General features: G+C 40.2%; 3 protein-coding genes and 2 pseudogenes across 4 annotated transcripts; 2 read left to right on the forward strand and 3 right to left on the reverse strand.

The window, feature by feature from the left end:
- The window catches only part of LOC131254868 (GPI transamidase component GPI16-like), a 7,538-nt pseudogene extending 7,209 nt beyond the window's left edge, over positions 1-329 (reverse strand).
- Positions 330-1,127: 798 nt separating this feature from the next.
- On the forward strand, positions 1,128-1,820 carry LOC131254870 (shikimate O-hydroxycinnamoyltransferase-like). Its single transcript, XM_058255571.1, has one exon. It carries the CDS (start codon positions 1,128-1,130, stop codon positions 1,818-1,820), a length of 693 nt encoding a protein of 230 aa, XP_058111554.1.
- A 1,560-nt stretch (positions 1,821-3,380) lies between these two features.
- LOC131254871 (pentatricopeptide repeat-containing protein At1g04840-like) lies at positions 3,381-6,206 on the reverse strand (annotated as a pseudogene).
- Positions 6,207-29,482: 23,276 nt separating this feature from the next.
- LOC131256903 (nudix hydrolase 3) lies at positions 29,483-86,387 on the forward strand. Its single transcript, XM_058258002.1, has 21 exons — positions 29,483-29,652; positions 34,035-34,209; positions 37,212-37,289; positions 38,190-38,286; positions 39,133-39,266; positions 43,989-44,070; positions 44,837-44,923; positions 45,161-45,267; positions 63,859-64,030; positions 64,751-65,013; positions 65,140-65,221; positions 68,470-68,535; positions 72,339-72,416; positions 72,513-72,608; positions 75,151-75,257; positions 75,405-75,573; positions 80,356-80,439; positions 82,521-82,615; positions 82,714-82,804; positions 83,257-83,403; positions 86,133-86,387. Exons 1-21 carry the CDS (start codon positions 29,550-29,552, stop codon positions 86,193-86,195), a joined length of 2,376 nt encoding a protein of 791 aa, XP_058113985.1. The 5' UTR covers positions 29,483-29,549; the 3' UTR covers positions 86,196-86,387.
- Positions 86,388-89,149: 2,762 nt separating this feature from the next.
- LOC131256904 (uncharacterized) lies at positions 89,150-96,039 on the reverse strand. 2 transcript variants are annotated; one of them, XM_058258005.1, is made up of 5 exons: positions 95,600-96,039; positions 92,894-93,094; positions 91,539-91,667; positions 89,612-89,743; positions 89,150-89,524 (listed from the first exon to the last, which is right to left on the reverse strand). In XM_058258005.1, exons 1-5 carry the CDS (start codon positions 95,636-95,638, stop codon positions 89,411-89,413), a joined length of 615 nt encoding a protein of 204 aa, XP_058113988.1. In that variant the 5' UTR covers positions 95,639-96,039; the 3' UTR covers positions 89,150-89,410. The 2 variants fall into 2 exon arrangements, with proteins under 2 accessions (XP_058113988.1, XP_058113987.1); XM_058258004.1 differs by having other exon boundaries at positions 92,894-93,111; positions 95,600-96,037.
- Between the last annotated feature and the right edge of the window lie 22,059 nt (positions 96,040-118,098).

Genomic DNA, 118,098 nt, shown 5'->3' on the forward strand with positions numbered 1-118,098 from the left:
ATTAGGTCGAAATCAATCACAATCGTTGCAAATGATAGTATCCTCTGTAGATAGATGACCTGTCCATTATCGCAACAAGCCTAGCTTTGTCTCTACAACGAAGCAGCTTCAACCATGGAGTGAGATTCTCAGGGCAATGCACCATATCTCGAATTGCCCAAATGTGATTGGAAACCTCAATCTGGAGCAGAATAAGCAGTAGAAGACTCTAGGAAATTGATAGAAGTGCAGAAAAGACTTGAAAGAGCATGAGTCAGATTCTTCCAAGTTGCATCTACCTGATCAAGTGGGACATCAAAGATGGCCCAAAGCTCGACGCCAGGGGGCATGGATCAAACACATACATAATAGTGGGGCCGACATATTTTAACAAAAAAAAAAAAAAAAAGAAGAAGAAGCTTCCTTTAATCGTTTCAAATGCAAAAGCTTTTCAAACAAGCTTCACGTCAACATCAAAGGGTGGCCACTGAACATAAATACAGAGGTAAGTAATAATTACTGATTTACAACTTATTTACCCTGTAAATGAGAAAACAAACGGGCCCTAAAGGTTTCTTTAGGGGCACACCAGGGATTCGGTAAGGGGGTACAGTTCACTCTTCTGTTTATTGTGATAGTGGAAGCTCTTAGCAGGATGATAGGAAAAGCCTAAGAGGAAGGTTAGATCAGTGGATTTTTGGTTAGTAGTCCTAGCCCCCGAGCGTCACATGTTCAGTATCTAAATGACAACCCTTTGTTCTGGCCAAGTGGCCAATCTCCGTAAGATGATTAGGTTATTGAAAAAGCTTCAGGGCAAAAAATTAATATGAGGAAAAGAGAAATCGGTATTCAAATTCTAGACGGAATCTATTCAGATGTAAGACTAGTATCGTTCCTTCTTATCTTGGCCTCCCGCTGTGAGCGGGTAAGCTTCCCAATCCACTATGGGATTCATTGATCGAAAGAGTGGAAACGAAACTCTCAGCATTGAGAAGTAAATAACTATCTCTAGGGGCTGCATTACACTTGTTAAAGCATCTCTCACATATGCCGATGTATTCATACATGGCGAAGGTCTCATCGTCACTCCAAACCTTGATCGAACGGTCTTCAGTGCACGGACTCCACCAAAAATCATCCACAACCACATGGAGTATTCCAATCTCATTCATTGGGATTCCATATTTTCTGCTCCTGGCATCTGTAGTCATGCCATCAAGCAGCCCCGGTCCGACACAACCTGCGTAATCTACATGTTGCCGGGGAGAATTGACCACTTGAAGACCGAAGCCCTCAAAGACAACCCACTAATGAATTGCACCACACTCAGTGTCCTCGCAGCAAACATCTGGAAGGCAAGAACCATTGCCACAGGTTTGCCTGATGACCGGATATCTACCATGTTATTCCCCGTGGTTATACGCAAAAGGGTGGTCCCACACGTGCTAGATGGGTTTGCAGGCAATGCAGTCATGCCAGGGTTTGTACGTGCGAGCACGCATGAGCTGAAGACGAGTAGGGCTTCTGTTCTTGTGGGGAAAATTCAAGAAGGGCTAGAAAGGTTGGATGATGGGTATGTGAAATCAGGTATTGATTGGCTTGAAGTGCATAAAGGGGTGCCTTGTATGGTTGATAGCTTCTCAGTGGTGGCTTGGTGGAAGCTTGGATTGGAGATGGCCCATTTTGGGTGGGGCCCTATTAGATGTATTACCCTAGCTGAAATGAAGCCAGGCCTGGTCTTTCTATTGCCAGGGGAGAAAGATGAGGGAGGGATTAATGTGTGCTTGGAACTACCTTCTGATCATATGAAGGAATTTTACAAGCTAATGATGGAAGATTGATATAAGGTTATGGTTTTCAATGTATGGTACAACATCATTGTCTATGGTCGGTAAAATCTATTAAAGCATATGTGATGATCAGAGCAATAATATGGTGGGCCAACTTAATTGAAGTGTCTATCTTGTTCTAGATGGTTGGCTCATGCAAAATTGTTAAGGTTGAGGTTGGATGGACAAGTGAATTGAATTGTGAAGGTCCTGTTTCAAGTCTGTTTAGGTGGAGGCAGAACACCAAGGTATTCCTGCCCCACTATTAATTGCAAGAAGATTATATTTAAGTAGAGGAACTTTAGAGTTTGGAACTGGGGTTCATCTTTTCAATGATACAAACTGTTTACATGTTGGGTCTCACATTGTGTAACACCTAGAATTTTGTAGCTTGAGTATGCACTCTATCTCTGAAATTTTAGGTGTTAGTGAAAGCACATGTGGATACTTTCGAATATTCAACATCATCACATTTACATTCGCATGAGTATTTATCATACAAAAGTAAAATGAACTGAACTTTGCATATAGAGTTCCAATCATCGTAAAATCAACTAAACTTGACTACTTAGCCGGAGACTTTTACAAAATAAACTCTTAAAGTACCAATGGTTCTACTAAAACATAAGAATAAATCTGTATATCAATTTAGCTCCAATATCTCCGCTGCTCTTATGTAAGGCATCTCGTCCACTGGATCCTCAAACTGTTCTTTAAACATATCTGTAACTTAGGCGGGGGAAATGCAGGAGGTTTTCAATAGGGCTAAATTGCATGTGATGAATTGGACGGCTGCTTCAAAGGAAATTGCTCATTTCCCAGATAGTTGGCTAGAGTTGTAGCATTCTTTTTTGTATCCTTTTGTTTTCTTGTATTCTTTGGCTATGGGATCAAAATCCAATCTGATAGTTTTTTGGTATATCCTCTATCCAAGGTGTGGCCCATTATAAAAATGGTATGAATCGTTGAAAAGGTCCCCGATTCTACTGCTAAAGTCCTGATTTATTCAATTGAAATGCATTGGGATGTATTCTAGCAAAATCTCCTACCCTACATATCACAATATGTTGGTCTTAGGGGAGGAGTTTTCCTGGAATACCACAATAAATGCTATGTTGGGAGAAAGGATAATGGAATGTTGTGGTATTCTCCCATCCAAAACAGCCCTCAAGAAGAAATAAAATATTTCAATGACTCTTTGTGTGTGGACTGAAGTAGCAGCTCCAAATTGCAGGTATTTGTTTGGAAGGGAAATATGTAATTGCAATTTGGAGCCAATTTGTAGGAATGTAAGGGAGGTAACTACAATGGGAAATAATATGATGCGTGGCCCGCATTTTTCTGCAGCATACATAGGTTTTCAATTTCACAAGCGGACCCATGGTTATCCAGACCGTTAGTTTGTTGTGTCCGCAATGGATGGACAATGCCTCAAGAATTTCCTTGGTAGGACAATCTTGTACTTTTGATTTGTGGCCTACAGATAGATGGCTAAAAATAGAAATACAACAACGGTCCACATTCAAATGGAAAAGGTCCTAATATTGGCTGCTAGGTACCTTCCAATCCGGGAGATTTTTGGGGGCATTCTTCTTAAGCATGCAAGTCATTGGCCGAGTATTTCGAAATTTTAATCGAATTTGGCTACGAATAACTCTTTAGGTGGACCTTGGTCTAGACAGATGCTCGCCGAATCTTAAGAGATGCAAAAATGGGGTGCCGAAATGTACCACGTTGCAATTGTAGAATAGTGCATGCATTGAGACGGCATTGATCCTGAAATCCAATGGTCGTTTGAACCAAATCAATGGTGCTTTTTTGGCATTGCAATCTGATGACTGAATTCTCTTCCTCTGGTATAAATATAGGTTTAAAAAAAATTCCAGAGATAAGCATCATGATCACCAATAATCCCCGCATGTGCAAGCCCCGTCCTTGAAATGATGGAACTGCTTTATGTCTCTCAACACAATATCCCTCTCACTGATCTTGCTTACATGTTTCATCAATGAATGGCAATCTCCACACACTCTTAGATTCTTCACAATCCTAATAACCGCCAGACTCGAAGTGCTAACCAGCCCAAATGCGAGCGCCAGCTTCTCGCTATGACTTCCCAGTGCATCTTCCTTCTCCTCTTCCTCAATATTATGAAGCACCCAATCGGTATTGGGCGTGTAACCTTGGGCCCTCGCGCATGTTGTTATCTCCTCTAACTTCCAGTATATTTCTTCAGCACATGCGTGGGCCCAATCACCTGCTGTAAAACGATGCACATGGCCTCCAACCTCAATGAAACTCCACCCAGGAGGCTTATCTATACCCCTAATTTTCATTGCATTTCTCACCCTCGTGACGTCTTCCCATCTCTTGGCCCCAGCGTAGATGTTGGAGAGAAAAACATAGCTGCCTGGATGCTTAGGTTCAAGCTGTAAGAGCCTCTTTGATGCTAATTCTGCCATTTCAATATTCTTATGAGCTTGGCATGCGCAGAAGAGTGTGCCCCATATCACGAAATCAGGTTCGATTGGTATGCTTTCAATGAATTTGAGGGATTCTTCTAGGTGGCCCGCCCGAACAAATAGATCCACAATGCACGTGTAATGTTTCACCGTTGGTGTGATTAAGTAATCAAAACACATGCTATTGAAGACTTGCAGCCCTCAATCAACCAGGCCACAGTGCGAGCATGCCATCAAGACTGCCAGAAACACAACCTCATCTGGATGTATACCTGCAAAAATAGGCAGATTTCATCTCCTTAAGAATGTATGGGGCGCAAGAAAAGCACTGGTGGCTCACGAACGTAGGGTTTGGACCCTACCCTCTAACATATGTCAATTTGGTGCACAAAATCCAGGCTGTTCAAAGGTGGGCCCTGCCAAGTATTCACCCTGACTCAAGAATCATGCTGATACAGTCATCAGGTGGGCCATATGTGCATGAAGACATGAGGATTAAAAGATTGACCAATGGTCCACATTTGACATATACATGGTCCACCGCACATGGCTTGCCTGATGAGTGGAATGGCCTATTCTCAAGCCAGAGAATATACATGGTGGCACCAACCAAGTGCACATCCCAGATCTTGCTAAGACTCTCCACATTAGCACATGATGCAGAGTGGGATTAGACTCACACGAGTAGCGTAGAAGAGATCAATTAAATTTTCATTATGAAGACCATTGCTTCAATGTAGAGCTCATACCTGCAGATTTCATTTCTTTGAAACATCGGAGGGCCTCCCCGCAACATCCATGAGTGGCCCACCCTGATATCATGACACTCCAAGTAAGAAGATCCTTCTCTTTTATCTGACAGAAAACCCGACTGGCACACTCAATCTCTCCACACTTTGAATACATATCAACCAAAGCATTTCCAAGATCTTTGTTTATCCGAAATCCATTACCCAAAACATATTCATGAATCCGAATCCCAGCATCTAAAGCTCCGATCCTCGCGCATGCCGATAGTGTGGAAATCACTGTATAATCATTAGGTTTCACACCCTCGTCCAACATCCTACAGAAAGTACTTAAAAGCCCGTTGATGGTCTCCATCTTGTGAAAACCCAGCAACCATCGTTGTCCAAGAAATCACATTCTTCTCTGGCATGCGATCAAAAAGCAACATTGCCCTCTCCACATCACCTTTCTGCAAAAATCCATTAATCAAACTATTCCAAGAAGCGATGCTCCTCCTATCTGGCATTGTCTCGAAAAGCTTGCTCGCCCTTTCCAAATCCCCAACCTTACAACACCCATTAATTAAAACGTTCCACAACAGCACACTCTCAGCCTTATTTCTATCAGGAGTTTCCTCGAACAACTGCAGTGCGTGATCCAAGAACCCGAATTTCACATACATATTCGCCAATGAAGTCCGGACGAAGGAGTCGAGCTCAAGTCCAAGCCTAACGATACTGGCATGGAGGGCCCCACCGAGGCCATATTCAGGCAACGACGTAGCAGATTTGAGTACGAAGGGGAAGGTGAGGCGGTCAGGACGGATGCTTAGCCGTAGCATGAGGGCAAGATGGGAAATCGAGCCTGCAAAACGGCCATTATCAGAAAGTGCCCGGATCAACGAATTGAAGATGAAGAGATTGGGGTCACGGGAATGGCGGAAGATTGAGAGGGCATAGTCAATCGACTTGAAGAGAGAGCAGGTCGAGATGAGCTGGGTGATGACATGGCTGTTCTGGGAGAGGCCATGTAGGATGATCTGGGCATGGGTCTGTTTGAGATGGCAAGTGATTTCGGAGACATGGATGAGGGAAATAAAGCGCCTTTCTGGAGTAAGAGAACAGGCATCGAAGTGGTTTTGTACGGTGGTTTGGGTGGAAAAAGGTGGTTTTCTGGGAAGGGTGGGTTTGAAGGATGGCGTTCGCATATTCGACGTTAGTCCGGTCTCCGGTTGGGAATTCAAAAAGACCGTTAGTTTTGGAGGGTAAAGGGATGTTGATTAGTAGCGGATTTCGCAAGTTCGGGCCGTACTAGCTTGCTGCACGATGACTCTGAAAGGGGGGCCCACCTTCATTTATTTGTTGTATATGCATTCCGTCCATCCGTTATTACATCTCATTTTAGCGAATGAACCCAAAAATTAAGCAGATCCAAATATTAAGTGGACCACACCACGGGAAACAATGTTGATTAAATGGCCACCAATAAAAACTTCTTATAACCCACCGTAATCTTTATTTCCATCAACCACACATGGACCTCGATGAAGGGAAAATATATATAATTCAGGCTCCTATCCTAAAATGAGCTAGAATAAAGAATAAACCACGTGGATATTAAACACATATTTCAAGTTGGGCCCTATTTTCAGGGGCCGTATCTATCAAGCAGTTACCTTTACCTCACCGGACGCGGTTTGGTTAGTGACCCCACCACCAGCAAGCTAGCTAGAGTCAAAGCTCTCTGGCCTCAACACGATGTATGTGTTCAATCCACGCCGTCCATCCATTTTTGCATCTAATTTTAGGACATGAGCCCAAAAAATGAGGAAAATCCGAATCTTAAGTGGACCACACAACTAGAAATAGTGGAGATTAAATGCTTACCATTGAAAACTTCCCAAGCCACAAAAGTTTTTTTTTTTTTTTTGTATCGAGCTGATATTTGTTTTTTCCCTTCATCCAGGCCTGTGTGACATTATCAATAGGTTGGATGGGAAATAAATATTCCAGTGGTCCCTAAGAATATTTTAAGGGTGGACATTCAATCTCTATTATTTATATGGTGTGGTCCACCTAAGATTTGGATCTTCCACTATTTTGGGCTCATGCCTTAAAATGATCTCAAAAAAATGGATGGACCGGATGGATAAAACACGCGCATCATGGTGAGGGACACAGAGCTATGACATCAGCTAGCAAGCTGGTGCTGGGTCACTAGCCAAAGCGCGTCCGACTTCACCCAACTCGCGCCTCTATTAATGGATTTTATTACAAAAAAGCCACGGGTTTGAAAGCAAGTGCGCCTTACGCCCTATGTGCATGGCCCGCCTGCTGTTAATCCACGCCATTCATATAGTTGTGGGTATGGTGGATAGCGTATTACTACAAATATTCCATCCGGCGATCCAAATCACTCAATTTGGCTAGGATGGCTAGGATTGTAAGAGAGGGGGAGGTTTAATCCATGGCAGTATCCATAGCTCAACTGCATTAAGCTTTTGAAAAGGGCGGAGCTGTAAATGGACGGGTTTGGGGTGGGTTTAACCAAAACTAGATTCATCCGTTAGCAAATGAGTCTGGGTCCAAATTTTAGATCCAAACTCATTTTACTAAATAGATGGGTTTGAGTATCCCAATCGTACTCATTTATAAATAAGTCTGGGTCTTAGAGATCCACCCAAGTTCATTTATAAATGGATCAGGTCTGGTTAAGAGATATCCAAGCCTGAACCAGACTTATAAACAAGTCTAATGGGTTTAGACGGGTATAGCAGATTTGGGTTATCTTGATTTTATATCAAAATTAATTAATATCAATTAATAATAATAATTAAATTTAGCAACTTCTCATAATAACAAAAATACAAATAAAGATTAGATCAGTTACTCCACTTTGGCCATGGTGCATAGTCTCTATGGACGATCAAGGTATATAAACATTTTTATTAGGTTTAAAACTGAGTTTAGACGTGTCCCTTGCAATATAAACTAGACACACCCATTTACTAAATAGGTTCAGGCCTAATATAAAGAAAATCAAATATAGACTTATTTAGCAATTGAGTTTGATGTTGGACTCAAACCCGTACCATTTAACATACGGTTCAGGTTTAAATGAGTTGATTTTGGGTACCCCATCAGTCCATTGACCCACTTACTGCCCTAAAAAGGGAATGCGAATTTCCAACAAAGGCCTTGTTCCTGCAATTGGAACCTAGGTGGGGCTCACCATAATATTTGTGAGAAATTCTTCTGTTCATCCATTTTGTGAGCTCATTTTAGAAAATGCAACAAAAAATGAGCCAGATCCAACACTCAAGTGGGCCACATGGGAGGAAACAAACAGTGGGGATTGAACAACCACTGTTGAATCATTCATAAGCCCCACAAAAGTTTCAATGTTGTTTTGTGTTTTCAGTTAATCCAGTTGGAATAACCTTATAAATGGTATACATGTCATATAAACATCCAGGTGGAGCCCAGGAAGGTTTCAACGGTACGCATTTCTTTCCCCACTTTTCCCTCTCGTGTGGCCCACTTGAGTATTGGATCCAGCTCATTTTTTGTCACATTTCCTAAAATGAGCTTGCAAAACTGATGAACATGGTGGATTTCTTATAAACATCACAGTGGCCCTACCTAGGTTTCCAGCGCAAATCCCATCGACTGAGAGGTGATCTGATCTACACCAAAAAATGGGACCCACCAGTACCTCTAATTCGGTAAGGGGATTACATACCAATCGTGATTGTGATGGCTACTAGCATGGGTAGCCCTCCATTCTGATGGTTACCATCCCGCATGCCAATATGGCATATCTGAATGAGATCTGGATAAGGGGGTTAAACATTTTGTTAAAAGAATCCTAGCATAAAGTTATTTCTAAAAAGAAATAAAATCTAAAATTCTAAAAATAGTAAAAATTAAAATGTTCAGAATTACTAAAAATAGTAATATTTTCCTAAAAATTTATTTTTGAACTGAAAGCGCACGTTTTTTGATGAAATGGACATATGCGACCCACTTTGTGGGTCGGTTCACCTTGGATGGTCCGTTTCAGTAAAAATTGATAAGTTGTACACCATGTAACGATACCCGGATTAAAAGTTACAATCAGTTTATGATCCACCTTCCCGATCCTCCGTTTACAGCCGACATTATGCAAGCGTAGTTGTTGGATAAGTTCCGTATGTTGCAAATCACTCCGTTCTCCGAAACCACCGACCCATCCGAGCATCTAGAATCGTTCGAGGTCTGGATAGAACTCCATAACGCGACCACCGTGGTCATGTGCCACGCATTTCCATTGACCCTAACAGGAGCAGCTCGGAAGTAGTTCAGGCAGTTGAAACCGCGATCAATCAACTCCTTCTCCCAACTCGACCAAGTTTTTGTCACTAACTTCATCGAAGGAAAGGAAAGACTCAAACCGACTTCTCACCTTCTCCACATTGTTCAGAAGGAATGAGAACTACTAAAGGACTATATCAAGCGCTTCAATCTTGAAGCGATGCAAGTGCGGAAGCACTCCGAGGAGATTGCTCTGACTACAATAATGGGGGGTTTAAAGATCTCAATTTCCTCTTCTCGCTAGATAAAAATCCCCCAACGACGATGGCTGACCTTCTGAACAGGTCGCATAAATATTTTAATGCCGAAGAGGTCTCTACCTTATGAAAGACCGTCCAGAGCAAAGGAACAACGGCCAAAGAATGACAACCCAAGGCAGAGCTCGGCTCAGCCAGTGGAAGCAATAAGAGGAAGGACGGCCAAACACAAAGTAATTAGTGTCTGAACAAGCGGTTTGACAGTAAGTTCAAGTCACACACTCCCCTTAACAAGACACCTGTACAAGTCTTAATAGAGATCCAAGACAAACGCTTCCTTAAATGGCAAAGCAAGATGAAGTCTGGTCCTGATAGACGGAATAAGCAGAAATATTGTCATTTCCATCGAGACCATGGCCATTCGACGAGCGAGGAAGGGCTGAGAAGTATTGTAAAGTGAAAGAACATGGGGACTTTCTTGGGTACAATGACGGCGAAGCAAGTGTTGGGTTTCGTTTTGCGCAGCGTGCAACATTTCTTTGATCCAACTCGTGTTGCGCAGACTCACGCAACAATCATCACTTCCATGCTCTGCTAATCCAATAAAGCCCAACCCAAGCCTACCTAAGCCTTGACTCGGCAAGACTCGCTGCCCCAACTCGGTGAATGCGTATATGATTCGACTGTCCTGCACAACATACAACCCCTCTATCTTTCTATCTTCTTTTTCTTCTTCTTCACTGCTTCTCTCGTTCTATCTGACCAGACAAGGTCTAAACCTGGTCCTTATTCAGATGGAATCCTCTACAGTGAGTCAACGTAAGTAGGGACTTGGCACCCAACACACGACTTGCCCAAGCCCACTCGAACCGACACCTCACACTCAGATTTTCTCTACCTTTCCTACGCTCTTTCCTTATTTTCTCTCTCTGCTCAACATTCTCTCTGGATTGTAGAGGACCTTGACTTGCTAGGTGTAACACCCTAGATTTTCACCAACTTTGGAATTGGATGTCCTTAGGCGTTACATTTGATTTCTCAATCGCTTTCATGTCTGTGCATGTCCACCAAAACTACCCAAAAGAGTGGAATGTTGAATTTTATAGAGCATGGACTAGCCTCGACGGTGCTACCACAACAAAACAAAAAAAAAAAGATTTTTTGATAGACCCCAATGGAGCTACTACCAAAATTAGACACCAATCGGCGGTGCCACTACCACCACCTGTTCAACACTAAACGACAATATTTAACAATTGCCAGTTTCGATGCACTGACTTGAAAAATTCATATATTTTGTTTTACAACTCTGATTGAGGTAATTCAAAAGCTATATTGAAGTTTGATGAGTATATTTCATAAAAAAATAAATAATTAAAAAAATAAAACTCGAATGAGGTTAATTTTATGACATTTTAGAAACTATCCATAAAATTATTAGTTTTAGACATTTGGTACTTCTTGAATTTTGAGATTTTTTTTTTTAAACTCAAAATGAAATGAAGTTTGGTAGGGATAAAGTATGCTTGATGATGAATTGTTATAATTTTTTAAAAAATAATTCAATAAATAAATGTGTAAAAAAATATTACAAGCAATAAACCTATTGAATTTGAAAATTTTGCAACTATATGTTATTAATGGACCACACATATCTTTTTTATCTTAGATTTTTTGTATATGATGTCTTCTTAGGAATTTATTCTAATCATGCTAGGAATCACCATATATTATTAAATTTAAACTTTTTATACTCAGTATAATTTACTAATTTGGGTAGTTTCTAGTATAGTTGAACTAGAGTTATTGGTTAAGGTGATTAGGACTGAATCATCGTTTTCATTAATTACGAATAGGCTACACTGAATTTAGCTAATCCAAACCCTAATCACCTTATACGAGAAATTTTATTACTAAACCTATTCCAAAAATACACAGATTAACTATACCAACTTTAGACCATCCGTTAGTGGTCCGCTAAACTTGAAACTATAGAAAGATGTTTGTCTTGCTGGGCTTGATGTCCATCACAAACACTAAGCCGAGCCGACACGCGAAATCACTCAATTTGAAAACCGAAAGACAACACGTGTTGTGTGAGGTTCGGTTGGAATCAATATGAACTTAAGTTAATTGTCTACTTTTGATCTCTTTTTTTGTTTTATTTTTTTCCGAAGTTGTGACTTTCGAGCCGTTAGTTCGCATGACTAAACTTAGGACGCTAACATAGAGCAATGTTCTATACACATCCGTATAGTCGTGACTCTGATCAATGATCGGTAACTATCAAGTTGACTTTTGATCATAACCGTTAATCGATGTGCCCGATATGTGGGGTGATTGAAGCCTTACGTATATCATCACTTAAGAAAATTATCATATGTCGTAGATTGACTCATACATCTTATGGACTTCAACAGCTATAAACAACCTCTCACAAGGTTCTATGACAAAAACCCTAGCCCTTTGTGCCAAAAGCACCACTTGTAGCACTGTAAATACACCACATTTGGGCGCACCTCCCCCAAATCCAAATTTGCTAGGGTTTAAGAGAAAGAGAAAGAGAAAGAGAGAGAGATAAAGAAAAGGAGAATACATGAAAGAGTAAGGGTGAGAATATTGTGAGAGTTGAATTTAGGATTCTCTGTTCTTGTGAGTTATTGGTGGGACCTGTTACTGTAAACGACCACCATACCATGATAAACATCTAAGATTAGTCAATTAATGTGGCTCACAATCAAAAAAGTGTCATATGTTAATACTGTATGTTTGACATGTAACTATTCTATGTAATCAATGTGATTGTTGTTGGACATGTGATTGCATAACAACCTTGTTTTGATAGACCCACATTGCTCAGCCCTACCAGGCCACCATATTTGGTGTGGTGAGCGTAAATCCGATATGGTTGTTGGAATGAAATGGTTGTGGGTCCTACAACAACATTATCGTTGTGTCCTTGTTAGGATCATTGTAATGTGCTCTCAAATATGCTAGTGGGGCCCACTTTATTGTTGGTGTATTTTTATTATTGGGCTCACATCATCACCTAGCTATGTTGGTGGGCTACTCATTTGCTGAGACCCAAGTTTGATGTGGGCCTGCTTTTATGTTGTTGAGCCTGCTTGAGCTTGTGATTGCTGTGGAGCCTAACTCGCTTTTTTGTGGGCCTACTTGATATCATGGGCTTAGCTCTTGATTGGTCCATTTTTTTCAAATACTTTATTAGGCCATTACCATTGTGGCCCACTTATTTACCTTGTTGACTGGATCATCTCTTAAAGTGTGACATGGGCTCGCCTTCTTCGAAGATAGGCTCTCATTTGTTAAGCTGTGCGACGTGATTCTTCTTGTATACGTGGCAATTGGCCCGTACTCATATTTGGACTGGGTAGTTGATCTATACTTATTTTCGCTGAAAAGTTGGTTTTGTTGCTTATGTCACTCAAGTTACAAAAGTGCCTACTCGACATAAGTTTTTTGTTGTCTCGACACCTCCATTACTTGTTATGACAGCATGATATTTTATTTTCTCATTTTCATAATTATTTTATGTGTCTCTTCAAACTTAAGTTACTCTTTTTTGAAGTACCTAAAGTTTGAGGGATGCTAAAGAATAATTTATTTCTTTTTAAAATATGATTATGTTAGCTCTTATTTCAAGTTGAGCCATATTAGGTGCTCTAGCCTGGGAGAGAGTGTTGGAAGTATTAGTGGAATAAATAGTTCGTAATGATGAATAATGACAAAGTTGTAAAGATACAAATGGACATGCATTGGATAGTGTAAATAATAAAGTTGATATAAGGGTTTGCTAACAAGCAACCTACTCTCTCTCTCTCTCTACTCCATTTTCACCAACCCCTTCTTCGTTCCTCTTGTTGTTTGATTCTACTCAACTCGAGTAGCCATGTATATGGCCCACCGTTTCATCTGATCAATGGTTAGTGCCGATTTGCAATAAGGCCTATATGGGCCCAAGCCCATGTAATAAAGGCCCATAGGGCCTCCACAAGATTTCTATAGGTATTATAAATAGAGGAAGGGGGTAAGGGTTTCAACCCAACTCTTTATCTCATATTATTTACTACACCAAGGTACTCTTATCTTCACTCTTATTCGCATCTCAATTCTCCTCACCATTATCTTAAGAATGGCGTGATGTAGCCGCCAACATGGTATTAGAGCAGTGATACCACCAACCATCTTCATCATCTTCCATTGTTGCTACTATATACGAGTGCATAAGTTCTACAATTAAAACTTCTTCTTTGTTGTTGATATGTGTAGATTTGAAGTTGCCGTTGCTATGATCTCTAGACGACCTAATCACATCCATATGCTCAATGGATCAAGGTGAAATTTTTTAGGGCACCAACTCTAACACCCAGTGCATAGTGCAGGGTTTTTTTTTTTTTTTTCCACACATGCACCCACCACACACCCACGCAGGCCATAGTGGGATTTCACCACCTATGGGTTTCAAACCCAAGTCCTTGTGTTGAAACTCCTTACAGTCTACCACTCCGGCAAGGGCTGGAACCCAAGTGTAGGGGCCTCTAGTAGGGTGGAATGTTCAAGAAAGTAAGGCCCACATTGGTGAACATGTGTATGAAGTTCTTTGTCTTCTTACGTCGCAAAGAGGTAAGGGAATATTCAAAAAAGAAAATCCTCTTAAAGTAAGTGCAATGGTGTATTTATAGGTCGTGGAGCTTGATTTTCCTAACTTATGGAGGTAGCTGATTTGTTGGGACCTCTACATCTGCCTCAATAATTTATGGCATATGGATGCTTTTGGATAGCCTGCTCTTAGTTGCGGCAAGGTAACTTCATATTGTGGCGTAGGCTGGAGTGTAGTAAAATTGAGCGACGCAATGAGTTCATCGGATGTGTGGGGAGCTTGTTTTTGACAAGTACAAAAAATTAGATGTCAACACGTAAAATATGTGAAAGTTATTAAGTTTGTAGGAAAGGTCATAATAAGAGGTAGATATATAGAAAGATGTGATCATCTTGTTGAATTCCTCTTTTGATTTTGAGGGATATCTATTTATAAGGATGAAAAAGGGTAACTAAAGTGATGCATTCAATGGTAAGAGATATCCACTTCTTGTTAAAACCATGCGTGGAGAGAATTTTTAATGATTGTTCAACTTCATCTGTCAATTTATATAAGTTTAAGGTCTCATCTGGCATATATACTCTAATTCAATAAAAGCATTTTCAACGAGAGCTATTCTAATCAGCTCTTTTTGTTATAGTTCCTGCTTTAAATAAGCTTGTTTGTTAAAATCACTTTTTCAAATTTTAAAAAGCTATTATTTGAAACAAGAACGTAAAGCTCCATTATTAGAGCAATGTTGATGGTTGTTTTTGTGGATCTTTGTAATGCCCCGGATTTCGGGGGCCGAGTACATACTTGAGCCATTTATGTCTTGCGAATTGACAAAATGCAAGTATAATCTAATTGATACATGAGCAATTGAGAAATTAAACGGATTATGCGACATAAACTACGACTAAATTATTGAATTAAAGTGCGACTAATAAAATGTATGATCAACAAAATGAAATAGTATGCGTGATATACAGGACAACATCCCAACAAAATATATGGTCAAAAAGAATGTGCAAATGTCCCCTTGCCCTAAGGCCCCATCACTAGTCATAGGACGGCCTATGGTGATCAACCCAAAAGCTGAAAGTAGGAGAGCTCCTCCTCCTCATATATACTCACCCCATCCAGCGCGTCGAGCTCCCTAACACCTGCATCTAAGATAGGGTCTGGTTGGTGTTTTAAAACACCGTCCCAGAGTGGGAGTGAGTGATCAACTCAATAGGTTCCATTAGCAATAAGTTACACAAGTTATCAATTTCATAGGCACGATTAATGAAAAGCATCAAACACAAAGTTACTACCTACTCTTTTTAATGCATATGCATGTTATTATGATATGATACATGCCCTCGTCATCTAATACTATCTCGAGCGACACCATCTTACGTTCACATTGCCCAACACTCTCTTAATACAACCTTAACTGGCGAGTCGCTATCCTAATTAATGCGATGTGATGACGAATATGTTAGCTGAGTGTTTAGTTACATCTATTCATCCAGCAGTTTGGAGAAACTAGGACACCCTAACGGGTTCAATGCCTTATCCTAATCACGAGGCTCATGTGGCCGCGGCGGCCCTGCGCTTGTGATCCTTGACCCGATTGGGTTCGTCACTCCCAGATAGTACATACAAAGGTAATGTTATAAGATATGATTTGCTCGCGGTTACTAAAGGGAGGCTCGTCGCGCCAGCATAGGCCGACGACTTGAGTATAGTGTCTCATTCCACCATGCCCGGCTTCTGAAACTTGTGGATCGTATCATGATGGTTATTAGTGGGCGCTATATGGGAGTAGGGTACCCTAGGTTCAAACATGCGTGAGCATACATGATTAACAAATATTGTCGGTCAGCTAGTGGGCCAATTTGCCCCATTCAGGAAAATTGTAGAACACATGGCATTGGGTGCGAGCATCCCACGTAGTCCAACTACTGCCGACTATCCGTGTTCGACCTAAATGGGTCAGATTGGTCATTGGGTGGCCCTATCGATGGGGCAGCCCATACGAGCCCCATACGGGCTTCGAAGTTTTACTGGCCAACCCGGTAAGAGGGATTAAATTTCTTAATATTGTAAAGCGAATCACGATTTACTTCTAGTTGCAGAAAATTCAGGCATGCATACATATAAGGTTCAATTGCTTAATATCATAAGAGATCATGAATTACTCCTAATTACAAAAGGATCTAAGCAATCATGTAAACGAGTTTCAATTTTGCTTAATATCATAAGAGGATCACGTACTACTTCTAATTACAGAAAATTCAGGCATGCATGTAAATAATTATGCAAATAATTATCCCAATTTAAATACATAGGAGACACGCAACACATTTCCCCTAATTACCTCAAGTTTGGGGATGAATCATACTCAATTTCTCATGGTGGAAAGGAAATCAAAATAAAAGGTAACATTATAATGGCTTGGCCTTAGCATGAAATTAAACATTTCTTACTCTAAACAAGTTTAGTCAGGTTAAGAAGTAATATCTACTAATGAATTCCTTGTAAATCAACATGCAAAGTAAAATTTTCACACACAATAATTAATTCTAGCCTAGGTTTGATAAATGACCACCTAAGGATAATGGTCCGCACCAAGGAATGGTTTGATGGTTTGTGGAGCCGCTTTCAAGGTGTCGGTCCCATGGGTTGGTGTGTCGGAGCCCTGTGCTGATAGAATTTGTATGTCAGGGTACATGCAAGTAGCCTAATGTGCTAAAACTTGGGAAATGGCTAGATAGATACCTTCCGATTGCTGGTGTCGCTTTTATGGCGGTGGGGTTGTGAGCTCCGACGTGGGCTGTGGTAGGAGAGAAAATTTTCCCAAATTTCAGCCCCTTGGAGCTCTCTCTCTCTCTCTCTACTCTCTCATCTCTCTCCTCCTTGCAACAAAATTTCTATGAGAGTGAGGGAGTGTGATTTGGGGCTTATATAGTCTAAGATTTTTGTCCAAATGGCCCTAGGAATTCCTATTCTAACATGCATAACACATAATGGGTTGATTTTTGGTCCCTGGGGCTATTTCAGTAGCCCCCTGACTCATCTGTGTCATGGGGCAAGTGCCCCATTGTTGGATGAATGGTTGGTTCGAATTTGGCGACAAATGGATGACCCGATTGGCCGCAGGGGCTTGATTTGCGATCAACGGTCACTGATGATCGATCAGGCTCACAATTATACGGATATGAGCAGGGAAATATTCCTGACTCATGGCCTGCATTTGGTTGCGATCTAACAGTCAGAAAGCCACAACTTTGCAAAAGAGTGAAAAGTATATTTCACTTAAGTTTTCAGATTTCAGCCTAGGGGATTCGCTGTTTTAAGCACTTGGTTTCTGGCCTAAGTTAAGCAATTCTGAGCACTATCTTAGTTCGACACCCGCGATGGACGTCAAGCCCAATGAGACGGACATTTTCTATACCTTCAGAACTAGTGGGTCACTAATGACCGGTCTAGAGTTTGTTCAGATAATCGGGGTATTTTTTGAATTAATTGGGCAGGGAGATTTCTTGGGCGCAGTTGTTAGGGTATGGATTAACTAAGTTCACAGTGGGGCCTATTCGAAATTAGCGAAAATAGTGATTCGATCATGATCATTCTAAACCGTTGATTCTTAGGCTAAATGAGTAAATAGGTTGACTTGGTCCATTAGTTAAGATCCAGCTTATAGTTGGCTCGGCTTTAGGTAGATCTTTAATTTAGTTACGGTTGTCTTGATTAGTTAGTGATATGTCACTTTGACTTAGACCCTAAATGAACAATTCACGAGGTTAGACTTGAGGTTTAAGTGATCGGACGGCTTTGTTGGTTTCATACGGTTGGTTAATCGAATTTGTGCAGTTCTTTATCAGTACCACCCATGTATAGGCTCACTTCGAGCATCAAGGGTCAGTAAGTGACGACATAGGCTAGTTTATATATATATATATATATATATATATATATATATATAAAAGGATTTTTGACAATCCAAAATAGCACAAATTCAAGATGATACAATCTCACCACAGATGACCATGCCGTAAATGACAAAAGATTAGATGTCTACATACAATATTCATATTTTAAGACATTTGGGGCATCCATTATGTCGGATACTAGATGTGGATTGTACATCATATGGAGGCCACCTTTGATGTGGACCGTCCATTATGTGAGCCGAACCTTCAAAGTGGGTTGTTCATCATGCAAGGACCATCTTGGATGTGGACCATTCATCGTTAGGGGCCCATCTTAATATAGGTCATCCATCATGTGGGACCCATATTCAATACTAATTGTCCTTTGTGTGGGGCCCCTCAATGTCCACTACCCATCACATCGAGCCCACATTTGATGTGTCCATAGTATGGGCCCTACCTTTGAAGTTGATTGTCCATCATGTGAGGCCCACTTTTGATATCTACCATTCATCACGTGGGGTGTACCTTATATGTGAGTCATCCATCATGTGAGACCTTGGATGTGGACCATCCATTAGGTGGGGCCCACTTAATGTGGACCATCTATTACAAGGGGCTACACTTTAATGTAGGCTACCCATCATGTGGGGCCCACTCTATCCATTATGTGGGCCCACTTTGATGCTGACCATTCATGGTATGGGGCCCACCTTTAATATGGGTCATTCATCGTGCGGGCCTACCTTTGATGTCAACTAACCTTCATGTGGGCCCACCTTTAATGATCATCACCTATCATGTGGGTTCTACTTTTGATGTGGACTGCTCATCAAATGCGGCCCACTTGATGTGGATGTTCTATCATGTTGGGCCACACTTTGATGCGGGTCATCCATTGTGTGGGGCCCACCTTTGATGTTCACCATATGTTGTGGACCATCTATCATGTGGGGCCCACTTGATGCGGATAGTCTGGGACCCACATTTGATGTCCACCATCCATCATGTGAGGCCCAACCTTCAACATGGGTGATTCATCATGTGGGCCCACCTTTAATGTCAACCTTTCATCATGTGGTCCCATATTCAATGTCCACCATCCATCATGTGGGTCCCATCTTTAATGTGGACCATCCATCAAGTAAGGCTTGCTTGATGTGGATTGTCCATCATGTAGGGCCACACTTTGATGCGGACCATCCATCATGTGGGGCTCACTTTTAATGAGACCGTGCATTATGTGGGCCACCTTTGATGTTGACCATTCACCATGAGGGGCCACACTTTCAATATGGGCCATTCATCATGTGCCTACCTCGGAGAGATTGTAAAGAGGAGAAGTGGGCAAGATGTAAATTACATTAAAAGTTGAACGACAATTTCGTTAAAAAAGTAGTAAAAAATGTCTACCTGCTTAAATAAAATAAGCTCTTTTTTATAAAGTAACCCCTCCTTAGATTATAAAATTAGAGCTTATTTGCTACTTTCTAAACAAATAAGCCCATAGTAATGTTGTAATAGATGTCTTAAATCAAGTTCATTACTGGGCTTGTTGATGCAATCGACGGACTGTTCAATGTCACCTTCGATGACATCGAACAGTGCTCGATCCCATCAAGATTTTTCAGATTTTATCCAGTTGGTCGCTGACCTATCTGGGCATTTTTTCGATGCCATCGAATGGATGTTCGATTGCACCTTCGATGACATTGAACATGGATCGATGCAATCGATATTTTACGAAAAATCGGGTTTTGCCTCTAGACAGTATGAGTGTTAGTTTGATACCATTGACCCGACTTCGATGCCATCGAAGGATAAGTTTCAATGAAATCGAAGGGTGTTTGATGGCATCAAACGTTTTGCGCAAAATTTTGCAGATCTGCCGGATTTGCGGAATTTGTTTCCAATTTTGTTTGGGATTCTTCCATAGGCTATAAATATGGGTGCAAATGGGATTGGGAGGTATTCTAAGTATTTCTAAATCGTCTCAGTGTTTCAAAGGGGTGTAGCAAGGGTGAGATTCGAGGTTGTTCGAATCAGGTAAACATGCTCTCTTTGTAATATTTACTTTTATAGTGATATCTGTCACTTTGTGTTGTGATTTTTTCTCGAAAGGGTTTTTCCACGTTAAATCGTTGTGTTCTTCTCTCTTTTTGCTTAGTGCTTTTGGAATGCTATCCTAGATTCATCTTTGTGTTCTTCCGCTATTCCCCCAACAAGTGGTATCAAATCTAACGTTGGGGCGCATGCTTGAATATGAAGGATTAGTCTCAATGGGAAGCACTAAGTTTGATATTGAGAAGTACTCAGGGAAAAATAATTTTAAGTTACGGAAGATTAAGATGACTAGTCCATTAACTAAGCAAGATGGAGACAGGGCTCTTGAGGAGCGATGATTGTCTATGAGTAACGAAGACTGTAACACTCTTAATAGGAATGTCTTATCCTTCATCTAATTGTGCCTCACAGATGAGGTTTTGTACATGTTTTGAGGGAGAAAACCGCAGCGAGTTTGTAAGTAAAATTAGAGGACTTTTATGCTAAAAAGTCCACTAAGAATCGCCTACACTTGAAGCTGCAGTTGTTCAACTTCAAGATGGTAGAGGGTGGAGATATGAAGGCCCACATCAGTAACTTTAATAAGTTGAATTGCAAGTTGCTGGACATAGAGGAAGTGGTCAAAGATGAAGATCAAGCATGTGTGTTGTCGAATTCTCTTCCCGCGTCATATAAGTCTTTCAAGGACTCATTGTGCATTGGAAATAAATCCTTGAGTGTAGTTACCGTCATCTCATCCCTTCAAGGGAAGAGCATGAGGAAGATAAACAGTGACATAGAGACATCTTCTGATGCACTGCTTATGAGAGGCAGGAATACTGAGCGAGGTAAAGGATCTTCAATACCTAGATCCAAATCCAAGGGCAAGGGTAAATGAAAATTAAAGTGCTGAAACTGTGGGATGATTGAACACATGAAGAAAGATTGTACAAATCCTAAAGTGAATAAAGAAAACTTAACGGCTTTTTCCAAGGAGGCCAATATCATCACATCTAATGAAGAGACCAATACAAGTGATGCGTTGTCAGTATATATGATCGGACATTTGTACGATGATCGTAAGGACGAGTGGATCCTTGACACAAGGGTGTTATATCACATGACTCCTTATCAGAGTTGGTTTGCCAGTTACAAGAGTGTGATGGTGGACAAGTTTATGGGCAATGACAATGCCTGTAATGTTGTGGCTATTGGTACGGTATGCATTAAGATGTTTGATGGGATGGAGCATACCTTGACTGATGCCAGGCACGTTCCTGATATGAGGAATAGCTTGACTTCTCTCAGTGCACTCGAGGCCATAGGGTGCAAGTTCACTGGTGTTTAAGGTGTCCTTAAAATAACAAAAGGGGCACTTGTGGTTATGAGAGCGCAGAGGCACGAAAACTTTTACAGGTCGATTGGAAGCATTTCAGTAAATGGAGCAGCAGTGAACATTGCAGATTGCACATTTGCACGTATGTGGCATGCTCGTCTAGGCCACATGAGCGATTGGGGCATGGATGTACTTTTTGATCATTGTTTAATTACAACTTTTTAAGATTTCTAGTTTAGATATATGCGAGTATGGTATATATGGTAAACAATCTATATTATCATTTAAATCTGGAAAACATGTATATAAGGAAGTGCTTGATTATATGCACTTTGATGTATAAGGGTCATCGCTAGAGATTTTCATTGGAAGGTCATCATGGTTTGTTTCATTCATTGATGACTACTCTCAGAAAGTTTGGGTTTACTTCATGATACGTAAATCCAAAGTTTTCACTACATTTAGACAATGGAAGGCAATATTGAAAAATTAATCAGGGCGAAAAATAAAGGTTTTAAGGACTGACAATGGTTAGGAATTCACTTTCACTGAGTTTAATGAACATTGCGAAGATGAAGAGATCATTAGGCATAACACAGTACGCCACACACTTGAACAAAATGGGGTGGCTGAACGGATGGATCGGGCTCTCTTGGAGAGGGCCCAATGCATGTTAAATAATGCTGGGTTGGGTAAGGACTTATGGAACGAGGCTGTTAACACAACTTGCTATTTGGTAAACAGGTCCTCTTCTACGGTAATTGATTGTAAGATCCCAAAGGAAATGTGGAGTGATCATAAGATGGATTACTTAGATTTGTGCATACTTGGTTGTGAGACTTACTCTCATATACCGTCAGTTGAGAGAGATAAGCTAAACCATAGAGCTAAAAAGTACATATTCATTGGCTATGATGTCGGTATGAAAGGTTACAAGTTATTCGACAAGATCATCATTAGCCGTGATGTCAAATTCGATGAAAGCTCCTTATTTTGTAAGAATGATCAAGAGAGGCAAGAGGAACCTGAAAGGTTGATCATATATGTCCAGGTTGACACAAATGATACTCAAGTAGAGACAAATGCACAGATAGAGGTACATGAGCAGGTGGAGTAGCCACCTGTGAAAAAACTCATCGCGTGATCGCATGTTACTGGCAAGATACAAGGACAACTTTAATATTGCATATGTCCTCATTACATATGAGGGGGACCTGTCTACTATTCAGGAGGCTCTTGAGCCTAATGCAAAAAAGTGGAAGACGGCTATGGATGATGAGATGGACTCGTTGCATGTACAAAAACAACACATAGGAGCTGGTAGAGCTTCCAATGGGCCAAAAAGTGATCTGATGCAAGTAGTTAATCAAAAGGAAACACAATATATACAAAGCATAACTGGTAGCGAATGGGTATGCTCAGATAGAAGGAATCGACTTCATAGAGATATTCGCGCCTGTAGTTAATCAAGTATCTATCAGATTCTTGTTGGCGCTGGTTGCCCAATACGATCTCCAGCTGGAACAAATGGATGTCAAGACTGCTTTCCTTCATGGAGAGTTGGAAGAGCAGGTATACGTGAAGCAACCAGAGGACTACGAAATTAAAGGGGTAGAGAACAAAGTTTGCAGGTTAATGAGGTCATTGTATGACCTAAAACAATCACTTAGGCAGTGGTATAAAAAATTTGATTATTTCATATTGAGTCATAAATTTACCACGAGTGAATACGATCACTATATCTATTACAAGACACAAAGTGATGAAAAATTAATTATCATAGTATTATATGTTGATGATATGTTGATCACCAGTCATAATATGTCTGAAATCGATGTACTGAATACTTAGTTATCAGGGACATTCAAAATGAAACATCTGGGGGCTGCAAAGAGAGTTCTCAGCATAAATATTCATAAAAACGGGAATAAGAGTAGACTTTGGTTATCACAGACAGAATACCTTGAAAATGTATTGGTGAAGTATGGGATGTACCAAGCAAAGCTGGTGGGCGTTCCCCACGCGGCTCACTTCAAGTTTTCTTTAGAATAATGCCCTAAAACAGACGAGGAAAAATAATGTCTCATGTGCTTTATTTGAATATAGTTGGTAGTTTAATGTATGCCATGGTTTGTATAAGACCAGATATTTCACAGGCAGTCGGTGTTGTAAGCAAATACATGTCAAACCCCAACAAGCAATATTGAGAAGCGGTGAAATGACTACTTCTATACATTCGAGGTACAAAAGATTACGTCTTAACTCTTGAGAAAACATGAGCAAAATTGGTAGGGTATGTGGATTTAGACTATGCAGACAGTGTGGATTCCATAAAGTTGACTTCAAGATACTCGTTTGTACTAGAGGATGAAGCAATTAGTTGGATGTCGAAGCTTCAGTCTGTGGTGACTCTTTCCACGACCGAAGCAGAGTACATGGTAGTGACAGAAGCATTTAAGGAAGGTGTTTGATTGAGAGGCATGATAAATCAGTTGAGACTTCAGTAGAAGGCCGTGCCGTTTAACTGTGATAGCGAGAGCACTATTAATTTGGCTAAAAATTTTGTTTATCACTCACACGCTGAACACATTGATGTTCGTCACTATTTTATCTGACAGGTGCTTGAGGAAGATGTGTAACACTGGAAAAGATTCACATTAGTATGAATTCGATAGACATGCTCACTAAGGTCGTTCCTAAAAAGAAGTTCAAGTTTTGTGCGACTTCTCGAAGCTTGGCGATGGCGTAAAAGGGGGACGAAGTGTGCATGAGACGTGTTGATGAAGTCATGATGTGAGGCAGAGATAAGAGAAGAGGACAAGAAACTACTTGTTTGGTGATTGAAGACATGGTGAAGATTGTTGTAAAAAATGTCTTAAATCAAGTCTGTTATTGGGCCTGTCGATGCAGTCGATGGACTATTCGATGTCACCTTCGATGACATCGAATAATGCTTGATCCCATCGAGATTTTCTGAATTTTCTCCAGTTGTTCGCTGACCTATTTAGGCATTTTTTCGAAGCCATTGAAAGGATGTTCGATTGCACCTTTGATGACATCGAACGTGGATCGATGGAGTCGAGATTTAATGAAAAATCGGGTTTTGCCTCTGGATAATATAGGTGTTAGTTCGATACCATTGACCCGACTTCGATGCTATCGAAGGATAAGTTTCGATGACATCAAAGGGCGTTCAATGACATCGAACGCTTTGTGCAAAATTTTGCGGATTCGCCAAATTTGCAGAATTTGTTTCCGATTTTGTTTGAGATTCTTCCATAGGCTATAAATATGTGTGTAAATGGAATTGAGAGGTACTCAAGTATTTCTAAATTGTCCTAGGGTTTCAAAGATGAGTAGCAACGGTGAGATTCGAGGTTATTCAAATCGGGTAAGCATTCTCTCTTTATAATTTTTGCTTTCATAGTGACATCTGTTGCTTTGTGCCGTGGTTTTTTCCTAAAAGGGTTTTTCTACGTTAAATCGCTGTGTTCTTTTCCTTTTTTGCTTGGTGCTTTTGGATTGTTATCATAAATTCATCTTTGTGTGCTTCCGCCATTCCCCTAGCAAGTTAGACTCTTACTTAAAAGTCTAAAAGCTTATTATTATTATTATTTTAATAAATAAACCAATAAACTTTTATTTGTAAAGATGCCAAACACCATTTAAAACTTAAAAACGATAGTTTAAATTAATTAATTAGACCATCCAAGTAAACTGGTGCAACTAGGAGCTCTGTAACTTGCGGTGCTACGAGTGCATTGAAGCATTTATCATCAGTGAGCAAGCAAGAATATGCGATTTAGTTTCAAATCTCAAACAAGGCGATAAAACCTTAGAATTGAATGAGTAGTGGGAACCCGATGAGCTTTGCCATGCCAACACAAGTGTACAAGGCGGCTCTTGGTTTTTTTTTCTTCAAGGGTTAGCTTGTTAGTACACACCCACTGTCAGTATACACTACACTGTTAGCCGCCACCACTAGCTAGGATCGATACCAAGACCTCAAGTGTTGAAACGAGGTATCTCAACTCAGTTTAGCAGTTGAGCTACACTGTTAGTTCTTGTACATACCACCTTATTTACTCCAATCAAGAAGGTTCCACTATTCAAATTCCCTTCCACTATGGTCAGGTTGGTCCTGTCCACAATCCCAAATAGATGCCTTGGCTGAAGTTTTTAAAGCTGTCCACCTTTTGATATTGCTGTGGCCCACCCAATGAGTTGAATAGACAGAATTTGGACAGGAGCATCTTTAAGGTGGGACCCACTTGATGAACCGCTCTAATATTCCACATGTTGTGTGGATGCCATTCCTTGTAAAACTTGAGGCCTAAGCAAACATCTTTTTAGACAATGACGATGGTAAGATGGATTATAAAATAATGTGTGCCTTATGTGGTATGATTGGTGCCGCCACAAATGTGGTGGTACTGGACTGCTGTGGAGCCCATAACAACTATGCATCTGATCCACCCGGTCCATCATGTTCTACTCCTCTTACTTGACTACAATAATTAAAACCAGGCTCATCCAAAGCTTAGGTGGGCCACAATTCAGGGAACAATGTAAAACCATGCCTAAGACCTCTAAAATCATGTGGTGTGGCCCGCCTTGATTCCGGAATGTTATGATTTTTGGTGAATTCTTTATCAAAATGGGGTGGATTTGATGAATGGATAAGATGGAACCTACACAACATAGTGAGCCCCACAGATAGTAGGGAAGTTTTACTGGTTGGAGGTCCCCTCCGAATCCCTGTGGTGTGGCCCACCTGGGTTTCTGTTCGGGCTGATTTTTAGCTCCAATGTACAAACATCAAATCTGCATCTAATGGATGGGGTTGATCTTAAGCACAGTTGAAATGGGCTCCACAGAGCTCGGCACACACAAGTTATGGTAACGCAGTAGTACCATACGGGCGCCGAAAGTGATCCTGGAAATTAAGCTTATTCCACGTCTTGTGTTTGGTATCATTTGATGGGACGCGGATTGCGTCCTACCCCCACCCAGACGGTAATCCGTCCGGGCAGGGCTCCGTGAGGCCCATCGTGATGTAAGTGTTTTATCCACGCCGTTCATCATTTTTCTCAGATAATTTTAAGATATGACCCAAAAAACGAGGCAGGTGTAATCCTTAAGTGGACCACAAAATGGGATTGAACATCCACCATTAAAAACTTATTGTGAGCTGGAGAAGTTTCGGATCAAGATGATATTTGTGTCTTCACATCATCCACAACTACATGACCTTATGAATAGGTTGGATGGTATAAAAACATGGACCTACCTCATTTTCAGGATAATGCCTTAAAATGATATGAGAAAAGTGATGAACAGGGTGCATAAAATACTTACATCACAGTGGACCCCACAGAGCCGTTACCGTCCGGGCGGGGGTAGGACGCAATCTGCGTCTTTGATGTGTGGTGAAGGCATCTGATCTCAATAGTCGAACATGGCTGCACCCCCTGAATAGCATAAGACACAGATTGATCTAACGGTTGTTTTTTTGTTCTTAGGTAGGGACCACCTGGTGATTCGGATAGGGACATGGATCGGATGGTCCTGGCAACGGCTCCATGGGGCCATTTGTGTTTTATCCGTGCCATCAATCTATTTTGCCATATTGTTTTAGGGCATGAGTCTAAAAATGTTGCATACCTAAGCCTCTAAGTAAACCACACCACGACAAAAAATGGGGATGGCGTGCATACGGCTGAAAACCTCTTGAAGGCCACAAAAGTTTTGGATCAAGCTGATATTTATGTTTTTCCATGTCCCTGTCTATCTAACCTTATGCACAAGTTAAGTAACAAACAAACATCATGATAGGCCCTGGGAAAATTTTAGCAGCGGACATCGTTATCACCACTGCTTCGCGTGGTGTGGTCCACTTAAGCCTTAAATCTGCCTTTTTTTTGGGCTCATGCCCTGAGATGATTAGTCAAGAGGGATGGACGCTGTGGAGAGTCTTCAATGCGTTTGGTACATAATGCAAGGTGAGCAATCAAAGGCACATCCGTTAGTTTTTGGAGAGTCTTTGATACGTTGGGCAGCACTACTAGAAACTACTTTTGGCAGCATATCTCATGAAATAGGAGCTGCACTTAATATTTAAAAAATTTAAAATTACTTATATGCTTAACAGAATGATGTAGGTTTTATCTATATGTAATGTCTACGTCAATATATATATATAAAATATACGGAGGAACTCTGGCCTTCTACGTAGACAATATCTCGATAGTTAAAAAACCTTTTATATGATGGATCTCATACTAGCCATTTGGACTGAACTCACACCCAAGCTATACACAAGACATTAGGGCTTGAGCTTCTGCTTGGCTTGGATAGACCTTGGTCTGGCCCAAACCTAGTCCGTTGATGACCTGCTTTTAAGTTTAGATTTCCCCCCTAAAAGAGTGCCTTTAAAATTGAAATCATCTGGACCAACTAGAGTCTTGAATCAGTTTGATATTTGTGTCTTCATTTCATGGCCCTGTGCTCGTTATAACAAACATTTTCTTTTTTTGGGTTAGCATGTTAATACACACCCATGTCAGTACACACACTCTATGTTAGCCACCCCCACTAGGGATCGATACCAAGACCTCAAGTGTTGAAACGAGGTATCTCCACTCAGTCTGCTAGTTGAGCTATAGATCTGGGTGTAATATAAACATCAAGGTGTGCCCAAGACCTCAAGTGTTGAAACGAGGTATCTCCACTCAGTCTGCCAATTGAGCTATAGATTTGGGTGTAATGTAAACATCAAGGTGTGCCCAAGACCTCAAGTGTTGAAATGAGGTATCTCCACTTAGTCTGCCAGTTGAGCTATGGATCTGGGTGTAGTATAAACATCAAGGTGTGGCCTATCAAAGTTTCACGGAGGGTGCTCCTATCCTCACTATTTCCGTGGTGGGGCCAATAGAGCCTTCGATCATCTAGATTTTTGAGCTCACTTGTCTTACAACTAAAGTAGAGAATGTATGCGCATCATTGTAGGCCCCATCTAGAGGATGCTTGACATTGGATGGCACTCCGAGCTCACTATGATTTATGTGTTTTATCACCACTCTCCATCCATTTTCCGACCCTAAAATGAGATAAATCTAAATCTTAGGTGGGCCACACCACTAGAAATTATAGTGATGGAACGCCCACTATAAAAGTTTTGTATTAAGATGATTGTGTTTTCCTTTCATCCAAGTCTACATTACTTTTTTTTTTGTCAGCTTGCCAGTACACCCCATGTCAGTTCACACTTCACTGTTAGCGCCCCCCCGGCAAGGGAATTGATACATATATCTCAGTGTTGAAACGAACCATCTTTCACTTAGTTTACCACTTGACCTTTGAATCAGGGTGTAAGTCTACATGACTTAATCAACTCAAATGGCAAACAAACATTACAATGGATCCTACGAGGTTTTTAACAGTAGTCGCTTCAATCACCACTGTTTTCATGTGTAGTCCACTTCATTTTTTGACACATGCCCTAAAAAAACGATCCAAATGAGCGGATGGTGCGAAAAAAAACACAAGGATCATGATAGTCCACGGACCACCATTTAGTGGAAATGCATTAGCTGCATCGCCACCTCAGTAAGATGGTGCGGTTCTTACCATCGGCACACCTTGATATATGTATTATATATCCATTTGGTCCATCAGTTTCAAATATCATTTTAGGTCATAAGCCCAAAAATTAAAAAATCAAAAATTTTATTTGCCATGCAACCTGTTGATACATAAACTTGGGTGAAGGGTTAACACAATTATCAGCTTGATGTATAACTTTTGTGGCCATTAATGGTCAATCACAACAGTTTCATATTGTATGGTGCACCTGAGAACTTGATCTTCTTCATTTTTGGGCTCATACCCTAAAATGATTCCAAAAAACGGATGGACGGTGTGGATATAGTATACATACATCAAGGTGCGCCCGCGTCCCTGCATAGCTTTTCAGGTGTGAGCTGCGAGTCCACTCGCACGAGGGAACTGTTCAGACGCCTACATAAGAAGACCGGCGCAAGACCCACTCCTCACTCGATCGTCTTTGATAGCGTTATTCCGTTAAAAAATAGCTGGAGATGGCATTATATTCCAATCAGCAACGAGAAGAAGAAGAAGAAGAATATCTCGACCTTCTCACAAACGAAGGCCTGAAAACAGGAACTTCAAAGCCAAGGCCAGCTCTCTTTCTCGATTCTGTCGATTCTCGTAGATTTCTACTTCCTGTAAAATCTCTCATCTTTCAGTCTCGAGTTCGTTTCCATCTATCGCGACTCAGAATTCAGTTTATGTCACCATCCACTGGGGCCCACGTTCTGAGATAGTCCGATAATCTGAACCGTTCATGTTCTCGTTACTATCATAGATAAGCAATAATACCATAATCAATCATCACTGATGATCCTAAGCTTTGATTTGAGAGTTGAATGCGAGTCGTTGGTGGCCCGTATAGCTTAGAGTCCACAACATGGACGGTCCCGATCATCGGATTACTCTGTATCTGGCCCCAGTGGGGGTGAAGCACGCCGGATCTTGAGTCAGCAAAGGAGGCAAAACGAACTCCTGAAGATTTCGCCGAGTGTACATGGAGGAGGATTGTAGTCATGTACCTGTCATCCGTACACATGGAAGAGGTTTTTACTGATCCAGACCGTCCAAATTGTGGGATGCTGTTGGATGGGGTACATCACTGAAAATGATAATGATCAGGGGATTCTAATGGTGAATGGTTGTTTGATGGGAAACTGTCCACTCACTTGGAGTGTGATTTTTTGTGGATGCACCATCAACTTTGGAATCTGTGTTTTGGATGGTCTGGATAAGGGTACATGTCTGCAATGCGTACGATGCTTTGCTGACTATGGTAGATGCATCATGAGTATGGGCAGTTATTCTCTGCCACACTATTTGATGGTTCTACTTTGATGAATGTTGTTTTTCTGTAAGGAATATGATACTCACATGAGGAAATGCAGTGTCCTCGGATTTAAAGTTTGTAGAAGTGGGGCCTGTGTTTTAATGATTCAGAAGAATGATGGACGCGGATTGGGTGGTGAGGAGAAGTGGCGAGATGCGATTGGTGGGGTGGTATGCTGTCAGAGATGAGCCTGGCCTTTTAAAAGATTTTTCAGCCGAGTAATTACTTGGCCCATCTCTGACAGACATTGTGTGGCCCCACCAATCGCATCTCGCTATGTCTCCTCACCACCCAATCTGTGTCCAAGAATCATGGTCTGATGGGGCCCACCGTGGATGGGCCATGCCAAATAATGTCCTCAATATGACAATACTAGATCTTTAATTGGTGGACTGCAAATAGATGCTTCAGAAATGCAACAATGTCCACATTCAAATGAGAAGGGCCATAGATTGAATGGTTACGATCTTCAAGTCCGGGATATTTTTGGTGCCTGGTCCATCCACAGTGGATTGCATCGGATCACTGGTATGGATCACTGAACCATGGGCTCCATTTGCAAAAATGTAAAGCCAGATGATATTATGCATACTCCTCAGGTCAATGATAATGTAATTTGACGTAGGACAACTAACCACTTGTCCTAAAAGCTTGAACTGATAGAGCTTTGCGAAGTAATCCTTTTATCTCATAGCCCAAGTCAGGCCTTCACCCAAACCCCCCTCGTGGGCCTCACTTCACATAAGTCATGCTTCACACGAGCCACTCGCCTCACACAGGCCGCCCACCCTGATCTGATACCACTTTGGACGCGGGACAACTAACCAGTTGCTCTAAAAGCTCGAACTGATAGAGTGTGGCTAATTAATCCCTTTATCTCATAGCCCAGGTTAAGCCCTCGGCCAAACCCTCCTCGTGGGCCCTACTTCACATGGGTCCCGCCTCATACGGGCCGCCCACCTTCAGTGTGCCCCTGCTTCACATAGGCCACCCTACTTGAGCCCAGTGTAAAAATGCCCATACATTATAATTCCTATGTTCTATTGGATGTTTTCACCATGAATCAAAGAAATAACAAATTTCAGAAAGTCTCGAATATTTTAATATTGATAAAAAATTGGAAAAAGAGGTTGTACTGACAATCACAGTACAAGCTTGGACACATCATTCTTGATGGTTACGATCAAATTGTGAAATTAAAAAGAAGAAGAAGAAAGAAAATGGTTATGGTCAAACCGTAGAAGCTGTTGGATGCAAATTGGAAATTCTGAGTTCAATTGACTGAGAAGTCGTAATCATTGTTGAACTTTTGGATTACGTAGTCATAGAGACATCTCTCACCGCTAATGGAATGCAATATATGATTATTTAAGTTGGATGATATCTTCTTAAACGGGAAAAGGAATCCATGGCTCAGAACAAGCACATATTACTTGGTTCGAGAGTTTCTACAATGTGCCAAGGTGGGCATAAACAAGTTTAGTAGATTATCCCTTGTTTTGCAAACAAAAGATTTTATTTATGGTTGGATGGTTATTAAATCGTAGGAATTGGTGGGAAAAATCTAAGAAGTGCAATGTTCTTCTTGGGGAAATATAACTGATGAAACTAGATATCGTGATGCGGACATCAGTGATGCACCATTTAGAGTGTACGCAGAGGAGGAGGCGTCGCCGACAGAGTACCGAAGTGGAGGAGTTGATGTGGATGGATGTTGGGTCCATTGGACCCATTTTCTGACACGCTACAAGTGCAGAAGCGGAATGACCGCACCCTGACCACAGATCCATGGGTCGGATTTCACACCCTACCACATGGATGTTTTAGTTTTAGACATTTTTATTCTTTTCCTTATTTCAGGGGCTTTATTGTACTTTCTTTACTTTTCATCTTTTTTTTTTTTGTTATTTTTCTTGTTTTCAGGAGCTTTAGTGCACTTTTACTTTTTCCATAGCTTATATATACGTTGTGAGAAACCCTATTTTCATTATTATTGAATGAATAGAAATTCGTTTCTTTTCTTCCTTTCTATTCAAGAGATTAGGGTTTCAGGATTGACCCTTGGGTGTTGAGGATTCCACCCCGATTTCAGGTTTCCTTCTTTCTAAATCTTTGAGGTGCAGGAAATGGTAAGAATCATCCTCATTCTTTTCTTTTGACGACAAAAGGACCTGTACTTTCGTCGTCTTGAACCCTTCATTCTTCACCCCTTTCATTACTCTCTGGATATTCCCTTTCTAGTTTGAACGGAAAAGATGGATGGTTAGTCAGTAGAGTCAAATCCAAACTTGACTGTGGACTGACTTATGCTAGATCTGGGATATTCTTATATCCCTAGGTTCTCCCTTTTTACTGTTCACGCGATTTTATGTTAAGGAGTATGATCCTGACGGAATGACCTCATCTTTGTTTTGAAGTTTACCTAATCCCTTTGACTGGAAACAATTAGTTAATTGGTGTATTTATTTGAACATTCTTTAGCCTGATTATACATGCATCTAGGATTAGGTCATCACATGTCCCTGCATCATATCAGGAAGGTTTGAGGACTTATTTGATACTCAGACAAGCACTAAGATTCATCCGCATGCATGCAACCACTGCAGACATGGCCCAAATGTAAGTCAATCCAAACCGTTCAACTTGTGGGCCCCACTGTGGATGGAGCATAGCCCTGAAGTCGGATTTTTTGAAGATGGTAGAGGAATGATGCGATATTATCTTTAGTTATCCAACAAGAATATGTGAGTAATTTGTCCATAACTGATATTTGTTTCTTCAAGTGTACTAATTGACACATCCCAATTTTGTGTCAGTCTTGATTAACCAATGAATACGAAACTCATCCTTCATTTTTTCTATGAGTCTGCGTTGTCTCTGTTGCTGATTCAGATGCAGATTGAGTGTTGCAGGCCTATAAATGTATCTAGCATCTGTCTGTTCTTTTAGTTTGTTATTTTGTTGAGCTTCTTTTCAATAAGATTGCCACATGCAGAAAAGGAAATGCCTGTGTTATGGATTAGAATGATGGGTTGTTAGTTGCATGAATCGTGCACATGAGTGTGAGCAAAACCAGTGCAAGAGCATAGAAGCAGCTATTTTCTTAAGTTCAGAACATGGGAGCGTCTAGGAAGTGTTTTTCTAAAATGATAATAAAGGATTTTGTATGTATTTACATAAATAAATATAGAAATAACTTATTCAGTTGTAACATTATAGAAATTCTTAGTGTCAAGATACTAAAATGGCAAAAACTACAAATGTGACATATCCGATTTGGGCTAGGAAGGGGGTCTTGGTGAAATAACATGGTTGGTAGTAAGAGCAAGAGTTGTTTTGGTTGTGGGGGTTGGAGTGCCCCTCTATGTAGAAGATTTCTCTTACTGAGGCTTCATATCTGCTCACATGGGATGCGGTGTCTCTTGTTTTCCACTCGAGAACTTTAGGCATAAACAGCCATAGTCTAGCATATGATGCAGATTTCCTTTTCATGCCTTGTGCAGTAAAGTATTTCTTGGTCTTGGCAAATCTTATTTTGGAGGAATAGGAATGGTAATATGTTTTCTCTAACACTTACTGGATTTGCTTCTTTGGCTGTTTTGTGGCATTTTCTGACATACAACATCGTGCTACTGGCACAGGCGACTTGTTCATACAGATGGGGATTATCATCGAGCTGTTCACGTGTGGATTTTTGCAGAGAGTACCCAAGAGTTGCTTCTGCAGCGACGTGCTGACTGCAAGGATTCGTGGCCAGGGTTGTGGGATATTTCCAGTGCTGGTCACGTATCAGCTGGCGATACATCCCTTCAAACAGTGAGGTAGCTTTATCCACCACAAACGTTTAGGCTTGGATGATGTTTTAAGTTTATGTGTAGTTAGCACCTGAAAGAAGTTCTATAAGTTTCATTGTGCATACTGTATCACTACTGAGGGGAGCTCAATGGATGGTCCTATTTGTCCCAACCTTGAGGTTGCATGTTTGATCCCAACCCACCTACCAAGAGAAAAAATGATTTTTTTTTTTTAAAAGCATTTGCTTTTATAGTCCCGAAATTTACCATGTGTATCTGGCTGTTCTTTTAGGCGTTGTTATCCAATGCTTGGTGCGAGAATTTCTACAACTTGGGTATTTCAGTTGTACAAGTGGGGCTCCTTTCTAGTCATCCAAACCATTGATATGTTCAGACACAACCTAGATGGGGGATACCCAAAAGAGATATCCCAAAGAATTTTCAGATCTAATTATTTCAACCCCTTGATTATCAAAAGGATTAAAAGGACCATATATATTCAAAGGAAAAGATCAAAGATCAGAGGGTTGAAATATTCCAATTTAAGAGTTTTTATTTTTTTGCCATCACCTATCCAAGATGAGGTGCATCATATAAATGATTTGGATCATTAAAATATGACCTCCAGATCCAAGCTAAAGTCACCACATATCAATATGTCTAGCTGTATTCTAACAAACCTCTACCAATAAGCTGCTTGGGGCCTGGGGGAGATATGTAGAGCTAGAGGAATCAGGAAGATCATAGAGCCATTCTTCATACATGTGGCATGTTTATGTACTGATTGCGTCCATCCATATAGTGGGCCCTAGCATGGATGGCATATGTATAAAAATCTCGTATTAGACATTCCTATCCATTTGATAGGTGGCCTTTAAAGCAGTGGCACAAAATGGAAATAATAAATAGTCAAAAGAGAAGTGATGGATATGATTGGCCAATAGGTCAGATTTTTCTAACATAACCTATTAGTCCATCCTTATTGGGGCATGATAGATGGATGGACCCGATTGATAATTCAACCTGCCATGTGCACCACCACCGCGTGATTTCCTACTAGTCTTTATAAGTTATAACCCTTTGAAAAATTATGGAAAATTGATAAAATTGGATAGATTTGAAGGGGCTTTGTCGGAACAACTTTCAGTTTACTATATTGATAGATTATTAGCATGATGGGCGTGAGAAAAATGTATAGGATCAAGGTAAAAAAACCATGAAAGCTGCTACGGCTCCACGATTGCATGAGTTTATGTTTATCCAGGGCTTTTTCGAGCACTAGGTTGAGCCAATTGCAGTTTTGAGTTTTCATAGAAAAAATGAAAATGCATAAAAAAATAGTTCCACACAAAAATATTTCAATTACCAATTTACACTTTTGTATCAAGTAATCTGCTAATTAGTGATATCAGTACTCAATTAACCAGTTAAAATCTTAAAATAGGTCGATGATCTCATACTTTCTGAGACTCAGCAAATTAACTGTCGGTTACACTCTGCAGCTGGTTGAATCACATTTCACAATTCAGCTTCAGATATCAAAATAAGGAAAAAAAGAAAAGGAAAAAGAAAAAAAGAAGTCAAACACAAACTACCTATGTTGCTTTCATCTTTCAACTTCAAGCTTTCACTTTCCAATTACAAAATATAATCAGACAGAATACTATAAAATTGCGAAGGACAAATGACAGCATGAAGCAAATAAAGAAGTGTGAACTAAGAAAATATCATATAAATATAAAAGCAAGAGTTAAATATAAAGTGAATGCTTGAGTCCTGGTTACTGGTAGTTTCCCCTACAATTTTGGGTGTCGAGAGACTCCAGAGTTAAGACGACTAAATTTCTCTAAGCTAGTATCGCCCTTAGTTGTAGGATTCTTCTAACTAGGCACCACTCCTGCTTTGAAATAAGATTTCTGACTCTTGCTCCCTCTCCCGCTTCCTACCTATTTTGACTTTTTTACATTTTGAAACACTCTTCCTCTCTCCAGCACCCGAATTTGTTGCGCCTCGCTTCGCGCTTTGTGCAACTATAGTATATCCACCAGTCCTGTTTCTCTATCTTTGCCATGACCACAGTTCCCTTGCTGCTTCCAATGCCTGGTCATCCACCAATGTTTGATCTGAAATTTCATGTCCTGGCTTATTGAGCTTGGGTATTTTTATTGGGGAACTGCCCATTTTATAATTTTTCAATTTTTTGATATTGGAGTGCAAGGCATCCCCATGAGGCCCGCAGCTTTCTGAAAGAATTTGACAATCATCTTTGTACTCGTCTTCTCATCTTCTTCCTTTTTTTTTGTACAACCGTTTGAAGAAATGGAGGATGTTACATTTAGGTTTCAGAAAGATGCCTAAAACCAATCCTAAGGAAAAAAGAACAACTTGACAGGGCTAAAAGCAAACTGAAAACAATAAATACAGAAAAATAGAAAAACAAATAAAAGCATTTATTATCCACTGAGCTGGTTGCAACATTGGCTTTTTAAAGTTCTGGGCCAAATGCTTAGAGTTTATCATATGGTTTATGATCTGAGTATAATTATACCTAAATGCAATTCAAAAGGACAATTGAGTCATTTGGAATACTGTTTTACTCTGATCTTATGATTTACCATGCAATTGTCTGCATAGGTTGGCTCAGTTGAATGTCTGTTACTTTTATAAGGAGATGCATGGAAGTAATTTATTGTGAGATGCTCAGAAAGTACAGTTAGTGTCTGTCACAAGGGACAATGCTACGAGGATGATGACATGTGCCTATTTTGAAAAACTATGAAGAGCTTATGCCACAATGAAAACAAGATTTCAATGAGGAAAGTGCATGTGCTACAAAGAGCTATTCTTAGAATCACGTAAATGATAAGTTATGGCTGAATAATACTGTCGAGTAATGGACGTTGTCTATTTTTCTCTTTATTACTTGACATAGATATTACTGTTTGATGTCACGTAATATCATTGTAATTGCTTTCGTTATGGTTGTGTGCTAGTGATATTACACTTACATAACTTCCATGTATTTACAGGAGGGAGCTTCATGAAGAGCTTGGTGTAAATCTTCCGAAGGATGCATTTGAATTATTATTCGTTTTTCTTTCAGAGTGGTTGGTTGGCTCTCTTTTTCATGTAGTAATATTCTCAGAGTCTATTGCAATATGCTTCCTCCTAAGTTTTAACATTAGAGTGCCTAGACTGTGTAAGATGTACTAAAATCACTTGTGCTGCCTTTTTGTCCCTCATATAATGCAAGACTGCTTGGCAAGATTTTTCTACTTTTATTGAATTTTCAGTATGATGCACACACACATATTGGTAAAATAAAAAGGGATTATCTGGAGGGAATTACTTGTAAGTTTTTCATACAAACTCCTAAAACAAGAAGGAAGATTTCATGTATGAACGATGTTACTTAAGTTGTGCTAGTCTGCATGAACATATTTCTACAATCTATATTGTTTTTGGAATTTTGGAGTCACGATAAAAATGTGTTAGCCATGAGGATTGGAGTTTTTAACCTACTCCACTAACATAAATTACAAATTACCAATCCCTGAAGCAAAATACAAAAGACTGATGCAGCCCGCTTTATCCTATATGTGAAGAGTTGGAATAATGTAGAAATTGAAATGGTTCATTGGGCACAATGTCACGTATGCATTATTATGTTAGCTTTGGAAAAAAGACCCAGTGACCTTCAGGGAAGAAGTAATGAGTAAAGTGTAGCATGAGTAGTGAATTAATACTCCACCTCGAATTGGAGAATTGTATATCTACCATTTCAAGTCTTGCTTGAGAATGAAAAACTGAAACTTTGCCAAAGGTTTGATAAGAAGGATGCCGATGTTTTTATTATGCTGCACAGATTACTGTTAGATATATGTTCTGTGGACTCCTGAAACTGCAATTATTTAGCTGTTCTTTAGACTTGATGAGTGCTTGAAGGTGGTTGAACTATCAAACACTCATATAAATGCTCACAGTTCTGTTTCAAATGGTTAATGCAGTACCATAAATGATGGCAACTATATCAACAAGGAATTCACTGATGAATATCTTGTAACTACTCTGGAACCGATTCCTCTCGAAGCCTTTACCCTTCAGGTGAGATCATAAAATTTAGCATTTTATATTCTAAATAGCCACTGCAGTGTGAACTTGCAATATTCTTTGATGGTTCTCATTGACATGGGGATTTCTGCAATATGCATATATCATGATTCAGCCCTTTTTCTAACAAATGGAAATGGCTTGGTTAATTCTTTAAGGCCCTATTCAGTAGACGCCTAAAAATGAGTTAGAATACATAATTATCTCTGATCCACAATTACTTTCAGAGGCGATGAGCAACGGTCGGGGCTTGAGCACAGCGCCGGGCATGATTGTGATGGCATGTGAGCAGTGCTCGGTGAGCATGTCTCGGTGGGCTCCCTGCTATTCTTTGTGGCCAACCACCCGAGCATGCCCCGTTCCACTCTTGACCAGGGATCGATAGATGTTGCTTTTAGGACTCTGCCCGCACCTTATGAGAAATCAAAGTTTTTGGGTTCCGGGGGGAGTATGGTCTCAAGGCTGATTGTTAACTAAAATGAGATGAACTTATTTTTTGGTGTCTACCAAACATGGCCTAAGAGTTATTGGAATAAAAGAATAAAGCAGTGCCATTTGATATTTCAAAAATGAAAAGCATGTGGTCAAAATGTTCTCTTTTTTGGCTGGTTCACATTACTATGTCACCATCATACTGGTTTTATTGTGCATGGAAGTCATCATATGGTAATGCTATACTGCTCGATTGCTAACAGTTTAGTAACTTGTATATTTGTAAAGGATCTTCTGTGTTTTGACGCGCATATCTGTTCAACTTTGTCAAAAATGATTGGTTTTTCATCTACTGAACTTCCGCTAAGCTCATGAAGTGATTTGTATTATTGTTATTTTATTATGTAGGAAACTGAAGTATCAGCTGTTAAATATATTTCTTGGAAGGATTATAAAACCCTACTTGAGAAAGAAGATCAAGATTATGTCCCATACGACACAAGTGGGCAGTACGGCCAGTTGTTCAATATCCTAGAGAAAAGGTATTAATTTGCTAAGAATTACAAAAAATGATAACTTTATTTTTTGATTGATTTAATGAATGACTGCCTAATACTTTGGGAATACTTGGAGTGTGTGTGTGTGTTATGCACATATTTATAATCTCTTTCTTTGGTACAAGCTGAAATTATGCATTTGCCAAACAATCATATTTGATAGAGAAGGAAAGAGTCATGTTCTGTGTGATTAACCAGTAAGGTGGGGTGCAGAAATCTTGTAAAACTTTATTTCAATATATGAATATAGTAGTCACTGTTCGTAGTATCGGTATCGTTACATGTTCGCTGGCTGGGGATATGGAAATATATTGATATCACCGATATTATTGCTGATACCCAGAAATGTATCGCTGACTGAGGGAAACACGAGAAAATGGTGGAATTTCTTAATGAAACTTTAGGAGATGCTAAAATACACATATTTGCATATTTAGGAATCAGATAATTGCAAAAAAGACTTGTACATAATAAGTTTCTCTTTAATGGGGTTCTAAAAGCATGTAACGTTGACTCAGGAAAATATTAGAGAAACATGGGGTAATGGTGGAATTTTTCAGCGATATTTCAGGAGATGCTAAAATACACATATTTGCATATTTAAGAATCAAATAATAGTGAAAAGTCACATATTTGCATATTTAGGAATCAAATAATAAGTTTTCCTTTAATGGGGCCTAAAAGCAAGTATTGTTGACTCAGGGAAACATGGGGAAAATGGTGGATACATCCATGTGTACAACCATCCATCCATGCATGCACATACATACAAACACAAATGCATGATCCATCCATCGATGCATGCTTACACAAACAAACAAACACACACATCCATCCATCCATCCATGCATGCATACATATACAGTCATACAAACATGCATTTCATCATATAACCATGCACATAAAAAAATTGAAGTGGATTTTTTTTTTTTAAATAAACAAACTCTTGGTGATATCGATACATAGGCAATATTATAGAAATATTGCCAATATATTGGCAATACAAGCGATACTTGGAATTTACAACATTGAAAATATTGGCGATATCGATACATTAGTGATACAAGTGACACCTGGAATTTACATAGTTGAAAATATTGGCGATACATTGGTGATATTGATACATTGATGATACTTGGTGATATATTGCTGAAACCTGGAATTTCTGATATTACCAGTTTTATCGGTATCATTGAGTTGGAGATACGGGTAATATGGGGGACACTCTGAACAACGACAGTAGTAAATCTTCATTTTTGCTTATTATATCTCTGGAATCTTATTATTGGGACTCTACAATCAATGCTCCTGGACTGTGTTAGCTCTGACTTGTTTCATAATCATCTTGATGCTAAGCATATTGGAATAAACACTTCCACTCCTTGATGAGGGAAAAATATGAGTTACTAGTAGGGAAACACGCGATGCGCTGGCACACACGAAGAAACCATGTGCCAATCTAGAGAGTCAGTGCAAGATCCAAGTCATTCAGCAGGTGACCACTTTAAGTGGGGCCCACGTTGAAGATTGGAAGGCAGCCATCATACCAATGATTGGATCAAAGAGACATGGGCCCGCTCTCCTTATTGCAATCAGATGTTTGACAACTAATTCAGTCCAGGTTTTGGAATGACTTAATTTTTAGTCCCTTCTTCCTGGTCTTGTCAGATGAATGGATTGGATGACATATACACAGTGGGGCTTGAGGGGTAGATGGGAGGAAAAAAAGGGAATGGACAAGTATGGGAGAAATGACATGTGGCAATGCTTGTACAAAAATCAGTTTCTCTTTCCGTATTAGATTCACATTGCACCAAACCATTTCATCAGAGATGAATAGGAACCATTCCATTGATGGATGCTATGTGAACACGTACCACTTGTGTCTTCATGCTCTTTGAAGGATATACTGAGTTCCATTAAAAGCTTTTTGAGAATATCTGTACCGCGGGCACTTTGCATCTAGGTGCTAGATCAAACACAGCACCCAGGTATTCATCCAATTCCACAAATAATAGTTTTTTGTGTTAGCCCTGGATGGGTGCTATCTAGTGTCTCGATGCAGCGGTGACCTAGTCAATTTATATGCGAGGATAATACATTATCCATGGTCACCTGGCTTTCTAGATGTCTGGATGTATTCCTAAATCGGGTTTGGCACTTCAATGGAGTTCATCTGCTTTAGGTTTGGATTGGCCTCGAAAAAGGAAACGGCACTAAGGGGATTCTTTTTTCCCTTTTTCTTTTTGCCACTGAATGAGGAATACCCACACACCTTTAATGAGGATGAAGCAATACATATAGTGCTGTAATGTGATGTGGAAGTTCAATGTAGAATGAGATAATTAGCACTATTCAACAGCTTCTTTAGACAACATGCATGGCATGAGTAACCAAGAGATCATGTAGATGTCACTACCTTCCAGATAAGCAGCAGTGTGAACAGTTTCTTTAGACATTGGTAAATTGCAAAACATGTATGGCATGACTGCCCTATTCTCCTAGAGTTGGAGGAAGAAAATTGGGGTCTGAAACATTAATGTGGCCAGAGGTGGAAGGGTTTTCGAAATTGATCAAAGATTGGTGGGGTTACTTTGAGGCAGAGGGATTTGCGGGCTTCAAATTATGCAAGAAATTAAAGCGGCTGAAAATAAAATTGTAACTTGGATGAGGGAAGTGTTTGGGAAGAGGAAACTAAAAATATCCTTGGTGGAAGTGGGAGAGTTTTCGGAAGAAGAAAGATTTACTTGCCAAAAGCTTGCGCAAGATTACTTGAAACATTCAAGGGAGGAAGAGATCAACTGGAGGCAATGCTCGCATGGCACGTAGCTCAAGGAGGGTGATAAAAACATAAGTTTCTTTTGCAATATAGCAAGTGCCTGGGCAAGATGACAAGATTACTAGCATTATGGTTGAGGGTGAAAGGTTCAAAGAAAAAGATAAGAGTATGTAGCGCAGTGGTTCAATTTCGCATAAGCTGCTGTCTGAAGAAGGTTAGATGAGGCCAAAACTTGACAATCTGTCCTTTAGCTACCTGTTTGGGGAAGAAGCAGAGTTGCTTGAGAGGCTGTTCTTTGAAGAAGAATTCAAAAAGGCCGTGGATTCTTTGGGGAGGGGTAAAGCTCCAAGTCCGGATGGTTTTTCCTTTAACTTTTTTCAAGTGTTTGGGGAAGTCGTGAAAGTGGATGTAATGTGCTTCATGAAGGAATTTTTCGAGCGAGGGCGGATATTGAAGGAGCTAGGAGCTTCATTTATAGCTATAATCCTGAAGGTGTTTGGAGTGGGTTTTGTTGAAGGCTATGGGTCTTGTTGTTGAATGGGCCACAAGCATTGAAACAATGCTCTTTTCCTTTTTAGTTTGTAAATAGTTTGCTAGAGTTGTACACGAGCTGAAGTGAGTCGAGCTTGGCACAACTCGGCTCAGTTCGGCCAGCAGCCTACCCCAGCTCGAGTTCAGCTTGGCTCCGCTCGGTTCTTGAGCCTGATTGGCGAGCTCGACTTAGTTCGGTCAACAGTTCGGGCCAGCTCAAGCTTTCGAGTCAAGCGTTTTCTTTTTAGTTTTTATATGTGTGGGCCCTTTTTTTATATTATATATAATATAAAATATAATATATTAATTAAGTTATATATATATATATATAATATTATATAATTAAGTTATAACTCAAGCTGAGCTGAACCGAGTCATGTTCAGGCCAAGCTTTGAGCCGAGTCGAGTCGAGTCAAGCTGAGCTTGGGCCAGCTCGAGCTTGGCTTGAAATTCTTTCGAGCTCAAAAAATCAGCTTGGCCCAAACCCAGCTTTTGAGTTGAGTCGAGCTGAGCGAGTTAACCGAGCTAGCTCAGTTCATGTCCAGCTCTAGAGTTCACACCATCTCGCTCTCTTCTTGATAAAATATCAGTTATCTTTCAAAAAATTAAAAAAGTATGGCATCACTGCATTTGTAACATAACAGTAAGTGATTGTCTTGTAGATGACGTGGTCTTCCAGTTACAATTGCAAGCCAGATCTGGGGAATGCTCTGTAATATGTTCATGCAACAAGTTGGCATGTATTTCATTCAATCAGCATTTTAAAACCTGGAATAGACTGGGTGGTTGGACCAGTTTGAGCTGGAATTGGCCATGAAAATGGGCCACATCACCCAAAATCCAGTTCTGGTTGACTGTTTTCTTTAACAATGTAGTGTGAAAAGTGGTGTTTGAACCTAAGACCTGCACCTGGAAAACAGATACTCTACCCATTGTGCCAGGTCCATTTTATTTGTTGATTCTTTTTTATCAGTTAAATCTAAATTAGCTTCCCAGGCCAAAATGGGTCTGACCAGTTGGACTGGCATGTGAACTGCCCACAAAAACCGGTTGGTGTCTGGTCTGGGTTTTAGAACATTGTATTCAATAGAATATCAATTTTGGTTTTAATATTGAGGACTTGAATGCATCATAGTGGTCTTTCAAGATGTGAGGAATGATGTTATTCTTTGCAGCTTCCCATGCCATCCTCTAGTTGCAAGCAGTGAAAAGAAATGCAACTCTTTGCCAATTGGTGTTTTGATGATGTCTTCTTTCATGAGAAATTAATTTTCTTTTGATGACATTATTAGTCATTTGGACACAATCTATTCTAAGTAAAATACATCAATTTGTCTTCAGGTTAACTTGCAACTCCACAATATCTTTAGTCATTGACCTCATGTGAATTTCTAAAGGTACAAAGAGAACAAGGAGGCACGTAGTCTGACTCTACAGAAACAACTTAGTCGTTATGCTCCTATTCATATTGATGCGGAGGTAAGCAACTTATTCATGTCCTTTGGTTAATCTCGTCCATGTGATCAATCATTGCATAGGAGCACTTGATGGTTATTTCTTGCTTTCCAACTTTGAGTTTGCAATCGAAACTACTGTAAGATTGGAGACAGTTCTTATTAAGCATTCATGGCCAAATAGCAGCTGGTGGCAGGAATGCTCATTGAATGTTTACCCAAGTTTCTCTAAACAAGCATTATTTATACGTTTTCTACTATTTTTACTTCTGTGTTGGTTTTGGATCTAGCGTCTTCAATACCATATGGACACTTGATAGTGCACTTTGGCAATGCATCCTGACTGTCCAATTACCAGACCACCTCTTGGACAATCCATAGCTGAAAATGTGGGCAGATTGGTTGTTTGTACCTTTCCTGCCCATTGCCCTTTTTGTTGTCAGGAAGAGTTTAGTGCAATTTTTTTTTAAACCATTAGCCCATCCATGATGTGGCTAATTGGAAGGTCCATATTGTTGATCACCCCATTTACCAATTTTATTAGCCATAGATTGATACCCTTTTCTAAATTCTATGGTGTATCCTGACCTGATATCTTTTGTTCTCCTCTGGGTTTATATTATTCAGTTAGCCTAGATGCAGCTTCAGGGTGTTTTATATCCTTGAATGCCTCTACTCTTGTGTTCTCAGCTTCAGGGTGTTTTATATCCGTGAATGCCTCTACTCTTGTGTTCTGGATGTTCATTCATGCCCTTTATTAATTTATTTGTTCTTATGGTTTTTTTGCTTAGTTGTCTGGGCTTTCAGAAGCAGACAGGGAAGCATTGGTCCTTCTCGTTAAAGCTGCAAAGGTTATTGATGAGATCTTCTATTTGCAGGTTATTCTCAATCTCATCGCATAATTATGTTTTATTTATCTTTTCTTCTTAGTTGTATATTTACATTGCGCGTTTGTTAACAGTTGTCTTTACTATATTGGTTTTGTATGGTTTCCATTGTTCACATTTTTAATGTCTTGTTCACATTACGTTGTTCTAATATTTACTACTGTAATTCTATATTCATACATCGAATTTTTGTGGATGCTAATACTAGGGCTTCTTCTTTCCTTTCAGGTCTGGTATAGCAATCCAGCATTGCGGGATTGGTTGAAGGAGAATTCGGATACGTCTGATTTGGATAAATTGAAATGGCAGTATTATTCTATCAATAAGAGTCCATGGTAATTTTTTGCCTAGAAACTTGCTCTGTTAATACAAAGTAACTGAACTTAAATGCGGGACTTGTATAAAATTAAGTAATGGGCACATCTAGTTTGATTAATCTATGCTCTAATTTTGTCCATAAATGACAACCAGTTGTTCTTGTCTCTTTTGCACGCTCAGTAACTACTTTAAGAATCTGCTTTGGAGTCTAGTTTCTCTTTGGCAACTAATGCATGTGCATGAGTTATAAATGGCATAATGAAGTGTGAGAGCTTTTTTTTTTTGTCATAGATCTTACTTGATCTTAAGAAGAGTTTAACTTTTTGCTGCTGAACAAATAAGTAAAATTACCACAAGGCATGTATTTCCGACTTTCTTGTCTGAGATATACTCTGTAGTTGCTTTCCTGCTAACTCTTTTGACATTTCAAAGTATTTGCCAAACTATACTTCTGGTGGACCTTGGCCTTCCTTGTGTGTTCCTATTTACAATGTTGCCCTTTCCATAATTGACTCTAACTTCACCACTAAAATGGTGTAAACAATTATTAGGCTAGAAGTATCGGTATTGCTACAAGTTTCATTGGTAGGGGAAACATTATCGATATCGCCAATAACCAGAAATTCGAAAAAACATGGAAAAAATGGTAGAATTTTCAGTGAAACTTTAGAAGATGCTAAAATACACATATTTACATATTTAAGAATAAAAAATTTGCAAAAAGAATGTATATACAATAAGTTTCCTTTTAATGGGGGCTTAAAAGCATGTGTCGTTGTAAGAAATAGTCTAACCATCCCATTTAACCATCCAATCATCCATCCAACCTTCCATCCAAGCATCCATCGATATTGCAGAATATCGACAACTCATAATATTTTGTAAAGAAATCACCAGCAACAAGAAAGGAAACAAAAGATTGTGCTCTTGATATCGTGCATGTTGCGATAACAATAATATTGAGATATTATCAATATTAGCAATGACAAATTGAAAACTTCATACAATGATGCGCTCATAAAAAAATTTGAAATAGAAATTTTTTTTTTTAATAAACAGACTTTCTGTGATATCTCTATGTTGGCGATATTATTGAAACATCTCCGATCACTTGTGATACAATCGTCACCTGGAATTTACGTAGTCGAAAATATTGGCGATATCGATACATTAGCAATGCAAGCGGTGCCTGGAATTTACATAGTCGAAAATATTGGCGATATCGATACATTAGCAATGGAAGCGGTGCCTGGAATTTACACAATTGAAAATATTGGCGATATCAATTCGTTGGCGGTACTTAGCAATACATTGTTGATGCTTGGAATTTCTAATACTACCAGTATTATCAATATTGCTACCGGTGTTATCGGTATTGCCAAGCTGGAAATAACAATAATATCGGAGATATTTTGATAATATCAGAGATAATTCAAACAATGGGCTAGACCTAGTCGACTGCTCACTGCCAATTTGATCATGATGTCTCACTACCAATTTTACATGTATGATAATCTGAACCATCTTAAAGTGCCGGCCGCATGGCATGTGTAGAATAGCTTGGAAAGGATACTGATTGGACAATCTTAAGCATATGATTTCTCTCAACGAATTTGGACCGTGAACTATTATATTTCAATTGTTCATTTAATAGTCATTGGTTTAATGGTTAACATCATTCAAGCGATTCTTGGTGAATCTCCACTAAATATCGGCCCAATGATTAGTAGGGTTGGGAACTTGGGATCTTAGTTGCAGGATTCTCCACTTCTCCTAATGCTCGTGTACCACCAGCCACTCTTCCTCTAAAGATTTGCTCCAACTCCTAGGAGCCATGCTTCTTTGCTTTCTTCAATAGGAGATATTGCTATCATCTATACACGGGAGTCACTGCTTTTTCACCAAAAACAAGTAATAATCCTTATAACCTTCATTTTAAGAATCTTAAAGTCAATCATATGTTGACAAATATTTAAAGAAAATCTAGGTTTTTGTAAAGGTGTATCTTTTAATTATTACAAATCTAACATAGCCACACATTGGTAAGTTGACCTCAAACTCAAGACCTTAATGTTGAAACACACACTATCTACCATTGTGCTATGGGCTCAGACTCTAGAGATGGAATGTATTCATTTTTACAATATATATGTTTATATAATATAATTTAAACTAATTGCCATTAATAGGTTTATAGTAAAGACAATTCATAGATTGAACTTCTAACTTTTTAAAAGTGGTTTAGCTGTAAATATGCATAGTAGAATCTTATGTGTAATTTTATATTTATTAGGGGGTTACGATGTAATTTGTAAATAAGGGAAACCCTACATATAAACAGAATAAGAAAAAGAAGTAGCTCACGTTTTGAGTTCTCTCTCAACTTTTCCGCCTCTCTCATCTCTCTCTACAACTTCTACAAAAACTACTTGGTATCAAAGCTTTGTTCGATCAATTTTATGTAAGATTGAGGATGTATACACAAGGAGGGTTGAAGCTTGAAGGGTTTTTGACATAGGGGGCTGCTGACGTCAGCCGTATGACCTTGTACAGATCGATTTGGGTCGAAATCCACACCACTAGGTGCGGCCACACATGGGAGGAATTATGAGCATTTTTTCATAATTTTCTAGATTCGTTTCGTATTTTTTTAATGGATTTTACAATTTTTTCTAAAAAACAACCCCAAATCATTAATTTCTCAGATTTCTTCTAAATCTGTGGTTTTTAATGCTTGGGACCCTAATGCGGCGGCATTTTCACACCAGGCTTGAGTGGGGTTGCTTGTGGGATGTAGGGGCACACTCGGGGTGGGTGGCTCGCGTAACCCATGGATTTGGGGCCCACGTGAGGCGGAGCCCATGGATTTGGGGCCAACGAGGGGTCAGAACCCATGGATTTGGGGCTCACGAGGAGGGTTCGGCCGAGGACCTAACCCATAGGACTTGGGGCCTGGGCTATGAGGTAAAGGGATTAATTCGTCATGCTCTGACAGTTCGAGCTTTTAGAGCAAGTGGTTAATTGTCGTACATCAAATTGGTATCAGAGTGGGAGGTCTCGTGTTCAAGACTCCTCACCGGGGGTGATTAATGCGGGGGCATTTTCATAACGGGCTTGAGTGGGGTTTCCTATGGGATGTAGGGGCACACTCAGGGTGGGTGGCCCGCATAACCCGTAGATTTGGGGCCCGTGTGAGGCGGAGCCCATGGATTTGGGGCCCACGAGGGGGCGGAACCCATGGATTTGGGTCTCATGAGGAGGGTTCGGCTGAGGACCTAACCCATGGACTTGGGGCCTGGGTTATGAGGTAAAGGGATTAATTCGCCATGCTCTAACAGTTCAAGCTTTTAGAGCAAGTGGTTAATTGTCCTGCAGTAGACCTACTCATTATAGACCGTTTTTTGATGATATATCAAGGAATGCTGCCATTGTGCAGATTTGAGACGTTTTTATGCATTTTTTGAGCAAAAAGGTGGGCCGGCTAGACCTTTTTTGTTTTGTTTTTAGAGGTCCACTGTATTCACCGGATTTGGGTGTATCTCCTTGCTGCTGGTTTTGCTCAAACTACTTCAGTTTGTGATCTTTCTCCACCTCTTCTTTACATATCCATGGATTCCAAGTCTTCTAGACAGCTCCAAGGGGTCCCTCTTAATTACCTCCACAAAATTTAATGGGCACAATTTTCTTTTGTGGTCTCGGGTTGTCCACATGTATGTTATTGGCAGGGAGAAACTTGGATTTCTTATTGGCACATCCAAGAGGCCATCTACTTCTCAATCTGGTGATTCGTCACAGATTGATGCATGGTATTCCTCAAGTGCTATTGTTATGGGTTGAATCCTCAACTCTATTGAATCGGGTATTGCCTCCTCCTATTTCTTCTATGATTTTGTTGTCGATCTGTGGAAATCCCTCAATGAGACATATGGGATGATATCTATGAAGCCCCATAACTTCCAGTTGATTACTGAACTCTATTCTCTCACCTAAGTGAATTTGTCAGTTACTGAATATTTTGGTGCAATAAAGGGTCGATGGGAAGAATTGAGTCATCTGCAACCCTTGAGTAACTTTCCAGATAGCCGCAATGCAGAGATTGTGAGGATACAGGAAGATGAAGCAAAAAGATATAAATTTTTGGCTGGATTGAACATTAAATATGGGGCTTTCCGGACCGAACTTGTTGCTACAACTCCATTTCCATTTCTTCATGCAGCATATTTCATTGTTCATATTGAGGAGGCCCGTAGGCGGGTGATGTTAGCACCCGCTGCTACTAAGGAGAGGATTGCATTTACCTCCACCATTGTCCCATCTGGAGACTGAAGTGGTGGTTCATATTCTCAAGGAGGTTTTATCAGAGGACGAGGCCGTGGTCGTGGTAGGTTTATGTACACCTTTTGCAATTGGTCTGGACACACCCAGGATTGGTGCTTCAAATTACATGGACGTCCTACTGCTCATGTTGCTGCTTCTGATGAGATCAAGACCATATCTGATTCTTTTGGTGGTCGTCCTCTTGACATCTCTCCTGTCTCCGATCAATTGGACACAATTACCATGACCAGAGCTGATGTTATGGATCTTCAGCGCCTTCGGATGCTTCAGACCCAATCCGTACCTCCTGCCCCTTTTGCTTCACAACCATCTGCCTTATCCTTCATTGCGACCACAAGTACTGCACTCCACGCCTCTTCCACTCTCGCGACCTGGATTATTGATTCGGCGCATCAGATCATATGACTGGTGAGCACACTTGTCCTATTCCATCTAGTTCCTCTACTTGCATCCGTCTAGTACGTGTAGCTAATGGGACCTCTACTCCTGTAGAATTCATTGGCAATGTGTCATTTTCTCCCAATTCACCTTGTCCAATGTTCTTTATGTTCCTAAATTTCGTGCAAATTTGATCTATGTTCATAGTCTTACAAAAGCCGTCAATTGTTGTGTGATTTTCTTCCATTCTCATTGCATCTTTCAAGACTTGAATATGAAGAGGACTATTAGAGTGGGCCATGAGCAGTGATCTCTACATTCTGCATCAGGGGGAGCTGTCTGCTAGGAGTGATGTTTGATCGAGTTCTTCTCATTATTTTGAGTTTAGTTAGGAGCCGGCTGTCTTATGGCATGCGCGACTTGGTCATGTGTCTTTCAAGACTTTGCAATTTTTTATTCCTAAGTTTAATAAGTTGAATAATGTTTCTTTCCAATGTGAAACGTGTTAGTTCAATAAGCATGTTCGGACCTCATTTTCTGCACTTTCACATTGTTCTAATAAAATATTTGCTTTAATACATTTTGATATTTGGGGTCCTAGCCTTGTTACTTCAATTGATGGTTTTTCATACTTTGTGACCTTCATTGATGGTTTTGCTCATGTACTTGGGTTTATTTGATGAAATGGCGTCACAAGTTGCTGCACTTATTTAAATCATTTCATCAACTGATTAAGACTCAGTATGATTGCAATATTCAGTCCATTTAGTCTGATAATGATGGCGAGCATATATTCTAAAGTTTCACGTCTTATATGATTGCAATATTCAGTCCATTCAGTCTGATAATGATGTCGAGTATATATTCCAAAGTTTCACATCTATCTTCAAGAAAATGGTATTCTTCATCAGTTTTCATGTGCTTACAGTCTGCAACAAAATGGAGTGGCTGAGTGCAAGAATCGCCATCTTCTGAAAGTTACTGCTCTCTTCTGATTGGAATGAAAGTTCCTAAATCATACTAGTCTGCTGCTTTGTTGACTTCTTGCTATTTAATTAATCATATGCCTTCTCGTGTCTTAAATGGCAAGACTTCTTTTCATACACTTAAGCCTGTATGTTCTCTTTTGGGTAATCCTCCCAAAGTTTTTGAGTGCATTTGTTTTGTTCACTCTTTGGGTCCATCCCGAGACAAGTCTGCCAATCGTTCCATCAAACGCATCTTCCGTGGGTACTCTCTTCAACACAAAGGCTGTAAGTGCTGTGATCCATGCACTTAAAGGTATTTTGTGTCCATGTATGTCACGTTCTTTGAAGATCGTCCTTTTTTCTCTACCATGTCTAATCCTCCAGATTTAGTTGCCCCACATGCTCCTTTACCTATGCCCGTGGTTAGCGACCAATTTGTTCCTTCTTATGAGGCGCCTAAGTAGATTCTCATCTATGTTCGTAGAAATTCGAGATAACCAACAATGCTCCCAGTAGCTCCTCTTCCTACATCAGGTAATTCTCTCAGTCCCACTTCCATTACTCAACCATCATCTCCTGTTGCTTCTCGTACTCTTAGCCATCATCTATCCTTGCATCCTATTTCTAACTTTGTTTCTCATGACTCTTTCTCTCCTACACATTGTGCTTTCCTTGCTGCCATCTCTTCCTCCTCTATTCCCAAATCAGTTGTTGAGGTTCCTGCAGTTCTTGTGTGGAAGCAAGCGATGGAGGCAAAAATGGCTGCCGTTGATAAGATTGGCACGCGAGATCTTGTTTCCTTACCCGCGGTTAAGCACACTGTGGGGTACAAGTGGGTGTGTTCTATCAAGTATCGGGCTGATGGATCTATTGAATGTTACAAAGCACGTCTAGTTGCTAAAGGGTACACGCAGGATTATGGTGTTGATTATAACGAGACCTTCTCTCCTGTGGCCAAATTGAACTCATTTTTCCTGGTCATCTCCTTAGCAACCAATTTTTCCTGGCCATTATATCAACTGGACGTTAAGAATGCCTTCCTTCATGGGGATCCAAGTCATCTGACTGAAGAAGTTTATATGGATCTTCCCCCTGAGTTTCAGCTTACAGGGAGATCGGGAAAGTGTGTAATCTGAAAAAGGCTCTCTATGGCCTCAAACAATCTCCAAGAGTGTGGTTTGCCCGGTTCAGTTTTTTAGTTCTCTCATTTGGCTTTAAGCGATGCCAGTCGGATCATATTGTGTTTGTTCACACTCAACAAGAGAGCTGAACCATTATACTTGTTTATGTCGATGATATAATCATCACCGGAGATGATTTAGACTTTACAGAACATGTCAAACAGATGCTGAGCAAGGAATTTGAAATTAAGGACCTTGGTCCTCTTCGATACTTCTTAGGGATTGAAGTTGCCTGTTCATCCAAGGGTATCTTTATATCTCAGAGAAAATACACTCTAGACTTGCTAAATGAGACTAGTAAGCTTGGTACTTGCCTTGCCTCATCTCCTATGGAACAAAAGCATTCTTTACATGAATATGAGGGTGATAGTCTGACAGACCCTGGCATGCATCAAAGATTGGTTGGGAAGGTGATCTACATAACTATTACAAGGCCAAATATCACTCAGGCTGTGAGTGTTGTTAGCAGGTTCATGCATTCACTGAAATCGTCATATCTTGATGCTGTGTACCGTATACTAAGATACTTGAAATCTTGTCCAAGACGTGGTATTTTCTATGCTAATCATGGACATGTTCATACTCGTGGATATTCTGATGCTGACTGGGCACAGTGTCCAACTGACAGAAAGTCAACTTCTGGCTATTGTACCTTTGCTGGAGCTAATCTGGTGACTTGGAGAAGTAAAAATAGTCAGTGGTGTCTAGATCCAGTGCGGAAGCAGAATATCGGGCTCTGGCTCAGGGAACTTGTGAGATTCTATGGTTGAGATCTATTATGGTAGAGCTTGGTTTCCCTATCAACTCTGCTACTCCGCTCTACTGTGATAACCAATTTGCCATCCACATTGCATCTGATTCAGTCTTTCATGAAAGGATGAAACATATTGAAGTAGATCTCCATTTCATTCAAGAGAAGATTTCCTCCGGAATGCTGTGCACTTCGTTCGTCAAATCAACCGAATAGTTAGCTGACATTTTCACAAAGGCGCTAAGTTCTACTATGTTGTAAGAGATTTCGAGCAAGTTGGGTATGACAAATATTCATACACCAACTTAAGGGGGAGTGTTGGAACATTTATTTGTTATGTATGCAAAATATGCAAAGTAGTCTTGTGTAATTTTATATTTATTAGGGAGTCATGATGTAATTTGTAAATAGGGGAAACCCTACATATAAACAGAATAAGAAAAAAGAGGTAGCTCACGTTTTTAGCTCTCTCTAAACTTTTCCTCCTCTCTCATCTCTCTCTCTACAACTTCTACAAAAACTGCTAGACGCTACAACTTAAAAATGTAATGTAAATAAGTTTTTAAGAAAAGAGAAGCAACAATACAAATGGAGAGGAACTTTTTTAACATCAAATTAGGTTACAACTGAAACTGAACATCCCATATATATGTATATAATGTACACACGCATGCACACACACAATAGAGATGTAAAATGACCAAAATGCCCTTGGTCATCTACAAAGACAATGTGAAATAATACACAATGCATGGGGCTGTTTGAAGATGAGATTGCGCATGATCATGAAGGAATTGATAGACTAGATTACAAGGTGATGTCTGGGGAAGTGATGGTTAGTTATTGAAGGACCCAATCCTACCACAAAAGGTGAAAGGTGCATAACTCAAGGGGCTCTCATTTACTATCAGCCACTTGTTAAGAACTGCATGTGTGTTAGTCGACTTGCAGTTATGTATGCCAAAATTTTCTAGAAGTTCCTAATCATATTTTTGTTGAGGAAGGTGCATGCCGGTACTACTAGTATGAGATATTTCAACACTAATAATGATACAAGCCGCCCAAGTCCTTCATGGTTAATTCCTCATGAAGAACATGCTTGAGAGCGATGATTGTTGCAGAACTATTCCCAGTAATAATTATATCTTGAACATGAGCCAATAAGATAACAATGCTAGTGGAGGTGTGGGAAATCAAAGTTATTGGAGATACTTCTAGTATGCTGTGTAGAATAGTAGAATCAATCTGAGAGCTTGTGTAAGGCCATAGATGGAATGATAAAGTAATGTAGGCCCATGTCCCAAATTAGTCCCATCTAGGACCATTGTAGGGCCCGACCCAGCCCACTTAGGCCCATATTTTCTCATTGTATGGTCTAACAAGACGTAGGTCCATAACCCACCATAGATGGAATGATTATTTACCGATTTGAAGGTCTAGATCATTGATTATAATTTTCTATTTTGGGAGATGGGGGGCTGATTTAACGATATTATTGAAGATGTGATTGATATGATTGAAGATATAAAGGAGATGTAATTGATATGATTGAAGATATTTGCTGGTTTAAAAGATATAATTACTTTCTATGTTTTCTTTTTATTAGGCTTTTACTGAAAACTGAGAGATGCAGAAGATTTTCTGTGTATTTGAGACAACCCAATGGGGTTGAATATATAGAGATTACAACCATCTATACAAGGAAAGTAGTAAACGCAGTATCTCCTACCTATAGAAATAAGATATACAAGGTAACAAGATATACAAGGTATGTGAGGTGTCTAACATCTTCCCTCAAACTAATGCTGGTCATCGACAAGTAATAGTTTGCCAACAAGAAACGAGTGACGTGCAGACGTGAGGGATTTGGTGAGAATGTCAGCAATCTGATCATGGGATGCCACATGTGGAAGAGAAATGAGCCCAGACTAAAATTTCTCACGAATAAAGTGACAGTCAACTTCAATATGCTTCGTTCGTTCATGAAAAACTGGGTTAGAGGCAATCTGAATGGCACTGAGATTATCGACATGGAGTGGAGTAGGATTCGGTAGAGGAATGCTCAAGTTTGAAATAAGTCCACGTAACCAGACAAGCTCACTACACGCAGCGGACATCGCCCGATACTCGGCTTTTGTACTCGATTTGGAAACAGTGGCCTGCTTCTTACACTTCCAAGAGATGAGAGAAGTGTCGAGAAAAACACAGTAGCCAGTGGTAGATCTTCGCGTGAGAGCGCATCCGGCCCAATCAGCATCCGAATAAGCACGAAGGTCTAGAGTCGCCGTGGAGGAGAAGAACAGAGATCGATCTAGAGTTCCACGAAGGTATCGTAGGATGCGCAACACCGCAGTTATATGAAGAGTCCGAGGAGCAGAAACAAACTGACTGATGACTTAGACAGCGTAGGCAATATCAGGGCGAGTCATAGTTAAGTAAACCAGACTCCCAACCAGACGGCGGTATAAATCGGGCTGTGCAAGTAGATCACCATCATCATGACCATAGTGAACGTTAAAGTTCTAAAGGAGTCTGAACCATCTTCTGATCCGTCAGTGATGTTAAGGTGAGAAGATCCTTAGTATATTTACGCTGGTTGACCAGAATCCCACGGTTGGAACGTGAAAATTCAAGTCCAAGAAAATATGTAAGATGGCCGAGGTCTTTCATCTTGAATGATGATTGCAGAACTTCCTTTAAAGCCGAAATGCCAGTAGCATCGCTACCAGTCAGTAGGAGGTCATCAACATAAACTAGAATAATAACAATGCCATGAGCAGTGGTGCGCAAAAATAAGGATGGGTCATGACCACTTTGAGTAAAGCCAGCACCCGTAACAACATCGTGAAAGCGTTGGAACCATGCCCGCGGTGCCTGTTTGAGGCCGTACAGGGCTTTCTTTAGGCGACATACCTTATTGTCGGGAATTAAAGAGCCAGGAGGAGGTTTCAAATATACGGTTTCTTGGAGGTCTCCATGAAGAAAGGCATTTTTCACATCCATCTGAGAGAGTGGCCATGAGCGAACAGAAGATATAGCCAGAAGAGTACGAACAGTTTTCATCTTGGCCACAGGAGCGAAAGTCTCATCGTAATCAATTCCGTATTCCTGTTTGTATCCCTGAGCGACAAGTCGAGCCTTATATCGATCCAATGATCCATCAGACTTGAGCTTTACAGAATAAATCCATTTGCTACCAATTAGTTGTTGGTCAATGGGTCGAGGGACAATCTCCCATGTATGGTTATCATCCAATGCCGCAAGTTCTTCTGCCATAGCCTTCTTCCAACAATCATGAGTGGCTGCTTGAGAATATGAAGTAGGAATAGAGACAGTATCCAGAGTAGCATTCATGGCAGACATAGAGCATATCAAGCGATTAGGCGCTCGATGTTCACGAGCAGAACGACGTATCGAGGTAGGTTCAGGATCCGCAACAGGTACAGTAGGTTCGGGTTGAGTAATAGGTGGTGGATTTGTACGTGGTCGACGTGAGTATACGTGCAATGGACGAGGGAGAGTACTCGAGGCAAACGGAATTTCAGGAAAGGTGGTTAGACCAGAAGAGTTTGGAGTGTGCGGAGGAGGAAGAGATGAATGAAAGGCAATATGTTCAAGAAAAACATGTCGTGAAACCCGAACACGACGAGAAACAGGATCATAACATCGAAAACCTTTTTGAGTTTCCCCAAATCCCAAGTACATACATTTGACCGATTTTGGAGATAGTTTATTACGTTCACGTGAAGCCAGGTGAACATAATAAATACAACCAAACACACGGAGTGTGGAATATGCAGGAGGTAAGCCGGTGAGAACAAAGTAGGGAGATTTACCATTCAGAACTTTGGTTGGCATTCGGTTAATCAAGTAGATTGAATGTAACATGGCTTCCGCCCAGAAAGAACGAGGAACACTCATAGCTGTCATCAGAGTGTTGGCAGTTTCAACAATATGACGATTTTTTCGTTCAGCCACCCCATTTTGTTGTGGAGTATCAAAACAGGTGGTCTGATGAATAATCCCATGACCTTGAAGAAAGGTACGAAATTTGGTTGAGAGATATTCCCCCCTTGAGTCAGAGCGGAGAGTTTGAATTGGAACCCGAAACTGAGTCTCCACCATAGAGTGAAATAACTTGAATTTTTCAAAAACCTGTGACTTTGATTGCAGAAAGTAAATCCAAGTGTACCGTGTGAAATCATCAATGAATATAACATAGTATCGTAACCCAGAGAGGGACATAATTGGTGATGGACCCCAGACATCTGTATGCACAAGTTCAAACATAGAAGATGTTTTTATAGTACTTAAAGAAAAGAGAATACACTTACTTTTTGAAAGACAACAGGAAGAACAAGAATAATCCAAATCATTTTTATTAAGAGAAATATTCCCTAACATGCCAGATGAAATTAACTGAAGTAACCGTTCTGAATGTGGATGACCCAGGCGAAAGTGCCACAGTTTCCACATTTTATTTGCTGAAGTAATATCTGATGAAGATGGAGAAAAGAAACAACGAGCCGGGGTGACAGATGGATCAAAATCAAGCACGTACAGACGACCATGCCGCCTACCCTTCCGAAGTACCTTCCCCGTTGCCAGATCCTGCACAAAACAACAGTTGGGAAGAAATATGACTAAGCAGTTATTGGAAGTGAGTTGACCAACTGAAATTAAATTGGAAGAGAGGTTAGGGACATGAAACACATTACGAAGAGTGAACTGGCGATGGGCAGAAGGAGAGAAAGTCAATGATCTAACGGACTGAATAGGTAGTCTAGTGCCATCCGCAGTAGAAATAGCCTGATTGCCGGTATAGGGACGAATGTCACGAAGATGGGATACATCACCGGTCATATGATTGGAAGCACCTGAATCGAAGAACCATGTAAAAGATGGGGATATACCTGACATACTGGCGGCAAAAAGGGCCTGAACAATTTGTTGGTGCATCGCAGGAGTCAATGGAGATGAAAGACCTTCAGCAGAAGTAGTAGATGCAGACTCACTAACAGATGTCTTGGAAGAAATAGTGGCAGCCGTAGCAGAAAGAGCACGACCACGGCCACGACCACGGCCACCACGTCCACGGCTGAAAGAAGATGCATAAGCTCGTGTACGGCAGTCCTGAATACCATGACCAGTCCGTTGACAATAAGCACACCATTCCTTGCATTGAGCGACAACATGTCCCACCTTGTTGCACCTGCGACAAGTCAAGGGAGAGGAACCAGAACCACGTGTTGGTGGAATTGTGGACACAGCAAGCACCATATCAGATGAGCCCGGAGTTGAGAGAACTTTCAGTCGTTGTTCCTCAACCAATAAATTATTAATAACCGAATTCAATGAAGGAGTAGGGTTACGGTTCAAGAGAGCAGCCCGACAATGCTCAAATTCCGGACGTAGCTTCATAAGGAATTGACAAACTTGCGCACTCTCGCACATAGTTTGGAATATTTTAAAGTCATGAGGAAATGTTGGATCCATCATAGTCATCTCTGTCCAAATTGTGACAATTTTGGAGTAAAATGATTGAATACTGTCGTTACCCTGAGTAAGGGTAACAAGATCCTGTTCTAGACGGTATAACCGGGCCACATTTCTCTATTGATAAATCGACTGGAGATGTTCCCACATCGCCTTAGCAGTGCGATGAGGCGTGAGTCCAACAGCAATGGACCGATCGACCGAATCGAGAATCCAGGTAATAATCCGTCCATTGTTTATTTCCCAATCATCTAATTTGGCGGCATCTGTGGGGATAGTAACAGATCCATCCAGTAGTCCCCACAAACCACTACCCTTGAGGAAGTTCTTAAAATGGATGGCCCATAGAGAATAGTTGGTACCATCAAAACTACAACGTGGGGCTTCTGTACGTGATGAGTCCTTATCCATTGATTGATCTGAAGTAATGGAATACACAGAAGAAAGTTTCAGATGTACCGTACAGCAAGGGATCTGGATCTGGATGAGCAGAGGTTGAATCTGGCCGAACAGGATCTGGACGAGCAGAGTGCGTTGGATCTGAACCTGGATTTGGCCGAGCAGAGGCCGAGCAGGGGCTGCCGGACGAGCAAAGGCTGGTCGGACGAGCAGGGATGAGCAGAGAAGCACAGGGACAGAGGCGCAGAGGTGAGCAGAGGCGAGTGGGGACGACCGGACGACGCAGCAGGGTCGGACGAGCAGATCTGAAGTAGAAAGGTCGCAGGATGATGCAACAGGGACAGCCGGATGACGCAGGGGAGGTCGGATGAGCAGGAACAATGTCCGAACGCAGCAAGGATGGCCGGACGATGCCGCAGGGCGGTCGGACGGCGTGGTTTAGGCGGCCGGACGATGCAAGGGCGGTCAGATGAGCAAAGGCACTTGCCAGACGCAGCAGAGGTGATGAACGGACGACGCATGGATGGTTTCGGATCAACCTCGCTCTGATACCATGAAAACTGAGAGATGCAGAAGATTTTCTGTGTATTTGAGACAACCCAATGGGGTTGAATATATAGAGATTACAACCATCTATACAAGGAAAGTAGTAAACGCAGTATCTCCTACCTATAGAAATAAGATATACAAGGTAACAAGATATACAAGGTATGTGAGGTGTCTAACATTTACCATATTAAGGAAGATTAGATTAGTTTGAAATAAATTGTAATTGATTTAAAATCAATCTCTTAGTTGGGGGGATTTCAAATAAAGATTCATTTAGGGTCTATAAAAGGGAGTGGTGGTGTAGGAGTTAGTCATTCGAATATTTTTCTGAGTGTGAGTTTTCTTGAAGTTTTTGTAAGAGGTGGATATCAATAGAGTTTCTCCCTCTCTACTCCACTGTTCTTGTGGGTGCACTTTTTTTTTTTTTGCAATTTGGGTATCGAGATCTCATTGACTTGATAACTAGGTTGCACCATAAAGCCATCATAGAGACTAGGTGTGCTCACCTTAAACAAAACTAGGAGGCTGTTCGACTTCATCCTTCAAGTGCCATGAAGAAAGGTATTCTTCACGTCTGGTAGAGAAAGTGGTTGTCAGTATTGATTGGTAAGAGCACGAAAAAAGAAAAGAAAAGAAAAAAAAGACTATTCACATTTTGACAACAGAGTGAAGGTCTTATCATAGTCAATACCATACTCTTGAGTATGTTCTTTCACCACAAGGCATGCTCTGAACCTTTCAAGAAAACCATTGGAGTTGTGGACTCCAAACAAGTAGAGGTGAGGAATCTTGTATGTAAATGAAAAGCTCACTTGAACACAACCCCTGGGGATTATAATTGAGGGAGACTTGTTAAATGTGATCAAATAGGCCTTGACATTTGAAGTTTTCTAGTGAAGAATAACAAGGTGGGTGGAGGAAATATGGGAGATGAGGGGGACACTCTTGGTGTCATTCCTCCACATCCTTAGGGAAGCCACTGATGTAGAGGATGATTTGGCTAAAATGGCTGTTATTTTTCAGATTCTTTTGATTGGAGATTCCTCCTATTATAATAGGGTGTTCCTTCTTCTTCTTCTTTTCTTTTCTTTTCTTTCTTTCTTTCTTTCTTTCTTTTTTTTTTTCCCTCCTTTTAATAAAAATCTCTTAATACCCTTACAAAAAAATACAACCATTGGACTCGTGTTTAATGTTGTCGATTCATCTAACCATTTTTTTGTTGGGGGGTTGTGGAACAGTATCCCATGTAGCATTTTGGTATAATGCATCTATTTTCTCTGCCACAGTGTCAAGCCATCTCTAATCCTTGCTGGCAATGCGATATGTTGTTGGTTCCATTATGGCAATACTATGACCATATAGGCCTTAAAAAGATAGAGGGTGGGTGCAAAGATTTCTTCCCTTGGTGGATTGCTATGGGAAGCTTATTTGCGGAGGGAAGTGTGACCTTATGTCGTTGATTGTAGACCTCATCAAAAGATGGGTTCAAATATGCAGGTTGTGCTCCCCAGAAACATCCTATTGAAATGGTTCTGGAATGAGTAAAGTGGGTGCACCTATGTGTAGAGTGCATTTAAGACTATTGTTGGTGGAGGTAAGTCTCCAGACCACACTAAGGAAGAAGCCTGCATCCAGAATTCGTGGAGGTATTGACAGGGAAGGGAAGGAGACCATGTTCTTAATCATAGAAGACTCTCCCTCTTATTGTTGGAGTATGATGAGGTGGATTGTCCAAAACATACTTATCGAATGCAAAATGTCGAGAGAATGAGGATACGCTGCTTCTTGAGAGTATAACATCTGCAGCCTTTGTGAGATTCACTGTAATCAATAAAGTAGCAATCTGCCTTCCAATCAAGTTTCTACCTATGAGAGCTCAGAACATGAACAAGCAAAGGCGACCAAAAATCCTCAACTCCACATGGTTGGGTGAGTAGCCATGTTGCACCTTGTGGGGAGATCGGTCATTAGTTGTGCGGAATGGGATCCAATCGATGTTGTGAACTACTAAATGGAAAGATTTTGGCCATAAGAATAAAGCCTGGTGAGATGTCTGTGTTTTATCTCTTTTGTACCATTTTTTGCTTGGGTATGTAGATAAGAGAATTGTTGTTGGACACCATGCTGCCCAAAAAAAAAAAAACAGAACTAACCGGAGTTGTATTCACCACCTCATTGCTCCTGGAAAGCTTAATCTACTTACTGTCAAACAACCATTTAATCTAAAAGCTTAAGCTGTCAAAGTGTGGTGTATCAATGTATATCAAGGGACTTTATCACTTCAACACCCCCCCCGCACGTGCGAGGTGGGAACTCCACACGGGAACATATTGACGAAGGTGGAGGGACACTCACACCATAAATAGGCCGGGCTTAATTTCCCGGTCCCTGGGCCGGACCTGATTTTCCTGACCCCCCGTGGGAGAATAATATATTAGCGAGTCATATTTGCTCCTCTCGAGGTTCGAACATAGGACCTTCCGCTCTGATACCATGTGAAACAACCATTTACTCCAAAAGCTTAAGCTGTCAGAGTGTGGTGTATCAATGTATATCAAGGGACTTTATCACTTCAACACCCCCCCGCAAGTGCGAGGTGGGAACTCCGCACGGGAACATATTGACGAAGGTGGAGGGACACTCACACCATAAATAGGCCGGGCTTAATTTCCCGGTCCTTGGGCCGGACCTGATTTTCCTGACCCCCCGTGGGAGAATAATATATTAGCGAGGCATATTTGCTGCTCTCGAGATTCGAACATAGGACCTTCCGCTTTGATACCATGTCAAACAACCATTTACTCCAAAAGCTTAAGCTTTCAGAGTGTAGTGTATCAATGTATATCAAGGGACTTTATCACTTCAACACTTACCATAGTGCTTCATAATAAAGATACAAAATGCATCAAAAGAGAAATAAATCAGATTTTTGTTTAAGAAAATAAATCCATGTAAAACGATTAATGTCATCCACAAAAATAACATGATACCCAAACCATGTTGTAAGCTGTCGGAGTAGGTATCTAGACATTAGAATGAACAAGTTCTAAGAATAATGAAGATTTATTTATTTTTTTTAAATTTTAAATTTTAAATTTTAAATTTTTATTTTTAAACAGTAACTCATGATGTTTTGGATAATTTGAGCAACTGCCATCATGTGCAATGTTAATTCCATGAATAAAAGATCTGCTTCTTCAATTTTATGCACTTCTGCTTTGAGAAATTGTCATCATGTGTACTGTCAATTTCATGAAATCTGCTTCCAATTGGGTGATGGCCAACCGAAAGTTCAATTTGAAAATATTGATCGAAATATACCTAGCTGATCCCAATTAGTTGGGATAAGGCTTGGATGATGATGATGGTTGATATATACCTGCACAAAGTTTTTGTTTAAGTAGTTAAATCATTACCTAAAACTTGGGTTCGGTTTAGGAGTAGTTCTTTTGAATCCAGTACCTTACACAATCAAAGAAAATCTTACCGATTTTAATAACAACCAGAAGTAAATCATCAACTGGACTGAAGTAGAACTTGCTAGTTGAAGCCTAACCAAACCAAAACCTATTCAACTTTGCTGGGCTCTGAACATTTGATTTAATTTTGAACAGTAATTAAGCTTGAACACAAATACTTGGTTTCCATATTGTCCATGTGTGCTTTTTATTTCATCAATGTTTCAAAAGGAGTGGGTCTTGAGGCTTGCCTCAAAGCGAGGCTCCCTAAGATATCTTAAGGCATAGATATTGAAGCTTAATGTACATGAGGCATATGCCTTAGATAGTGAGGCATACACATCTTGTACGCTTTATGCCTTTTGTGAACAGTGCCTCTCAATTTGTTTTCTCAAGGACCATAGAAGAACATAGTTTTTCTCCATATTTACTTTTATCATTCTATCCCTCTACCACCATGAAAGTGGTAGTTGAGTAAGAAGTTGAATAAAACATGTTTTAGCTCCTTTTTACACCAATAGAGAGATCTCTTGAATTTCTTCTACTTCTTTCTATGTATTGGAGGAATAAGCCCACAGATTTTTTTCCCCTTATCCCCACTGCTTAACAGTTATTGGTTAACATTTCCATAAAATTTTCTTTGTTAGTTATGTTTTGGCAATGTTTTTCTTTTAAATAATAATGTTAATAGTTATTTCAAGTTTTCAACATTTAAATGTGTAGGAATTAAATAGATAATTCATGAAAGATATCAAAGAATGTTACACGCAATTTTTATATAAAATTTAGAATATATTCTTAATTTTCTCTATTTCCATTATTTTGATATTTTTTAATGAAAAGAAGGAAATTGGGAAGGTTTTTGGGGAGGCTTATGTTCGCCTCTCAGAAGACCTGGGTGCCTTGCCTCTCTTTTTAAAACACCCATTTTGCTGAACATAAATTGTTATTGTATCAATTACATACTAGTGTCACTATGCATTGACACTGAAATCTGGTCAATGAGTCATGGTCTCTGGAATTATAACATCACCTATTACTCGGTGTTTTTACATTGGGTTGAACAAATTTTTTTCCCTTCTCATAACAGGTCGAGCCTTGATGAAAATAAGGCATTTCTGACAACTGCTGATTCTGCTGTCCAGTTGTGTGTGGAATCCACAAGGCCTGTATCTGGGTGGAAGGGACTTGAATATAGATCTGCATTTCCTCTGGTGAAACCTCCTGGTGCAAATTTCTATCCTCCAGATATGGATAAAATGGTAAGTTGTATGCATCCTTTTGATCTACGAGTTTTAGAATGTATAGTACCATGTACAAACGTGAATCTTATCTACACATTTACATGGGATACTATAATACACAGATGCTAAGGACTCGAGTATGGGTTGGTGGTATAAAATTAATGACCATATAAATGTGATAATTCAATTCCATATGAAAAACGAGTTGTAATTTAACTTAGAGGCTGAGTTCCCCGTTTGTTCCAAACAGGGAACTTCTCTGTCTGGAACTTAGTTTTGTAGATGTGGGTTCCATCTTGGGGCACCTCAGATCCTAATGTTACGTAAAGATGGTACTTTTCAGGATAGTGGGTGAGCAACAGCTCCAGGTTTGTTATCTTAAAATAATAATAATAAAACTCCAGGTTAGTGGCATAATCTTTATGTCCATTTCCAGTGAGGCTCTTGTCAATGACGTTTTAAGGTCTTGGGGGACTTATTGGTCTTAGGAAATATGATAAACCTTGAGATATTTGCGTGGATTGTTGTGAATGGTCATCAAGCATGGATGGAGAACTTCTGAAAATGTTGCACCATGAATTTCACCCATCTCTAAATTTATTCAATGTGTCAGGGAATAACTATAGAGTATTTATGGCAAGGGTAAATATTGTTTAGTGATTATTCTGGGTAAGTATTTGTTTAGTAATTATTCTTTCTTTTTTCAAAGATCCTTAGATCTTTCCAATGTTGCTATAGGAATTTGAGTTGTGGAAGAGCAGTTTAAGTGAGGAGCAACAACAAGCTGCAACAGGATACTTTCACGTCATTCGAAGGCATTGTGAATCTTGCAAGGATTCTTCATTGCTTATTCCTTCTGCTTCCACTGATAAGGTTTTGGTGTCCAAGTCTTCGAACTTGCATGATCTTTATATGGTTCCGTATTCCAAAGAGTACAGAAATTTTCTTACAGAAGCTGCCGAACTTCTGCATAAAGCAGGCGAACTGTCTGACTCTCCTAGGTAAGCTAAGTCTGCCAAATTCTTTGAAGCAAGTTGGGAGGTTCATTTATTGAACTTCATAACTATGCAACTGATTGTGGACGTAACAATCTAACATAATCTTTCATTTCCATCTCATCATTGTAGTTTGAAGATGTTGCTGAAAACCAAAGCCAATGCATTTCTTTCAAATGACTATTATGAATCTGACATAGCCTGGATGGAGTTGGTGAGTATATCTATACTTTTTAGTTTTTACTAAGTTGGTCAGTTTATTTATCAATAAAAAGTTTGCTAGTTTATCTGCATTCACTATTTTTTCACCAATTACCAAATGTGATGTGGTAGTTATTACTTTCCGCAATCAACTAATTTCAGTATCCTTCATTGATTGTCATCTCTTTATTATTGGGTGTTCTATCATCAAGTTTCCAGAAGATGTGCATATTTTTTGAAGGATGTTGAAGTAATATTAAAAAGCCCAAAGGACAAAAAGCCAAACAGCCAAAACAAAAAAGAAGAAAGCAAAAACATAAGAAATAGAAAACCCTAATGAAACTATACAATTCGAGACGAAGCCCGTAACAGGGTTACACAACTAAGAGAACCAACATGGCACAGTGCAAAACACCAAAAGCTAGTCGAGTTGATAAGAGATCACTGAAAAGTCATCTGGAGTAAGGGCAGTCAACCACTCTTTGACGTTATGAAGGGCAAGCCTCGAGACTCTAGTAGCAGATGAGGCAGTGTCGTGAAAGCATCGATTGTTCCTTTCCATCCAAATTTCCCACAGAGTTGCCAGCCATGCTGACCTCCAAGCTCTGACAAGGCATCTATCAGGGCAAGAGAGATGCCAGATAAAGAGAAAAGAAGATATTGAAGCTGGCATTGTCCAGCACACTTTAAACTTGGCAAGGATCGTGGACCACACTTTGTGAGCAAAGGTGCAATGGAGGAAGAGGTGGCTGATGGTTTCCTCCGCCTCCATGCAAAGGATATGGATATTGGGGATAGTATTTTTTATTTTATTTTTGAAAGATGAGAACTTTATTAATCAAAAGGAAAAGACACAGAGAACAAAAACTAAAGGTAAGAAAAGAGAACAGAAAGAAAAAAAGAAAGAAGCAAAAATACAACCAACCAGCCCCATAGCTGGCTAAAACCCAAGAAAGAAATCATGGAGCTCAATCCCTAAACAAAACTAACACCCTAGAGAAAACCCACGCTGCGGAAGAGCTTAGATTCCGGAAGCTTCGACTGTTCCTTTCGGCCCACATAGCCCAAAGAGTAGCCAACATAATGAGTTGCCATTTTCTTTTTCCTAGAGCTCATCCCAGATCAGCATGCCATGTGCAAAGAAGATGATCCACTGAGTTAGGCATAACCCCCATGATACTCCAGCTAGGCGAAGCAATCTTGACCAAATATCTGAGGAAAAAGAGAAATGGATGAACCATGATTTACAGTTTCCTCAGCATTAAGGAAAAAAAGACATGCTTTAGGGATGGATAATCCTCTTCTTCTCAAATTATCAATTGTTTAGATTCCATTCCGCCCCACTAGCCACCCGAACGCCGCTACCTTAGGGGGGAATCCATACGACCACAAAGAACCCATGTGGCAACAAGCTGAGTAATTAACTAGGGCTGACATTGAAATCCACCATTGAAAGTTGTTTCCTTCACTAGGCCCGAGAAGTTTTTAATGGCATGTGTTCAGTTCCCACTGTTTCTTGTGGTGTGGTCCACTTAAGCTTTGGATCTGCCTCATTTTTGGGCTCATGCTCTAAATTCAACTGGCATAACGGATGGACGGTGTGGATAAGCCACATACATCATGGTGGGCTGCACATTTATTTCGCAGTGTCCTCGATTTTAGCGTTCAAAAAGTAGGTTGTCACTGTCTGCATTGGGAACGATGCAGTAATTACTTAAGTAAGGGCGTGTTTAGATGGCTGAATTCCACTGTAATGTGGTGTAATGTTATGTAAATGTGTAATGATTATCACTACCACAATAGTCCAAAGTAAAGCCGTTTGTAATACCAACACCACTGTGGCAGCTTCAATTTTTTGATATGCATGTAATGTACTTATGTGATTAGATACATGTGGATATAACTTGCCTAATATGTGTTATGTCCACATCGTCCATCCATTTTGCAATATCATTTTAGGGCATAACCCAAATATCAGCTTCATCCAACACTTCTGTGGGCCGCATGAAGTTTTTAATGGCAGGCGTTCGATTGGTGTGGTCAATTTCCATTTCGGATGTGCCTCATTTTTTGTCTCTTTCTGTAAAATGATCTCGCAAGATAAATGGACGGTGTGGATATAACACATACATTATGGTGGGGCCCGCGAAACTATGCCACATCTACGCATCTCCATCCATCCAAGTTGGTGGTAATTCTGACGGATTACTATGATTTGACAGCTTGGTTTATCCAATCAGCTACAAGGGGTAATGATGATGAGTTTTACACACATTACGGTGGAACTCCACCATCCAAACATGCCCTAAATAATTATTACCCATTTACAAGGTGTTTACTGAGGGCATGGAAAATCAGACAGGCCCTTGGAGGATTTTGTTGGGACAACAAGGAAGACTTTGAGTGGGGTGGATGGGTTTCTTCAATATGGGGAGGGAGGGGTGATTGGCTTTTTGTTTTTTTTTCCCTTTGGGAGTTATATGTTTCCTGTGTAGTTCTTTTCTTTGTTAAATACAGTGCAGTTACTGATAAAAAAAGAAATGGAGGTATTAAAATCATTTCATGTATTTGTTGGTGATTGCGACTACTTCAACAAAGATATCATAATTATGTAATCATACGTATACATTTTGTAGTGTATGGGGTGGTGATTAGAGGTTACACGTGAAAGTAGGGTAAAAATCACTCCCACTTATGGGAAGTGGGTATGGTAATGCTCGCTAGTCTGTGTAATTTGGAAGGATGAACGGTAAACCACCTTTTCATACGTGGCAGATTCGCTAATTGTTGTGTGTTTGTCTTTCTTTTTTGGTTTAGTCAGAGTTTCTAAAGAATATCCAATATTTATCTAGGAATTGATTAAGTGTTCTATTCAGTGATAACTGATAAGTGAAGAGTTAGAGGGAAAAGATATGAGGCTTGCCATCTCTGGTATCTTCATTGTACTGGGGCTCACATCTTGGGTGATTGGGACATTGATTTGGTTGACCAACATCCGAATGGGTCATGGCCAAAAATCACAGGCGATAATTATTGTAAGCAAGAAAAAGTTACAACTAATGCCAGGAAGACTCAAATTCAAGAGTCTGGTTAAAACTGTGTACTAATGACTAAATCTGTGATATTACTTTGCCATTTGGGTAGAATGGTTTCTTTTCATGTAGGGTATGCTAAGTTTGTATTAACTTTGCTTCTAATGTATGCTTAATCTTGTTGATAATGTGGACCAACTCCTTTCCACTTACACGTGATTCATTGTAGGATTCTAAATTGGACATTACAATTGGCCCATATGAGACATACGAAGACACACTTTTTGGGTACAAGGTAGTACTTGCTTCAAATTAGTCCATTAATTTACCTGTTGATTCTGACTGTGTGACCCATCTTCAATGTAGTCCGATGGTTATGTTTTTGTGGTCCATTTTCTGTTTATGTAGCAATGCGATTCAAAGGCACCCATCTTAACAATGTACTAGGTTGCCAGTGCTTTGTGTTATATTTTAGTTTAGAATTTCTTGCTTTCGTAATCTTATTCTGGTGTGGTTCTTGAGAAAGGATTTCAGGTTTTGGTTATTTTGATTTCATTGCTTTTGCTTATCAGGTTGTTGGCACACCAATATTGAACTAACTTGTGAATGGTCAAGACCCTCCAAATAACTTTTTCTTTAAACAAATGATAAAAGCAATACATTAATTTTGATCCCAATGAAAGGATATAGGTTTGTAGCAACTCAAAACTTAAGTATTTGCATCTGGATAAGGGATGTATGTTGTGTATCATCAAATTGCCCTTGGAAAGAACCAGCTAAATGCTAAACACTGGAACTTGTAAAGTGTCTACTACTATGGAAGGTTTTTAGATCTCCAAAATTCTCATATGTGTTACTACAGAAACCAGCCGTGTAGAAAATCACTTGATTCCAAGGTCAGCGATCAGCAAATGTCCCAGAGTCAAATCATATGCTACGCATATCTCTCAAGAGACCCCTTTCATGCAAATATCACCACCTTTTAATTGATTAAAAAAGGTTTATTGTTAGGATTATCACTTGTATAACACTCCTAATAGAATGCATGCTGAATGTAACCATTGTACCATAGATGAGTTTGGCCTATCAAAATCAATTACTTTTGCAATCTAATAGAATGTAAAGTCATTCTTCTTAGCAGTGTTTTAAATATCGACGATATCGGCTGATATATCCCACGATATTTCTTGTATCCCACCTGTGCGATATGAAATGCACAAGTATTAGGATATATCCCACATGTTCGATCCAGTGAGCATTTTTTATTTTCAATCCTTTTTTTTTTCCTTCTATAAATCATGTTAAATCAGTTTCAAATTGTTACAAATCCATGATTTTTCATATTTTGCATGAAAATTCATCAATTGGGAGCTGTGATTTTGAGATTTGGAGAAGTACCGAGTTGCAGAAAATTGAAAAAATTAAAAATTTCCCAATTTCTCATAAATCGGTTGCAATCTTTGTGTCCAAACATAAAATCAAACATGTATGTAATCTGATTTAGTGATCCTTCTTTTGCTTTTGAATGTATTGCTTGTGTTTCCACACGTCTTCGTACATTTATAAATTATATGAATAAACTTTGAATATATTTGCATCAATTCAGTTAGACAACGCATAGACTAGGACCCCATATAAAGAAAACCTATTATGTGCACTTGTTTTTTGTAATGTTTTGATTTGTAAGTGTGTATTGATGTCTTTTTTAACAATCACTGAAATTTCATTGACAAATTCGACCAATTTCCAATGTTTCCCCATGTTTCCAACATCAGCGATACATTACGCGATACAACCAATATATCCCATGCGATAACCGATACGTATCCATGTCCCAAGGGTGTGATATGTTCACAACTCCAAGTGTAGGGTTGCGATGTAGTAATAATCTCGGTGACACCGAGGTCGAATCCACAAGGACTAATCTCATGAGTATTCTGAAAACAACTAGAAGTAGAACTAGAAAAAGATGTGAATCTAAATCTGAAATAAAAGGAAGTTATTGTGAGAGAATTAATTAGAAACTTAAGAAATTCAAAGGTGGGAACTAGGGTTTCTAAGGATCCACTTGTAGCAATCAGGGTGATTCCTTACTTGATTCAAGTAACACAATTGGAATTGGAGTCCTATCCTATTCAATTGGAAAAGAGAGATAATCAAATCTCTGAACATCTCATGAATCTAGTCTCAACGAATGAGAGTTGTGAGATTTGGAAGTGATTCCATCACCTAACCATGCCCAGGAGACAATAATAAACAATAGGATATACCAATCTCACAACCAAACATAAGAGAATTGCGAAGATTAGGAAGGATTCCATCACTCAACCATGCCCATGAGATGATGGTGAACAACAGGATTTCCTAACTTCTCAATCTCAAAATAGGAAAAGAAGATACTCAAAGCTATTGCAGATCTATTGTAATTTAAGTCACAACAAACCATTAAAAACTAAAAGTATTCCTTAAATAAGAACTGGAATCCATGAGGTTCAATAAAACATGAATCAAAGCAAAGAAAACATCCCAATCACGCTACAAGCTTCACCTCTTAGCCCTAGCTATGAGGTTTAGCCAACCATAGACATGATTGGATCTAAAACCCTAGAAGAAAACATGTAAAACTAAGGAGAAAGAGAAGAAAAATGCTTGGCGACGGCTCTCCACCCTTGTGGTTTGCTCCTCCAAACCCTAGATGATGCCTAGGGATGCCCTGGGGACTCCTATTTATAGTTATGCAACACCTCCTTTCGCACCAACTTGGAAAAATCTAGAAACCGCCTCAAATTTACGTAGTTTCGATTCTATCGAAGTGTCTTCGATATGTCCTTCGATTCTATCGAACAGTCTTCGATTGAATCGAAGATCGGTCAAGAACTGTCCAGTGAGTTTGGCCTGAAATCCTGAAATTCTCAAATCTATCGAAGTGTCTTCGCTCTATTATTCGATACTATCTAACAGTCTTCGATAGAATCGAAGTCTATTCTGGCAGTTTTTTCAGAATTAAACGTTTCTGGTCCCGGAATCTGTTTTCAGGATAATTTTCAGGATTCCTTTTCTTCACTTCAAGTCTTCGATTCTCTTCCTTCATCACTTGGTTTCCTTGGATCTTTGGCATGTGAATTCTTCAATCTTGGTCTCCTAAGATCCATTCCTTGTCTTGGTGATCTTTGAGCATCAAATTCATGCTTTTAACACATTTTCCAATCCAAGCTCTTAAATTCACCTTATAACACAAACATAAGTAAAATAGGACATTAAACATTATCATGTTCATAAAACCAAGATATAAATGGGAGACAATATGCAATATTTGACACTCAACATGATACGTAACGCGATATCGATATTTCGAACACTGCTCCTTAGCCATGTGCATGTGTGAAGTGATTTATCTGCATTTTCGACAAAGACTACTACATCTATTGAAATATGCCATAACAAGTAATGCAATTGCAACTTGATCCTGCCACTAAGCTCCATGCCTCCACATTTGACTTGAGAACCGTAAAGCCTATAAAGGGTATTGCCTATTGTTGGGGCTCCCTAACTATAGACCATTTTTATCAATTTTGTCCTTCCCCCTTGTGAGTGTGTGGGTGTGGGTGTGTATGAATGAGATCCAGTCCACCCAAATTTGTCCTTCCAAGTTTATACTGTACACGTGGCATACGTGTGATGATCCCAATCTTTTCATTCATTTTAGGCTTCATGACTGGAACATTGGCCAAAAATCACAATGATCAGACAATCCTAACCATGTAAAAGACATGCAAAGTTCACTTACTGATTTTAGTAATTTTCGTACACTATTTGTAAATGGTTAGGACCATCCCATCACTGCCATCTTTTGGCCTATGAAACCATTCATGGTTGTTCCCTGTGAAGTAATTATTCTGGTCAGCGTACATTCATACCATTTGTGCAGTGTATGAATGAAGATTTTGTCCACCTGGGTGGACTACTGAATCTTGCGTATAGCCTTGCATGACTGCAATTTTTTTGGTGGAAGCTATTAATCTCGTAGTTGAATGATACTTGTTACTGTTTGCTTCTCATATTATATGTCAGCTTATTAACCACAGTAGAGTTTTTTAGGCTACATTTGAGGCATTCATTGGAATCAGAGACGACAAAGCAACCTCTCAAGTGAAACTCTTTGGCGACCATTTGAAGGTATACATAAGAAAATACTGATTGTTTTCATCTACTTTTCATAGTATTATTCCCTCCCCACTCCCCTCTATTTATTTTATAGTGACTTTTAACCAGGTTTTGGAAGAAAATCTTCCATTGGACAATATTTACAAATCAAAAGATGTCGTTGCTGCCCCAATTCGTGTGATTCGGCTTGTTTACAATTCTGGGGTGAGATGTGACTTGCTCTTTTACCATTGTTTTTTTGGCTAATAGTCAACGCACTTTGGTAGTTAAAACAAATTCACATATGAAACTCCAAAAGTGGAAGCGATGCACAAGCTGGTTGTAGGCCTGGTAAAGGAGAATGGTTGGTGTCAAGTGGTTGTAAAACTTTTGCTAAGTAATAATGAGAATTCCTGTTTCGAAAGTGATTGGTGAAAGAGGACTGGTACAATGGTTCTATGATGATGACAATGAAGAAGATGACCAGTGGAAAAAGAAACAGAGTACATTGTGGTAGATACTAGAAAGACCCTATACAGACATCGAGGTTCCTCAGCCAAGGATCAGCGACACAGTCTTCACAAGTTTTAAGGAATAGCTGTTTCTCCAAATCCCACAAAAAGAATACTTGCCAGGAATTATGCACTGGTGTTCAGATTTGCAGTTCTCTTTATCGAGGATCTGTTCGATGGGGAAAATCAAGGATCATAGCCATTTGAGACATTTTCATCATAGCTTCCAGCCATCACATGGGTGGTTAGCTTTTGAATGTTATGGACCTACGGTTCATGAAATAAGTTTAAAAAAATGTAAACATTTAGTGGAAGCAATGATGGATGAAAATTGAGATTTCAGCAACGTCTCATGATTAGCCTTTCTGGTTCCCATCGAGGATTCTCATGAGTATCTCTTGCCGTAGTAGTTACAGTAATCAGATTTAAAAAAACCACCTTATAAGTTTCAAATATCCTAGTAATTTCAACCAAATTCACCCTGTTGTGGAATCGGTCCCGTTAATCGCCAGTTGGTAGTTCAAAAAGAGAAATTTAGCGCCTTCCGTTTGTATTGCAAAGCTGTGAAATCTACACAGGTTTAAATATCATTGTTGATAGATAAATGAAAACTCTGTTGATATGTTTGAATTTTGGAAATTTTGGCTTCTCATAAAAAAGATGAAATGCAGACATGCAAAAGTCTCCTTTCCTTCATCTTTGCTTCTAAAAGAATTTTTTTTAATAGACACGAGCCACATCTTGTTGAGATCTCCAAATATATTATTGGTTTCTCACCGTGAGGAAAGCAATCAGAACTGAAATTGAACTGCTTTCTGGTATTGCACGGAACAGCTATTCAACCATTACTTTAGGGACTCACTCAGACACAACCGTACATAATAAGGTAACTCACTATGTGAATCTACTAGTCCATGAACATCAATATGCAACTTCATTTGTTTTGGCCATGGTGTGCCGTAAAGGCCGTTATGTAAAGGTAATGGTGGCAACCGTCACACGTTACGGGGTCATAAAGGTTGTAATGGCTGTTACAGCTCCCGTTACAGCCCGTTACGCCCCCAGTAAAGGCCCCGTAATTGTCCATTACGGGACCATTAGAAGTTTTTCGGTTTTTGTTTTTTTTTTTAAAAAAAGAGAGACCGTAACAGCCGTTACGGGCTTGGTAACGGTCATTACACCTTGTATCGTAAAGGTAACGATGGTGGCCGTAACGGCCACCATTACTGTTATGGAATACCTTGGTTCTGGCCCATTTGGAACGTACATCAAATGCAGATGGGAGAGTGTGCCCACCACCCCGAATGAAAACTGCATGACAATCGCTCCAACCTGTTATCATCGCATAATTTTGGGTGGATTTTGCAGACAGGAGCTTTATGTGCATCCCAGCATCTGCATTTTGGAGGATTTTGCAGACGGGAGCTTTATGTGCATCCTAGCATCTGCATTTTGGAGGATCCTCCAAACAGATCCACTTCCTAAAATGCATATAGGCTGGGTTACATTTATCTGATTCTCATACTGGAGTACATCTAAACAGGCCCCTATCTGCTGCGTTATCATGTTTTTCATCTTATGGGTTCTGGTGGAATGCAATGTTTCGTGGTGGAGATGAGCACATTAACTACAAAAAGTGAACAGCCATAGGTCTATCAAGGGTCATTTGCCTTTTGTGAGTTTTGTTTATTTTGTTTAAGACCCCTTTCTTGAATGGATGCCTGTGAAACCAAGTGCTTTGTGGCTTTTTATAACTAGATTGCAGGATTCCCTTGTTGTTGGAGGTGTTCAAAGCCCCTCCATGCTCATAGGAGAATCTTTGCCATGGTTATGATTTTATTGTTTTCTCTTTTCTTAATAAAATCATAGTTATTGATAATAAAAAGATGCCACAATTAGTCTATTATTTACTTGGGGAAATTTTTATATCATTTTCTCTTGAGTTTTGTTGCTGAAATGCAGTGGGAAACTTCATCAACTCCATGAAGCTCTAGGTAAAAGAACACGAAACATCAGTATCGTAAATGGTTTGCGCATTTCAATAATGATGTAACCCATCTGGTTGCATTTCTTAGCTATAAAATCAGCATTTGGTTGGTGCCAAACAAACCAGAATTTTCTATACAAGCTCTTTAGCTGGCATTTCATTATGATAAAGAGGTTCATGTTCTTTAAGTAGCAATAGAACGTAAATTTTACTTCTTGAGCATTACTTTCTGGGAATCAAAGTTAACATTTCTGGGTTCTTGTGTCAGGATGTGAAAGGTCCACAAACTGTTGCTTTCAATTTGCCTAACGATGAACGCATAGTAAATCAGCGTGGAACATCGATGGTCCTGCTCAAGAATGTCTCAGAGGCCAAGTATTTTTATTTTTAAAAAAATCTATTGCTGATCAATCATTTACAACCTCCCTCACCATCACATCCTTTTCTTCTTCTTTTTTCCTGATGTTATCTGTCAGTATTTGGTTAATGAAATTCTGATTACTGTGATATCTTTCCAATCAGGTTCAAAATTATTCTTCAACCCATAGCTGATTCATGCATTAAAGAGGAACAAAAGAAACTAGTTGATTTCGAGTCTTTCTTTACCCATACAATTTGCCATGAATGTTGCCATGGTATTGGACCTCACACCATCAAGCTTCCAAGTGGTCGACAGTCAACAGTGCGATTGGTATGGTTCCATTTTCTTTTTCTGTTCTTCCTTTTGACTTGAGTACATCAGAACTTGTTTGAAATATATTTTGATAGCACCACTGCCTTTTCTCATGTAGCACTTCAACTTGCTTACAAAATCAATCGTTTTCGTACAGATTTAATTTCCCGTAATCTTTATAGCTCATGTTTTAAATTGTTTTACTGGATGACATTGTAAGATATCTCAAATATGCTAAAGGGTGCATTCACATTTATTGGAGGGAACAAAATTTTGATAGAGTCCCAAACTAGAAGTGGTATCCAAATGTTTACGAGGCAGTCAAGTGTAACGCCCTGAAAATCGAGGGTCGAGCAGAAGCTCAACTCCCGAGTTCCAACGCATCACTTATGCAACATAGAAATTGATGATTAAATGTTGTCCGTATTAGTGCATTAAACATGAGTGGGATTATACCAAATCAGCATATCATACTCCAGAGACAGTTAAATTACGCAAGCGGAAGACTGTGATAAGTATATAAAGCATATAAGTGTTTGTGAGTCCCCAGAGTATGAACATGATACCAGGTTAAATAATTACATGTTTGGTTCTAAAATATACAAAATGATAAAGTGTATGTAATCTAATCCATATCCCTGTAGCCCCGGTGACGCAACTCCAGGTCTACATAGACCCGCCAGAGAGTTACAGATACGAGAACTCCTCCTCGTCATAGGAAGTCAGGCTCCACCTCGTAAGCCTTGACATCACATGAAACTATAACAGAGTCTGGTTAGTGTTTTAAAAAACCATCCCAAAGTGGGAGTGAGTGATCAACTCAGTGGAGCTATAAGGCAAAGGTTAACATGTTATCAATTCAGTCAAGCAGTAATGATAAAGCAATACAACAAGCATTCCTAAGTAATCTGGTTAATGCAAGGATGATATGTATTAATGATGTATGCCCTCGCCTGCACTCCCTTTGCGAGATCATTTCACGATCACGGCATGCAACACTCCCGCTGTGCTCAACTCCAACGCCAAAGGCACATGCAATGCGGTGCATGTGCATGATTAGCCAAGTTCTTAATTAGGCCTATTCATACAGCAGATTCGGGAAGCTAAGGTACCTCCCTTTATATCATATACCCAAACAATGATCCATTTAGAGTCGTCAATCCTAGTTAATCACATATGATAGGCAGTTCCAGGTTACTACGGAGAGGCTCGTCACCTCAGCGCAGGCCTAGTTTACACTTGAGGTCACTACGGAAAGGCTCGTCACCCGATCGTAGTCCTAGTGTATACTCGAGGTCACTACGAGAAGCTCGTCACCTGATCGTAGGCCGACAGCTCGAATACAATGTCCCATACTACCATATTTGGCTCACGAGTTTGGTTTGCTCACTGGACACTACGGGGAGGCTTGTCACCCCAGCGTAGGCCGATAGCTCGACCACGGTGTCCCATACCACCATGCCCGGCTCATGAGTCTTAGAGGATCGTGGTACCAAGGTTAAACGGGTTTTGCTCTAGTAAGTGGTACCTTAGATTCAAGCAGTAGCGCCCATACATGGTGAACATACAATGGGCCAATCGAGTTACTTGACAAGCTCGACTGGTAAGAGCGTACGTCGAATTAATCGACATGGATCGTATACACACTCATCATGGCCTAACCACTGTCAATAATCAGCGTATGACTCGGATTCCTCGAACATGTCTTGTGTGGTGAAACGACCCCGACCACTAACTCGAGAATCATTACCGATTGCCTGGACTATGCAGTAGTCCCAATTATACTCAAACAAAACAGGCATTCATCTTCGATAGTCAAACAGCATGTGACAAACGATTCAGATATAAATCACATTTGAGCATTTTAATAAACACATAATACACATGTTGTCCCACATAAGTATTTCATCCATAAAGCACATAGTAGTAAGCTAGGTTATATGAAGGAAACTGTAACTATAGATAAGGGAATTGAGAATCATATCTCAACACCCTAATTAAATGCATTTCAACAAGTATTTTCTCATTCAGGCATTTTATCAAACACTTAGACTACACATATAATCATACGTGTAATAAATTAGTTATAGCATATATTGTAGCAAATCCTTTCACAAGGAGTTGCCACAAGCACAACAATCATGCATTCTCAATCAAACAATCATAGCAAGAATAAATCATAATTCCATATTCATTCAAACATTTCAACAAACACATAAAATACATTATATTCAACATAGTTCACACACACACACACACACACACACACACACACACACACATATATGTAATATATGGAAAACACCGTATCTAAGCACATGTGACAGCAATCAAGTCAGTCATAAATCATTAACTGGCATTGAAAGCCTTGAAAACCATAACCTAAACATTTATAGTCCACACCTTCCGTCGGTAAACTCGTATCGAACTCAGTTCGAACACTACGCCTTTGTCTACGGCACAACGGCTACCTGAATCACGAAATAGGTTAGCTATTTCGTCGCTTCTTCTATTTGGATACCTAAAGCAGATTAGGGTTAGGGTTTCTTACCCAACAACGGAATCGAAATCGCCGGTATAGCGATGCAGGCAGGCTGATTCGACACGTGGAGCGGTGGGAATGAATCCCAGCAACTCACTCTCACTCTCTCTCTCTTCTCCTCACTCCTCTTTTTCTCTTCTCTCTCTTAGGGTTTGGAATTCGTATGGAATGAGAGAGGGGTGGGTTAAGGCCCTTATATAGGCCCAGAACTGATGTCAATGGCCCCAGGGCCATGGTATACTTAGGTTATAGCCAAGGAGTGGCTGTTTCGGGCCAACGGAGCTCATCTGGAGGCCCATTTCTTGCATACGGTCCGGAGAAGGTTCCTTGACAATGGATCTATGTCAGGTTAAGATTTCGGTCCGATCGGATTTACAGATCGACCACGGAGGACCTATTTCAGTTCAATGGTCATCGCCACTCGAACAGGGTCACAAGTACACTGACATGTGTTGAAAATTTTCCCTGATCCAAGGGTGTAGTTGGGTCAGAATCTGACGGTCTGAAACCTTAGATTTGGCCTGCAAGTTAACGGCCCAATTCACTTAAGTTTGAGTCTATTTTCTGAAGATATTCGTGTTTCTCACACTTCGCTCCGGGCTCAAGTTATGCATTTCTGGATACTATTTGGACTTGATTTTCGAGATGGTTGTCAAGCCTAGTAAGGCGGTTATAACCGTATAGCTTCATGGTATTCGGACTTTCGACGCGTGGTCCAAGTCCGATACGGAGTTTCAAGATGCTCCCGAGAGCAACTGGGTTTTAAGATTGATCCTAGGTTTTTAAGTAACGTAACGCTAGCGATTCTGCTGGTTTTGGGTCTTGCAGCTCGTATAGAAAGCGGTCCAAGCTAATTCGCCGATTAATTTAGTTTAGTACTTAATTAATTTTCGTCTAGTTTCCTAAAGGATTTGGTCCTTAGTGATTTCTGCCTGAGGTGGTACTCAGGTCTTTGTACGGATTTTTCCGAGACGTTACATCAAGGCATATATAGGTTATGGGAATTCTCTTGTACAGGGGGAGTCCTTTAGTTTAGAATGCCTTTCAATCTTGGAACATTCTTGGGTTTCATATGAACTTCCAAAAATATTATCAATGCTAAAATCAAGGCCAGTTGAGCTTCTCTATCTTTCATTGGATACATTATTCCGTATCAAGTTGAGGTAAGATGTTTGTATTGCATATAGACAAGCTTGTATATATAGTATTTATGTATGTATCAGTGTGTACGTGCATCACTTTGGTAAGCCAGTATCCAACACCACATTATAACATCTGTTACAACATGCTACTGTGTTATGCTGAAAAAAGCCTGTTCTGATCTGCTGTTCTTTTGTCAATAACCACTGTTATATAATGGAATAGTGGCCATTATTTACACAACTTGTTTTTCCTTACACACACACACAATGGCATTATGTTACGTACAGATGTAGTATAATGTTGATTTTTTGGTAAATTTGCATCATTTTCTGTGGGTTGGAGATTTTCATCTTTTCCAATTTTCCAATTTTCCATTTCATAATGGTAATGCCAATTGTTTTCTAAACCTTGATGTAACCAATGACCTTATTAGCCATGCCAACTGTCACTTAAAGCTACTGTATGTAATTAGTTCTGAGATTATTCACCCAGTCAAAAAGAAACATGACTAATATAACTTCGCATTATTCCCTGCTTGCCCACCAATGTGAGTGCGCATGTGGGGGCACACGTCTCCTGAGCTTGTGCTTGTCGTGACACTTAAGGATTGCTGGATTCTATGGGTGTAAGTGGGTGTCCAGAAAGTGATCACATTTGTCTGGTGCTTTTTTTCTTTTTCTTCTTTGACACAGCTCTCTATTCGTTGTTTAGGGACAAGGTTGCACCATAATCTTTTTTCTTTTAATAATCTAAGCCACTCTATTTCGCTATGTATTTTGTTCATTTTTGTTTTCCACCTATCCCTTCAAGATAGACTCATTTAAAGAATGTAAAGCAACAAAATGATGAAAACCATCATTTGTTGGGGACACAGCAACAGTTGCTACTTTTTTACTTTTTTTTCAGTGTGGGAATTGCTTTTTCTTTTTTCTTTTTAATTAAGAGAGTTACATCTGCGACTTGTTCAATCAGTTTGGATCTATCACTTTCATGGGCTAACTTTGATGATCTCTCATGGTTAATGCACTAGTCTGATGTACCGACAAACATGAAGTAGTCCTTATTTGCAATAAATATTTTGATCTGACAAGCTTTTCTTTATTTGAATGATCAAGGAACTTCAAGAACTCCACTCTTCTTTAGAAGAAGCAAAAGCAGATATAGTTGGCCTTTGGGCACTTAAATTTCTCATCCACCAGGTCCGTAACTTGTCATCCTATTGAAGACTTTTACTTTTGATTGTTTTCCACTTGCATTGCAATGTCCTGCACAAATTATGTTCCAGATCATTTTTTTAGAGATGACATTTTATTAAAAAATTCGCTAAAAGGTGAGAAAAGAATACAAGAGAACAAAAGGAAAAAAACCAGACATCTGACAGAGACACCCTAATCTGATTTGACAAGGGCAGCCCAATTCCCCAACATAAACTCAATTCTAGCGATTACCTCAGTTGCCTCAATGCAGTGGTTGTCAAAACACTGTTGGTTCCTAGCCCCCCAAATAGACCACAAATTATGTTCCAGATCATGAAAACCACAATATTTGAATGATTAAAGTGCATGTGATAATGTCAAACAGTTTTTAACATTTTTCTGACATTTGTGCTTCGTTCTATTCAATTTAAATCTGAGAAGCATCGATGGCCCATTACACTTTTCTTCTGTTACTTTAGACTCACCAAATGCTGCTACATGGATCTATCAGAACCATCGGTGGCTCATTACACTCTTCTTCTGTTACTTTTGACTCACCAAATACTGCTACATGGATCTATCAGAACCAAGGTGTAAAGTGTCATCCGAAACTGGTATCACCCGATATCTACTGGTATTGTCAACGAACAATATGGCTGTATCACCCTGAAACAGCCTAATACAAGGCGATATGGGGCCATATTGGTGGTGAATGATAAAATACCCCATACGCCAATTTGAAACCTTGATCAGAACTTGATATCCCAGTTTCAGATATACTAGCATTCTTAGTCCAATTCTTGATGAAGCAAGTATTTGACAATTACTATTTCATCATAAATTCATAAGATATATACTTTATGAGAATTTTAACCCAATTGTTAAACTTAAAAAACCAAACATGAATTGACTCATGCCTTACGAAACACAGAATTAAACGATTTTAGAATTTATTAAATATTTTGGCATTTCAACTTTTTGATAATTAACTAATATCTTGCGAAGGAATTTATAATTGTATGAAAATTTATAATACTGTTTACTTTAGAACATTTTCTACCGAATTCATTTAAATTATAATAAATTTCCTTTTGTGTGCATGGCAAGCTGGGGTTAGGCAGACCCCAATCACATATGTGATTGATACAAATTATATTCAGAGAGCTTTGCACTATATTGCTCCATTTAAAATACTAAACCATGTAGAAGTGCAGCCATCCAGTCATTTCAACCTTCCATTTTTGTTCCTTCATTGCCTAGAAATTCCTCTTCACGGCTACTGTCTCAAAAGGGTATTGTCGTTGAAATGCGGCAATAATCACATAAAATTCCATAGATGTTAGCTTCACAGTTTTATACAAAACATAATCATTCACCTCCCATACAAATGTTTGAAGGTTAGGTTTTTGTGCTTTCTCAATGCCAAATTTGAGCTTCAGCCAGCTATATTTCTTCTAGGATAATACCGCCAACTCCAGTGCTGCCAACCCTTGTAATTCTTTTTTAGCCTCATCAGTGTTATGTTTGTTCCACCCAGTGTGACAATTATCGCCGAGATTTTGAAAATCAGATTACATCTCTAAAATACACCAAATAATATTTTTCACGATTTTCAAACATCATCTGATTTTAAAATATCATGTTTTAAATTTATTAATTAATATAGAATAATTTTTTTATCGTTGGTGAGATTTTCCTGATGATATCCGAAGAAAAACCTCAAAATTTGAAAATCTTCTGAGAAATTTCTGGACAGAGAAATTTCTGAGAATGAGATTTGTCACTATGGCTCCACCCATGAGCAGCATTCCCAAACGACTTCGACGACTTTGTTGGTACTTCTATGAGCTTTGATTGGCACGACACTATCATATTAGTACCTTAGATTTCTTATCTCCCCCTCTTCTATGCTTTATGCAAATAGAGTTACCCAAGTCGGTGAACTTCAAAAAATCCATAATGTTATTGGGAAAGTTGAAGTTCTTTCCAATATATCTCGTGGGAACACCCAAACATGCCTTCAGCTGTCCGAGTTATGAATTACTTATGACTGATGGGGTAGATTTTTTCACTGATTTTCTCAGGAATTGATGCCAAAAAGCTTATTGAAGTCTATGTATGTTTCTTTCCTTGCGGGTTGCTTCCGGTCAATAGGTTTTGGGTTAGAAGAAGCCCATGGGTAGCTGTTCTATCCTACCTTTTTGGTTTGCATTTATGCTTTACTAATAATGCCAATACTACATTTTCTGACAAATTATATTTGCTCACTGTGAGCAGAAAAGGGCAAGCACTGCAATTTAACTGGTTATATGAAAAAGGAGCCTTTATTTTGCACTCAGATGGGACATTTTCCGTCGATTTTGCAAAGGTATTATGTACTCCTACATGGTATTTCATGATGCTCGATCAAGAGAACATTTTTTGTTCAACTCAGCAATCAGACCGGCGTGACCCAGTAAGTTGGTAACCTAAGTCATTCACCCAATTTGCCATGTCTCAACACTTCCCCTGATCCCTAGCCTTTTCATGTAATTGGACAAATTAAACCAATGGTCCACATCTAATTGGACTAGGTGATGGTTAGGATCATTTGATAGGGGAGATTTTGGGTTCTCCCATCTGTCAATGGGACCCACCATATGAATGATTTGGATCACCAGAAGGTTTGCCCCAAATGTATTTTTCTTGGGCTGGAAAAATAATAATAATAATTGAGCATTCTATATTTTCTCATACTCCCTTTTTTTACATGTTTTTTTTTTTTTTTTTTTCATTTAATGAAAATTTTGTCAAGTTCTAAAATTGATTTACCATTTAAAGGTTGAAGGAGCTGTTGAAGGCCTAAGCAGGGAAATACTGACAATACAAGCAAAAGGTGACAAGGCTGCAGCAAAGTCACTTCTTCAAGAGTATGGGAAAATGACGCAACCGCTGCGTAATGCAATGGAGAAACTGGAAAAGATTCAGGTACGAGTCTCACTCTCCTTTAGATAGTTGTAAGTTGTAACTCTTGCTTGATACAGTAATCCACAAGGTTTGCTTATCTCACCCATGTGGATCTCAGACTGTGCACGAGATCCAAGCAATACCTTAGGTGGGCTTCACTCTGTAGATGCCCTGATCCAAAATTAACCTGACCCACTCATCACGTGGGTTATGATTTTTGAAACATGGATGGCTATGAATAGCTAGGGAAAGTATCTTTTGGCTATCTCTTTCTCTGATGCACAGAGGCCCAACTAATGACTGGACTTGCCATGTTTCTGCCCAAGGGTATGTACACAGTGGGCCAACTTAAGGTACAGTTTGGGTGTTCTACACATGTGCCATATTGGCACATGTAGCAGCTTGCAGAAAGGGGCAGGGATCTACAACCCTGTAGAATTTGCAAAATCCTCTAAAAGCACTTCAGCGTTGTGTGAATGGATCAAATTAAAATCTTATTCACCCACTTTGGTTAACATAAAAAGAATTACAGAAGTGCGAAAATACCATCAGTTGTAACTCGTAAATGAGTACGAGGAAATAAAAGGCCCAAATTTTGGAATAAGAACTTTTCACTTACAGGCAAAGGCACCACTATTTTGTGGTTAGTGGTGCCTTGCCATCTTTCTCTAACCACCATTTGTGTATGACATCTGTACCATGAAAACGGTAGGCCTCACTATCCAGAGCACCATTCTCGAAAATCAGGCTGATCCTCTCACTAGGTGGGCCACATGTATATGTTGAGCCAGATCATTGTTTGTCCATTGATACAAATGCTATGGCCCATCTGATGAGCAGACTAGCCTAATTTTTGTGCCAGGTGATCTTCGTGTAGGGACTCAAGTTTTCATGGTACAGGTATCCTACACAAGTGCCATTGCCTTTAGGTGCTTAGTTCTCTTTTGGAATCCTTTCTCCAGATTTGAAATTTTCTGAATTATTTTTCTGGGTGTGTTTGGTTGCTCCAAATATCATGAAATTTCATTATGTTTCATGATCAGTCAGTCTAATTTGGTGCAACCAAACGCACCAGTATGTGTGAGGATTCAATATCACCGAGATTTGAAAATATCGCAGAAAAATATACTAACTGATATTATCACGCAATTTTCAATAATGTCAGCAGTTTTAAAATATTGCATCTGTATCGCAATTTTAACTCAAAAAATAGTAAAAACCTAAGGAATTCGTTATATAAATATTATATTTAAACTTAAATTTATCTATTATACAGCAATATTTTAAATATTTCTGTTTTTGGTGAGATTTCCTGATAATAACCGGAGAAAACCCACAAAATTTGAATACTCAGGAAGAAATTGCCAAGAACGAGATTTGTCACTGTGATGGGAAATAGCATCACTGGGTCAAATAATAAAAGGAAAAATATGAAATACGAAATAGTACAAGAGAACATAACTGCTCCTGAAGTTGGGCATTGACACTTGATGAATGGCCAACTTGTTCTTAAGGGCACATTGGAAAGTACCTCAGGAGTCGGTGAAAGGTGCAATGCTTTCCACCACAACGATATTTGGAGAGTTATCTGATACTCTGGCAGTGTATCCTAACCTCTGATTCATGGAAACCTGTTTGTGGAGAAAGGTTGATTGGATATTTTTCATTTCAACTGTCCAATAAATGTCCGTCAATCTGATAGTTATATAATCAAATAAGTGTAGTTTTTTTTTTCTTCTTCTTCTTCTTCTTCTTTTTTTTTGTGTGTTTATGATACATCTACATAGGGACCCATAATTGGGCCAGTTCAATTTGAATTACTTATATGACACAGATTCTCTGTGGCTGCTAATTATCCATCATACACTGCCAGAGTCAAAATTTTCCTCATAATATATATATATATTTCTTTTAAGTACTCAAGTAATCCTTGAAATGAGCAAAATATTATTTTCCGAGTGCAAAAGTGACAAAAACGATGATTTGCCCATGTGGGTTTTGCTTTTTGTGCCACCTGATCGAAACTAAGTTACCCGCTGACAGATTCAGATCCCAAATTCAATTTGGATTGTGTAGCCAAACACTCCCAATCCATTGGTAAAAGTTCGTGTGAGGACTATAGGGCGAAAGAATTGAGCTTAACTACCTTTTGCATTAATTATCAGCAATGGCATTTATTTGTACATAAGAAGATGAAAGCTGCACTCTTATTTATTCTGTTTAGAGCTGGGCATGGGACAACTCAACTCGTCCGACTCGACCCGAATCGAGCGGGTGAGTCGATCTGAACCGAGTAGACTTCATCCAATCCAAACTCAAACTGAGTGAAGTACTGGTCACCCAGTAACTCGACTCGACCTGAAATCCGACTCGGTACTGACTCGACTCAATCTGAAACCTGACTCATACATTGAAAAAAAAACTTGTGATTTTTCAGATATGAGATGCCATGTAGCTGGAGGCTGCAATTCCGACAGGTGCACCTAGGTTCTGAGCTGTGATTTCAGCCCGCGGATACCCGCCACACCCGACCTGACCCGACTCGGTACCTGTGATCGTCGGACTCGGTCTGGGTTAGTCCAGGCCAGACCTGGACTCGGATTGGGTCAGGCATGCCCGACTCAGTAGCGAGTCGGGTCAGGTCAGGTCAGCCCTAACTCGGTCCAACTCGACTCGATGCCCAGCTCTAATTCCGTTCCATTTCTCTTCCATTATTGATTTATTTTTATTTTTATTTTTTATTTTTGCAGGTACCTGTCGATATTGCTCCCATATTTAGTACGGTGGACAGAGTAATGGAGAAAGCTCACTAAGATCATTAGCAATCGTTCAAAAATCTGAAAACTCAACTCGGTTCAATGACTAGTCAGGTCTGGTCGACTCAGCGACATGATCGAATCTATATCTTTGGCTTGACTCGATATTTAAGAAGTATTTACAATAATTAGAAATAATAAAAAATTTGCCAAAAAAAAAGCAACATGGTGAATGGCACATTGGTAAAATGCCTTTTGCTCTTTGCGTAGGTGGTGAGGTAAGAGTCCCCCGTCCAGGTGAGTGACTCGACTCAACTCATGAGGAGTCACATCGAGTTGGCTGAGTGTGTGTGTGAGTCAACTCAACGAGTCTCCTCAGAACCTGGCCGAGTCATTCTGAAAAGCAAGTGTCCAGAAATGAAAACCCCCTTCCAACTGGATTAGTCTCATCATAATATAAGGCCCAGTCTATGGGTCAAATTGTGGGGCCTATTGTGATGAAAGGAAGTTGATCTCAGCTATCCATTCAATAGCTATCAGAGAAATGATGGCCTACAGACACAGGCAACGGCACAACAACTTGTGGCACCGTGCCATCTTTCCTGTGAAAATCTACTTGTGTAGGACATTCATAGGAAACGGTAGGCCCCACCAAGAAGATTACCCTTCTCGTGAATCAGTCTGATCCACTTACTAGGTGGGCCACACACACAAACACACACACACACACACACATATATATATATATATATATATATATATATATATATATATATATATATATATATAGGGGTGCACATTTAACCGGTAGAACCGTGGAACCGGATCAGAACCGTTGGATCGGTCCGGTTTGGTCCGGTTCTAGACAGCACCGGTTCCGGTTCCGGTTCCAAAATTTCCAGAACCGTTGGGTACGGTTGGGTTTCGGTTCAAGGGCACGCAAAACCGAACCAAACCGTTAACCGAACCGTGGACCCGATCCGTTGAACCGTGGCCCAGATCCACACCGTCCATTGTCTTCCTCTTGGAATTTAGACCGTGAATGGTGAGCTTTAATCATATGATGATATGGCCCACCTGAATAATCAAGCCTTAAAAGCAGTCAGACGGCCTTCTTTCGATCGTTGTAGAGATCACGAGGATGTACACGGCTAAGAAAGCTCAACATGGTTTTAATGGATTCTACCCCCTCTACCTGATGAACGGTTCAGATCCATCTCTCCCTGCATGATGGTGGCCCACAACAAAAGGACGGAAGCTCTGTTTTCAACAGAGTTGACGTACGTCGACTCTGTGACATTTGGTGGCCCACTTACTGAAGTCTTTTGGAAAATCTACTCCGTTCATGAGATTGAGGACGAAAAACCATCAGGAATAGAGTACTTTTGGAGCAAAATCAGCATGGCCCATGAGCTTATCTACTCCGCCGTCCATTTCATGTTCAACGGTCATAATTCTACAACAGCCTGCATGGTTTCAGAATACCACATTGCCAAGGGTTAAATCTCCCTTCTGTACACAATGGACAGTACAGATCGACGATTTGAATGTGGAGTGGGCCACACTGAGAAAATTGCAAAGGGTCTTTTGTTAAATTTTTTAAAAAGCCAGAACCGAACCGGTTTTCACGGTCCCGGTCTGGTTCGGTTCTAGTGCGCTAACGGTTCGGTTCCGGTTCCAAAAATCTCAGAACCGTTAGGAACGGTTCGGTTCCAGTTTTACCCCAGAACCGGACCAAACCGACCCGTGTGCACCCCTATATATATATATGTGAGTCAGACCGTGGTTGCAGGACATTCATTGAAAATGGTTGGCACCACCATGAAGATCATCCTTATCATCTGATCCACTGACTAGGTGGGCCACACCTTTATGTTGAGCCAGTTGAGAGCTAGAAAGAGGGTGGCCCAATCACCCAAAACGTGTGCGGCAGAGATTCTGTTAACAAAATAGGAATTCCTGGGGACCAAGGCACCAAATTTCAAAATATGAGCTTCGACTAAACCTCACTTAATATAGTGTTTTTTCCGGAGGAAGAATTTGATCCCAAATAAAGGAGGCGGATTTCCTGCTAAAGCCTTTTGCAGGAAGTTCCTGCGCTGGGATGCTAAGTGGGGTTTACCGTGATGTTTGTGATAAATCCATCCTGTCCATCCATTTTCCAAGATCATTTCAGGACATTCGACCGAAAATGATGTGGATTCAAAACTCAAGTGGGCCATACGAGAGGGAAAACTCGGGAAATAGTTTTCTACCGTTTAAACCTTCCTGGGCTCCACCTTGATTTTTTATATGCCATCCAAACAGTTTATAATAAAGACTTTTGTGGCCTTAAAAATGTTTCAGTGGTGGTGACTGAATCACAACTGTTTCCTCTAGTGCGGCCCAGTTGAGTTTTGAATTCACGTCATTTTCGGTCAAATGTCTTAAAATGATCTCCGAAAATGAATGGACAGGATGGATTTATCACAAACATCACGGTGGACCCCACTTAGCATCCCAGCACAGGAACTTCCTAGGAAAGGCTTTCGCAGGAACTTCCGTCTCCAAACGAAGGTCCATTCAATACCATTTAATCGGGCGTTGCAAACAAGCCTGTGGTAGTGTTTCTGTACACCACAACATTTGCTGGTTGAAGACTCTCCAGTCATCTCAGATTCAGTACTACTCAATCCGGTTCGATACTGAGTCTGCTACCGGGTCAACCCTGCCTTGGGCGAGTCAGGCTGATAGAGCCCGTCTCGGGCAAGTCGCAACTCAACTTGAGATCAAATGAGTCGATCGGAGTCTAAAAACCATGCTTGAGATCTGTTCTATGAAGTACTTTTGACCATCCTTCATTGAATAGGTTGTCCCACCTCAATCAATCTTAGACATTCCACCTGGTGGGACCAACCCTCCCATGACCAAAAAAGAAAAAAATGGTGATAGACAATCCTGACCATACAACCAATGGATTTTTCATGGTTGCAAGAAGGTCATTTTCATCAATCGATCATCAACACCAGCCATCAATCCCAATAGTGTGATTGCAGGGTGGAAATACAAATCAGTGAAAATGAACTGTTCCAGTCATTTCAAAGTTCGTAACGGTCAGACGAATGCTCTTTTATAACAAGATACATTTGACACTTTGGAGATGTTTCACCTATCGATAGTGAAGAAGTGTATTTGGGCTGCTCTGACATCATCAATCTGTCCCTCTTCTCATCAGTAACAGTATAAAACAACCAAAGAACACAACAGGCAATGTAGGTGGAACCTGATGTCTCTCACACGACCTTGAGTTCCTGAAGCCAAGCTGTATGTAAAGGGCATGGATCCGGCTTCCCCTCGGCGATTGCCTTTTGTGTAAGCGAGTAGAACCATCCGTTCCTCCATTTGAACTGTGTGCATTCAACGGCCCGATGATGAGAAACATGAAACCAGGAAGGGATTCATACCATTGTAAAAATTCATAGCGATGGACTTACCTCTTTCACTGCGGTGGGGAAGTGCGCGACCGCCCTCGAATAAGCACACAATCTCTCATCCATGGCATCGTCAAACACTATCCCGTACTCTGCCGCCGCAGCAGATGCAAGTTCCGCAATGAGGCTAACAACCTGCAAGCAAGAAGCGTGGATTCTGTAAAACTCGAACCTTGATCAAATCATGCTACAATTCCCAAGCGCAGTTCTACTCGCAGCAGTTTCATCTTTGGGAATCTCTAGCTGAGGGATCATTTGACCATTCAGACCCATGGATTTGCATAAGTTTGAAGTCCGTACAAGAGGAGCTCTTCAGTGATCCAGACCAATAATCTGTTGGGCCTCACTGTAGATGGGTGATGTCCCAAAAATATCCATGACAATCCTAACCTTTCAATCTGGGGCCCGGAAATTTAAGGCCTACAATCAACTGACAAGAAAAGGCCCAAGATTGACAAGTAGGATTTTCCAATCTGGGAAACTTTGGGGTGCATCGTTTCCACATGGTGGTGTCAGACCAAGGCTCTGGATCAGTGGATCATGTGCCCCAACACTTGTCCAAACTAAAAACCCGTGTATTATGCAGACAGTTCCTGATACAGCAAAATATTATATTGCACGACAAACAATGACTCAACAGGAAGATAGGAAGATCGCACTGACACGAGATATGATCGAAAGGCAGCCAATTAAATTACAGTTCTTTGTGCTCCTCTCCACATGGACCACATGCAGGGGCACATCCAAGATCCAAACCATGCATTGCGTGCATGGGCCCTACTGTAAAAATCAGGCAGGTGATGGTGATGGTGATGGTGATGGTGATGATGAATGATGAATGATGATGATAAGAGCTACTAGTCTCCATAACTTAGAAACTGTCATGTTTGGGACTGCTTTTCAGAAACAGAAAAATATGCCCGTTGAAATGATACTTAAAGAAGTTTTGCTTTCAGCATGCGTGGATCAGGAAAAGTCATTCTACCGATACCTGAAATATGGCAGATGGGCGGTAGAACTAGACCATCCATCTATTTAGCCTATCCTTTTTTTTTAAAGGTCTATTGGGCCTATCCATGGATGGCCTGAATTTGAAAATCACACCAAACATATTGATACTATGGCAATGAAGGCCGTCAAATTATATTAGTAAAGATCATCCATTAAAAAGGAGGTGATTAAAAATCTTCTAATTGCATCTAAGGGAGAAAACAAAAGAGCAGTTATGATATTCTCTATGAAATGGGTTTTGTGAACCCCAGATATCAACAGAAAACACAAAAGAAGAATGGCTCTCTGGGACATCCTAATTGCAATTAGTACCCGCCAGCCTCACAAAACAAGTTGCTTCTTTTGGAACTCGATTCCATCAAGTTTCAGAACAGATTGTCCTAGCTATATAAACAATGGTCTCAAATGGATAGTAAACATGAACATGGTAAGGGCCAGCATTCATCAGGAAAGAAGGATGGCTAAGATTGTCCTATTTCATGTGATTTTCAACCGCGATGGAACAGTATTGATTCACCACCCATCTGCCACATGTCAGATATTGGGCAACCAATGTTTATGATCCATCACTCCTAATAAGAATCAACAACACTTGTTTTTTTTTTTTTTTTGAAAGGAAAAACCAAAAAGCAGAAACCTAGAAAAAAAAAAAAAACTAGAGAAAACCTAGGAACTAAAAATACAACAACATCCAGCGCCTACGCTGGAACAACCCATTTGTGAAAACAGTATGTCCTGGACTGCATATGCTAATCTGTTTTCTAAAAGGTTGTCCCAAAGAAATGGAGGAAAAATGCATACACTTATCGATGATATTAAACTGCTGCAAGCAAAACAAAAGGATATATCAGCAATAAGGAATATGGGAACTGCAAGATGAAAGTGTCACTAGATGAAAGTGTCAAAGAAGAGTGCTTGCCTCAGACCGGTGTTCCTTCTCCACAATGCCTACGGTAGCCCCTGGATGACGGGCCCCGACAAGCATGAAAGCTGAAATCCATATCAGTTTCTCTAACATCTGCTTCTGAAAAGCTTCCTTCTCAAGGACCTACAATAGATTAAAAGTGAAAGTGAGAATGACAGGAGTTTGTTTTGAAATTGTGCAACACTCAAATGACATGATGATGAGAACATTTCTCCATCACACGGCTCCCAGTGCAATCATAAAATGTATTATCAAAAGGGGCAAGCTCCAGGGGTACCGGTACCACCATAACCTTACGGTGGTGCCAGCAAGATGTGGAGCAACGTGATGTGTTCACAGAATCCGACATGTCCATCGGATGCATCACCTAAAAAAAAAAAACCTCTCCCAAAAAAAATCAATCTGATCCAAGACTCGGGTGGGCCATAACATATGGAAAATGTTGCAAGGGAATGCCCACCCGCTCCATATATAGAATTGGGCCGTTCTGACCCTTCGTCCAGGCCAAATGGAGGGTCAGGCCAATACTCAGGCTGTTTTATGACTCAGGTGTGCCCCTGTGAGATTTCAGGGTGGGAGTTCCCTCCCAGCTTGTTCCCTTTCCTGTGGCCCACTTCAGTTTTGGATCTGGCCGAGTATTGGGTGTTTTTTGAGGTGACGTTCCCTTTCCTGTGGCCCACCTCAGTTTTGGATCCAGCTGAGTATTGGGTAATGTGTGTTTTTTGAGGTGACACATCTTCTGGATAGGTTCAATGATGTGACTACATCACGTGGGCCCCACAATTGGCCGGTGCCACCGTAAGGTTTTGGCAGTAGCAGTACCACTGGAGCGCACCCCTATGAAAAAGAGAAGATGCACATTGGGATCCCATCAGAACTCACAAGCATATATGCCAATGTGGGAGAGATATAGGCCATTCATCGGGCAGGCCTGATTATGTAGATGCCCTCACTAAAATTTTTTTTTCTTTTTTAATACAAATTTCCGGTAGGGAAATGTATTGCTGATACACATCGCAATGTATCAACGATATGGGAAAATTTTATGAAGGACTTTCGGCAAAATATCATAATGTACCGAAGCAATATATCAAGATATATCGGCGATACGTTGCGATATTTTGTGTGATGTGGGGGAATTTAATAACTCCTATTGTATATCATATCAACCACATGCGATATATCAGCCGATACTACCGATATTTAATCACTGGCCATACCCAAATTATGATAGCATCTCTAATTGAGGGGTAAACGCATTGTGATTAGTCACTTCACTTCGTTGCAATTTAGTTAATAAAATCTGACAACATCCAAACAGAGCCTTCGGATTTTTCTCGGGTCCATACCTTGCAAGAAAGGCCTCCGGAATGCAATCGAGCAGCGACTGCAGATGACCATTTACCAAATGCTGCTGTTAAGCCTTCAGGATTAGTATCGGTCTTCCCATCCATCGGAGCTTCTCCGAGTTTTGACACAGCGAAATATGCCAAGACTTGGTTTATTTCGGTCAGACCTTTACTCTGAAACCACGGATCAAGCATCCCGTTCTGGAAAAAAACCAAATCTGTTGGAAGTGATAAAAAGAAGTCATTTCAAGATTATTTTTGATATTTACATAGGCTGTGTTTGGATACACAAGTGAATTATATTGCAAACATTTGGTTTCATCGAGAGGAAATTGCAAAAAAGTAATGATGTCTCCTAGTGTTCATGAAAAATAAGTAGCCCACCAAAATCACATTTAATTTCCTTATGATTCCAATATAAGAGTATCGAAACTAAGATCTAGAGACCTGTTCCTCACCATGAATGCTAACCTTTTGGGTGATCAGCTAGATTAGTTGAATTCATTTTTCTTATTTCTGTGATGTTCCTATCAGTTACAACTTACAACCAAGGTTCTAAAACTCAGCTTTGGAGTGCACACACCTAGACACTTTGGCCATGGTGTGCCTTGCTTGGACCCTAGGCATGGCATTTACCCCAGGCCTACGAGTGCGTAGTGGCCAGCTCCTGGGTGTGCATAGGCACGCCGGTGTCACATGGGCCATTTGATGTGAGGTAACCTTATTTTGTGGTGTTTTGGGTATTTTACCCTAAACCCTAAACCTCTATTTTGTGGTGTTTCGGGTATGGTTTTTGGTGCTTTTTTGGGTATTTTATCACCCTTTCAAGAGTGTAAATAAATAAGGGGGATTATTTAAACACTATTCCAAAAACTCACATATTTTCTTTTGAGATCGAAAGCTTACAATATCTTTTCCCCAAATTTCAACATCTTCTCTCATTTCTTTTCTTCTTCTTCTAATAGTGGTCTCTTGATTGACGGTTTTAGTTTAGTAGTTGACTAGTTTCATAGATGGTTTAATTTATTTTTGTTGATTAGTTTATACCAATACTAGTTTGATAAAGAGATGATATAATGTCACTCCATTTTCGTTTTTGTTTTCCATTGAAATTTGAAGTTGCGTTGATTTTGATTGATTAGAAAACGACATATATCTATAAGTATGTATATATTAATATTTATTGTGTATTAAATGTAAATTTTAATATTTATTACATATTAAAAAATTGCACCTAGCAACTCTAGCCATGCGCCTAGACATTTCAGGCGCGAGCCTTGGGCGTGGCTAGCACCTTTAACTACACTGCTGGCAGCATACCAAGTTGTAGTACCGATGATGACATGACTCACCCCGACATGGGATAAGTCAGCTGGAGGGAATGCTCACCTGCGCATTAGTTCTCACGAGTTCTCGTGAGAACTTTTTCAGAACTCATCTCTCATGATATGAGCCTAAAATCTGAACGGTCTACGTGATGCAACACCCCATGAAACCCCCAAGGCCCAACTTTTACCTTTATCCAAAACTTTGGTGGGCCATGGCAAAATAGGGAGACAAATCAAGGGAGGAAACTGTTTCCTAATGCCTTGGCCCACCAAAGTTTTGGATCAAGGTGAAAGTTGGGCCCTAGAGGTTTCATGGGGTGCTGCATCAAATGAACAGTTCAGATTTTGTGCTCATATCGCGGTAGATGAGATCGAAAAAACTACTCATGAGTTCTCGTGAGAACTGGTGAGCATTCCTATATATGTATATAAACGAGACCGGTTCGACTCGTCCGACTAGGTTGGACTCAGGCAACATTGATCTGACCAAGCCCATACCAAAGTTTGAAAATCAGCTTCAGTGCACCACACTGGTCATCACAGAAACTGGACCATACTGCCCTGTATCAGGCTATTTCGGACCCGTATCGGGCCAATACAACCATGTCATCTGCGGATGAAGCTGGTTCATATCAGGTGATGCATATGGGTATCGGACAATACCTTGAACCTTGGTTCGTGCCTGCCTGACTCAGTCTGTATCTGTCGGGCTCACCAAATTCAGAATGTGTCGGACCGAGTCAGGACTGGGTCGCCCGATTATAATGTATCAGTGGTCCAACTTGGACCGATTCCACCAAAACAAATACAACACAGGGGACACCAAGTCATATCAAACACTATTTAAAACCACATGTTGCAACTGAAAAAACTGTCAGCTCCAAACAGTCATCTCAGCAGAACAGATGCTCACAGCCAGGGTTAGATGTATATCTATAGTTCATCATAGTCGATCGCCCTGATATTTCGATCAAAGGGCCGCAAGACTCACAGATGATAGGAGGCACCTAATGAATGGTTAGGATCAAGCACTCTAAAAGATATGTGGACACTTCAGTCATTAATCTGGACCGTCCACTAGGTCGAGCCCACTCTAAAAGATTTACTGATCAAACAATCCTACCCATCCAAAGTAAGCCTCCCTTTTTATGGGATGATTTCGATCATTTGATTGCATGATTATTTGGAGAAATATGTCATCCAGTCTGACGCCTATCAAATGGACGGTTAAGATGAACGATCAAGATTTCGTTCTAAATGATCCAAACATTACAATGATGCATGATCATGTGTCCTAAAGCAGGCCTCATCAATCTACATTGCAATCCAATCCAATAGGGCATCCAAACGGGATCGAGAATAGGGAAAATGTACATACCAGTCCATCGAGGTTGAGGGGTGGATTGGAGGACGGCATCGAGGTCGTCGTTCCGGGTGCAGACGAAGATCGGGCCGTCGAAATCGAGCGGGACCTTGTCGGCCCGACCGACGAGGAGATCGCGGCCGGTGCCCATGCTCTGGAGGGCGCGACCGACCCTTCCGCCTCCGACGATGATCGCAGGGACAACGGTTGTGGTCGTTGCAGCAGCAGCAGCGGCGGCGGAGATGGTCGACATGGACGCTCTCATCCTCAGGTTAGTAGCTGGGGTTGGGAGTATGAGCGCGTTGGCCATAACGTGCGCTGGGGTGTAGGTTTGTAAACGTGCGCCTAGTACGGCCATCTTCTTCTTGATGGAATCGACGGGCCATGTTTTTCAATCTTTCTTCTTATACGAGGAGGGAGTGATGATGATGGCTCGAGAACCACCCATTTCAAGGGGGTTTTATCTGCTTAGATTTCTTATGTAACGCACCAGGCGCATGTTAGAAGGCAGCGGTTTTAGCTGGGAGTGGATTAGGTGTGATCCCGGTCACAGAGATACCTCTGTGCCCAGGGCTGTGTGGGACCTACAGAGATGTACCTGAAAAATCCACTCCGTCCATCTGTTTTAAAAGACAATTATAGTACTGAAATCTATAAACAGGCTTATAACAAACTCAGGTAGGCCATATATCACCAAACAGTATGGATTGAACGTCTGGGGGGACAGAAGTTATATATCTGGATGGTATTTGTGGATACAGTTTATCCGAGTGGTAATAACCCTATAAACGGTGTGGATAGCATATAAACATCATGGTTAGCTCTAGGAAGGTTTCAACGGTGGACATTTCCGTTACCACTGCTTCATGTGGTATGGCCCACCTGAGTTTTGAATCTTCCTGATATTTAGGATCTTGTTTTATTTTGGTCTTTTAAAACAGATGGACAGGGTGGATATTTCACGAATATCTACGTGGCCACACACAGCCCCCGGCATGGGTGAGAGGCAATCCACTCCCGTCTTATACCATGTACCGGGAGCAGGGGTGTACACGAACCGAGTTAGCTGGGTTAGCTTGCTCGATTCAACTCGGTTTGAAGCTGAGTTCGAACCGAGTTAAGCTGTTTTTTTGAGCTTGAAAAAAATTCCGAACTGAGTTTGTACTTGCCCAAGCTCGACTTGACTCGGATTAAACCCCAACTCGAATTGAACTCGGATCGAACTAGTTCAGTGACTCAGTTACTTTGATATTGATGTTGCTCACCAAGTGTTTGATGAAATGACTTAACGAAGTATCGGCTAGTGGTTAAAAAGGTATGTATATGAAACAAATACCATTTTTCTTTGATTTTGATGTTGAATATACGGTGTTTGATGAAATACTTGTGAACAGCTAGTGTTGTTTTACATACATTGAGAATTTGAAAGTACACCATGTATGTTTGTGAAAATGTCATAGAAGCTCGGTTTTGGCTCAAATTCAACTTGAACTGGCCCGAGTTGCTGACCAAACCTATCGGAGCTGGCCAGTCAAGCTCAATCATCGAGCCGAGTTCGAGCTAGGGTCAACTAGTGGTTGAGCCGAGTCGAGCTAAGGCCAACTCGACTTGATGTACACCCCTAACCGAGAGGGGATGGGGTGGTGACCCAGCACCACCCATCTAGTTGATGTTGGGTGTTGTGGGGCCACCGTAATGTATGTATTTTATCCACACCGTTGATCTATATTTCATATCATTTTAGAGCATGATTCCAAAAATAAACCCAAAATGAAGCATATTAAAAGCTCAAGTGGATTGTACAATAGCAAATAATGGTAATTGAACAGCCACCATTAAAACTTCATCCACGTCTATAGACGTGACCTTATTAATAGGTTGAATGGAAAATAAACGTTGGACTTAAGAAGTTTTTAATGGTGGTCATTAAATCACTACTGTTTTTCTGTTTGTGTGATCCACCTAAGATTTAAATATGCCTCATTTTTTAATTAATGCCGTAAAATGATCTTAAAAAATGAATGGGTGGTATACATAAAACACATACATCACGGTGGGGCTCACAGAGAACCGGCCAGTAGCTAATTGGTACTGGCAAGATCAACGTGGCATGCAAGGGCCTGGCTTGCGCTTCCTGAACGCGACGTTGAATGTATAGGCATCAGATCCACTCCGTCCATCAGGTGCCACCGCATTTTCCACTAAAGATGAAATGATCATAAAGATCTGTGTAAAATCTATGTAAATTTAATAGAACCTATGTAAATAGAGTTGTACATGAACCGAGTTATCTCGGTTAGCTCGCTCGACTCAACTTGAAAAAACTCGATTCGACTTGGTTTGAAAGTTAGTTCGAGCCTAGTCGAGCTGATTTTTTTAGCTCAAAAAAATTTCGAGCCGAGTTCGAGCTTGCTTGAGCTCGACTCGCCTAGTATCGAACCCCAACTCGAATTGAACTCGAATTAAACTAATTTGGTGACTCAGTTATTTTGATATTGATGTTGCTCGACAAGTGTTTGATGAAATGACTCAACGAAGCGTCGACTAGCAGCGAGGAAGGTATGTACAGGAAATAAATACCCTTATATCTCGATTTTGATGTTGCCTACTAAGGTTGTGATGAAATACCTATACATTGATGCCGTTGTTTTAGATTCCGTGAGAAATTGAAGGTGTACTCCATGTATTTGAGAAAATGCCGCAAAGACTCGATCTTGGCTCGAGTTGGCTCAAGCTGTTGTCTGAGCCGAGGTGAACTGGCCAGTCAAGCTTGAGGACCAAGCCAAGTTTGAGCTGGGATCAATAAGTGGTCGAGCCGAGTCAAGTTGCGCCAAGCTTGACTTAGTTCGACTTGTGTACAATTCTATATGTAAATGCCTTTGGCATCTTATACTTAGAATGCATTAGTTGAGAGAGACTATGAAATGTGTTAACAGGGTTAATAGAAAATGGAATTACATGATTTTATAATAATTTTAAAGAGGAAGGCTTTTGGTGTACTTAATATGAATTAAACTCTCCTAAATACATCAATTACCATTGATTCACACTAATTACCACTGATTATACACTCCCGAACGACCCTTAGATGAGTTGAAAAGGTTGGACCCACCATGAAACAATGGACGGCATTGATCTGACCCGAAATGAACATCGATCCACGAGATCAATCGATAGAATTAATTTTGCACCGGTTAATCTTCATTTTGGGATCTCTTGGGTCCAGTCATTTTTCAAGGGTTTTATGTCTCATCAATGGACGGTCTCTAAGTAGTCGTATGTTAGCGTCTTTCATTATATTTTCGAAGGGAACTTGTCACATACAAGTAACCGTACCACAAATTGCATGCCGTATCTTTAATTTCAAGCCATTGTGCTGCTTGTTTTGGACATCAGTACCATGAAAACGGTGCGTCCCACCTTGAAGATTAATGTGGGGACAGCTGTATGTTGATTCAGACCATTGGTTGTCCATTGAGTCGAAGGTGTGGCCCAGATGATGAATCGGTCTGATTTTTGTCTTGCCATTTTCAGGGTACTGATGTCCTATACAAGCTGGCATGTGAGGAAAACATGAAAGCTGTGGGCCCTCCTCTCCATGAAGATCACATGGCATGAAAATTATTTTCGTCCGTTTATCGGTGGGCCGGCCCACCTAGTGATCTGATCAGACTTATTTTGGAGAAGGGAAATCTTTATCTTGGGGCCCACCGCTTTCATGGTACTGATTCCCTTTGTGAGGACCAGTTGCTGTACAGATGCCTTAGGTAATCGGTTGTCCGCAGATAAATATATTGCGAGCTGGGCACCGTACGACTCGAGTCGTCCACCTCATTCAGACCTGACTCGGCTGGAAACTCCTAAACTCCATCCGGATAAGGTTCCATGCGGTCGAGCTCGTGGGAACTTCCCATGAGGTCAAGCCGTGTGGGCCCCACCACTTGAAATTTGGATGCGTCCGCCAACTGAAATATGGATGTCTTAAACTTAGTCTGACCCCTCATCCAAGTGGGACACACATAATGGATGAGCTGGATTTGTGAATCACATTTCAATGGGCCCAAAAAATGATTATGAATGTTTTAATGGAGGGGAGCCCCTCTCAACTTTTGTATGTGGTGTGGCCCACACAAGTCACAGATTGACTTGATTTTTAAGCCCTAGGCCCACTATGGAATGGTGCATTTGACTGATGGGGTAGATATTTGATATACATCATGGTGCGGTCCACGCAACTCGACCTCATGGGGAGTTCCCATGCCCTCAACTGCATAGAACTTATATATATATGGTACTATGAGGTCGACCTCATGGGAAGTTCCCATGAGGTCGAGCTATGTGGGCCCTAGCATGATGTGTGTTGAATATCATCACCGTGCATTTGATGGGTCCCCTTTAGGTTATGGGATATCTCAAAAATCAGATATATACATAACTCAGGTGGACTATGCCATTTAAAACCATGTGATGACATGCTTAAAACATATAAAAGCACTTGGCTGGGGCCACTTGAGTTTTGGATGCAACTAAAACTTGGTCTGACTCCTCATCTAAGTGGGACACACACAATGAATGGGCTAGATTTATAAACCACAACTCAGTGGGCCTAATAAATGATTATGAATGTTTTAATGGAGGGTTGCTCCTCTCAACTATTTTATGTGGTGTTGTCCACCTAATTCATGGATTGACTTGATTTTTAATCCCGTACCCCATGTAATGGTGCATCTAGTTAATGGGTTAAATGTTTGAAGATATCACGGTCGGGTCCACACAGCTCAACCTCATGGGAAGTTCCCATGAGGTCGACCGCATAGTACCATTTTCCATACACACACACACACACACACACACACACCCGTCGCACCCGACCTCGGCCCTACCTAGACTCTCTCTCCCCCTCCCTCATCCTCACTAGACCTTGACCCAAACCCAAACTCCCTCTCTCCCTTCCTCATTCTCCTCCTCTTTCAAGCCCGACAACCACCTGCCACCATCACCACCCTCCTCCCCTCTCTCTCATCTCCATTCCCTCCCTCCCTCAACTCTTGATCCGACTCAGTGCATCCCTCATCATCCTCTTCCAAGCCTGGCAGCCACCCACCACCATCACCACCCTCCTCCTCCTCTCTCTTCTCTCCACTCCACTCCACTCCCTTCCTCCCTCATCTCTCGATCCGACTCGGTGGCAACTTGACTTGACTCGGTACTTTTGACTGGTTCAGACTTGGTCCGGATTAGTCGAGGGCATTCCGGACTCGGATCAGGTCAGGCATGCCGGGCTTGGGTCGGGCATATTTCAAAACCGGATCCAGTTGGATCAGCCCTAACTCAGTCCGACGGGACTAGATGCCCACCTCTAATTGTGAGCTTTCTCATACAGGCACTTCTTTCCCAATCCGTTGGACATCCAGCCGTGCAAATGGTGGGCCACACTATTAAGATTAACGGTGAAAATCAGGGTCACGACTTCCGTGGATCCCCGGATCGAAGGTGAGATCCCTGACAGTGGGACCATACCGTTTTGAAAACTCATGTAGGTCATGATTAAAAAAATGAAGCAGATCCAAATCTCAGGTGGACCATAATACAGGAAGCAGTGGTAATTAATCATTAAAAAATTTTAGTGGGCCACAAAAGTTTTGGATCAAGATGATATTTGTGTGGTCCATTCATCCAGGTCTTTGTGAACTTATCAACAGGTTGGATGGAGGGCCATGAAGTTTTTTAATGGTAGGGATTCAATCACGACTGTTTCCTGTGGTATAGGCCACCTGAGAGTTGGATCTGCTTCGTTTTTGGACTCATGACCTAGAATAAGCTGTAAAAATGGATAGACGGTGTGGATGTAAGGCACATACATCACAGTGGGCCCCACAATTATGGATCCACCCAAACCGTGCCCGAAAATCAGGACCAAATGGCTCATGTTGTATATTTATTTTGATGCTGTGATCCATTGGATGAATAGATCAGCCTTTGTTCCTGGTGTTCTTCATAGTGGGGTCCACCTTTTGAACGGGTCGGATCCTCTGCACAACTGACATATTTGCAGCATATATGATCAATTCTCACTCAGAGTCATATGATATGCCACGATTTTCAGTTTGTACAAGTGGGGCCCATGGTTATGGAAGCTGTTGGTCCCACCATGAATGTCCCATGCACCGAAAGTCTCCTGGATGTAGACCGATAGGGGTGTCTATGAGCCGGGCTGGCCTTGGAGTGGAGCTCAGGCCCAAGGACTAGGCTCACTTAAAATTCAGGCCTATTTTTCAATCAGGCTGGGATAACAGCCCGTCAGCCCAGCCCCTGTCAAGCTTGGATCAGCCTATTAAGGTTTGCAAAGGGAATTTTGTAATACACAATTTCTAAAAATCTTCGTTCACTCCGTTGCACTGTTTATTTTTGTTTTGTAACGTCTAACTTGTTTGGTCCTGATTCTGCGCATTTTGGAATGTCGCCACGTGTGGATAGAGGTGTACACGAGTCGAGCTTGGCGCAGCTTGAGTCGGCTCGGCCACTAGCTGACCCAGCTCGAGCTCGGCTTGACCTGGTTCTTGAGCCTGACTGGCTAGCTTGGCTCGGTAAGGTCAGCAGCTCGGGCCAATTCAAGCCAAGTTCAAGCCAAGATCAAGCCGAGTGTATGGACTGCACCTTCAAAATCTCAATATATGTAAAATTGCAGCAATAGTTTTACGGGTATTTCATAAAACACCTTGTACGCAACATCAAAATCAAGAAAAAAAAAAACCTTGTACGCAACATCAAAATCAAGAAAAAAAAAAAAGGTATTTATTTCTTATACATACCTCCCTACCACCAGTTGGCACTTCATTGAGTCATTTCATCAAACACTTAGTGAGCAACATCAATATCAAAGAAACTGAGTCACCAAACTGGTTCGATCCGAGTTCAATTTGAGTTGGGGTTCGATCCGAGTTGAGTCGAGCAAGTTCGAACTTGGTTCAAAATTTTTTCAACCTCAAAAAATCAGCTTGACTCGGCTCAAACTCAGTTTCAAACCGAGTCGAATCGAGCTTTTTCAAGTCGAGTTGAGCGAGCTAACCAAGCTAACTTGGTTCGTGTAAAGCCCTACGTGTGGATACTACACAGTTAATAATAGACGAAATTATACTCGTATACTGGGGATATCTTTTGCCTACATCCTTTGATGGCATGTCACCTACCAAAAGCATAACGACATAGAGTCATATGCACATTTGTAGAAAGAAAAAAAAACTACGATGAATAACATGTAGCTCTAAAATGAGTGGCATGTGTGGTAGAAAGAGTGTGCTCGACAATTTTATAAAGATCTGATGAAATAAGAATCTTATCACATATTCAGATATACTTGGTAAAGCGTGTCACACGATCTTATCAAAATAGGAGATTCTCCCAAAGATAATTAATAATCTCAAGATGATTATGAAGGTTCGAGAAGCAGATTCTTCTCAAACGGATGGAAATCAAAGACATTATAATGAATTCGGGTCCAATGAAACTGACCCTATAACGCCCATAGATCTCTCTAGCCATGTTGGTAAGAAATTTGAAAACAGTTTTTGACTTGCGGAGATCCCTTAGACCATGTTAAGATGATCATAGAACAATTGCGCGCTGTAATCATTAAGGATTCTGAACTAACAAGGAAACCCAACGAGGGTTTGCTTCCTCCCCAAGGTATATTAGGAGCATGCGATGAAGAACTCCAAGCCCATGCCAAACATAATCAATCTACACCGTACAATTCCAGTTATCCTTAGTTTCTAGCTCCCTCACTTCTATCCAACCATGTTGCAGAACATTTGGAGTTTAGATTAGTGTTCACAACTCCAAGTGTAGGGTCACGATGTAGTAAGAATCTCGATGAGACCGATGTCGAATCCACAGGGATTAAACTTGTACGTTTCCTAAAAGTAATTGGAACTAGAACTAAGAGAAGATCTAAAGCAGAAATCTAAATTTAAAGGAGTAATTGTGAATAATGTTTAAACTATCAATTGAAAGTGAGAATTAAGGTGTCAAGGATCAACTTGTAGTAATTGAGATGCTACTTGCTTGATTCAAGAGATCCAACTGGAATTAGAGTCTTATCTTATCCAGTTGGAGAAAGACATGTTGATCTAGTCTCAAAGGACGAGAATTGTGAGGATTTAGGATTTCGTCACCCAACCATGCCCCGAAGACGATGACAAACAATAGGATTTACCAATCCGACAATCTCAATTTAAAAAAAATAAAAAGATATCTAAAGCTATCGTATATCTATTATAATTTGAGTCATAATAAACCATTGAAAATTGAAAATATTCCTTAAAATTAACTAGAAATCAATGAAGTTCAACATAAACATGAATCAAAATAAGATAAATATCTTAATCACGCTACAAGTTTCACCTCTTAGCCATATCTAAGAGTTTTAGCGAACCATAGACATGATTGAACTAAGAACTCTTAAACAAAACAAAAGGATCAACTATGGAAGAGGAAGAAAACTCCCGAGCGGCGGCTCCACCCTTTTGCTCCACTCCTTAAACCCTAGAAGATTTTTAGGAACATCCTAGGGACTCATATTTATAGTTGTGAAGCTCTACCTTACACATCAACTTGAAATTTTCGCAATCTTTTGTGAAACTGCCTCAATTGACGCAGTCCGCAGATTTTCCGCATTATGTTTCGGTCGGACCGAAGTCAGGTTCGATCGGACCGAATTAAAATTAAAAATCGTACTTTCTCACTGGACAATTCTTCAAGTTGACTTTGGTCGAATCAAAGTTAATGTTGAAAATTCTTGTGTAGAAAATCTGTCATTGGACCGACTCCAACCGAAGTACTTTGGTCGTATCGAAGTTGGCTCAGGTCGGACTGAATTATCTTGATTTCTTGCTGGATAGTTTTTTGCAATTTCAGTTGAACTGAATTATCTTTATTTCTTGCTGGATAGTTTTTTGCGATTTCTGTCAAACCGAAGTTAGCTTAAGTCAAATCGAAATGTCCTATGTTCTGTTGAAGATTCTGCATTCTTTCAAGTCCTTTTTCCATCCTTTGTACTTGGTTTCCTTTGATCTTTGGCATGTGAAATCTTCATTTTTGGTCCCCTAAGATCCATCTTTTGCCTTGGTGATTCTTGAGCATTAAATCCATGCTTTTAGCCTTATTTTCAATCCAAGCTCTCAAATTCACCTTGCAATACAAACATGTATAAAATATACTATTAAACCTTATCATGTTCATAAAACCAAAATATAAATAGAAGAAAATGTGTAATATTTAACACTTAACAATTAACTTAGATTATTATTGTCCAACGCTATCGCTACAGTACGCTTAGAAATAATATAAATATCAACAACCCATTGTCGTCAAAACCCCAACCAACCGAGTCCTTACTTGGAGGATTATACCCTGGACACATCCTGCTGACCACTTGCTACAATTGTTTGTCCACATAGGTGATAACAAGTATTTATATTTCACTTATTTCTCTGTCTTTTGTTTATCTACCAATTGAATCAATATAATCGACGTTTTCAGTCTTTTGTTTCAAATCTTCTATTTATTATTATTCTATTGAGAAATACAAAGCTTGCAATTATCGTTGAAAGAAAAGTCTCTAACGCAAGGTTTTTTAAAAAAATCAACTTTAAAAGATTAACTCCTACCTTTTTAAAATTGTATAATCGTTGTAATAATTGATAACTGTCAAATGTATCCAATCCCATATATTTGGTCTTAATTGGCATATCTCAACATTGCAGTCAACAATGTTCAATCAAACTTGAGTCGAGTATGACTCTGGCATGCCCACAGCATCCTAACTACACGTACTTAATTGAATTCAATCCTTCATTAAAACATGTGGCATCACGTTTAATTGAATTGCACAAACATAATCCACCTAATAAATACTTGATTTTGGCAAGCATAAACATTTTGGGTTAGGCTCAAGCTAGAGTATTTTTCATATTATTTAGGCCTAGGAATGTGGATCAAGCTTGGATAGAGCTTAGTTCGGGCCTAACCCAAATAAGTTACTTTTTTACTTACAGTAGGAGGTAAGTAACTTATTTGAAATAAATTTGGTTTAAGATCAACTATAAGTAACTTTTTTTTACTTAAAGCCAATCACTTTAGTTTAATAAGTAGAAACCAAGATAAGTTACTTGAGGCATGAGTAAGTAACTTAAGATTCAAACGCGTAACTAATGCCTTTTTGACAAATGTGATGTATGGGGCTTACTATACTTTATTTGGTGGCTAGATTGATTAATATATATTTAATACATGAAATTAGCTGGACTCAACCAGACTTGATTTCAACCGGGTCCAAGACAGTGGACCCGACTATACCCTGTTTAAAATCAAATTCAAGGGTCCAAAATGGTAGACGCAAACCCTAAGGATTATCAAACGGTTCCAAAAAATTAGACCCAGTCCTGTAAAAGCAGAGATTTGGGTGGGGCCCACCGTACACTTGATCAATTTTTGGACCGGACCTGGGTCCGGGTTCGGGGTGGGTTCGGGTCTACGACAACAGTCACGTGACACGCCAAAGCCCAGTCCATTGCCACGGCTATATAAAAGTGGGTCCCACTGGCTAGTGATCCAAACGGTTGATATGATGGGAAACACCGCGCTGCGCTATGCACCGAACATTCTTCGGAACTGGAAGATCCGGCCGTTGAATCTTAGTCATTTTAGGGTTGAATATTGAGTGTTGCTGTTATTTCTTGCTTGACCGTCTATCTGTTAGCTGTCTATTGTAGGGCTGTGGATCTTCCCCTCTTGGAGAATTTTCTAAATGGGCCAGCTGTGTAGATGACCTAAACCAAAAGTTCGGCCAGTTAGCTAATTAGGTGAGTTGCGTGCATGAAAACAATGGACGGATCAAAAGGTATTGAGGAGAAGCCTATATTCAAGTTCAACTTGGAGGTGGGGACCACCTGATGAGTAGACGGTCGGGCCCAGTGGATCATGGATTGGAAGCTTCTAATGGAAAATAAGACCCGGTAGACGTTGATGATCGTTGATCGACTCTACTGTACACGTGGGCGGTTCATGTTTGTCCTGACTGTCCACCTGGTCCCACCTTTGGCTTTCGAATTGGTCTTCTGATCAACGGTTCTGGCCGTTGTCTGTCGTCTGACGACCCTCCATTTACAGCCCCACTTTGATCTACGGTTAGGATGGTCTGATTAGAGCAATTTCTTGGCTGTGGGCAACTCGATGTGGGATCCACTGGTTGTATGATCTGGACCTTCCATTTGTAAGGAGTAGGATCGCCTTGCTTCACTGCAAGAAGCAGTGTAACATGTAAGCAGTGGTGTCTGCGCTGTCAACGGGCCGGGCCTGGGGTTGGTCTTTGCCCGGTTTTGAACTGTTTCGGGCCAGGCCTATTCACAATTCTGATTTTGCAGGCACGTGCCCGGCCATTGACCCCCTATGTCTGGCAGAATAGAGATGCGTGCGTCCAAGATGATTTTGTGCCTTGTGGCACATGTGCAAGCATGGAACACGTGTGTTGGATTTCTGTTCATCGAGCAGTTCCTACGCGTTTGAGATTGGACTGTTCATCAAGCGGATTGGGTGTGACCCCGGATCCACCGAGGTGGGTGAGACCCGTGACTATGGGGCTCACAGTTATGTATCTTGCTTAAATCCACACCGTCCAACCATTTTCAAATATAATTTTAGGCATGATACCAATAATGGAGCATGCCCAACTCTTAGGTGGACCACACCAAAGTAAACAGTCGTGATTGAATCCCCACCGTTAAAAACTTTATAGGTCCACCGGAATGATTTTTTTTTTTTCATCCAAACTGTTGAGAAGGTCACAATGACCTATATGAAGAGACATCACATATATTATCCTGATCCAAAGCTTCTGTGGCCCACAAGAAGTTTTTAATAGTCAATTACTATTGTTTCCTATACTACGTTCCATCTGAGATTTTGAATCTGTTTCATTTTTTGGATTATGAGTTTTCAATATGGATGGACGGTGTGGATGCAGTCACATACATCAAGGTGGCCCACAGTCAGGGGTCCCACGCAAGCTGCGCCCGTCTTTAAGCCGTCCATTCTCTATATACAATAGCAGCTAGCTTGGCCCAAGGAGTGGCCATTCATCAATAGCCCAGGCCTGGGCCAGCCGAGATACCAGGCCTTTTTCAAGCCTGGGTCCAGCCATCTGGCTGAGGCCGCCCAGGCCGTTCATCTCATTGCCACCCATACGGGCTGGGACGCGGATTGTTCAGTTACTAGAGCTGGGCATTGAGTTGAGTGGGACTGAGTTAGGGCTGATCTGAATCGATTCCGTTTTGAAATAGGATTGACCCCAACTCGACTCAATGACTGAACCGATCTAAATTTGGGTCTGGCCTGGACTAATCTAAAATGAGTCCGACTTGGTAAAAAATATTGTGTTAGCTATAGTTGGCACAGATATATATATATATATATATATATATATATATATATATATAGAGAGAGAGAGAGAGAGAGAGAGAGAGAGAGAGGAGGGTGGTGATGCTGGTAGGTGGCTGCCGGGCTTGGAAGAAGAGGGTGGGAGAGAGTAGAGAGGAGGAAGAGAGAGGATGAGGGTGGTGACGGTGGTGGGTGGTTGCCGGGCTTTGAGAGGAGGAGGATGATGGAGGAAGAGAGTTTAGGATAGGGCCGAGGTGAGGTGTGTGGTGTATAGGGTTATAAATAATTAAAATATAGGATTTTTTATTATATATATACCCCAAACCGAGTCAAGTCGGTTTAGGATTGAGTCTATTGTGACCGGATCGAGTTTTGGGTGGAGTTGGGTCAAGATACTTGGTAACTCAAACTCCGCTGGGTTTAAGTCCAGGTTGGCCAGCTTGCTGGTGAAAATTTTGAATCAATCTGATATTTGTGTCCCTTCATCCAGGTTTATGTGACTGTATGAACGGGTTGGATTTCAAAAAAACATTACGGTGGGCCTTAAGAAGTTTTCAACGGTAAGCGTTAAATCCCAACTGTTTCCTGTGGTTGTAGTCCACTTCAGCTTTGAAAATGCCTCATGCCCGAAAATGAGCTGCTAAAATGAATGGACGGCGTGGATAAAACACATGGATCATGGTTGGGCCCACAGAGCTTTTCCATCAGCTAGGTGGATCGGGCAGGGGGTCACCAGCCAATCGGCGTCCGTCAGTCTAGAGCATGTTAAAATCCAACCGTTAGTTAATGACCTTAATCTGGGCCGAGGCCATATTTTCTGGGAAAAACTATGAATATTGGCCCACCAACCAGTTGGGCTAAGCTGGGCTAATTAAAGACTCTGGAACCAACGCATCGCCATCCACTGGGGCCCACATGCTGAGTGGTATGATGATCAGAACCGTCCACGTTGTGGATTAATGCTATACAGGCCACCATAAGAAAGCAAAGGGATATTGTGACCTTCAGCAACCGTAATTGAACTAATAAATGTGAAAAAAGAAATTAATGGCTCATATTCAACTCTGGAAATCGAAGGTTAGGATCTTTAATAAAGCGCGATTACTAGAAAATTGCTTATATTTGGTAGTACATAGAATATGGACGGTTCAAATCATGGGACCATCTTACCAGGTGGGCCCCACGATACAGAGGCTGTTGTCCCAGGTCTCGATCGAGGCAAAACGGTCTTATTTCTTAATTCATGGTCACTTGGTGCGAATATGCGGCGATTCAACTGGATTACGATCATCCTATGGCATGATTAGTCCCTATACGCGCGAGTACAAAAAGCTCGTCGCTTGTACACGCTAATTAGGCAGGCGCGTGTGGGGAAAGCATTGAACCGGGTATAGGTAGACATTATAGAGGAATGAAACCACCATATCAGGTGTTTCCCTTACCATGTGGGGCTGTCTTGAATTTATTGCATATCCGCACCGTCCATCCATTTTTTCAGCTCATTTTAGTATTTTATCCTAAAAATTAAGCAGATCTAAATCTTAGGTGGACCACACCAAAAGAAAAAGTAGTGAATAACCATTAAAAACTTTTATTAGGCCACAAAAATTTTGGATCAAGCTAATCTTTGTAGTTTCCCTTTCATCCAATTCTGCTTGACATTATCACCAGGTTGGATGAGAAATAAACACTACAGATATGCTTATAGTGGGCCCTAGGAAGTTTTTAATGGTAGGTGTTCAATCGTCACAATTTCTCGTGGTGTGGTCCACCCTTAGATTTGGATCTGTTTAATTTTTGGGACCACCTCATAAAATAAGCTGGAAAAAAGTACAACACGTCATTAAGGTGGGTCCCAAGGTTACTAATTGCCTTGAGCCCATGCCCGGACAGAACCATGCATGTGAGGGCCAGCCCAGCCGGTGAGCCAAGCTAATAGGCTCAAGCTGTGGCGTAAGCAACATCGGGCTACTAATTCCTTATTCTTAAATCAGACCTTTCCCTGAGTATAAGCTATGGTTGGAGTGAAGCTTTGACATAATTCAAAGAAGAAAGCGATTAAGTCAATGGTAATCAAATAAGAAAAGTAATACATATTTATTTATTATCTTTATAAGTTCGTCATGCTAGGTAGGCCATGCGGTCCATTTTCTCCCACATGTGTGCCGCGTGCATATGCAGGCCATGGTCACACATGCATTTTCTATGTTCTAAACCATTGATCTGATGACATAAACATCTGACTATGGTTTCCATGAAAATCTTTTAAGACTGGAGTATCCAGAACTTTCTATTAATAGCCTACAAAACATTGAAGAAATGACCCAAGATATAAATAAAAAGGTCAAATGATCAAATGGTTGAAATATATATCCAAGTCGATGGACGCATGTTGTCTACGACAAGAAGTTAGATGGGGCCCACCATGATGTTTGTGAGAAATTCACTTACTCCGTCCATTTATTTTGCTGGTTCATGTTAAGGACATAAACCTAAAAATGGCGCGAATCCAAAACTCAAGTGGGCTGCATGACAGGAAAAAGTATGTAGGGAATTACCTCATTTTTTAGGTCTACGTCCTTAACATGAACCAGCAAAATAATCTTCGACTCTTATAAGTGGGACCGACTATTAGGTAATTTGTACGGTTGGCCTCTTGATTCATACTAAACTATATTGATCAAGTGGCAATGATTATCATGTTTTAAGGTTATGGTTTGTCCAACTGGTGGCCTATCAAACAAACAATTCCAAGCACCCATTGGCCAAACTAACTGTTGACTAAATGCAGCATTATCTATTACCCACCTAACATCGTCTACCATACATTTCTTATGGTAAGTAAAATCTCTCGTGGCATGCCAAACTTAACACTTGCATGGAAGTAAGCGGGCTTCTTTGGATTCTCAAACGAATTAGATTTTTTATTTTTTTATTTTTTTTTATTTTTTGGTTTTTGCATTTTAAGAACCTTTTAAGTTCAGGTGGTGTACTCAAATATGATATGCTTGAGTTCGTTTGGTAGCTTATATTAAGTATGAATCAAAATTTAAATCACAATTACCATGAAATTAGTACGCATTGGAATCTTTTGTTGTATTTAACTTGTATTATGTATGAATTGTAATCAAAATCACAACTACCATGGAATCAATGTGCATTGGAATCTTTATTTGTGTTTGGCTACCTATAATTGAAACACATTACAAATTTATTATGTATTCATATGAATTTGAACTTGATTAAGTAACATTAATACAAAAATTAGCGTACACATGTAATATTTGATATAATGACAATAATAAGCCCATTAAAATACATATTTTTGGTAAAAATGAGGAAACTTTGAGCCTTAGGTGGGTTTCGGATGTAAAGCGGATCATAGAAATATTCTTGGCACAATTGGACCGAACGAAGCTCGAACGAAAATATATCTACGCCCAATTCTGTATAGGGCATGATGTTAATGGGGATCATGCAAAAGCAAAGCCGAACTCAATCAAATGACACAAAAATAAAGCGTAAACCAAACACATAGAGAACACACGAATTTTACATGGAAAAACTCTCACGGGAAAAACCATAATACAGAATGATAAACAATCCACTATAAAATAATATTAGAAAAGATGATGAACTTACAATGATGAGAAACCCTTCGAATATTTGAATCTCCCAAAACCCTAGCTTTTCTTCTTTAAAACTCTTAGGAACGTCTTAAAAAACCTTTAACATTTCTTAATCTCAATCACACTCGATATATATACTATCACAACCAAAATATGAAACAAATCATGCACTTACATATAATTGAGAGCGTCGTCAATCTCATGTGTCGATTGATTGAGCAGACCAAAGATCAAGCGATCGAACTAGTAAAAAAATGTCCAAAGAGTGAATAAGGATTTTTATTATTTTTTAACAAATATTATTGATAGATCGATCGATCAGATAGTTCGATCGATCGAGCATGGTCCAAAACTGTCCAGGGAGCAATCTATCTAAATTTGTCGATGTTCGATCAATCGAGCAAGGCTGTCGATCAATCGATGTCCCATGATTCTGCATAGATTGAAGACATCCATTCAACAATTTCCACTATCGATTCAATCTTCATGTTACATTGCTCTGCTGTGATCACCATCTCTCGTCGTTTTCCATCACAACTTCATCATTGTTTCTTGTGCACACTCCGCTTTCATTAAGCTTTCGCCAAGCCTAAAGAAGTCACACAGAACTTGAACTGCTGTATATGAACCACCTTAGTAAGTGATGCGGGGAGTAATGTGATGAGGTCAATTACAATCTTCCTCGATCGATTAATACCTTGAATCCACAAGGTGCTCTTAAATCCACAAGTGAAAAATCTCGAATCCACGAAAATAAATAGAATTTATAAGAAGTTTTTAGTTGATAGATGAATGAGTAATAAAAGCGAGTTTAACACCCTTTTAAATAACACTGAACAAACCCTAAAAACATAATTAAGAAATTTTAATCAAATAAGGAAACAAATTCAAAAAAGTGTAAATTTTCGTCGTTTATCGACTTGTTGAGTCGACGGGTCGAAACAACCAAAAAGTGTTTAGAGATTTAAACAAAAAATTTTGCAATTTTCGAGCCGTCGACCCGATCTGTTGTCCCATATAACTGGATTTCAACCCATCGACAAGATCTGTCGACCTGTCTAAACTGGTAGAAATCAGCCAGCAACCAATTTAGAAAATATTTTGACCTGTCGAATAGTATTTCGACCCGTATAAATTGACAGAAATTAGCTAGCAAGCAATCTAGAATTCCATGCGAAATTTTGACCTACCGACCACAAAGGTCGACCTGTTGACATTATGCTGAATTTTGTCGATTTCTCCTTGGGCTTTTTTCAGTTCATGTGTGTTAGGAATGTGCTTGATCCTCATCCTACATTAGACCCTTCCATTTGAAAAAAACTCTTCCTCGAGCTTCGTTCACAGTACGTGTTCAACTTCCTCGAGATCTTCAATGAACTTGGTTCACAATACGTATTCAACTTCAGGTGTCGACATTTATTAGCCTCTTCCGTGTATTCTGTAATAGGCTTATCTAATTTCTCTTGGACATCAGCATGAATAGTTGCTATCCGAACTGTCATATTTTTCGCCATAACACTCAACCCATATAATTTAGGCAATGGAAACAAGTTGAGTACAATTTTAGGAACTTGGGCATATACAAACTCAAATTGGGCCTGGTTAGTAGGTTGATTCTTTGGGTTGTTGAAGATAAACTCAACTTGAAAAAGACCAATCTCCTGCATAGGGGACAATTCGTCGGGAAGTTCACTGAGCACAACCGTCTTGAACTCTTGCAATATTAGTTTTTGCATGTTCTGGAATGTTCACGGACTCATCATCCTCTTCCTTTTCTACCAATGCCAGCGTCACTCTCATCTCCTCAGAGTGTTCGATGAAATCTCGTTCATTCACGAAAGATTGTTCGTCCACTTTAGAAGCATTGGATTGGTTATATGTTTCCACATGAGCCACATGTACGCCATTGACAAATCGGGCGGCTTGTCGTAACTCCTCTTAACCAGGTCACCTCTTGCCGATAAACAATAGACTTTTTTGAATAATACTCTCATCGATCGGCTATCCCGCTGACAATTTTGGAATTGTCGGAGCAATACTTAATCGTAGTCATGAGGGAGGAATCATGTACTCAACAATTGCTTCATCTACGGCCACATACAGATTAGTGCTTTTATCTGCCTCGTTCGCTCGAGTTGAAATTGCCCCACCAAATTGAAGCTCCTTCCTTCAACTTATACGTTACCAATTTAACATTTCTCTCCTTAGGGATTTCTATGTAGTTGAAGAAGTGCTCGACTATCAGTAGCCAATCGAGAAAGTCCTTGATGTGGAGTTGACCGTTGAAACTAAGAAGATTGATTTTCATGTTGAATTCTCAATCCGTCCAATCTATTCGATCAATGCCTCGTCCGAGATTTTGAAAAATCATGTCGTTGGATCCCACCTTCTTGGGTGTGATTTTGTGATTCACCGCCAGCATCGCCCTATGATCAGTGCAATTATAAATTTTAGTGCCTACTGGGGGCGGATCGTCACCATGAACACGGAGTTGTCCTAAGATTTCTATCATGCAATCGACGACATCCTGTAACCCCTGCATGACTTGTTGATACTCTTGTTGCACCGCTTTAAAAGCTATTGTTGTTAAAGTATATTTCCTTAGATCATCGTCCGTGGGATTGTGCCCAACCCATCGTTAAAAGCCACTGATGCGAGGAAAAGCCTCTCTCAATACCACTGATGCAGGGGAGGATATGACGAGATTGATTATCGTCTTCCTCGATAGATAAATATCTTGATCTATAAGGCACTCTTGAATCCACAAAAAGTTTTTCAAATCCATGAGAAAAAAAACAGAAGAAGAAATTTCTAAGTTTATTTATTGATTAAATAATAAAAATAAATTTAATACCCTTTAAATAACCCTAAACAAAGCCTAAAAACGTAATCAAAGAGTTCTAATCAAATAAGAAACAAATTCCAAAAAAATTGTAAATTCCTGTTGTTTGTTGTCTTGTCGTTGACCTGTCGAGTTGACATGTCAAAATAACCAAAAAGTGTTCAAAGATTTAAACTAGAAATTCTGTGATTTTTGACCTGTCGAACTAGATTTCGATATGTCAACAAGATCTGTCGACCTGACTAAACTGATAGAAATCAGCCAGCAAGCAAGTTGGAATAGTATTTTGACCTGTCTAAACTGACAGAAATCAGCCAGCAAACAATTTGGATTTTCAAGCATAATTTTGACATGTCGACCACAAAGATCGACCTATCCAAATTATGCTGAATTTTGTCGATTTCTCCTTCGACCTTTTTCGATCCATGTGTGTTAGGAGTGTGCTTGATCCTCATCGTACATCAATAAGAATGTAAGTCAGATTCACGCTCGCGTAGATCTTCTCTGAAGTCACACCGCCTTCCTCAAGCAGAGTTTTTAGTTAAGTAATTGTGCTTTCGTTGTCACAATTAACTGGCATGACCTCTTGCTAAAGCCCAAACTGATTTATCATTCCTCTCAATCAAACGTTTCATTTGAAAGCCTCTGTCACTATCTTATACTTAGCTTCAGTTGTGGAAAGAGTCATCACAAATTGAAACTTCGGCATCCAACTGATTGCACCACCCGCTTAAACAAACGAGTAGCTGGGAGTTGACCTTCGATTATTTTCATTACCCACCTAATCGACATTCACATAGCCTATCAACTTGTCCTATGACTTTTCAAACGTTAAGGCGTAGTCCACTGTATCTCGTTTATTCCGAAGTAACCATTTCACTACCTCCAAGTGTTGCTTGTTAGGGTTAGTCATGTATCCATTCACAACATTAACTACATGTAAAATATCTGATCTCATAGAGACTATGACGTACATCAAATTGCCAATGACGCTTGAATAGGGCACACGAGACATCACTGCTTCCCTTCATCTACAGTAGGGAATTGTTTTAAAGAAAGTCTAAAGTGAGCAGCATGGGGTGTGCTAACTGGTTTTGCTTTGTCCATACTGAACATAACCAATACCTTCTCAAGGTATTTTGCTTGTGACAACCACAGTGTGTTCATCTATCTGTCTCTGTGAATATCTATACCGAGAATCTTCTTTGTAGCTCCCAGATCTTGTATTTCAAATATTCTTAACAACTGAGTTTCAACGTATCAATCTCTGACATGTTATGGCTGGTGACAGACATGTAATCTACGTACAATACTAGTATAATGAATTGTCCATCATTCAATGTCTTATAATAGACACAATGATCATACTCACTCATAATAAATCATTGACCTATCATGAAAGTATCAAACATTTTGTACTATTGCCTATGCGACTACTTCAGGTCATATAACGACCTCTTCAACATGCAAACTTTATTCTCACCCTATTGTAATTTGAATTATTCTAGTTGCTTTATGTAAATCTACTATTCCAATTCCCCATGTAGGAAAGCAGTCTTTACATCCATCTGTTCCAGTTTCAGATTATATTGGGTAAATAACATCAATACAAATATATTGACACATGTTTAACCATGAGTGTGAAAATCTCATTAAAGTCGACACTCTCTTTCTGCGTATACCCTTTCGCGACCAATCTCACCTTGTGTCTATCTTGCTTCTTCGTATAAATTCATTTACAACCAATTGATTTATGCTCCATTGAAAGCTCCACTAACTCTCATATCTCATTCTTATATAGAAAGTCCATCTCGTTATGCATAGCTGCCATTCACTTTTCAGCTTATGGGTAATCCAGTGTTTCCTATAAGATAAACAGACTCTCATCATTCGTAATAAGGGTGAATGTAATATTTGAGTCATGTTTGTATCTGGCCGGTAATCTGCGATCTTTCGATAAATTTATTTTAATAGGTGGCTGATCCACTTGCTCCCGTGCCTCATTTTGTAGCTTAGCTTCAAATTGTCTCATCCATTTTGATTTCAACATCAATCACTGATAATTTTTTCTATTATCTTGTTTTTGTCCATGCATAACAAAAAGTCCTCATTAAACCTGACGTCGCTGCTTAAAGAGGTTTTCCAATTAACCCGGTCGTATAGCATGCACCCTTTCACGTCATCACCATAACCCACAAAGATAAGTTTCTTCGCTCTTTGGTTTAACTCATCTCTGTCAACTGACGACACATGAGAGTAAGTATTGCAACCAAATATACGCAACCTTAAGTAGTCAACATCATTACTACTCACACTTCTTTATGAATTTTACAGTTTATTGGCGTAAACGGGGACCTATTCACCATATAACAAGCCGTATTCACAACCTCAGTCCATAGCTCATTTCTCCAAAAGAGTTCAATTCATACTTTCTGCTATACCTTTTTATTCAGATGTGTGCCTTACTATATTGTGCCTTATAATCTATCATCTTTACAAAACTGTTTGAATTCTTTTGAAGTGAATTCACCTCCACTATCTATCCTTAAAACCTCTAATTCATACCATGCTTGCTTCTCATCAATTGCCTTTCAAACCTTGAATGTAGCGAATACATTGGATTTATTTTTTAAGAAATAAACCCACAATTTCCTAGAGCAGTTATTTATGAATAAGACAACAAATGATGATCCCTCATTGGAAACAATGGGCGACATGCCCCATATATATGAATATACATACTCAAGCACTCCTTTAAGTGCCCATGTACATCTATAACTCTCCACCAGAGTATGAAAGTTTGTTCTCAATTAGAAATCAAAATGAGATTTGAATCCAAAATTAGGTCTATAATAAGGTCCATACTTATTTTTTTTTGCCTATATCCACATTAGGATATATATATATATATATATATATATAGTGCAAACACCAACACAAACACATGAATGCTCACTTGCGCACCTTTATGCACCTTTGCACACGTGTCATGGGCACATAATTTGAATGGTTCACATTATGTGGCAACCTTGAAAACTCACAAGCCCAACTTTCAGCCCAATATAAAACTTGGTGGGCCATGGAAAAAGAAAATTGTTTCCTCCCTTGATTTGCATTTTTCTTTGCTATGGCCCACCCGAGTTTTGAATCAATCTGCAAATTGGGCTTACAAAGTTTCAAGGGATGCGGCATCACGTGGACCATTAAGATTTTGTGCCATGACATGTGTGCAAAGGTGCGTAGGTGAGCATTCACACACGTGCAAACACACACACACATATGGAATGAGATCTTAAGATGGAATGAGATCTTGTTGTCCGTAAATAGTACCCGAACTTTGAAAAAAATGAATTTAATCGAGTTAAATACATCATAGGTCATTGTATTAGAACGACAATGCAGACCGAAGCTCAAGATCCAGCCTTTTATCTATCAGAAACTGCATTTATAGCCCTAGCGTAATCTAACGGTTTGGATTAAGTATAAATGAGCCTGGGCTTATGATTGGGCCTAGGTTTACTAAACCTGTAGTCGTAAGCTGGAGGTTAGGCCGTTTATCTATTTGAAACTGGGTTTATGACCTACCCCAATTTAATGGTCCAGATTAA

Source organism: Magnolia sinica, chromosome 9 (assembly GCF_029962835.1).
Source record: "Magnolia sinica isolate HGM2019 chromosome 9, MsV1, whole genome shotgun sequence".
Taxonomy (NCBI): domain Eukaryota; kingdom Viridiplantae; phylum Streptophyta; class Magnoliopsida; order Magnoliales; family Magnoliaceae; genus Magnolia; species Magnolia sinica.

Coding starts and splice junctions, on each gene's coding strand:
- LOC131254870 (XM_058255571.1), top strand. CDS start 1,128: ATGGAGTATTCCAATCTCATTCATTGGGATTCCATATTTTCTGCTCCT.
- LOC131256904 (XM_058258004.1), bottom strand. CDS start 95,942: ATGGCCGTACTAGGCGCACGTTTACAAACCTACACCCCAGCGCACGTT. Junction 93,112..95,599: donor CCCTCAACCTCGATGGACTG/GTATGTACATTT, acceptor CACTTCCAACAG/ATTTGGTTTTTTTCCAGAAC. Junction 89,744..91,538: donor AGAAGGAACACCGGTCTGAG/GCAAGCACTCTT, acceptor TCTTGCTTGCAG/GTTGTTAGCCTCATTGCGGA.
- LOC131256903 (XM_058258002.1), top strand. CDS start 29,550: ATGGCATTATATTCCAATCAGCAACGAGAAGAAGAAGAAGAAGAATAT. Junction 64,031..64,750: donor CTCCAGATATGGATAAAATG/GTAAGTTGTATG, acceptor ATGTTGCTATAG/GAATTTGAGTTGTGGAAGAG. Junction 65,222..68,469: donor ACATAGCCTGGATGGAGTTG/GTGAGTATATCT, acceptor GATTCATTGTAG/GATTCTAAATTGGACATTAC.